Source organism: Hibiscus syriacus, unplaced genomic scaffold (genome assembly GCF_006381635.1).
Source record: "Hibiscus syriacus cultivar Baekdansim isolate YM2019G1 unplaced genomic scaffold, ASM638163v2 tig00113726_pilon, whole genome shotgun sequence".
In the NCBI taxonomy this organism is placed as follows: Eukaryota; Viridiplantae; Streptophyta; class Magnoliopsida; order Malvales; family Malvaceae; genus Hibiscus; species Hibiscus syriacus.
Genome location: NW_024063472.1, coordinates 3674302 through 3818480, shown reverse-complemented (window position 1 = coordinate 3818480; position 144179 = coordinate 3674302). Strand labels below are relative to the sequence as shown.

At 34.7% G+C, this 144179-nt stretch overlaps 5 protein-coding genes, 1 long non-coding RNA gene and 2 pseudogenes across 9 annotated transcripts; 6 read left to right on the top strand and 2 right to left on the bottom strand.

The window, feature by feature from the left end:
- Positions 1–8178: 8178 nt before the first annotated feature.
- Positions 8179–8927, top strand: LOC120187842 (annotated as a pseudogene).
- Positions 8928–10481: 1554 nt separating this feature from the next.
- On the bottom strand, positions 10482–37970 carry LOC120187841 (annotated as a pseudogene).
- A 6302-nt stretch (positions 37971–44272) lies between these two features.
- Positions 44273–45967, top strand: LOC120187900 (heat stress transcription factor A-4c-like). Its single transcript, XM_039191492.1, has 2 exons — positions 44273–44731; positions 44964–45967. Exons 1-2 carry the CDS (start codon positions 44507–44509, stop codon positions 45852–45854), a joined length of 1116 nt encoding a protein of 371 aa, XP_039047423.1. The 5' UTR covers positions 44273–44506; the 3' UTR covers positions 45855–45967.
- Positions 45968–68835: 22868 nt separating this feature from the next.
- On the top strand, positions 68836–69471 carry LOC120187875. The gene is made up of 2 exons (XR_005522344.1): positions 68836–68965; positions 69172–69471. It is a non-coding gene; the product is annotated as an uncharacterized LOC120187875 (long non-coding RNA).
- A 51-nt stretch (positions 69472–69522) lies between these two features.
- Positions 69523–70294, top strand: LOC120187873 (ESF1 homolog). Its single transcript, XM_039191475.1, has 2 exons — positions 69523–69800; positions 70024–70294. Exons 1-2 carry the CDS (start codon positions 69565–69567, stop codon positions 70289–70291), a joined length of 504 nt encoding a protein of 167 aa, XP_039047406.1. The 5' UTR covers positions 69523–69564; the 3' UTR covers positions 70292–70294.
- A 1551-nt stretch (positions 70295–71845) lies between these two features.
- Positions 71846–73042, top strand: LOC120187874. 2 transcript variants are annotated; one of them, XR_005522343.1, is made up of 4 exons: positions 71846–72179; positions 72301–72403; positions 72709–72836; positions 73020–73037. XR_005522343.1 is itself a non-coding variant. In XM_039191476.1 (3 exons), exons 1-3 carry the CDS (start codon positions 71928–71930, stop codon positions 72735–72737), a joined length of 384 nt encoding a protein of 127 aa, XP_039047407.1. In that variant the 5' UTR covers positions 71846–71927; the 3' UTR covers positions 72738–73042. The 2 variants fall into 2 exon arrangements, 1 of the variants encoding a protein (XP_039047407.1); XM_039191476.1 differs by having other exon boundaries at positions 72709–73042.
- Positions 73043–82465: 9423 nt separating this feature from the next.
- Positions 82466–89327, top strand: LOC120187846 (DDT domain-containing protein DDB_G0282237-like). 3 transcript variants are annotated; one of them, XM_039191448.1, is made up of 11 exons: positions 82466–82599; positions 83472–83601; positions 83960–84132; positions 86388–86827; positions 86910–86973; positions 87241–87587; positions 87725–88152; positions 88325–88490; positions 88582–88743; positions 88807–88895; positions 88979–89327. In XM_039191448.1, exons 2-11 carry the CDS (start codon positions 83489–83491, stop codon positions 89127–89129), a joined length of 2133 nt encoding a protein of 710 aa, XP_039047379.1. In that variant the 5' UTR covers positions 82466–82599; positions 83472–83488; the 3' UTR covers positions 89130–89327. The 3 variants fall into 3 exon arrangements, with proteins under 3 accessions (XP_039047379.1, XP_039047377.1, XP_039047378.1); XM_039191446.1 differs by having other exon boundaries at positions 88322–88490; XM_039191447.1 differs by having other exon boundaries at positions 82489–82599; positions 83428–83601; positions 88322–88490.
- A 7773-nt stretch (positions 89328–97100) lies between these two features.
- LOC120187882 (callose synthase 7-like) lies at positions 97101–138904 on the bottom strand. Its single transcript, XM_039191482.1, is given in 43 exon segments — positions 97101–97435; positions 98411–98596; positions 98833–98883; positions 99013–99427; positions 99429–99808; positions 100115–100344; positions 100417–100529; positions 101168–101251; positions 101393–101511; positions 101691–101813; positions 102941–103052; positions 103141–103318; positions 103430–103498; positions 103590–103715; positions 103792–103901; positions 104245–104396; positions 106051–106162; positions 106236–106339; positions 106447–106570; positions 106709–106872; positions 106963–107044; positions 107146–107240; positions 107414–107518; positions 107692–107778; positions 107896–107948; positions 108069–108150; positions 127842–127902; positions 128116–128168; positions 128313–128644; positions 128876–128990; positions 129073–129195; positions 133390–133477; positions 133550–133626; positions 133722–133856; positions 135280–135403; positions 135539–135630; positions 135749–135841; positions 136700–136852; positions 136955–137065; positions 137164–137251; positions 137343–137455; positions 138220–138320; positions 138571–138904. Coding segments are annotated over 43 exon segments (5772 nt in total). The 5' UTR covers positions 138773–138904; the 3' UTR covers positions 97101–97180.
- Between the last annotated feature and the right edge of the window lie 5275 nt (positions 138905–144179).

The following is a 144179-nucleotide window of genomic DNA, read 5'->3' as shown; positions in this document are numbered from 1 at the left end:
AAATTACTATTGTTTAATTTAAATAAAAAATTTATATTATACATTTCTTAATTTCTTAAAAATTAGGGGTCTATTTTTTTATTTTCGTCCTGATCCAAAAAATAATCAGGACCGACCCTATATGTACAGTGAACAATGCACGCGCATAAGGTTGGGTTTTTGTTCTTAATAGATTCATATCCTATGATTTGGATGGTCCTAATAAGAATGACTTGATGAATTTACTGATACAAAATACGAGTTTTTATGCTTTTAATGAGTTAATAGCCCACGATTTGAGTGGTCCTTTTTGAGACAAACTGATGAATTCATTGAATTAATAGGTTGGACTACTAAATGTTCTGAATGAATTCCTATAAAATTCTTTGAGTGGTCTTTTTGAGATGAACTTGATAAATTCATCGAATCTAAAAACTATGAGGTTAAGCTTACTAAATGAGATAGACTTGATAAAAACATTTACATAAGTGTGGAGAACTACTCACCTTCCATGAAAGACATTGCACTGTCTTTCTAGAGCATATACAACATCATAAGGTATATTGACTAAATTATTGGTTTATCATGAAACTCTGTTAGATTTGAATTAATTATTTGTCATTCGGTTACTCATATTTTAACAAGTTCAAGATTCGCCCACTTGTTAAAATAAGAACTGTTTATTTTCCTGTGTATCGGTTCAAATCTAACAAATAATAATACTTAATATAAAAATGCATCTAAACCATATCTCTTTTCCCATTTAGATGTCTAAACTTTTTTGGTTAAATAAAAAATATTAATTTTTCCATAATATTTCCGGTTGTAACCAAAATTATTACAAATTGTATAATATTTTTAGTTGTAAACCCTAAAACCATCGCAATGTAACATGCAACCGAAAATGTTATAAATTTATATAACTTTTTAGATTGAACATGTATCGTCTCGAAATATAGGTTAAGAGTTTTGGGTTTATGTGAATGCGGTTTAGAATAATTTTCCTTTAGTATATGAAGTTTTGGACCCAAGTAGATTTGATTTGGGCTTGGGATAAGCCCAACAAGGTTGAAAATGGATGGTTTTAATCATGTGTCAAATGAATGAGGACTAGGGAAGTAATTAACTCAATTTTTGAAAAAAAGGTTGAATTCTATTTATTTGGGGTGATATCACGTCTGAACCAATCTCCTCTTTTTCATCTCTTTGTCGTCTTTTCCTCTCATCTTCCTCATCTTCTTCCTCTCCAAGGAAAGTTAAAGGTCCAAGCTTTTTAGTTTTACATGTTTGAATCATAATTTCCAATGTAATATTTTAATCAACACTTCCTAAGATTCAATTTGAACCCTCATTTGCAAGGTTTGGATGTCTTAGGATTTTAAAGGGGTTTAAGGAACCTTGTGTTTTAGTATGATTTTGAGTTGTAAAAATTAGTTACAGTGTTCCTTTAAGTTTAAAATGAGTTAACAACTCATTTTCATGGCTTTGATTAGTTAAAAAGCAATTAAAGATCTCAAAGGCTAGAGTTTACTAACCAACAGAGAACTAGAGTTTGGTATTGAGGTGATGCAGGTTCAGCTCCGGTGTCCATCGCTCCCTATCGCATGGCACTGAAGGAGTTTAAGGAACTTAAGACCCAGACTCAAGGACTTCTAGAGCGAAGGTTCATTCGCTCGATCATATCACCGTGGGGATCGCTAGTGTTATTTGTAAAGAAGAATGACAGTTTAATGAGGTTATGCATTGACTACCGCCAGTTGAACAAGTTAACCATGAAGAATCGATATCCACTTCCAATGATTGACGATTTATTTGACCAACTCAAGAAGCTAGAGTGTTTTAAAAAATTGATTTGAGGTCGGGATACTACCAGTTAAAAGTCAAGGAGGCCAACATTGCAAAGACTGTATTTCACACACGTTACGGTCACTATAAGTTCTTAGTGATGCCATTCGGCCTCACCAATGCCCCCGTAGTGTTTATGGATTTGATGAACATAATCTTCCATCAGTACTTAGATCGTTTCATGGTGTTGTTCATCGACGAAATCTTGGTGTATTCGCGTTATGAGGAGGAACATGATTGCCACCTCTATATTATTCTGTAGACCTTGAGAGAGCGCCAACTATATGCCAAGTTCAGTAAATATGAGTTTTTGCTAGCATAGGTATCATTTTTGGGTCTTGTAGTAGCTGTTGAGGGTATTCGGGTGGACCCACAGAAGATTCAAGTCGTAGTTGAGTGGGAACTGCCAAAGAATATAATTGAAGTGCGTAGCTTACTGAGACTTACTGTTTACTACTGATGTTTCATGAATGGGTTATATATGATTGCCACTCTGATGACAAAGTTGCTGCAAAAGGGAGTGTCTTTCGTTTGGGACGAAAAGCGTCAGTAGAGTTTCGAAATGTTAAAAGATATTTTGACCCAAGCCCTAGTGTTGACCCAACCAGAACCGGATAAGGACTACACTGTTTAGTGATGCTTCACTGAATGGTTTGGGATGTGTATTGATGCAATAAGGCAAAGAAGTTGAGTATGAGTTCCAACAGCTCAAGTTGCATGAGCACAACTACCATACTCATGATCTGGAATTAGTCGCGGTGGTCTTCGCTTTGAAGATTTGGAGGCACTACCTTTTCAAAGAGAATTGTTACATCTTCATTGACCATAAGAGTTTAAAGTGTCTGTTTTCCTAAAAAGAGCTAAATTTGAGGTAGCGACGGTGGATATAATTGCTTAAGGATTATGACTGTGTGATAGACTATCATCCGGGTAAAGCAAATGTAGTTACCAACGCTTTGAACAGAAAGACTGTATCTGATCTTCGAGATATGTTTGCGCACTTGAGTTTGACCATTAATGGAGGACTACTAGCAAAATTACGAGTGGAACCCCAGTTAGTTAAGAAAGTAAGAGAACTTTAGAGTATGAACACCTGATTAAAGAGCAAGGTGGAGTAAGCCTGTCAAGGTGAGGCACTTGGTTTTGAATTGAAAGACAGGAATGTATTACACAATCAGGGACGGTTGTGTGTTCTGTCAGTCAGTGAGTTGCGAGCCAAGATTTTGGGTAATGCGCATTATGGTCCATTTTCTGATCACCCGAGAGGAAACAATACAGTTATAGTGGTGGCTAGGCATGAAAATAGAAATATCTGAGTTCATGTACAAATGTTTAGCGTGCCAACAAGTGAAAGTGGAACATCGAGTTCCATCAGGGTTACTCCATCCTATCCAGATTTTGTAGTGGAAGTAGGACAAGGTAACCATGGACTTCGTGACGGGATTGCCTATGACACGAATGAAGCACAATGCTATTTGGGTGGTGGTTAATCGTTTGAATAAGTCTACTCATTTCTTATATGTTGGTATGAACTTCACCCTAAAGAGATTGGCTAAGATGTATAATCAGGAAATAGTGAGGTTGCATGGGGTTCTGATATCGATCATCTCTGACTGAGACCCATGCTTTACGTTGAGGTTCTAAAAGGTGTTTCATGAAGCTTTGGGAACCCGATTGTTTCTTAGTACCGCTTTCTACTCACAAACTGATGGCCAGTCTGAGCGTGTGATCCATATATTGGAAGATATGCTCCAATGTTATGTGATTGATCTCGAGGAAAATTAAGAGGACCATCTTCCATTGGTTGAGTTCACCTACAACAATAGCTACCGGTCAAGCATTCAAATGGCGCCTTATGAGGCCTTGTATGGGAGGAAATGCATGACACCCTTGTGTTGGACAAAACTCAGTGATAGAAAGCTAGTTGGGCCTGATCTGATCCGTGAGGTAGAAGAGAAGATTCAACTGATTCAAAGACGAATGAAAGAGGCATTCGAATGACAAAGATAGTATGCAGACTTGAAGAGAAAGGACATAGAGTTCAAGGTCGGTGATATAGTTTTTTCTTAAAGTATCACCGTGTAAAAGAGTATTACGGTTTGGCTAGAAAAAGAAACTAGCTCCATGTTTCGTTTGACTGTATGAGATTCTCAATTGGGTCAGACCTGGAACCTACCGTTTGGCTTTGCTGCCTGAGATTGAGCACATACAACATTTTTTATGTGTTGATGCTTAGGAGATATAGTTCAAACCTATCCCACGTTATTCCTTTGGAGCAGATCGAGGTAAGTCAAGATATAACTTATGAGGAAGAATCAATACGGATCTTAGATCGATAGGTCAAAGACTTGAATAATATGCAGATTCCCTTGGTGAAGGTTCTATGGAGGAACCATAGGGTCGGAAAAGCTACGTAGGAGATCGAAGAGAACACGCGACACCAGTTTCCGCATCTATTATTCTTAGGTAAATTTCGATGAGGAAAATTTTCTTAGAAAGAGAGAGTTGTAATGTCCCGAAATACGGGTTAGGAATTTTGGGTTTATACAAATGGGTTTTAGAATAATTTTCCTTTATTATATGAAGTTTTGTACCCAAGTAGATTTGATTTGGGCTTGGGATGAGTCCAACAAGCTTGAAAAATGATGATTTTAATCATGCATCAAATGAAGGATGACTAAGGAAGTAATTAACCCAATTTTTGAAACAAAGGTTGAATGTCATTTATTTGGGATGATATCACGTCTGCACCAAGCTCATCTTTCTCATCCATTTGTTGTCTTTTTCCTCTTATCTTCCTCATCTTCTTCCACTCTAAGGCAAGTTAAAGGTCCAAGCTTTTTAGTTTTACAAGTTTGAATCATAATCTCTAAGATAAGATTTTAATCAACACTTCCTAAGCTTCAAGTTGAACCATCATTTGTAAGGTTTAGATGTCTTAAGCAAAAATGAGTTTTTGAGAGGTTTAAGGAACCTTGTGTTTCTGTCTAGTTTTGGGTTATAAGAATTATTTCTAGTGTTCCTTTAAGTTTAAAACAAGTTAACAACTTATTTTCATGGCTTTGATTAGTTCTAGAACAAGGAGAGAGCTCAAAGGCTATATGCAAGAAAAAAAACTCTTGGGTGATTATAGACAGTTTTCAGTAGCTTGAACTCAAGGTAACACAATTCTAACTTGTCCATACCACATATAGTCCATTAAATGTGCATAAATGGTATAATTTAGTTCATGAAGCATGCTAGAGTAATTTCCATGGAAATAATCGTATATGTGTGTTGCAAGCATGAAAGTTAGTACCTTTTGACCTTTAAGACACTAAATAAGAAGTCAAGCATGTTTGCTAGCCTTAAGGGAAATTGTTGGGTTGAATTTTGGGTGTTTTCCGATCGAACACTTAAACTCCATTCGATCACACTCAAACTTTAATTCCACGTCCCATAATGTCTCAGATACATAGCAAGCGAATTTATGTCAGAAACTGAACTTAATCGAAAAACTAAATTGAATCCGACGATAAAACATTGAAAAACGGCTTACCGAGTGCAAAATTGGAAAAACGGACTTCAGAATCGGACTCAGGACATCGAAAAACATAAAATATGACTTTTCAAAAAAAAAAAACAAACTTTTTGGTCAAAGTCAACTGTCAAAGTCAATGATCAAAGTCAACATGTTTACTCAGACGGATTAAATAGACCCAGTTCAGATCGGGTTGGGCCAGTTCGGGCCGATCCAGATCGACTGGATCGGTTCTAGAAGGTTTTCTGAAACGTGGAAGAGCCCTACGCGCACTGTCAGTGTGTGGCAGCACGTGCGGTGACGATGGAGTTCGGGGTGATCGACCGATTCTTTCGGGATCATCTACACACCATTATCAAGCCAACCAACTCAAAGATCAGCCAAAACCACTAGAATTTAAAACAAAAGGGTTGAAATGCTTACCCACGCCGATGGGCGGACGAAATCGGTGAAGTTTACGTGACCCATCGGTAGGGTTTTGATTGGAATCACGCAAGGATGACGATGGTGAAGGCGGTGTGGTGAGCCGATAAGCGAGGTGGCCTAAATCGACAAAAAACCAAGCGGTGGGGTTGGAAATGACAGAGCGTCAAGTTTCGATTGACGTTGATTCGCGGTGCAACGAGGCTTGGGTCTTGGTTTTCTCTTGACGACGAGTCGAACAGGGGTAGTAGAGGGCCGAACGGTGGTCGGATGGTGAGGATTGTAAGGGCCGAAAGGTGTGATGGCTAGGATAAATAATTTAGAGATAATTTTGGGGTTTAACTTGCTCGAATGGGGGTTTATTTTTCAATGACTAGGAAAAATAGGATAATCAGGTTTAAGTACCTAAACTTCCCACAGGTTTCAAAACCGAGCTACAAACTTTTAAAAATTTACAATTTGATCCTCAACTTTTTCCTTGTTATGACTTTAATTCGATACTTTAAATTAATAAAATATAGTCCCTAAATTAGAGTGTGACAGGTAGTTTATCTAATAATAATATTTATATGTAATTAAAATTAAAATTATAATACTTAAATAATTTGTAAACAAAAACGATTAAAATTTTATATAAATTTACTTATTTAGATAATTTAGAATTTAGAAATAATCATTCGGCTCTTCTTATCCACAAATAATTTATGCATAGTTAAACTCAAACTTTAGCTATGAAAAATAATATTATTTTAAAATTTTTAATTTAATATTTTTGTGATTAATAAGTGGTTTTCGGACAAAAGACCGAGCGAGAAGATGGATCACGGACCTAATTGGCTGTCCATCTTCCTCTGTAAGTTTTTAACAGAGATATCAAAATCAAAATCCACATAAAAAGAAAAAAAGTTCAATCGCACTGCGAAATTCTTTCTTCGATCTTATATCGCCGGCGGCGGAACTCTACTCTGTTTAGCGGTTCCGACGTTATCATCAGGTCTTCTTTCTGCCTCGATTTCTATGTTCTCCTTTAATTTCATTCAATCCCTGTTTGGATCTCTATTTCGTTTTTACATAATTGATGTTTGATCGGTTTGATTTGTGAATTAAACGGAACATGTTCGTTTTCTGATAGAAAATTCTCGAATCTGGTTGCATTTTTCATTATTAAGGTTTTTATTCTCGTTATCAAATTAAATTCGAAGTAAGAAGGTTTGGTCATTCAAGTACAAAAATAAAAATAAAAGAATTAGCTTAAATTGAAGCCTGACCTGCATTGAGTTTGATCAGTTCAATTCCTCACTTGAGAGCTTTCTCTGTCTGCTAGCTGCCAGGGAAAAAACCAAAAGAAAAAAAAGATTTCTTCTTTTTGCCCGCGAATTACGATATAGGGAAAATTATTCTATCTTTTTACTTTTTTCATTGATTTGTTTCTAAATTTTACATGGAGGATATCTTTGAGATTGGCGATCCTTTGAGTGTTACAGTCTGATCATGAATCTTATATACTTACTTTTTGAGTTCTATTTTCTTTTATACTCACTTTTTGAGTTCTAGTTTCTTTTATGAATCTTAGATAATCACTTTTGAGTTAGAGTTTCAATCATAAATTTTAGGTTCTCATTATCACTTGGCTTTCTAGTCGTGCTTGCCATTGGGAATGGCCTAGTTTCTTTTCTTCTTATGATGGGCTTCTATTGTTCCATGTGATGCTGGATTGTCAATGGAAATTTGCTGAGTGGGTATCATATAGACAAACATATATCTTTTAATTGCGTCTTCAAACTGTCTTGTTTGCGTTGGAGAAGATCTGGTAAAGATATCAAATGACTTTTAGACTTCAGATTTGGGAAAATAAACAGAATAACAATAGACAAAATGTGACCAATATGTGAAATGGTTATTTTACAGGTATGTCAGCTATTGGCTGTCAACTACTTCCTGCTACATAAGAAAAGAAAAAAAGAAAAAATAAGGAAAATTAGCTATGCTGGATATGAATATTATACTAAACCTACCCTTTTGGCTCCTTTTAGATAGGATACCATAGCTTTTTTGTCTAATTTACACATTTGTTTGCTATTTTTATATTGTGAACTTGCTCATCTCCTGTTTAGTTTCATGGAAAAGTAATTGTTAATCTTGCTGAAAAGATGTGTGCATCAGACAATTCATTCATAGAATTCGACTTATTATTTTGTGCTCCATGGTTCTCTGCAGTACTTAGATCTTCTTCAGCATTTAATTGCTCTGATAAAAATGTTGACTAAAGTTAAAGGGTTGATGAATTCAGCTAAAGCTGATGACATGCCTTTAAGATTGAAAGCTTATTTCCTTCTTTTTTGATGTTAGGCTAACCAACTTTCTTTTCTGTTTCTTGCTTTTATTAATTTATCCGACCTAAAGAAACTTGAAAAAGGTCTGGTCAATCCCAGCGCTTGAATGTGGTTCCAACTGTTACAATGCTTGGAATCGTGAAAGCTCGGCTTGTGGGTGCTACAAGAGGCCATGCACTCCTTAAGAAGAAGAGTGATGCCCTAACTGTACAATTTCGTCAGATTCTTAAGAAAATAGTCTCTACAAAAGAATCAATGGGAGAGATTATGAAAACCTCTTCATTTTCCTTAACTTAGGCTAAGTATGTTGCTGGTGAGAACATCAAACATGTTGTCCTTGAAATGTTCAAACTGCTAATCTTAAAGTTCGATCCCGACAAGAGAACGTTGCTGGAGTGAAGCTTCCCAAGTTTGAGTATTTCAGAAGGTGAGACCAAGAATGATCTGACTGGTTTGGCCAGAGGCGGGCAACAGGTCCAACATGTCGTGCTGCTTATGTGAAAGCAATTGAGGTTCTCGTTGAGCTTGCTTCTCTGCAGACATCATTCTTAACCCTTGATGAGGCAATCAAGACTACAAATCGTAGGGTAATGCTTTAGAGAATGTTGTGAAACCAAGGCTGGAGAATACCATAAGCTACATCAAGGGAGAGTTGGATGAGCTTGAAGGGAGGATTTCTTTAGGCTAAAGAAGACAGGTTATAAGAAGAGGGAGATAGCGCGAAAGCTTGCAGAGGCCAAGCTGATGGCCGAGGATCAATTTTCACTGAAAAAAGGGTCTCAATGAATTCAGCTCACAATTTGCTATCTGCAGGCGGGAAAAGGTGAAGATATTATTTTCTAATCAATAGGTTAGTTCATGTGTTCTTCCTAGATGTAGGGTTTCTATCTGGTGCCTATTGATGGTTGGATATTCCTTTTAATTATTTGGTGTTGTTTGAATAAATGGTTCAAGTATGTCCTGGTTTATTATGTAGTATTATTATTGAGCTGGAGGTATTTATGACTATAGGCTTGAAAGGCTTGAGTATGTTGCTTGAATGATCTTTTTTGTTTTGTTTGTGGAAAGCTCTATCTTGGTTGAAAAACAGTTTGTTGCTGGAAAAGCAGTTTATCGGTGTCCATACATTTTTTTGCCGAAGCCAGCTAGTGCAGCTTGTTTTGTTATGTGTTTCCTGATTTGTATGGTAGATTGATTGATTTAAAATTTTACTTGCATAAATACCGTATTAATCATTTATGTTACGACATTAATTCAAGTGCATTACTACACATGTACATGATGATAATGCCTGTTCATTGCTAATGACCTGCACTTCATTTAACTTGGTTTTGAACCCATCAAGTAAAAGGGAAAGGTTATTCTCTTTAAAGGTTTTGAGTTCGAACAACTACATTTGTAGTTTGTAGGGTATGTATTTTCAATAGATTAGTAAAAATCTGAACAAATATTACTTAATAATCATCCTTTTAGAAGTTCTGAGTTCGAACAACTACGTCTGTGGGGTGTGTATTTTCAATAATAAAAAAATAGAACAAATATTACTTAATAATCATTCCAGACTGTTCGAGGAAAAAAGTTTACCTTCATAAACTACGATTAAGAACGTGTAGGGGGTTGCAATTTAACCATGCAGTGGTTGTTAAAGTTTTGAAGATGATATTTGCAAGATTCTTTTACGCTGGGAAACAGTCCATGCTTAGATGCGGCAAAGTATGCTGCGGTGATGATTGTTGTTTTTAGAAATGAGCCATCAATTTCTCCATACTTCCAACTTCATATACCCCCAGAACATACTAAAATTGGAATATTATGATAATAATTAATGTGAAGTTAGGCTTGCAAGATTAATGCACATCAATATTCTTTTGTTTTCTTCAATAAGACACCGTACCCCATATTCTTTAGAATCAACCAATAAAGTTTTATCTTTAGAATAAGAATCGAAGTAGATTTTATATTAAGGGGTGAACTTATAAAATTTTAACCACAAAAATAATCAGTGTAAAATATATAGAAAAAAATGTCTAAATTATATGAGAACTTAAAATTTTCAGAGGCCAACCATCCCATCAACCCTCCTAGATCCATCCCTATTTGAGAGGCGTATGACTACAACCAGTTAAGTCAAAGTAACAGCATCGAAAGGACCATGTTTAATATGTATATACGTATACATATAGCTTTGCAGCTAATTAAAATGCAAGGGACAATGACCTACGGAATATGGATAAGCATGCCATCCATATTTGTTCTATCCTCGAATAAAAATAATGAGTGCTTATATGAACTAAACCCACGAGTCGATCTTTTATACATAATAGTATACTACAATAATTTGCAATCATTTGAATGTTTTATATATATATGTATGTAAATTACTCCATGTTGACGCTATCAGCTTCATGCGAGGGACCGTGAAAACACACTTTGAAAAACCCACCTAGAAATTCCTTTTTTTCTCAGATTCTGAAGACCCAAAGTTGCCATAAAATTAAAACACAGCCGATTACCCACCTTTGACATGGTCTAAAACCGGAACTGGCATCGGTGACACCAACAAGAATCTGCAATCACCTACGAAGGGTCCAGAAAAGTGACAATACCGAGTCCATCAAAGTTACAGCTTCGTTCGTTCTGCATTTGCAGCTGATAATAACCGTTGAATGCATATGAGATGTTTTCTTTTGCTCCAATGGCATTACACGATCCTCCGTAGTTGAGCGTCATGCAATCGGCAGCGTTACAAGAGTTTCATTCGATTTGCTACATCAGAGATATCCCTATATGGGTTCACAATGCACCATCTAGCTGGAAGATACTTCTGGCATTCTTTAGTTTCTTGTGTCCCAAACCAAGTCTAGCGCGTATTTAGCCTTTCCATCAAAGGAGAAAATCCCCCAGTGCCGTTCGAAGTTTCCTGGAAGAGTGCTCTTTGCCCCTTCATCAAGTAGACTGAAAAGATAGACATCCATGGGTGGAACATTCGGCCTAAGAGGAGTTCCTTTGTTGCTTAATACATGCTTGATCAGGCCTGGATTGAAAACCCTAGCGGCAGAGATTGGCCCCGACCGCTCCATCTGTAGGCCAACCGATCTCCCCAATAACTATGGGCATATTCCCGTAGCCAAGTTTACTGAGGGCTGCAACTAATGAATCAAATTTTCCGTCAAATGCTTGGAGTAAGTTGGCACCATCTATAACAGGATGTGTAGTGCCATCAAAGAATGCATAGTCTTGTGGAAATCCGTGTTCCCGTAGAGGCTTAGAAATGGGTATATGTTAACAACAAATGGAGAACCGTTCTGGTTCAGGAAGGAAACAAGTTGAGTCATGATTTGAGTCAGTTCAGGACGAAAAGCTCCTTGAGAAGGAACATTAGCTTCATAGGCATCAGCATTACAAGGAACCACTAACTTCACATAACCTGCAAGATTTTCCCGGACCAAAGACTGCTGCAAATTGACCGTAGCAGGACAACATAGGACTGAAATTGATCGGCATAACTTGTAAGGAAAGGTTCATTTCCGACAGCAATATACCTGACCTCGCAACCAGAATTAAATAACTTTAGAAAATGCGGCTTAAACTAGCACTGAAGAATCTTACAGAAACGGAATGATAGCAATAGATGCATCTTAATCTTATTCTTTTTTTCATTTTATGGTCCCTGTGAAAAAGAAATAGTCGAGGAATTACTACGTGTGGGGTTGTAGGACATTCGATTGTCAAAAAGAACATTCACACAAAAATGACTATGCAGTTCAGAAATTCAAACTTAGACCATCTCCACCATCTAAGCAGAGGAAAACTTCAGCCTACGAGCACCAGTTTTCTCTCAACATGTTTTGACTCTAAATCAACAACCACTTAGCCGATGACAGACATCGACAAAGAAGACATTTTAGTCCAAATATCAGAATGGCACTAATGAATTAATTCATCAAGGGTGGAAAAGATATCGTATACCATTACATTGATTAATGTTGTGTAGGTTATAGTATGAGGATAGGTCAGGCAGCTAACTATGGGGAATAGTAAATGAACTCATGCTACCATTTCACAGCTTTCGCAAGATAAACTAAATTAAACGTCGGGGTTGCAGGGCAATATGCCGCAGCATAAGCCTATACGAATCCAGACCGGGGATTTCCGATTGGTTAAACTGAATTAACATATTTAAATGCAGCTATGATAAACAAACTGATACTAGAAACATTTTGCAGCATATACGATCTGAATTTAAACAATCAGTTTCCAGCATTATAACCAAGAACACTGTTAAAGCTTCAAACAGATCACTTGGAATAGAAAGAAATCATAGCAATATATTGTTTTTTTTCTAACATATAATAATATAACTTGGCCTAACAATTTTATTAATAAGGTATGCGATTAGTATATGCACATAGTTTGTGATGAAATTGGAATATTTAAAAAGTTTGGAGACCAATTTAGAATCAATGTCATAGTTTGGGGATGAAATTGAAATATTTAAAATTTTGAAGATTAATTTAGAATGATAGTCATAGTTTAAAGATGAAATTAGAACATAAAAAATTTAGGGTATAATTTAAAATGAGGGTCATACTTTAAGAACATATGATGTAGTTGACTCTAGGCTTGTAAACGAACCGAACGAACACGAACGGGGTATGTTCATGTTCGTTCATTTAATTTTAATTGAACAAATGAACGAACACGAACATAAACGAACAAAAAAAACTTCTTATTCGTGTTCGTTTGTTAAGGAATATAGCTTGTTCGTGTTCGTTCATTTAAATGATGAACAAATACAAATGAACGAACAATAACAAACGGATATAAACGAACATAAATGAACACAATAAACGAACACAAAAGAAAGAACGTAAACGAACATAAACGAACAAAACAAATGAACATAAACCACAACAACAATAATCACATAAAATTCATTAATATAAGTTGCAACTTCATAGTTAATTTATATTTAATTGTTATGGGCTTTTTTATTTGTATTTATAATTAATTGAATTTTAAAATATTAATGGGTATCAGATTAAAATTTATTAAGCCTTAATATTTTAAATGGGTCTAGAGAGATTGAGCTAAACATAAATGAACAAACATAAATGAATAAAAGTAAACGAACGAAAACAAACAAAAGTAAACGAACATAAACGAACAAACATAAACGAACAAACATATTATCGAACGTTCACGAACGTAAATGAACAAACAAGCCTATGCTCGTGTTCGTTATTTTAATTAAACGAACACAAAATCTTGTTCAAGTTCGTTCGTTTAATAAATAAACAAACATAAATGAGCTTCATGCCGAACGATTCACGAACAGTTCGTTGAACGTTCAGTTCGTTAAACGTTCAGTTCGTTTACAGTCCTAGTTGACTCTTTTGTGTTTTATTGACTTCAAGTTAAAAATATTTTATGATGTTTGTAATAAGGGTAAATAAAATTAAATTTGAATAAAAATCAAAGAAAATTAACATTTGAGTTAATGAAATTGAATTATTTAAATTTTAAATTGCCTATAATAAATTTTTCATTTTTATCAATTTAAAATTTTGTGATTGGAAAGAAATTTATTAATGGTCATATACTCCCTAGATTACTACCAAATTTGAAATGAACAAGTTATTCTCTCCACAAAAATTGAAGATAATCTTTAAATATTAAAAAATAGATAAATTTTCATAAATTATTAAAAAAAAACATAAATTTAGAGAAATATATAAAATTCCCATAAAATATTCTTAAAATAAATTTGATTGTATAAAATTTTGAATTAGTTGAAGTTTAATTAGATTATAATATTAAACACTTAAATTATCAAATCAAAGTTGTTCGCAGAGGCATCCATGGCTCAAATGAGAGTTATCCAGCAAATTTTGATGGATTTTTGTAATTGCTCTGGACAAAAAGTTAATCTTGCAAATGCGAGCATCTTCTTTTCTGATAGTGTGGAGAAGACAAGAGATTCGTTGGTGTCTCTCTCTGAGTGGTTGGACCAAACTAAATACGGATGGTGCGCATAGGACGAACTCTGGCCTTTCAACGTGTTATTTGAGATGAGAAAGGTGGTTGGTTGGGAAATTATTGAAGGACTTGGCTTGACTTGGGATATCAGTCTCCGACGTGTTGCTTTTGACATCGATAATAAGAATATATATTTGATGCTGAAACAAGGTAAACGGATGAACTTGAATTCGCATTTACGTTCCCATATTGTTGATCATAGATTAGTGTTTGGAGGTGCTGCATGTGTTACGTGAAGGAAATCAAGTAGCGGATGGTATGGCCAAATTAGCGTGGAGCCTTCCCTTTGGTATTCACAATTTCTGGCTGTAATACCTCTAACTCGTATTCAATCCGGATACGAATCGGAGGTGTCACATTAACTTTTCAAAACATTGACTCTTAAAAGTGGGATAAAGTTTAAAATTTTATTCATATTAAAATGGTGGAACCCTTACAATAAAGTAAATAATGAAAACTTGCATTCATACTTAAATAAAACTTAATAATTTACATAAATACAAAAGTATAATTTTACAAAATATATCATAGCATTTCAATTTAAACTTGAACTTTTAATTCATTTCAACCAAAAGACCTCTTTGCCCTTTCAATCTTCCATCTTTGCTAATAAACCCTAAACATAAATTTTCAAAATTAATCCTTAAACTTTTCAACTTAATCCAATTTAACCACTAAATTTTAATTTCTTACCTTTTTGGTCAGCGATCCGATGTTTGAGGTGTTACACTGGCTTCCCTCAGTAATGCTACAATGGTTGCATCAAATAGAAACAGGAGGCCCATCGACCCTCATTGGAATAGCTAGCTAGATCTGCCTTCTAGCTCTTTTGTATGTAAAAAAAAAATTATCAAACCAAAGTTATCATAGTAATTCTTTTCTTATTTATCTTTAAAAGAAGTTACATATATTCTCTAATATATTTGTTTGGACTTTAAATTTTTTCATATTGTCGATGAATTTTTAATTTAATATACTTTTTCAATTTAACTAAAATAAATATATCCAATTTGAATGAATCCGATTTAAATTTTTTTAAATAAAATTTTGATTTATCAATTTAATTAATTAAAAAAAAGCACTTCAACTCAATCGATCAAATACTTTTCTTTAATTGGTTTAGAACACCTCAAAATTAAATTATTGATCTTTACCAATAACTCAAATTAGAACGGATTTAATTTAGATTAATCAGTCTTATTCTTTTTGAACCATGGCAATTGGATTTTATTAATAATAGAAGTAATCAAAATTATAACGCATCAAAATATAAATAAAATTTTAAAAACGATAGTCACCAAAATACTCATACAAAAGTAAACAACCTAAATATACAAAGAAAAATAAAGCATTCAATTGAGAATGACGACCAACATCAAAACCTAATAACCTTTATAAAAACTTCTTGTCTTTGTCGAATGAGACGTTTTATGAAATGATAAAGGTGTGGTGAGCAAATCAAATAATCTAACAGGTTGTTTCACTACATAATTCTGATTATATCGGCAAATAATCTTGCAGGTTGTTTCACTATATAATTCTGATTATATCGACAAATAATCTTTTATCAAAATGAAAAATCAATTAGAAAACAAATGTTATGATGGTTTTTGTGCAACAACCAAAACGACCGCAAAGGTATGCGAAAAACGTACTAAAAACCATAAGGATTGTGCCACAAGTGCAAAGAAAAAATGTCACAAGGACATAGATTTTTCTAAAATTAAAAAGACTAAAAAAGATATAATATAAAATTAAAATATTATTTATGGATATGATACATCTAGTCGGTTATTTATTAAAATTATATATTTTTGTTGTTCCGACGTGTCATATAAGTAAAAATGTAACCAGTCAGTCACACCCAATTTATATTTGAGAATTATTCACCTTTAAAATCTTGGGGTTCATGATAGGTAATCGTACATGTCGGAACGATCCTTAAGTTTTTTAGGGCTATGACGGGGATGATTCCAATTTAATTTTGAAAAATGTTGGATTTTAAAATAAGTATTTTTGGAGTCGCCATTGACCTTTGGGTTAGGTAGGTCGAATACCTAAAAATACCTTTTAAAAATGATTTTAAGAAAAATAATTCCAAAAGATAAAAAAAATGATTTGCGTTAAACCAGAAATTTATTTTAAAAAGGGTTAGTGAGTCGATTACGTGTGTGGAATGATTAGCATCCCTAAAATGCCCGAAACTGATACCTAAACAATTATATGGCATTTAAATATTAAAATTGACAAATTTGAATATACATTTAAATTGTAATCCTTTTTAGAAAAATTAAAAGGGATATTATTTTAAACGGACAATTTTTGAAAATACCTTCCTAGTCAATTAAGGGGGCATTTTTATGAATTTCTCGTACAAAACAATATTATCCTAAATTTTAGAGACAATAAATAAATATAGATAAAAACAAATTCATTTAAAACATAACATGTATTATTTTATTCGAGCAATCCTTAGAAACACACTCCTTGTTAGTTAAGGGGTATTTCTTTAAATTCCTCATATAAAATAATATATGAAAGTATTTCGATTCAAAAAAATTGATAAACATGTAAATAAAGGATTAAAATAATAAATATGATAACTTTAGGGATTAATATATAAAACTACAAGAGATCAATATTACCTATGTAAATATTTTATATATTAGGCACTTTAAACGTAAATAAACCAATAGTATTATTAACAATTAAAAATTAAAATTAAGGATTAAACTGTAAAATAAGCAAAAGTAAAGGCCATAAACAAAAATAATGTGCAAATAGAGGTACTGGAATTGTAATTTAACCACTATTAAATTTAGGATCAAAATGAAAATCATTAAAATCTAAGGACTAAATCATATATTTACCCAAAACACCTATAAATACTATCAATGACTAAAATAGAAACAAAATAAAATTTGAAAAAAAAATACTTGGAACATTCATTTCAGTGACCAAAATGAAAGTTTACAATTTACGAGGGATGCGGGAATAATTTTCCCACGAGCCCAAAACTCATAATCCCTCCCCCCAAACGACGTCATATGGGGGAGGGTATAAATACCTTTAACCAGTCCAAACATGGCCTCAAAACTTCATTTCTTCCTTTTATTTCTCTCTCTAAAAGAGAGAATTCTCTCGTTTCTCTCTTCTTTCTCTCGCCAGAGGGAGGTCGGCAACCTCCGGCCACCGTTCGTCGGAGATCTCAGCCGCCGTTCACGATAGTCAGAGATTCAAAAACAACCCCAAAATATAGATCTCCACACCCTAAACTCAAATCCGACCACCCTTAAGCCTAAAAACCCTACGAACACCCTAGATCTAAGGAGATACCTTCGAATCGACGACTCTCTGTTGACACTTGAAGGCTCTGGTGACGGCGAGGTAAGCTTTTCCTCCTTGGTCTCATCTCGTTTTTGGTTTGTTGTGGTTTTTTTCCCCGAATGGTTGTTGGGTTCTGTCACTTTGTTTGATGTTGCTTGCAGCTGGGTTCCTTTTATAGGGACCCATGGCCCTCCCAACGGACCGGTCGGAGATGAGAAGCCCTCTGAGTCATCGATCTATGGCGGTGGACAACTAGGAATGGTTGGGTGCATTAAATGCACTTAGATCTTTTGGATCTGGCCGGTGATATCGACGGCTCACGTGGCGGTGGCTGAGTGGAGTCTCATGCGCTGGTTGGTGGTCTTCAATGGCGGTGGTAGACTGATAGTAGGGTAAAAAACCCTAAATGATAGGTCATCTGGACTGTCAGATCACTCTCAGATCTGACGGTGGAGAACTGTGCAATGTTATATCTTTCAGCAGAAACCCTAGGCGAGTTTTGGGCCACCTGATCGGGCATGGCTGATTAGGTAGGATCTTGGACTTCGGGTCGGATCTTGGGTGACTTGTTGGGCTCTGGGTTTGCTTGTAACTGGGCTCTGGGTTTGGTTTGTAATTAGGCTTATAATAAAATGTAATTATGATTTAATAATAATAATAATCATCATCATCGGGACTAAAATCACAGTATACAATACCATTTAACATAAATTCTTCAATTAACCGTTGCAATAGTTATTTAAATTTTACTAATGGTTAAGAAATAATTAATCACTAATTATTAAGTTATTAATAGTTCGATTATAGACTAATATATAATTTAATTTAAATTTAAAATTTAAGCTTTTACTGTTTAGTGTTTAGGGATTAAAATTTAGGATTCATAAGTTTAGGATTCATAATTTTAGAATTAGGGTGTAGAGTTTATGGTTTATGTAACACACCCAATCCGTATCCGACCCGATTATGAGTTCGATATGTCACATTGACTTTTTAAAACAATATTCTTATAAAATAACAAAACACTTGGACTTATATTAAGAAAATATGATAATATATTGTTAAATTATGTTTCGTTATAATAAATTTAAGGAAAAAGATGTTTTATGAATAGTACTATATTGTATGAATAGTATTGATACTGTTTAAATAGTACCGTGAATAGTAATGAACAGTACCATAAATAGTGTATCGATGCGCTGCTATAGTACCATGAACAGTGTACCTATGCATAAAAACATCGGATTTAAAATGTGTATCAATGTATTGCTACAGTGTATCGATGCACTGCTACAGTAATTTCAGTAAAACATACATAAAACTCATAAAAACTTAACCTTTCATCACTATAAAGTTACCATTTACATAAATACGTTTAAATCATTACAAAACTAAATCATATGATTTTACAAAACCGATTAGAGCATAGACCCTCGACTCTTGGCATGCCAACTATACCCCTAGCTCTCATATCACATAACATGGACATTATCATTTATAATAGTTCACATCACTTGTATCTTATAAACATGTAATCTCATATCTCGTTCTCATGTAACTTGTATATCATTCTTGTCATATAACCCATATCACATATGTTCATATCATGTGACATATATCACATGTGCATGTAATCACATAGATTGCATCATATAGCTTGTATCATTTCTCATGTGTTCATGTAAACACGTATGTCATATCTTGTCCACATATGTTCATATATACATCACATAGCACATAGAATAACATATCATACATATCACATAGTTGATATCATATTTTCATATCTTCACATAAATCTTATAACATATAACTCCTCATCACATAACTTATATCACAGTTTCATATATGTACATAGTTTAGTTTTACATATCTTATATCACATGTTCATATCCCTTATGTCCATATCACATAACTTATATAATATTCTCATGTAACACATATGTCATTTATACCAGTTCACATGGGTTATCACTCAAACATGTATTCACATAAATCATGTAACACATACGATAACAAAAAACACATATACTCATATTCAATTACTCATGCACATATAAGAATCACATAACATTTTAGAAGTTACTTCTTACCATAATAACTCTGTCATTGGCTCATCGCAGGCCAATGTTTGTTTAATAACATAAGTACAAATTAAATTGTACTCACCTTAGCCTTGTTTGCTTTGATTCGATCCTAATTTTTCAATTGTTCTGGAATGAGATTACGTTCTATATCTACATAACAATACAAGATCCATATCAATATTCTAATTGATATACTCTAATCTTCCCTTTTCTAAACTAAAGGAAAAGATCAATTTCCATTTTCCCTTTGAAGTGTATTGATACTCACTATAGTGAATCGATACATCCCTTCACTGGTGTATCGGTACACTACCTGTGTATCGATACACTTATTGCATTCGATGTTTCTTCATTTAAGAGTGTATCGGTACATATTGAATGTGTACTGATGCACCTTGCCCATAAATTGTATTTTAAGCCTGAAAATTCATAATTTTCAGCTTAAATTCTTCATGTTTCATTCCCTTTTCTATTCTTAACTCAAGTACATATACTTAAACTAATTTCTACTCATTCAATACATCTTTAACGTCAAAATTCCATCTTTTATATGGAAATCAATAATCATACCAAATTTTCAAGATGTTATAAATTCAATTCTATCACTTCATATCTCTTAATTAAGTTGATGACAAGTTAAATTTAGTTTCAAATTCAACTTATCAACTATTTTCCAGAAATTCACTTAAAAACCTATTCTCTTTAATCTTTCATAACTTCTTCATCTTTTGATTTTAAGACAACTTAAGCTTTCCTTAAGCTTAAGTATCACCTAAGGATCAAAACCCATACTTAAAATCAACAAACAATTAAGAAATCAGAAAACTCACCTTTGCTCCCTTGGTTCACGGTAGAGAAGAGAAGAAGAAGAGAGTTTTACAAATAACTCTCCCCCTATGTTTCTCTCCTATTAAAGGGAAAAATATCTTTCATGTCAAATGACCATTTTGCCCTTTAATTCCTTTGATAATTACTAACAACTTTCATGAAATATTTCCAAATAAATCATTGAACTATTCAATATTCTACTTTAATCACCAGATTCTAAAATTTTACAATTTAGTCACTAACCCGGTATTGAGGATGTTATAGTTTATGATTTAGGGTTTAATGTTTATAGTTTAGGGTTTAAGGTTAGGGTTTAGGATTTTAGTATATAATGATGATGTTTAAGGTTTAAGGATTTATTGCATTTAAGATTTAGGATTTAATATTTAGATTTTAAGGTTTAGGGGTTTTTAGGGTTTTATGTTTTAGGATTCAAGGTTTATGATTCAATGTCTAGAATTTTATGATTTTAGGGTTTAGGATTTAGGTTTTAAGGTTTAGCATTTTTATGGTACATGATGTAGGGTGTATGGTTTTAGGGTTTAGCTTTTATGATTTAAAGTTATGGTTTATGTTCTTATAGTTTATGATTTAGGGTTTAATGTTTATAGTTTAGGGTTTAAGGTTAGGGTTTAGGATTTTAGTATAATGATGATGTTAAGGTTTAAGGATTATTGCATTTAAGATTTAGGATTTAATATTTAGATTTTAAGGTTTAGGGGTTTTAGGGTTTTAGTTTTAGGATTCAAGGTTTATGATTCAATGTCTAGAATTTATGATTTAGGGTTTAGGATTTAGGTTTAAGGTTTAGCATTTTATGGTACATGATGTAGGGTGTTATGGTTTAGGGTTTAGCTTTTATGATTAAAGTTATGGTATGTTCATAATTTATTATTTATTATTTATTATTTAGTGGTAGGGTTTAGGGTTTGTAATTTAGTATTTAGGGTTTAGAGCTTATGAATGTTTAGATTATAGGATCTTGCTTCATAATTGAAGGTTAGAGTTTAGGGTCAAGGTTTAAGTTTCATAATATATTTTTGTTACTATAAAATAAATTTAATTTACACTCATTAAGATATTTTTATGCAAATAGAACCACTATTTTTAAAAGGAAAAAATATTTAAAATTAAAATGAAGTTTGCAAACTAAACACATAGTTAGAATATTTTCCTTTAACCATTGATACAATAAACTAATCACTTGAGATTATATAATGACCATACAATGAAAAGATTAAAACACGTCCAAAAAAAATCAAACAAAAGACATACAAATGAATTTGACTATATCGAAAAATGAATCACAACATGTGATTAAATTACTGAAAGATCATCGACATAAACTATATATCAAAATCCAATCTGATGGTCCAAAGCATGGAAGATTAACAACATAACAAATAAGTGTTATCTTGATCAGTCGAGGTAACATTAAATGCAAACCTAAAAAATCTATAAAAAATCAAACGATCAAAAATGTGTCATAGAAGTAAAGGAAAACGTAGAATTATTAGAAACTAAAAGAATTAAAGAAAAAGAAAATATGTGATATAAGAAAATAAATAATATAGACAAACCAACACCAAAATTAATGTAATCTCCTTTTAAAAAAATTAAAATGATAAAAGATTGATAATTTTTAGGATTTACGGAAAAGAAAGGAGAAACGATTAACCCTAGAATAAAGTTTTGTTACTGAATCATATAGTTCAACAATTGTAAATCATATTCATTAAGATATTTTTACTTTAACGGCTTATTCTTATGATCTAGCTTCAATGTTGCCATGTATATAACAAATTTTATTAAAAAATTTAAATATTAAAATTAGATGAACAACCTAAATCAGGCCAAATTAATTAAAATAAAATTTGTGCAGAACTGGGGGGGGGGCAATATATATATAAAATCTCCAATCTATAAAATTTTACAACTTTTAAAAGATCAAAAATTGAAAAGATTATTTATCCAAAGAAATATATAAATGGAGCTGAACATGTCATGTCAACTTCCAAAACTAAAAAGTATGAAATGGTCGTACCTTAGATAATTAATATTTTTAAGAGAAAATAATCTCAGTGATTGAAAATGCCTTATAATATATGATTTTAATCAATTTTTTTTAGATTTGTCAAAATGACCAACAAAATCGCAACGCGATCTTAAATTCGCAACGCGATTGTAAGATTCGCAACGCGATTTTAAAAAATGTGTTGCGATAGTTAAAATGTGTTGCTATAGTTAAAATGTGTTGCGAGAGTTTGAAAAACGTGTTGTTACGATATTGAAAAAGTGTTGCGATAGTGAAAAAACTAAAATAAGTTTACATTTTAACTATTCCAAATTCACGTAGAGTTTGAAACAATAAAAAATGTGTTGCGATAATGTATAAGATTCCCAAGACATTTGTAAGATCTTAGTTTGAAACAATAAAGAATGTGTTGCGATAGTGTAAAAGATTCACAAGTGTTGGCAATGCTCAATCCCACATAGTATTGGAAACACTATTGGGAATGAGTATTTAAGGTTTGGATTTCCCACTTTCTTGTTGAGTGGAAGAGAACAAGGGGGACTCTCGCGCACCGCCGCCGCCGCCGTCCCGTCCCGTCGTGGTCGTGGTCGTGGTCGTGGTAATATGTGTCTTCGACAAGTCCGCTCGGATACTATATTTTTAGAGAAAATTATGAAGAAACAAATGCAATACCACCAGTCGTTGCGATTTTCCAAAATCGCAACGTGAACTTGGACTATCGCAACGAATTTGGAAAATCGCAACGTAAACTTGGACTATCGCAATGAATTTGGAAAATCGCAACGCGAACTTCGACTATCGCAACGTGAACTTCGACTATCGCAATGAATTTAGAAAATCGCAACGCAACGTGAACTTGGACTATCGCAACGAATTTGGAAAATCGCAACGCGAACTTCGACTATCGCAACGAATTTGAAAAATCGCAACGTGAATTTGGATTATCGCAACGAATTTGGACTAACGTAAATTTGGAAAATCGCAACGAATTTGGAAAATCGCAACGCGAACTTGGACTATCGCAAAATCGCGTTGCGAATTTGGAAACTGAGTTGAAAAATTAGAGTTCGCATTGCGATTTTGTTGGTAATTTTGGCAAATCTAAAAAAAGTTAGTTAAAATCGTATATTATAAGGCATTTTCGGTCACTGAGGTTATTTTCTCTATTTTTAAACCTCTAAATATTCAAAAACACTTAAATAATCTATTTAAGACTGGTTTTGATAGGATTCGAAAACAAAAATATTAAATTGAATTTTAGTTCAATGTAGAATGCAATATATAAATTTTGATTGTGTGTAATTATACAATAAAAATTTAATTATTGTATCATATATGTGTACCATAACCAATGTTTTGAAAATCAGACCGGATCGGTCGGTTCAATTGGAAACCGTTGCCTAGTCCGGTTCAATCTACACCGATTGAACCGCTGATAGTAAACCGGCCAAAACCGCTGAACCGTTCGAACTGGACCGGCTGAAAACCGGAAAAAACCAAAAAAAACCGCCAATTTTGTTTTTTTTTTTAAATTAAACCAAACGACATCGTTTGTTAAACGAGCCAAGTCGAACTCGAGTATTGCTGAGCTCGACTCGAACTTGAAAACTTTAAAAGTCAGCTCAACTCAACTCAAACTCACGAGCTAAAAATTATCAAGTTCAACTCAAACTCGAACTATAATATTGAAACTTGAACTCAAAAATGCTTGAACTCAAAAAAAAATTAGAAACTCGATTGAAGCCTAAAATTCGAGCTTGATTGAAGTGAAAGAATAGTTCACTCAATGTTCACCAAAAGGCTCCATGATTTTGAATGTCAAATTACCTCTATTATTTATAGAAGTTAGTTGTGATGCTCTTCTATGTTTCTTAGCTATGTGGGATTGTTTTGTTATCATATTTTTACTCTTTAGACTTTTGGGATGCTCTTCTATGTTTTTCAGCCATGTGAGATTGTTTTAAAAAAAAATTAAACCAAACAATATCATTTTGTTATAATTTTTTATCCCCAAATTTATTTTTTAATTATAGTTATATAATTATATTTATTATTTAATATGTTTTACCTTAAATATTATGTTGTAGTTAATTTGAATCATTTTGTTTCACTTGATTTTATGGTTTTTAACTTATATATGTTTGCTTTGAATATGACTTGTGATATAAAAAATTATTTTTTATTAAATATTTTTGGTATTTTATTTAATTTTTTAAATAATTATGACGTCGTCCAGTTCTTCCGACCGGTCGGACCGATTCGACCTGTTGAACCAGTGAACCGGTAGCATGGCCGGTTCTGAAAACCATGACCATAACGACACAAAAATAAATTAATCACATTATATGGATCGAATTAACAAAGTTAACGTACTTTTAGTTTCATATGCCTATCGACTATTAATAAATATGTCATACATTTTTATATCACACATACACACACTAAATATGATTTTATTATTATACAATTATATTATCAACATGTATATACAAATTATTTTTACTTGATTAATTGAGACTTACGAATTTTCATTAGATATAGTTTAAAAATATCGTAAATTGTCCGCATCAATACATACATTTAATCTTTTTTTCATATATTTTTTAAGCATCACTTTGTACATCAACTTATTATACAATGTGCTGTGACTTGTGAATAACCCTTAGAATTATTCAAAATATAATTAAATATGTGTATTAATATGAATAACTTATGATAATAATTAATTATATTTAGGGTAAAGTATATAAATAGTCCCCAAACTTGTAGGGTACTTGTATTTTGGTCACTCAACTTTTGAAACTTGTAATACAATCATCGAACTTTTAGTTCGTTTTTATTTATGTTTCTGTTGTTACCTTTTGTTAGCTTTTTGCTTACGTGGCAATTAACCCTCCGTTAACCTTCTTTTTTTTTGTTGACATGACATTTAACCCTTATTCTTTCGTTCGTCTCCCCACTCTTGTTGCTTGTTCTCTGTGAGTTTCAACGGCCTGAAACCATCACTTTTTACTTCTTTTCTTCTTTATGGCGATGTCGGCAAAAGAGAAAGCATCATCCTTCTTATCATTTGCCTTTGGTTTCTCTTATACAACTCTTTCTTTTTTATTTTCCCTATTTTTGTAACGTCCCGATTTACGGGTTAATAGTTTCGGGTGAAACCCTAATGAGTTTATTTGGGCTAAGAAAGTTATTTAAAAGTTTTGGGTAATTGCTTGGCTGGCGCGGAATGGGCCTGAGCCCAATCAAGCTTAAAAATGATATTTTTATAATGAGCTTCAAGTAAGGAGGACTAAGAGTACGATTTTCCCTAGCTTGATCAAAAAGGCTGAATTTATTTTATTACTTGGTGAAGTCACAACAGAAGGCTTATACAAATTTGAGAAAGGTTTTTCCATCTCTTATTCTCCACCATTTTTCTTTGTCTTCTTCTTCCATTCTTCTTCTTATTCCTTTATCTAGAAAGAAAGAAATAAAAGGGAAGAGCCTTGTTGGGTTACACTTCTAGTTCGAAATTTAAAATGTAAGGTTGGTAATCTTCTCCTCTAGAGCTTCATTTTGAGCTCTCAAATTGGTAGTTTGGCCATTGAAGCTTGAGTGAGAGTTGAGTGGGGTTTGAGTTTTAGAACCCCTTAGGACTCCAAATCCATTTTGAAAGCTTAAATACCCTATTTCCAACCTTCTTAGATCCTTAAATGAGTTTATAACTCACTTCTTTGATGTGTTCTAGTGAGAGAATAAGGTGAAAGCGCAAAGGGCTAAGGCAAGGGGAAAGAAGTGCTTGGGTGATTTTGAGGTTGTTTTTACAACTCTTAGGAGTGAGATGACACGATTATGACTTGTCCATACCATATTTAGTTCATTGTATGTGCATTATGGTTTGTTTAGATCATGAAGCATGCTATAGTAATTTCCAAGGCAATATTTGTATTTGTGAGTTGCAAACATGAAAGTTAATATCTTTTGACCTCTAAGACACTAAATAAGACGTTAAGCATGTTTGCTAGTCTTAAGAAAATCGTTGGTTTGATTTTTCGGTATTTCTTGAGTTAAGTAAGTCATTCCCAGAAAAGGATTGATCCCTTAACCAAAGGGATCTATCCCAAAGTTTCTGTCCAGCAAAGGATCGATCCCTCGACCAAAAGGATCGATCCCAAATTTTTTGTTGTGCATAGGATCGATCCTTTCATTGTTTTACCTATGGAAAAAGGTAGAATTTCATTCAATAGAGGTCTAAAGTGTTATAAAATGTTATCTTGGCCTCAACATGTTTGAATGGGTTCAATTTGGTCCCTTGATTGATTTACCTAATTACTTAAACCCTAAATACAGAGCAGTGCTAGAGCTCAAATTGCGTAAGTCAGATGGTACCAAGGTTGTTACGGCAAGTAAAGACTTTAATTGTACCTCAAAAGTCATCTCGGCCTTAGAGGCTTACAAGTTGATAAGCTCGGGTTATGAAGCCTTCTTAGCTCATGTCGGTGACACCCGAATTCTTAATCTGGATATAGAGAAGATCCACACGGTGAGAGACTTTACATACGTCTTTCTAGAAGAGTTTTCAGGTTTACCACTTGATAGAGAACTAGAGTTTGGCATTGAGGTGATGCCAGGTTCAGCTCCGGTGTCCACCACTCCCTATCGTATGGCACCGATAAAGTTGAAGAAACTTAAGACCCATATTAAAGAACTCTCAGAACGAGGGTTCATTCGCCTGAGCGTATCACCGTGGGGAGCGTCGGTGTTATTTGTAAAGAAGAATGACGTCTCAATGAGATTATGCATTGACTACCGCCAGTTGAACAAATTAACCGTGAAGAATCATTATCCGCTTTATTTTGATTTTTGTATAATTAGCATTCTTCTTTTCTCTTCCACATTTCACAATTCCTGTAGAAAATTATTACTCTCACTTTTTAATTTTCATATTTCTCATAAATACAAAGTCACAATTGTTTATCATCAATTGTGATGCTTGATTCATATTGAAGAATGTTATTAAAATTCTAGGTACATCATGTTTTCAAATTCTTTATTTTGGTTTTTATATATTTCTAAATTCTAGATAAGATCATTCATTTATTTCCAAATGATATGTTATGTGTTGAGAAAAATATTTAAAAGCATTCATGTTGACACTATCATCAATGATTTTGCATCAATAAATGCTCAAAGGTAATGTTTTTTTATAAGTATTTGTATGCTTAAATATATTTTTTGACATTTTTTATATTGTAATGAATTAATATTGTTTAATTTAAATAAAAATAATTCTAATAAAAATTTTATATTATACATTTCTTAATTTCTTAAAAATTAGGTGTCTATTTTTTTATTTTCGTCCCGAGCCAAAAAAATAATCATGACCGACCCTGTCTATACAGTGAACAATGCAAACACATAAGGTTGGGGTTTTTTTCTTAATAGATTCGTAGCCTATGATTTGGATGCTCCTAATGAGAATGACTTGATGAATTTAGTGATACAGAAATATGAGATTTTATGCTTTTAATGAGTTCATAGCCCACAATTTGAGTAGTCCTTTTTGAGACAGAATATGAATTCATTGAACTAATAGGTTGAGCTACTAAATGTTTTGAATGAATTCCTATAAAATTATTTGAGTGGTCTTTTTTAGATGAACTTGAATAATTCATCGAATCTAAAAAATTATGAGGTTAAGCTTACTAAATCAGATATACTTGATAAAAACATTTACATAAGTGTGGAGAACTACCCACCTTCCATGAAAAACATTGGATTGTCTTTCTAGAGCATATACAACATCATGAGGTATATTGACTAAATTGTTGGTCTATCACGAAACACTATTAGATTTGAGATTAATTGTTTGTCATTCGGTTACTCATATTTTAACAAGTTCAAGATTTGCTCACTTGTTAAAATAAAAATTGTTTATTTCACTGTGTATAAGTTCAAATCTAACAAATAATAATACTTAATATAAAAATGTGTCTAAACCATGCCTCTTTTCCCATTTAGGTGTCTAAATATTTTTGGTTAAACCAAAAATATTAATTTTTCCATTATATTTTCGGTTGTAACCAAAATTATTACAAATACATAATAGTTTCAGTTGTAAACCCTAAAACCATCGCAATATAACATACAAGCGAAAATGTTTTAATTTTATATAACTTTTTAGATTGAACATGTAACTCCCTGAAATATGGGTTAGGAGTTTTAGGTTTATGCAAATGGACTTTAGAATAATTTTCCTTTAGCATATGAAGTTTTGGAGCCAAGTAAATTTGATTTGGGCTTGGAATGAGCCCAACAAGCTTGAAAAGGGATGATTTTAATCATGCATCAAATGAATGAGGACTAGGGAAGTAATTAACCTAATTTTTGAAACAAAGGTTGTATCCTATTTATTTGGGATGATATCGTGTCTGCACCAAGCTCATATTTTTCATCCTTTTGTTGTCTTTTTAATCTCATTTTCCTCATCTTCTTCCTCTCCAAGGCAAGTTAAATGTCCAAGTTTTTTAGTTTTACTAGCTTGAATAAGTATTTCCAAGGTAAGATTTTAATCAACACTTCCTAAGCTTCAAGTTGAACCCTCATTTGTAAGGTTTAGATGTCTTAGGCAAAAATGGGTTTTAGATGGGTTTCAGGAACCTTGTGTTTCAGTTCAGTTTTGGGTTGTAAGAATTATTTCTGGTTTTCCTTTAAGTTTAAAATGAGTTAACAACTCATTTTCATGGCTTTGATTAGTTAAAGAGCAAGGAGAGAGCTCAAAAGCTAGAGGCAATAAAACAAACTCTTGGGGGTGATTCTAGACATTTTTCAATAGATTGGACGCAAGGTAACATGATTCTAACTTGTCCATACCACATGTAGTCCATTAAATGTGCATAAATGGTATGGTTTAGTCCATGAAGCATGCTAGAGTAATTTCCATGGCAAGATTCGTATTTGTTTGTTGCAAGCATGAAAGTTAGTTTTAACCTCTAAGACACTAAATAAGACGTTAAGCATGTTTCTAGCCTTAGGGGAAATTGTTGGGTTGATTTTTGGTGTTTTTTTGAGCTTAAATAAGTCATTCCCAGAAAAAGGAACGATCTCTCGACCGAAGGGATCGATCCCAAAGTTTCTGTCCAGCAAAGGATCGATCCCTCTAAATAAACAATCGATCCCTTCGTTGTTTTGCTGATGGAAAAGGGTAGAATTTCATTCAATAGAGGTCTAAAGTGTTATGAAATGTTGTCTTGGCCTCAACATGTTTGAATAAGTTCAGTTTGGTATTTTGATTGATTTATCCAATTACTTAAACCCTAAATTTAAAAACTAATGATAATAATCAAGCTCGACTAATAATAATACAAAATAAAGTGACATAAAACTAGCCTTGTTTGATACTCGAGGAAATGACAAGGACATTCGAGTTACTTAACAACGTGAACGTTATATGTGTAAAATATCCAGTTATATCCAATCTAGTGTTTGGGCACTTAAAATGCCAGTTGGATGTCATGCCGATGCTACGTGAACCAGGAACATCACGAGTATTCTTGAGGTGTAGGTTAGTCGGGCAAGTGTCGATGCTTCATGACCCGAAGTTGACCTGAATGTTAAGGAGACACTGACCCAAGTCTTTCTTAAGTGTTGTAAGTAAAGAGTTGTGTGAGTTTCGTGATGCTATGTGACCTCGAACTACACTATGATACTTATTGTTTCTTGGAGTTTTACATTGTTCATGAATATATTGTATCATGCATATATATTGGATGCATGTAGTATAGCTTGGTTATTTTTGGTGGCACTGAGCTTGTGAGCTCAGTGTATGGAATGTGTTTCCGTGCGCATGTCAATAGGTGCCAGAGGAGGAGCTCTTTGCCAGACTTGGATTCTAGACTCGACTTCTTCAGAGTAATTTTCGAGGGCATGTAATGTCATAAACCCTTATTTGTATCTTAAGTCATAAACTTTTTATTTTAAATTAATGATATATTTTGGAGACTTATTTCGGGAGCTCTCACGTATTAAACACTTATATTTCGTATTTGTCTGGTAATTAAATTTTATGGATGCTACTTTCATGAAATATTTTAAAAAAAAATGGTTAGCCACTCACATGGTTCCATGTAACATTAAAATTTGATGATCTTTGGGTCGAATTGGATTAGGATGTTGACTCATTTCTTATTCTTGAAATCGTAAGTTTTGGCTGACGATCCTACCCAAAGTCAGGAGGGCCGTGAAGAGAGCCATGCCTCGTTAATTGGGGATTCTAGAGATAAGTTTGCTCCCGACTCCAATGCATAGGTTTCCCGAAGGGGGAGGGCATAGATGAGTGACATTCTTCCATGGCCTCACACAGGCTTTGAGGCACATAGTTAGGGCTATCCCTAGAGCAACCGCTACACCTGCACCACCCGCTCCACTTTCCATAGCCTCTTAAGAGTCCCCTGTTGAGAGACTCTGTCGCTACAAGACCACCAACTTCTTCGTATAGGATGAGGATAATCCTATGGCAGCTGACCAGTGGCTCCGTGATCCCTTCATATCTTACGACATTCTCATCTTACCCCTGAGGGTAATCTCGAGTGTATCACGACTTTGCTAAAGGGTGATTCTAATGAGTGGTGTGAGACATTAGAGATGGCGCTACAGCCCGAGCGTTCAAAGTCAGAGCTTTTTCTGTCTAAGTTTAGAGGACATTATATAGGTGAGACCCATACTAATGACCTGAGAGATTAGTTTGTTCATCTGACTCAGGGAGATCGTTTGGTCTATGAGTGTGAGAATGAGTTTTTACGACTAAGCCGTTATGCACCCGAGCTAGTGTCTACTGAGTAGTACCACTGTAGAAAGTTCAAAGAGGGACTTCATAAATATGGTGGCCGACCCACTAAGGGTATTGTCGAGATGACCCGCCAGGCCAAGGCGATTGAGCGAGCTCTGAGGAGGAAAGTCATTTTGATGAGCGATTCTACGGGACAAATTCGTAGAGCACCTGACACTTTCGGACCCTCACAAACATCGGCCAAGAGAACCAGATATTCTCTTTGATCGTGAAGACCATCCTCATCTTAGTCCTAGAGGTTGAGACAACCATTCAATCATGGATACAGATTTGGGAGTCATAGGAGACCTTTGACTTTAGTATCTGTAGCGAGAATCGGTGAATCAACAGGACCATGTAGCCACCAACTTGTAGAATTTGTGATAGGAAGGACTAAGTAGAGTGCTATAGGGTTTACAAGCTTACTACGGGTACGAGTCCCTAGAGCACCTTATTAGAGATTGTCCCAAGGCTGGGAGCACCGCACCGGTTACTCAGAGGTCGACTCAGTCTACATAGAGGGGTACGAGGACCTCATCAGGGATGAGGTAGTCCTGCTTCCGGTCAATAGCGCAAAGGTACAACCAGATCCGTAGCTGGTCTTAAGGCTAGAGTTACTTTCCGCCAGTACGCCGTTAGAGCTTAGGAGGACTGTGAGCTTACGGACATCATCTTAGGTATCTTTACAGTTTTTGGTATGTCAGTTACTGCTTTGATAGATCTCGAGTCAACCAACTCTTATATTTGTTATGACCTCATCCGAGAGAGAGACATCCCAACTGAAGACTTATAGGTTAAGGTCTGTGTGTCAAGTCCTTTGGGATTAAATATGATGGTGGATAAAGTCCACCGTAAATTTTCTTTAGATATTCAAGATCAAACCTTCCCTACCGACTTGATGGAGTTACTATTTTGCAAGTATAACGTAATCTTTGGGATGGATTGGCTAACTAAGCATGATGCGAGTCTAAGGTGTCGAGCAAGGCAGCTCAAATTGCATAAATCGAATGGTACCAAGGTTGTTATGGCAAGTAAAGGCTTTAATTGTACCTAAAAAGTCATCTCGACCTTGGAGGCACACAAGTTGATAAGCTCGGGTTGTGAGGCTTACCTAGCTAGCGTCGTTGACACCCAAATTCTTAGTCGGATTTGGAGGAGATCCGTATAATGAGATACTTTTCATATGTCTTCCCAAAAGAGTTATCGGGTTTATCACCCGAAAAGAACTGGAGTTTGGCATTCAGGTGATTTCAACTTCGGTGTCCATTGCTCCCTATCGTAGGGCACCGACGGAGTTGAAGGAACTTGAGAGACAGATTCAAGAACTCCTAGAGCGAGGGCTTATTTACCCAAGCGTTTCACCGTTGGGAGCACCGGTGTTATTTGTAAAGAAGAATGACGCTCAATGAGGTTGTGCATTGACTACTTCCAGTTAAACAAATTTAGCGTGAATAATCAATATCTACTTCCAAGGATTAACGATATGTTTGACCAAATCATAGGAGCTAGAGTGTTCTCGAAAATTGATTTATGGTCGGGATACTACCAGTTGAAAGTCAAGGAGACTGACATAGTAAATACTGCATTTCAGACACGTTATGTTCACTATGAGTTCTTAGTGATGCCATTCGGCCTCACCAATGCCCCCGTAGAGTTTTGGGATTTGATGAATAGAGTCTTCCATCAGTACTTAGATCGTTTCGTGGTGGTGTTCATCAACGACATCTTGGTGTATTCACGTTCTGAGGAGGAACATGATTGCCACCTCCACACCGTTCTGCATACCTTGAGAGAGTGCCAACTATAAGCTAAGTTCATTAAATATGAGTTATGGCTAGCAGAGGTATCATTTTTTGTTCATGTAGTAGCTGTTGAGGGTATTCGGATAGACCTACAGAAGATTCGAGTCGTAGTTGAGTGGGAACCATCGAAGAATATAACCAAAGTATGCATCTTTCTGGGACTTACTGGTTATTACTGATGTTTTTTGAAGGGGTTCTTTATGATTGTCGCTCCGATGAAAAAGCTACTACACAAGGGAATGCCTTTCATTTGGGATGAAAAACTTCACCAGAGTTTCGAAAGGTTAAAATAGATTTTTACCCAAGCCCCAATATTGACCCAACCATAATCAGATAAGGACTACACCATGTTTAATGATGCTTCACTAAACGGTTTGGGATATGTATCAATGTAAGAAGGCAAAGTGGTTGTGTATGTATCCCGACAGCTCAAGTCGCATGAGTGCAACTACCCTACTCATGATCTGGAATTAGTCGTGATGGTCTTTACTTTGAATATTTGGAGTCATTAACTATTCAGAGAGAAGTTTACATCTTCACTGACCACAAGAGTTTAAAGTATCTGCTCTCCTAAAAATAGCTAAATTTGAGGCAACGACTGTGGATAGAATTTCTTAAGGATTATGACTGTGTGATCGACTATCATCCGGGTAAAGCAAATATAGCAGTCGACGCTTTGAGCAGGAGAATTGTATCTGATCTTCGAGCTATGTTTACATGCCTGAGTTTGACCATCAATGGAGGACTAATAGCAGAATTGTGAATAGAATCTGAGTTAGTTAAGGAAATCAGATAACTTCAAAGTACTGACACCCGATTAATGAGAAATGTGGAGCAAGCCCGTCAAGGTGAGGCACCAGGTTTTGAATTAAAAGAAAGGAATGTGTTGTACTATCAGGAACAGTTGTGTCTTCTGTCAGTGAGTGAGTTGCAAGCCAAGATTTAGGGCGAGGCGCATTATGTTCCGTTTTATGTTCACCCGGGAGGAAACAAGATGTATCATGAACTTCAACAATTATACTAGTGGCCAGACATGAAAAAATAAATATCCGAGTTTGTTTCCAGATGCTTACCTTGTCAACAAGTGAAAGCGGAACATCAGGTTCCGTCAGGGTTACTCTAGCCCATCCAGATTCCACAGTAAAGTGGGACCAGGTAACATTGGATTTCGTGAAGGGATTGCTTATGACACGAACAAAGCAATATGATATTTGGGTAATAGTTGATCAATTAACCAAGTATGCTCGTTTCTTATCTATTTGTATGGACTTCACCCTAAAGAGGTTGGTTAGGTTGTATATTCAAGAAATAGTGAGGTTACATGGGGTTCCGACATCAATCATCTCTGATCGAGATCTACGATTTACGTCGAGGTTTAGGAAGGAGTTTCATGAAGCTTTGGGAATACGATGACATCTTAGTACCACTTTTCACCAACAAACTGATGGCCAGTCTGAGTGTATGATCCAAATCTTGGAATATATGCTCTGATGTTATATGATTGATCTCGAGGGTAGTTGGGAGGACCATATTCTGTTTGTTGACTTCGCCTACAATAATAACTACCAGTCAAGCATCCAAATGACACTGTATGAGGCCTTATATGAGAGGAAAGGCAGGACACCCTTGTGTTGGACAAAACTCAGTGATAGAAAGCTAGTTGGGTCTGATATGATCCGTAAGGTAGAAGAGAAGGTTTGACTGATTCAAAGATAACTGAATAAGGCCATCGACCAAAGATCATATGCAGACTTGAAGCAAAAATACATAGAGTTCGAGGTCGGTGACAAGGTTTTTCTTAAAGTATCACCGTGGAAAGAGTATTACAGTTTGGCTGGAAATAGAAACTAGCTCTGTGTTTCATTAGACCATATGAGATTCTTGATAGGGTCGGACCTATAGCCTACCATTTGGCTTTACCGCCGAAGATGGAGTGCATCCATAACATTTTTCATGTTTCAATGCTTAGGAGATATCATTCAGACCCATCCCACGTCATTCCTCTAAAGCAGTTCAAGGTACGTCAAGATATGACTTATGAGGAAGAACCAATAAGGATCTTATATTGAGAGGTCAATGACTTGAGGAACAAGCAAACTCCCTTGGTGAAGGTTTTGTGTAGGAACTATGGGGTCGAAGAGGCTACATGGAAGACTGAAGAGGACATGCAACTCTATTTTCCACATATATTCTTCTCATGTAAATTTCAAGGATGAAATTTCTTTTAAGAAACAGAAAATTGTAATGCCCCGATTTACAAGTTAGTAGTTTCGGGTGAGTTTATTTGGGCTAAGGAAGCTGTTTAAAAATTTTGGGTAATTGCTTGGTTGGCTTGGATTGGGCTTAAGCCCAATCAAGCTTAAAAATGATATTTTTATAATAAGCTTCAAGTAAGGAGGACTATGAGTGTGATTTTCCCTAGCTTGGTCAAAAAGGCTAAATTTCTTTAATTACTTGGTGAAGTCACGATAGAAGGCTTATACAAATTTGGGAGAGATTCTTCCATATCTTTTTCTCTAACATTTTTCCTTGTATTCTTCTTTCATTCTTCTTTTTCTCTCTTTGACTACAAAGAAAGAAAATGGAAGAGCTTTGTTGAGTTACACTCCTAGTCTGAAATTTAAAAGTAAGGTTGATAATCTTCTTCTCTAGAGCTTTATTTTGAGCTCTCAACTTGGTATTTTAGCCATGGAAACTTGAGTGAGAGTTGAGTGGAGTTTTGAGTTCTAGAAATCCTTAGGACTCCAAATCCATTTTGAAAGGTTAAATACCCTATTTTCAACCTTCTTAGATCCTTAAATGAGTTTATAACTCACCTATTTGATGTGTTCTAGTGAGAGAAGAAGGAGAAAGCTCCAAGGGAAAAGGCAAGGGGAAAGAAATGCCTAGATGATTTTGATGTCATTTTTACAACTCTTAGGAGTGAGGTAACACGATTCTGACTTGTCCATACCACATGTAGTTCATTATATGTGCATTATGGTTTGTTTAGTTCATGAAGCATGCTAGAGTAATTTTCATGGCAAGATTCATATTTGTGTGTTGCAAGCATGAAAATAAGTACCTTTTGACCTCTATGACACTGAATAAGACGTTAAACAAGTTTGCTAGTCTTAGAAGAATTGTTGGGTGTTTTTCGAGCTTAAGTAAGTTGTTCCCAGAAAAATGATCGATCCCTCAACCAAAAGGATCGATCCCAAAGTCTCTGTCCAGCAAAGGATCGATCTCTTTTCAAAAGGATCGATCCCTCAGGAAAAAAGGATTGATCCCTTGACCAAAAGGATTAACCCAAACTTTTTGTTGTGCACATGATCGATCCCTTTTCAAAAGGATTAATCCCTCGAGGAAAATCATTGATCTCTCTAAATAAATGATCAATCCCTTCATTGTTTTGCAGATGGAAAAAGGTATAATTTCATCCAATAGAGGTCTAAAGTGTTATGAAATGTTGTCTTGGCCTCAGCATGTTTGAATGAGTTCAGTTTGGTCTAATGATATGATTAAGCTCGACTAATAACGCTATGAAATAAAGTGACATAAAACTAGTCTTGTTTGATACTCGAGGAAACGACGAGGTCACTCGAGTCACTTAACAACGTGAGCGTTACGTGTATAAAATATCCGGATATATCCAATCTAGTACTTGGGCACTTAAAATGCTAGTTGGATATCGTGCCGATGCTACGTGACCTGGGCATATCCCAAGTACTCTTGAGGAGTAGGCTAGTCGGGTAAGTATCGATGCTTTGTGACCCAAATTTGACCTGAGTGTTGAGGAGACACTGATGACGTGTGACCTAGGACTTCCTTAAGGTTGTAAGTAAAGAGGGGTGTGAGTTATGCGATGTTGTGTGACACCGACCTATACCATGATACTTATTGTTTTCTTGTGTGTTGCATTTGCTCATGACTATATTGTATCTTGCTTATATATTGGATGCATGTAGTATAGCTTGGTCATTTTTTGTGGCACTAAGCTTGTGAGCTCAGCATATGGAATGAGTTTCCGTGTGCAGGTCAGTAGGTGCCAGCTGAGGAGCTCTTCGTCAGACTTGGATTCCAGACTCGACTTTTTTAGAGTATGTTTCGTGAGTTTTAGAGGGCATGTACTGTCATATACCCTTATTTATATCTTGAGTCGTAAACTCTGTATTTTAAATTAATGATATATTTTGGAGACTTATGTCAGGAGTTCTCCCGTATTAAACACTTATATTTTGTATTTGTTTGATAAATTAAATTTTATGGATGATACCTTCGTGAAATATTTTAAAAAAATAGTTATTCATTCACGTGGTTCCGTGTGACATCGTAATTCGATGACCTTCAGGTATGTTACATTTTTTATCTAGCTTCCGAATTCAAGACCACCTTGTTTTACTTATCCATTTCTGCCACAAATAAATCCACATTAGCCTTCAACTTCTCTTTTTTGTTTTCTTAGTAGATACAAGCTTACCCACGGCTTTCAGAATGCGGGTTGCTGGATTTTCATAAACTTAGATTGTTCACCATGAACTTCGAACGAGCCGCTGCATCATCCTGAAGCTTATCTAACTTTGCTTCACAAGTGGCAAGCTTTTGTTTCAGTGCTTCATTTTCTTGCTTTAGCCTTTCTTTTATGTTGTTGTAACTCTATTGTCATAATGTGTCTTTTCAGAAACCACGATCCTGAGGCTCAAAAACGTGATGTTATCGTCGACTTTCCGGTAGAGCTCTTGTGCTAAATCCTCCATCTTTCTTTCTAGGATATGGTAATTAGGCTTGTTTTCTTTAGACAATTGTTTGAAAAGCTTGGAGTTGTATGTATTTCCCTCTATTTCTTTCATCATTCTCTGCTGATCGGCAATCTGCAACTCTGCGTTTTTATTCATGCCCATGGAATACATCCGAGCCTTTGCCTGGGTAACATACATGAGAAACCATTTTTGTACTGTTATCATGTTGCCTGGTATTCTTTCTGTTGAATGAATTGTATCTGCCTTGCATGTTCTTCCTTCTGGGATGTGATGTCTTTGGGATGAAAACTCCGGTGCCTTTGCTTTCTCTTCTGCAGATTTACTCATGGACATATGGAGATTGTGTTACTGGATAATTTGCCCCGGAGACTGTCTATAGTTTTTTTTTTTTTGACAAATACAAACTCAAACACTGGAAATTGAAGGAAAGAACTTGTTATTGATGTTAACGAAATGTTTAAAAAACCTGGAAAGAAGCTGAATGACATTTTGAAACTTGGTTTCCATCATCATGATCTATGGTTAAAAAATCTGGAAAGAAAGCGTTGTCCATGCTTTCTTCGGGATCTGTTCAAAACAGTGTTTTAAAAATGGGACCGGACTGGCCGGTTTAATCGGGAACCGCTGTCTAGTCCGATTCAATCTATACCGGTTAAACCGCTATTAGTGAACCGGCCGAAACCGCTGAACCGTTCGAATCGGACCGGCTGAAAACTAGAAAAAACTGTCAATTTGATTTTTAAAAAAAAAAATTTAAACCAAACGACGTCTTTGGTTAAACGAGCCAAGTCGAACTCGAGTATTGCTGAGCTCGACTTGAACTTGAAAACTTTAAAAGTAAGCTCAACTCGACTCAAACTCACGAGCTAAAAATTATCAAGTTCAACTCGAACTCGAAATATAATATTGAAACTTGAACTCGAAATATAATATTGAAACTTGAACTCGAAATATAATATTGAAACTTGAACTCGAAAAGGCTTGAACTCAAAAAAAAATTAGAAGCTCGATTGAAGCCTAAAATTCGAGCTTAATTGGAGTGAAAGAATAGTTCACTCAATGCTCACCAAAAGGCTTCATGATTTTGAATGTCAAATTACCTCTATTATTTATAGAAGTTAGTTGGGATGCTCTTCTATGTTTCTTAGTCATGTAGAATTGTTTTGTTCTCATATTTTTACTTTTTAGACTTTTGGGATGCTTTTCTATGTTTCTTAGCCATGTGAAATTATTTTTTTTTAAAAATTAAACCAAACAATATCATTTTGTTATGATTTTTCTAGCCCCAAATTTATTTTTTAATTATAGTTATATAATTATATTTTTTATTTAATATGTTTTACCTTAAATATTATGTTGTAGTTAATTTGAATCATTTTGTGTCACTTGATTTTATGATTTTTAACTTATATATATTATGACTTGCTTTAAATATGACTTGTGATATAAAAAATTATTTTTTATTAAATATTTTTGGTGTTTTTATTTAATTTTTTAAATAATTATGACGTTGTCCGGTTCTTTTGACCGGTCGGACCGGTTGAACCAGTGAACCGGTAGCATGGCTGATTCGTTAACCGGTCCGGTTCTGAAAACCATGGTTCAAAACAATTTTTGGGTTTTTGATTTTGTTAAGAATAAGATTTTTAATGGGATTACGATTTTTGGTTTTTAATTTTTTAGAGAATAGGGCTTTCAGTAGAAGAAGAAGAAGAAGGGGTGAGTTAACGGAGAGTTAATTGTCACGTCAATAAAAATTAACGGAAGGTAAAGGTAGGGACATAAATGAAAATGAACTAAAAGTTTGATGATTGTATTATAAGTTTCAAAAATTGGGTATCCAAAATACAAACGTCCTAAAATTTAGAGACTATATATATACTTCACCCTTATATTTAAATATAAAATTTATAAATTTCGTCTAATTAAATAGGAATACTTTTATGGATGATATGCAATGCAATTGATAGCTCCAATTACGAGGATAATATTTGAGGTGGTAAAATATAAACAAAAGAAAAGTAAAAAAAGAAAATTTTGTAATTGCTCAGCAACTAATTTAGAAGAAAGACAAAATTACATAAATTGTCAAATAATTCAGAAAAGGATGTCAAACATGATGCTAAAACATAGTCGCTGCACAAACACCAAAGGTTATTTCATCGTAAATCCTATCCGTAATATAAAATATAATTAATTATAAAAAATAAATCATATAATAACATTTATACCATCTATAACTGTAATCATAATTTAATATTATGACTTCGACATTATTTATTTTATAACTTTTAAAAGTTAAATGAATAAAAAATATCATTTTATAATAATTTAATAATTATTTATAATTTTCATCCACTGTTATATTAGTATATACCGATGTGTGACGTTCACTGTAAACCCGTCCAGAAATTTTTTAAAATGAATATCTCACATCGATATATAATATATACCAATAATTTTGTGAGCTAAAATTTCTAAACAATTATTAAATTATACTAAAATAATATTTTTATATTAAACTTTAAAAAATTATATAATATTATCATAAGAGTATACAGTAGAGTAAGAAAAGCTTTATAAGTGTGTACTAATATTTTGTGTTACATGGAGGATTTTCTTCTCCAACAAACCGGAATGCGTTATGGCAACCCCTCCCGGAATTGGAAAAAATTGAATGCAGATGGTGTTCATTGATCTTCTTCCGGCTTGACCACTTGTGGAGGCGTGCTGTGCGATCATGAGGGAAATTGGGTCTCGCCGTCTCAGGTTTTGCGAAATTAATTGGAGGGTGCTCGACACTTGAGGCGGAGATGTGGAATATCTTTGAAGGTTTGTCTTTAGCTTAGGATTTTGGTTTTCGCTGCTTCGTCGTGGAATCGGATAGCAAAGAGGCTGTCGACGCTATTGTTCACGACTCTGGGGAGATTACTCGGCCTCCAATGGCTCATCATATCGCTGCACTCATCCAAAGGGAGTGGCTGATTCGTTTGGTTCATGTTCAGCCACGATCCACCCCCAGAGGTTTTCCCTGTTTTCTTTGCTGATAATTGCTGTGCTTTGCTACTTGAGGCTCTTGTCTCAGACTGTCTTATTCCCCTTTTACATTAAAAAATAATAATAATAAATAAAAAAATGAGTCTCTTAAGTTAAATAGAATTGTTTTAAAGGAAAAATAGTTAATTATAAAATTAATTTTTACTAGGATTTGTAGAACTGTCGTCAAAAATTATATTTATAATTTAACCATCGATTAATCATTTTATAAAAATCTATAACTATAATTGTAACTATTAACCTTTTATTTTTAACAGTTTGGTTAACCGAAATCGTTTAATCTTAACGGTTGAATTAATTAACCTATCAAATGTGACGGTTATACAGATTAACGGTTACGATTAACAGTTATAGGTTAATATGCGCACCCCTAATCATCGTTTTCATTAAATTTTTAAACGAATGGTGATTAAAATAGGACAAAAAACATAATATTGAAGATAAATTTTTGAAAAGAAATAGTTTGGTTATCAAAATGAAAATGTGATAATAAATTAGTGACTAACATTATGGTTTACCCTTAAATTTAACTGCGTCAGTGGTGATGAAAAAACTATCGTCACTGGTGATGGAAAAGACGAAGAATAAAGAAATTATTGATGTCATCAAGTGAAACTTCAAAGGTGTGTCTATCTAAAATCATAATTTTATATTCTTGTTGATTTGATTAATATTATCTCTTACTTTTTAGTACATCAACAATTACGATTCTCACTGTTTAGTCATGGATAACGCCAAATGCATAGAAAAAAAAATGATAGACTATTGGAAAAGTTAGCCCAATAATTCAGGTAAATAAATTATTTAATCTAATAACACAACTCAAAGTTTATTTTGAGATTTATAATATTTACTAAGTTCTAAAAAATATAATTTTTATAAGAATTTGTCATATCAAGATAACAAAATTCAAAAGAATATATTTTTTTATTAAAAATTATCATGTCCACGTGACGAATATCAACTCCAAATCACTATAGTAAATATTATAGATTACTAATTAATTTTTAATTCGCTTTAGAAACTTAAATAATTATTGCACTAGTATTATTGGGCTGATTTTGCCCCAAAAATAATTATAGCTGTATTCTAATGCTCTTCGAGATCATTTTTGCCAACTTTGTTAGGTGTTTTCAGGGATGTAGCTAAGGAGCTTGCAGATTTCATTCACCCCTTGAAAATTTTCATTTTCTTTCTCACGTTCTAGAATCTCTATTCTCTAATGAAGAAAGGGGATATTTATTTTTTACTCCCTCTAAAATTTTTGATTTTCTTTCTCAACCTTTGCGTCTCTATTAAAAATGAATATTTATGTTTTACCCCTAAACAATTAAATTTATTATAATATATAAGTACGAGTTTGAAGAAACTTATTAATCAGTGAGAATACTCTTTAGTTTTTACTATATTATTAATTTTACATTTAAAATTAATTTGTTAGATAAATAATAGTAATTAATAGTTTTGGAAAAACCATAATAATAATTATCATAGACTCAAATTCATATGTGATTAAACTTTATTCCTTATTGTAATCTAAATTTGTAGTGTAATAACAAGAGATGTTATTAAAACTTAAAATTTTATTAAAAACTAAATTTGCGGTGCACTAAAAATATATTATTTTTTCGTTGACTTTAAAACTTGAGATTAATCCCTCTATATCCCTCTCCCTTCCCATAGTAAAAAAAAACTTAAAATCTTATTAATTATTATCTTTATTTAATTAATATTCTACTTTTATTATGTTCATAAAATATTAAAACTAAAATATTAAATATTTTAAAAATATACATTAATTTCATTTATGTTTACATTATTTTTTATTTGAAAATATATTTAATAATTAAGAATAAATAAAGATACATTTATATGGGGAGTTATTATTGTTATACACTACTATTGAAAAAAATAATTAACGAGCGATGTTCAACTAGTAATCTTTTTTTTATTAATCTGAGGTAAATACAAGACAATATCTGTTTAAAGAAAATTTTTGACCTTTCTATAATGTACACTCACACTTCTGACATTTATAATGTTCGAACCTGGATCCTCAAGAAATAACAACAATTTTTTACCACGAAGTCACTTGATTCGTGCTCTAATACTAATCTTTATACAAATACTTATTATATTAATATCAATAATATGACTTAGTATCAAGTAGAATAACAATTACAAGTAAAATAATTGATAATTAATTGATCTGGTGGGATGAAGCACCAGATACCTTTAGTAAGATAAAGGTTCAAATTTTGACATTTACAAATGAAATAAATTGTATTCGAAAAATTGCATTTGCCTTTGCAATACCCATCTGAATTAATCGATTAGTAGATTGGATGTCGATGATCAGTGATAGATCCATCCTATGTTCAGGGTGATGTCCACTCTCAAAATTATTTTTGGATCCATCACTGCTGATGAATTATAAAAAAACAATTACAAGTAAAATACATCATTATAAATATTGAAGTAGATAAATAAATCAACAATAAATTAGAAACCTATTCTTATAAAAAAAATGTAATACATATAAATACAATCATAATTAGAAGTATGAATACCAGCAACCAGTTGCTCTAGTAGGATGAGGTATTAGGTCTCTTAAACAAGGTCAGGGGTTCGAATCCTGGCGTTTGCGAATGGAACAAATTGGGTTGGGAGGGTCGCCCTCGCCTTTGCAATACCCGATCTTGATTAATCATTCAATAGATCGGATACCAATGATTAATTCAAAAAAAAGTATGAATAATACAACAATAAAAAAATTATAATTAGAATAAACTATTAGAAAATAACGACGATAATTGAAACTATAATTAAATCAAATATTATAAAATTAACATATCTGAACTTAAATCGTAATAAATTTGAAAGAAGTAGAATAAATTTTAAAAACAAATTAAACATGATTTACATAAAATGAACTTAAAAATGAAACCTCAAAACCCTAAAATTTAAACTTTATTGAAAAGCCGTTGGTTTAATTTTTTGTACAATATTTAAATTATCCAAATTCAGATAAATCTTCCATATAAATCCTATATGGAAGGTTTAGCGGTGGAAAATAATAGTAACCTGGAATCATGAATGTGGAAACAAATAAATGATTGTTAATCCTAAATGCAAACGTGGAGGATCATGGGACATTATTTATAGGGAGTGGTCAAAGTCAAAGTTCCAAGGGGATGAAACCATGGCTGCAGTCAAAAAGAAACCCACTCTGCCCTTGAAGAATTTTCAAAATGACCAAACCCAAAAGAGAACAGGAAAATCAACGACTCCCGTGAGAAAAAGCTTCAGCTTGCCTTTGAATCTTTCATCTTTGAACATTATAAAGGCATGTACCTCGCTCCCCATGGCTTTTACAAAGTCAAATTAACTTTAAATATCTAACCCTTTTTTTGTTCATTTTTCTTCTCCTCTGCTGTCTCTAATCCTTATCCTCTTCCTCTTTGCTTTATCCCCAAGTTCCGATTTTGGATTGGTTTAGAAGCTTCCATAAACGTGATTGTTTTTCAAAAATATTCGTATTTTCCCAGTTTCTTCTCGTCATCCAATTCCAACCCTGTTGACAGATTTCTCATTGGATTCTTCTTGAAGGTTTTTTCCCCTGGGTTTAAAGGGTTTACGTTGCAGTTTTCTTCAAGAAAAAAAAGAGAAACAGAAGCTTTCAGATGAATGAAATGGAAGGATCGCAGGGAAGTGGTAATGGGCCGCCGCCTTTTCTGATAAAGACGTACGAGATGGTGGATGATCCGGCCACCAACTCTTCGGTGTCTTGGAGTGAAACTGGTTACAGTTTCATTGTCAGGAACCCGCCGGATTTTGCAAGAGATTTGCTCCCCACATATTTCAAGCACAATAATTTCTCCAGTTTTGTCCGACAGCTCAACACTTATGTAATGTTTCTTCACTTGCTCTGTTTTCTTGTTTAAAAATTCCAAACTAGTACCTTGCCATGTTGCAAGAACTGTTGATGAAAGAACAGAAATGACATATTCATATACATACATATAATTGACCCTGAAAATGTATGAGTATTAGGCTTATGTTTTCTAGTGTTCTCCATGTGAATGGTTATGGTGAATTTTCATGGTTTTGATTGACGCTTGCTATTATTGTTTTGATTAGGGATTCAGAAAGATTGATCCAGATCAATGGGAGTTTGCAAACGAGGAATTCATAAGAGGGATGAAACATCTTCTGAAGAACATTTATCGACGAAAGCCGGTTCATAGCCATTCCTCGAATCGCCAAGGGAACACTAGTGTGCCATTGACGCAGAAGGAGAAGAAGGAATTTGAAGAAGCGATCAAGAGGTTGAATGACGATAAGAGCCGACTTCAGTTGGAGTTGCAGGGTCATCAGAAAGAGAATCATGAGTTTCGGGTTCAAGTACGGCTATTATCGGATCGGTTTAAGAACATGGAAGACCGACAACGACAGGTGATGGCCTCATTGTCTCATGTTATTGACAAACCCAATTTTGCGTCCCAATTTCATAGCAAAAAGAGGAAGTTGTTGAACGTGCATGACTTGAATGTAGAAGAACATCATCACAGTTTAGCTTCTCAGAAGGCAGACATGGATTTGGACTTGAAACAGATCGAAGAGCTGGAGTTATCTATAAGCTTTTGGGAAACATTGTTTGGAATCGGAACATCGTCGTCACGACCTTCTCCGATCGTTATTACGGAAATACCGACCTCTTCAGAAGACTACAACATGGATGGTGAACTTTGCTCACCTTCATCACACCCTTGCTCCCCTTATTCAACAGACATTAACTCATCCCCTGAGCTGGCTGCCTCTGCTTATTATCCTCTTCCACCATCTTCGGCTTTTGGTCAAAAGCCAGGGCATGCTAGTCCACCAGAGACCGATGGTGCCTTCAAAAACAAGGTAGAAGCAGTGGCGGCGGATTACACGGTGCCAAGTGCCGTAAACGATGTTTTCTGGGAACGGTTTCTGACCGAAGTCCCGGATACATCATCATTTGCACAAGAGGTTCAGTTGGTTTAGATTAGATCATAGAGTATATGGCATATGGAGCAGCTTTGGAAGACTGTCATGTATTCATTATAAAATATGGTTAGGTTGGAGGACTATATTTTTTTGGTGCAAGTTGTTTTTGTTAGTTAGTTTAGCAACAATCTTTGAACTCAGCGTCTTCCCATTTAGTTGTGCAGATGTATGATGCGAGAGTGTCGACTAAAATTAGTTTAGCAACAACCTTGATGTTTAAAAAATATTATTTTATGTTGAGATTTTGATTCAAACATTTATGTTTGTAGGGTGCGCATTATTCTTAAAAGCACTTTTGAAAAACAATAAGAAACGAGGCCTAAATAATAGTTGTAAAAATGTAATTACCTTGATTTTTAAGTTAACATTCTAGCGTTTATTGATTCTCTTGTTGATTTTTTTTTTCTGATTTAGACCATCAAATTGATTCTCTCGTATTGATAAGTGCTTGTAATAATCTCAAATATGTTGCATTTGAGTTGTGATAAAGTTAGTTGTCAATGTGTAAACATCATTATTTTCATCGATTTTGAGTAAATTTCCTAAAAATCAATCATAGGAAAATAATGAATGAAATACTATCATTTTGGTGTTGATATTGTCACAAAATATGACCGATGACTGACGATGCTTAACTACCGCGACAATCGGAAGGAACGGTGCTATTTTTTTTAAGTTCAATGTTTAAAATGACATCATTTTAGATATTAATTAATGTTATTCATGTCATAGTTTCATCACTGATTTAACATCGGAATGACATAGTTGAATGTAAAACTAAAATTCAATGTTATAATTGATAAAATTAAAAGTTTAGTGATATAAACGAGTCAACGGACAAAGTTTAGTGGTATGTGAAATAATTTCACCTAGAAACTAATACATAATATATATAATTCATCTTCTATTTAATATTTATTACGTTGAATCTCATTAAAAGAACCTTCTATTTTTGTTTAATTTATGAAAAATGAAAAATTGAGAGGAAAAAAAGGGAAAGAAGGTAAAAGAAAGTTTAATCTATCAAATATTTTATACTATAGTTATGATTTTAAATTAATTTACAAATTTTAAAATATATTAATTGAAGATTGAATCGTCGATATTTTATTAAATAAATTATTTCATCAATTTAAATAAATAATATTAATTCAGATACGATGTTATTTCATCAACTTAAATAGTTAATATCAATATAGATTTGATGTAGATCATTATCTACAGCACTCTGTTTTATCTATTATATGTACATCTTGATCTAATGCATTGAAAAAATATTACAATTTAAGACACCTATTTATTTTTCTTAACATTAAATTCAAACTATTCAAACAATAGTACATGTAAATTTGAATTTTAAGTCACCTATGTTATGTATGCTCTACATCTGATCCAAGCTAGCATTTAATTTCTAAGGTGAAGGGAAGACTTAATTGATAATATAGTGATACTTGAAGACTTAATTAAAAAAAAATGTAGAGGTTAAATATCTAATTAGAATAAAGAATATAATATAGTGATGTATGATGGAATTATCCATTAAAGAAAAGTAGACAAATGTTTGTGCCTTTGAATCTACGTTTGGAGTCAAACCAGAAAACAAACAGACAACAACGCTCAAACGTAGGCCTAAACGACTGCGTACGGATGCCATAATCAACTTTAGTTGATCCTTCATTCATCACCATATCACATCTCTTATGGTTCCATAGTTTCTATTTTTTGTGAACATTCAGAAGATCATCTCTTTCTCATTCTCCTTCACTTCTGGATCTCATCAACACTTGATCAGGTCTCTCCATTGTCATTTCTTTTTTTGTAAATTGTAATTTGTATTTGATTATGCCATTGTCGAATTTCATTTAGCGTCTTATGGATTTGATTCTTCGCTTTTTGTTCTTAAATTTATGTAAGTACATTGTTTTCTCCGATTCCAATTGGTTGTTCGTTTACTGAGCTTTTCTTTTTCGTTCGTTCAATTGAAAATTCTTAAAATGTATTGGATAATAGAAGAGGTGGGGCTGTTTTTGTTTTTGCTCGGGGGAAGGTTTTTTTCTTTTCTTTCAAATGCGTTGATTTAATGCTGTGAATGATTTCGAATTTTCATTCTGAAAATTAGTAGGAGGCTGTCGGTCATGGAAATAAGAATTTTCACTATTGGGTATTTCCTTCACCTTGTTTTTTCTGTAAATGTAGCTGTGTCGAGCTCTAGTTTTTCTGTTATAATTCATTCCAATTGGTGTCATCTTGGGTCTCTGGTTGATCTAAAATAAGTAGAGTGGCAGAAACCTTTTAATGTATTTGGTTGGTTCTTCGTTTTTTTTCCCGATGTCCGCAATGTCGATACTACTATAGTTTCATAATTGATCTAGGAGAAGGCATTGATTTTACATTTTTTAGTTGTGTTCTAATGCAGTCCATAGATGGCTCTACCTTAGGATTATAAATGATATGGTAGAGAGTAGTTTTGATGAAAACACAGTTAAATGCACTGGGATAATTGATACTCGGAGTGGAAATCAATGTTTAGGTCTTCACAGGGACCTCTCCTTCTCTGTCTGGTTTGATGAAAATTGGACAATGCAAGTAGTGTTTAAGTTAAACTCTGAATCCTAACTTATCTATAAAACTATCTCCTAATTTATAGAAAAGATTACTCCTATCTTATCTAGGACTCTAATTCATGTATATAAACATCTCATGTATCATCTTGTGTAATATGCATTTGTTTTTTGAATAAAAATAATTTCAAAATAAAAAAACTTTGTTTACCAGAGCCGGAAATCTCTGTTTACCAGAGCCGAAAAACTCTGTTTTTACATGATATCAGTTGTCGGCGTCGATCCCAGCCTTGTTGCCGCCGCCGTTCATCATCCTTCTGACCAGCACTTTGCCTTCTCGGTAGCAACAAAGGATCTCACCAAATCCAACATGCAAGGAAATTGAAAAGCAAAAGCAAGCAACACAGGGAGAAGAAGTTTCGGTGGGAGGAAGAGAGACAAGAGGAGAGAACACATAGGAAAAAGAAAAATCAGAGAGAAAAACCTAAATAAAAAGAAACAGGGAAGAACCAAAGAAACCAAGAAAGAAAAATAGAAAGGAAAGGAAGGTTCTTACCCTTTAGAAATGGAGATTCCATCTCGTCGAAACCAAACCCCTTTTTTCTTGAAGGTACATCCTTCTCCACCATAGATATGGGTTTTAAGTGGTGAGGGTTGCGAAAATTTTGTTTTTTATCGAACTGGGTTCGTGAGTGAGATAAGTTGGCTTTTAGGTTTCTAGTGAGCCAAGGGTAGTCTTCATGGAATGGTTTTGCTATTTTCGGCCACCAAACCAAAGTGGCCAGAGCTGATTTGATGTATGGGCGTAATGGAAGAGAGGAGTCTAAGAGGGTTTTTGGGTTTCCCTGTTTGGTGAAAAGGAAGAGGAATGGGGAAATAAATGAGAGATGTCATTTTTTGACTGACTTTGGGTTTAAATGTTGAACGCGAAACGACGTCGTTCTGGGGGTTCAATGTGTTTTTGGCGCATGGTTTAATAGCATGTTTGGTACTTTACCCTTTGTAACGTTTTATTTTCAATCATTAATGAAGTTTTATTTTCTTTTTATTTGATCCTGCTATTTCATCTTTATTTCCTTTTAGTCATTACTTCACTTTATCAAATTCGTACTAACTTTTGATTGTTTACCTTTAATTTATATGATATTCATTTTGGTCATTATCTTTGTTGTAGGTAAAATATTAAGTTATGCATGTTTGTTTTCACTGCATTGCATTCTGGTCCTTTGTCTTGTTGTATGAAGATGATAATTCATGCTCCAGGTCCTTAAGGCTAGCCTTGTTCCCATTTTAGTCACTAATTTTAGGGTAAATCACTACATAGTCCCTTTAAGTTAGGCGCACTTTTACACTTATGTCACTGTGATGTGGGTTATTTACCCACAAGTCCCCCAACCTTTGTTGTTTTATTGTGTTTCAGTCATTGGGTGTTTCATTTCAACATTTTCTTTGTTTCAAATATCTTGTTTCTAATTTATTCTAATTTGGTCAGCATTTGAAATGTCCTTTATTTAAATTTAGTCATTGATCTTTGTATTACTTCATTTTAACCACTTATGATTTTTTTGTTCTTTGTTTTGAACCTGTTATTTGCGACTTATTTTGTTTTAGTCATTGTTTATCTAGCTAATCAATTTATGTTTTATTTGTCATTCATATGTATGTGTGTATTATTATACATGTTGTTCCATATGTGTATATAGTTTTTCAAATATGTACATGTGTACATATTTTACGTATTATATAATTCAATTCCTATAAAACATATTTGCTTGTTAAGATTTTTTATTCGCGTATTTTTAAAGAGTATCAATCGTAGAATTGGCGTGGAAAGCATTACTAGGTCGAAGTAGTCGATCCAATACGACGTTTGAATAAAATGTGAACTTGAAATAAATTGAGTTTATTTTACTAATTAAATCGCTTTTTATTTCTAATTCAAATTATGTAATGTATGCTTCCCTAAATAGCAATTTATTTTATTTTATGCAAATGTCAATTTTCAATTTATATTCGATTTGTGTTTTTTAAATAAAGGAGGGAATATTATTTTTAGAAAAGAAATAAAAGAGATAACCTTCCAATCGGAGGATGAACAAATCTCGATATTTCATTTCGAATTAAAGCATTTTCCCTAATAAAGAATTCGAAGCAAACTTTAATAAATGAATCATATTTTAAATTTATATTTGATTTATAATTTCCACCATTTGTGACAATATATAAGTGACTAAGTACTAATTTTGGGCACTGTGGGGTTGTTTATCCTTCCCCACGCGTAATCGACTTCCGAACTCTTAAAAATAAATTTTTGGAAAACGCAAACCAATTTTTGTCTTAAAAACGATTTTTCTTAAAATTGTTTTAAAAGATGTTTTGATGTATTCAACCTATCTAACCCAAAGGTTGATTGCGACTCCTATTCAATTTAATCAAATTAATTCAAAATCTCTAATTTTTTCAAAATAAAGTCATAATTGTTTTTTAAACTTGATTCTTTTCAAAAAATGGTTATGACAGCTTGGCGACTCCGCTGGAGACTTTTTTAGAGAGTCATGTTGTAAGTTGCTTACACATTGTCGTTGTGGTGGAAATTATGGGTTTGAGTCTATAGTTAGCTTATGATCCATCTATTGAAATTTTTTAATTTCTTTCTTTTTAATCGTGATATTAATATTTTAATCTTTGTTTTCATATGTGTTCAAGTTTCTATTGAGAGTTTTCTGTTTTCTTTAGAGTCAAAGGTTTGTATGTTCCTCGTCACACACATCACGTGCATTTGCATGACATAAGCTCTATATCTGATCTTCGTTCCAAGTAAGTGGGGTGAACGCTTTACTCTCATAAGAATTTATTCTTCGTATGAGTTTTAGCAAACAACCTCTGGGGTACACATACCTTATACCTTCGTAAGGATTTATTCCTCGTATGGGTATAAGGAAGTGAATCCCCTCGAATTGAACTCGATCTAATTATGCTTGTAATGGGTTAGGATTGAGGGTTTGGCAGTCGAAGGGGTACCGACATCAAGGACAATTCTAGTACCCTTTCCTCATAAACCCGAAATCATGCATATAATGAACTGTAGAATGGTCAACCTAGGTATAGTCATATCGAACCTCTGTCCGTCAGTAGGTACCCAAAATAAGTGTACACAAAGGAGGAGCATTTCTAAATATTTACCTTGTGCTTTAAATTTTGTTGAAAAAAACCATGCAAACTAGACACCATGCGGTTATGATCAATTTCTTGAAAACAAATCATTTTGGGTAGAAAGCATGTCCGGTAGGATTACTATCTAATAAAAGCATGTTCGGGTAGATATCCTGATTGGGTAGGTGTTATATTTATCTTTAAATAACATCTTTTAAGTTTATTGATTATCTTTCCCATATTAACTTATTTCTTTTCTTTTGTTTGTGTCTTTTTTCATCCTTTTTACATTGCATTTCATCAACATAACATAATGCGAAAGTGTTGATACACAAGGGGATATTTAAGAGAAAATTTTCATAAGGAGAGATAAAAGTTTTCAATCAAGTAGTAGCGTACACGGACATACACTGAGGGCTAAAAGAAGTTCAGAGACTACAAGAAAGAAATATTCTTGAAGATCATGCAACATTCGAGACTGGAGAGATAATCCATTGATACAAGGCCAGCAGTAGAGTCTTATTTATGATCGTTCCATCATTAACCGCCAAAGAGTGACGCACTGACTTCAACACCGCAGGGGCATTAACCGAGTAGGTTACAAAGCATTTGAGGGGCATAATTTTCAAGGAAGAAGATCTGAGATGAAGCATTGACTTCAGACTCAACATCTAAGCGAAAGCAGGTCTGTAAAATGGACTATCTTGTAATGTGAAGACTTTTATCTCTAGTAAAAATTATTCTATGATATTCATCGTTGGGATTAACACTTTTTGCATCTGCATTTGCATCTTTGCATTCTGCATGACATTCATTTAGGCATTTTTACATGTATTAATCATGGATTTATCTCGTGGAGAACTCTGAGGAGGTGTTTCTAAATGTGAAACTTTATTCACACAGTACTAAGAATAGAAGCAAAATTTGAGAAACTGAAGAAATAACTAGAAGAGAATTTGCAAAGGATGCAAATATATTAGGAAACTAAAATAGAGCAAGCGCAAAAGGCCACTGTGGATCGTATTTTGCAAAACCAAGACAACCTAGTCGACCAAATTATAGTAAAACTGATTGGGTTCAACCAAGAAAGAGAAAAAGAGAAAATTTCATTGACCATGGAAACCTCTGAATGTGTGATGGCACAGGCTAGTCCACAACTACTCATTTCGCCTGACAAGCTTCCTAGCTATCAAGTAGGCTTCTCCGCCACTAAAACTCAAGCAACCGTGTTAGATCCTCAGGATAATTGTACTGATCATAACATGTCAGATCCTGATAAGATAAAAAAAAGCCAAGAATGAGATCTCTGAGAACTTAAAAAAATGGTGCAGAGAGACATTCAAGGGAATGAGAGGACAAAACTCTCCTAATGAAATGGATGCAAGAGAACTAGTCTTAGTTCCTGACTTGATGCTCCCACTTAAATTCAAAATGTCTGATTTGAAAAGTATGATAGAACCAATTGTTGTATTGTCCATCTCACAATGTTTATTCGAAGGATGACTAGATACACCAACAATGATCAGATGTTGACCACTGCTTTCAAGACAGTTTGACAGGACCCGCTTCTAAGTGGTATAATCAATTGAGTCATACTCAAATCCACTCTTGGAAGGATTTGCCTCGTGCCTTTTTGGGTCAATACACACACATGACTGATATGACCCCTGATCGAACAACGCTACAAAATATGGAGATGAATAGTGATGAGAGCTTCAAACAATATGCACAACGATGGAGGGATATTGTATCACAAGTGCATCCATTAATGATTGAAAGGGAGTTCATCACTTTATTCATTGACACATTAAAATCTCCATATATTAACCACATGATAGGAGTTGCTACTAAGAGTTTCTCTAACGTCATCATGTGTAGAAAAATGATTGAAAGAGCTGTCAAGAATGCCAAGATAAGAGGCACTAGTAATACTGACATTTAGGAAAGAGCTGAGATTAACATAGTGGGATCTTATCTAGCTAATCAGGGGACCAAACCTCATAAGGTATTCCATGAAAAGACTCACATCAATCCAATTCCAATTACGTATGAGGAATTGTTCCCAATACTAGTTGAGAAGAATATTGTGACTCCAGTTCAATCCAAACCAAGAGAAGCCCCATATCCTAAAGGCCATGATGTTAACGCCATATGTAGCTACCATATTGGGAGCTCAGGGAACATCACTAAGAATTGTGGGGCATTGAAGTGCATGGTCTAAGATCTGATTGATTCAGGGGCATGGACATTCGGTGTGTAATAGGGCATTCTGATCAGGAGTAGGTTGTGGCATCCATAAGGAATTTTGTTGCACTCTTATCAAAAGCATGTCATTTTGTTTGAACTTGTTTTTCTTTTTTTCCTATGTTTGAATGTTTGTAAGTCATTTGACGTTCGAACATTTTAAATAAAAAAAACTTCCTTCTGAGGTAATGAGTAAATTTTAATCCTAAAAAATATTTTGAATATCAACTCAATTAAAAGATCTTTAATAATTGAGGTTGTAAATCTTTGACAAATGACAAGATTGAACCCTTGTAAAATAAGAACCCCTAATTATACTCCAGAATATACACCAGAATACATACCCTTCTCTTGCAGAGACCAAGCTATCTTTCTCCTCGCATGTAAAGTCAATCGAGGGCTTGGCATTCTGGTATGAGTTAGGAGCGAACAATATGGGGCATCTGACACATTAAATTGCAAAGCTAATGTTTTATACTTTCGTTGATGACGTTCAATGATGATCATGATCTTCACAGATGGAATGGTCGAGTAGGTGAATATAGTTTAGGTCGGTTGCTTGGAAATTGAACTCTAATGATGAGATTTCTTGACCTTAAATAACACCTAGACTATAATAGGTTCTTCTTGACAAGCTTAAGAAATTTAATCCGTATACCCAGAATATATATGTATACAATAAAGCTGAGCTATTCCGCTAAAGTAATTGGTTATAGAGGAAACTCAAAATCCCTGGCTTTATGAATAGATTACATTCAAAACGTGACATTGATCGGGTACTTGGTAATTCGATGTTTGCTCCACTTTGACTATCAAGTCAAAGACTTTATAACGATATGAATCCTTCAGCTAGCCAAATAAAGGCAATTACAAAAATATATATGTACAATAAAGTTGAATTCAGTTAGCCAAACAATAACAAATTGAATCAAATTTACTAAATAAGGAGTTTCGTTGAATATGGACTAAGGGACTTGAGGAACACCTGTTATAGTTGATTTCACACGAGCACTCAGGAATCTAATTTTTAGACAGATATTTCTACACTGCCTTGGCTAGAGGAGTCTACGAAGCTTGAACAAATGGAAGATTTCAGAGAACTGAAATAGAAGTGTTCTAAAAAATCTAGCAATTGACGATGCTAGTTGCATCATTTTGTCCGCCTCTGATCAAAATGCCAAACCAAGAAAGAGGAGTGTGTCATAATTTTCACAATGACCGAGAAAAGAAAAAAAGACAAATCGATGAAACAACCCTCAAAATATAAGTAGCTAACCTCAGAACCAACCTGTTGATCTTGATATTTGTCAAAGATTTGCAACTATGAAAGATTAAAATAGTAGTTTCTTTTTATATTCAATGAACTCATGTTTTGTGATTTGTTTTAATTACGAAACCTAGAAAAGGGCAATATTTTTCAAATTTTAGATTAAACATTTTCCAAAACATTTTTCAAAATTTTGAAAATAAAAGGAGAAGAAAAACATTTTCAAACAAGACAATCTCTCCAGAGTAGATCTTGGTAGTTGACACGTGGCTCTCTGACACAAAGATCATGCTTAGAATCAGTGTTGAAGCAAGAAGTGATGAATGTTAGGGTATTTTTGGAGGCTCGTACCATCCAAGAGTACAAAATCATTGAATTGAGTAGACATTAACGAGTCAGAATAATGTGAGAAGAATGAAAATGGTGAAGCAGAGATTGTGGAGCTTACTATATGACTATTTTGTCCATTGTCACAATATACAGCTGCAATATTCTGGTGATTTCCCATGCATTAATGTTGACAAGCCAAAGTGTCCCACTTTTATTCTTACTAATTTTTGTTCTTTGATGTCCTTGCAACGCTATACAAAAGCCCTGAACACCATGCAAAGAGCTTCCCTAGTTGAAAAATCTAGACAGAAGCCACAAGAAATGATGAATAAGTTGCCAAATGTTTGAGAATATCTAAACTTCATGGAGCTCCACAGTTTCTCCTTTTTGTTTTACCTGATGAGAAAATTCTAATCTCTATGAGTCTTGTCGAGTTTGTAAGAGTCACACAGCGTATGGCTCCAACTAGGATCAATGATCAGTACCTTACAAATTTGCTTCTAAGAATCAATGTAAAGATTGGAGAACTGAATTCGATGTTAGCAATTGAGCAAACACCTTCAATTCTAGTTTTTTCTAAGGTTCTAACCATTATCCTTGGCATGGATGTGTCTCATGACTCTCCTAGGCAGTCTGATATTTCATCAATTGTTGTGGTTGTTAGCTCCAGGTAGTGGCATTTGATTTCCTGATACATGGTGGTTGTGCATACACAATCTCCGAATCTTGGAATGATAGTTTCTTTTTTCAAACCATCTGACGAGGATGATGATGGCATCAGGAGGGAAGCTCTGTTGGATTTCTATGCAAGTTCAGGAAAATGAAGCTAATTTTTATTAGGGGCAAAATTTGTTGGGGCAAGAAGAAATTGACATGAGTCAAGAATTGCCAGGATACACGCTGGTGTAAATAAAGAGTGAAGACAACCGAATCAGGGATAGAAGGAAGAGTGCTCCTACATCTGTCCCTGACCATTGAATCAAGAAAACATACATCAACATATACACACATCTTACATGAAATTTTCCTCTTTGCATCATACATTCATCATCACATTACAATTAAAAGGGTTTTTCATTCCTCATAAGGATGCTTTTATAATTGTTTTTGAGAAACTAATTTCATATTTCTCAAGATTGTTCATCTAAGAACATCAATTTAGTCTTTCTTAAGATTGTTTTTTTTTTCTTCTTGAAATCCTTATTTCATTTTTCTCAAAGGCCATTTCCTCCTCTCATGAGGACATTGTCTAATTTTCCATTCTCAAGATCATTTTTTCTCTCATGAGGACAAATTCAAAAGGTCATTTTTATCAAAATAAAAAAATCAAATTAAATACATGAAATCAACTTAATTATAAAACCCATGATAGTCATTCATAAATGCATCATTTTTATATTGATCTTTCAGAAAATAATAGTTCGGCGATGACTAGATGAAGAAACAATGTCATCCACAGATTTGACATCCTGAGTTGAACAATCAGATCTCCTAAAGGCATTTCCTCAACATGCAGGAACAAATAGGCAGTCTATAAGCCTTTGAGTTTGTTTTTCTCAAAACAAATTTCATATAGCTTGAGACGGTTTTCCGCAAATTTTGAAATTTTTGAAACAAAATCGATCTCACTTGAGATTGTTTCTTTAAAAACAAACTTTGTCTCACTTGAGATAGTTTCCTTCAAAACACAAATTTTGAGATTGTTTCATTTGAAACAAAATTATGGACATTTGATATTGTTTTTTTCATCTCGCTTGAGACAGATTTCCACAATTTTTGAAATTGTTTCACTCGTAACAAAATTAATCTCATTTAAGATTGTTTTCTCTAAAAACAAATTTCGTCTCGCTTGAGACAATTTCACTTGAAACAAATTTTGTTTAGCTTGAGACAATTTCTCTTGAAACACAAATCCTTAAGATTGTTTCTCTTGAACCAAATTTTGTCTCGCTTGAGACAATTTTCCACAAATTTTGAAATTTTTGCATTTGAAACAAAATTGATCTCACTTGAGATTGTTTTCCTAAAAACAAATTTTGTCTCTTGAGACAGTTTCTCTTGAAACAAATTATTCCTAAAGATGGTTAGACGTCCTCATCACGTGAAACAATGTCATCCACCGACCCGATCTCCTTATCATGTAGGAGCAACGTCATCCTTAGATAGTCAGACTTCCTCATCATGTAGGAACTGTGTTATCTCCATTTATCCCTAAACATGGCTAGAGGTCCTTATCACGTAGGAGCAATGTCATCCACTGACCAGATCTTCTCATCACGTAGGAGCAACATCACCCTTAGATAACAATATTTCCTCATCACATAGGAACCATGTTGTCTTCTAATTTACCTAAAAATGTCATCTTCAGTAACAAAATTATCTCCAGATTGACCTGATTTCCTCAACGAGAAGGAATAACGTCATCTACAAAAAACCATCAAGTTTCAAAGCGATAAAAAGAACCGGACAAAAACTTACCATCTTGTCATTTTTGCCATATTCTTGTTAACACAAGAATATGCAAAGAGGGGCAGCTGTAGATACCCATTTTTGTCCAGGTTTTAATTATTATTGTTATTATTATTATTATTATAATAATTATTATTATTATTATTATTATTTATTTACAATTTTGTAGGTCCAAATGGAGACTAAAGATATAAGCCTAGCACCCCAAGGCATAACCAACCAAACTTACTCAGTTTTGGCCCAAGACTAGAGCCCACCAATAGTTGACCTGATTACAATCAACCCGACCTAAAGCCCAAGATCATACTCGAACAGCTAACTTAGAACCCGATTAGGGTTGCATCTCAAACCTTTATCACCGCCAATCTGTATCCATAGGATCTGGACCCATCCAATGGTCCAGATCAGTCCAAAATTAGGGATTTACCTTAATGTGTGAAATTGTCACCAACACCCAAGAGTTGGACCATCCGATCATGCACGTGTGATTCGCGTGCCTTCCTATTTGGCTCCCCGCTCGCGTACGACATCATCGGTGAATCCCTCTACCACTTCCGTCATTAACAGTGACAGAAAACTACACCAAATCAATAAAACAAATCAAATATATATATATATATATATATCCATTTTCAAGAAGTAAGAAATACCAAGAAAATCGGGGCCCTGCCACAAGCTAAAATAGGGCACTCAAGTCCTATCTTCTCGGTAGCAATAAAGGATCTCACCAAATCCAACATGCAAGCAAATTAAAAAGAAGAGGCAAACAACACACAAGGAGAAGAAGTTTTGATGGGAGGAAGAGAGAGAAGATGAGAGAACACAGAGGAAAAAGAAAAATCAGAGAGAAAAACCTAACTAAAAAGAAACAAGGAAAAGCCAAAGAATCCGAGAAAGAAAAATATAAAGGAAATGAAGGTTCTTACCCTTTAGGAGCGAAGAATCCATCTTGTCGAACCAAACCCCTTTTTTCTTGAAGATCCATCATTCTCCTACGTAGATCTGGGTTTTAAAGTGGTGAGGGTTGTGAAAAGAGGTTTTTTTTATCGAACTGGGTTCGTGAGTGAGATGAGTTGGCTTTCATGTTTCTAGTGAGCAAAGGGTAGTCTTCATGGAATGGTTTTACTATTTTCGACCACCAAACCACGGTGGTCAGAGCTGATTTGGTGTCTGGGCATAAGGGAAGAGAGGAGTCTGAGAAGGTTTTTAGGTTTCCATGTTTGGTGAAAAGGAAGAGGAACGAGGAAATGAATGAGAGATGTCATTTTTTCCTGACTTTGGGTTTAAAATGGTGAACGCAAAACGACGTCGTTCTGGGGAGGTCAATGTGTTTTTAATGCATTGTTTAATGGCATGTTTGGTCCTTTTCCCTTTGTAACGTTTTATTTCAGCCATTAATGAAGTTTTATTTTCTTTTAATTTGATCATTCTATTTATGATTTATTTCATTTTAGTCATTACTTCACTTTATCAAATTCGTACTAACTTTTGATTATTTACCTTTAATTTATATGATATTAATTTTGGTCATTATCTTTGTTGTAAGCAAAATATTAAGTTATGCTTGTTTGTTTTCACTTTATTCCATTCTGTTCCTTTCTCTTGTTGTATGAAGATGATAATTCATGCTCCATGTCCTTAAGGCTAGCCTTGTTTCCATTTTAGTCATTAATTTTAGGGCAAATAACTACATAGTCCCTTTAAGTTAGGCGCACTTTTACACTTATATCACTGTATCGTGGGTTATTTACCCACAGGTTCCCCAACCTTTGTTGTTCTATTATGTTTCAGTCACTGGGTGCTTCATTTCAACATTTTCTTTGTTTCAAATATCTTGTTTCTAATTTATTCTGATTTGGTCAGCATTTGAAATGTCCTTTATTAAATTTAGTCATTGATCTTTGTATTACTTCATTTTAGCCACTAATGATTTTTTTGTTCTTTGTTTTGAACATGTTATTTGCGACTTATTTTGTTTTAGTCCTTGTTTGTCCAACTAATCAATTTATATTTTATTTATCTTTCATATGTATGCGTGTATTATTATACATGTTGTTTCCATATGTGTATATAGTTTTTCAAATATATACATGTGTACGTATTATATAATTTAATTCCTATAAAATATCTTTGCTTGGTAAGATTTTTTATTCGCGTATTTTTAAAGAGTATCAATCGTAGAATGGGTGTGGAAAGCATTACTTGGTCAAAGTAGTGCGATCTGATACGACGTTTGAACAAATGTCAAATTGATTTTATTTTACTAATTAAATCGCTTTTTCTAATTCAAATTATGTAATGTATGCTTCCCTAAATAGTATTTTATTTTATTTTATGCAAATGTCAATGTTCAATTTATATTTGATTTGTGTTTTTTAAATCATGAAGAGTGATGTGTATGAATTTAACAACCCACCTTTGCTACTGGTGGTCCCTACATACAGCAAGGAGGAGCGGTAACGCGTGTACATGAAAGCAACAAAAGAGTAAAATGACTTATGGCTTCTTGGATCTACTCGCCATCACTCCCACTTGAAGAGACAGTAGGAGATAGATCCATTCCTTCCATTATGACTGGGGCCTTATTTTTTTAATCTGGTAAGGGGGACGGATCAACACCATTTATTCCTGTTGCCCATTATCAAGATTCATCTTTGACAAATAGGGAATATTCTTTTTAGGAAAGAAATAGAAGAGTGATCGCTTGGAAATTTATATGGTAAGACAAGCAATTATGTGCAAGTATACACAATCGAATCAAGTAATAAAGGGTAAGTGAGTTATCTTCTCCTCAGGGATTGGTCGATTCTTTTTAAGTTTCACCACAACCAGAACTAGTTGTCACAAGCTAATTCTTGAAGTCTTGTCAAACTAGAAAACTATTAGTAATAAAGTAATAAAATATTATAAAGTATGATTGCAGAAAAGTTTGGTAGAGGCTAAATAAATATGCAAAATTTATCAAATTAAAATAAATAAGGCAAAGATGAGCGTTGATTTAAATATATTCAAAACAACCTCACATATTCAGACTTTTCACAGAGCACTCATGCTAATCTTTTGTTATGACAAGCAACTATTCTAAGTTTAGAATGAATTTTTATGATATGCTTAAGCTGTCTGATAAGATTACTGAGTATTCTTAGATGGTTGTTATGACAATACTACTCAGCGTTAACTACAACCCTTGGTTTGTCAGACTGTTGTTGTAGCAATACCTCTTAGCGTGAACTATAATTGTTGTTTATCCTACTCTAGCATCTATCCATTTTAGTCAATTTGTAACCCCCCCAGACCGATGCGGATAACCCGATCTGATATGGGGTGTCACATTAAGGCCACCGGAGTGACCCACAATAAAAATGACGGGAAATTTAAAACTTTTATTAAAATATATAACTTATAAAATGATTTATCAGTATGCAGAAATAAAACAGATTTCCAGACTCGTATATAAATCAAAATACAATTACATGCCCCCTAATCATATGTATCATACTCTGCAACAACGCCGGAAGAACTCTCTTACTGATTTTGATAGATGCACTGGTACAACTCTTTTAACCTGCAATGGTGAGTAATAGAGTGAGCTTCAGAAAGCTGAGTAATACAGAACTACCAGATGATGCTACATGACATGAAGATAAATGGGAAGCCATAATTTCCTTATTGAATCAAACGTATACCAATTGCGAAATAATATGGGGTTCCATTAGTAGTTCATCGAGTAAAAGCCATGAATCTCAGTTCATAACAAACCTTTCATACTATTACATTTTCATGAGGTCGAATAGGATGCCTAGTGTGTTCCATCAGTACGATAAAACCATAATAGGTACACTAATCAAATGATAGTTCAGTAAAATCCCATAAACCATACTGTAGTGGAGCTTTTTAAACTAGTATTTTAAAACCATCTTACAAAGAATTAACCTAAAGGAATATCTTAGGGCCTGAGAGCCTATCCAAGATAGATTTTGGGGCCGTGGGGCCTACCTAAGAACACATCTTAGGGTCGCAGGGCCTACCCGAGAATGATCTCAGGGCCGCAGAGCCTACCTAAGAGTCACATTAGGTCCATAAAAATTTTCCAGCTTGATCAGAGTTGTACTTCACAATTCTGTATCTCCAAGATACAATTTATACAATGATACAAATCCATAAGCTATCACCGTTAAGTCAGTGCATCCATAACACAGTAACCATATATTTTAGTGTACCACATGTTAAAACAATAAAACAATTTTTCAAAATATAGGGAACACTCTAGAGAATCCAAATATTTTTCAGATGTATTTTGTAGTTATCAATATGGATAACATGAACTTGTGCAATTTGATCGGATTCCAGTAATAAGATCTTATTGAAGAGAATCGATTTCTAACTGATTTAATCAGACATTTCAGATTGATACTTTAGAATTCTACTAAGTTTCCATGTGCATCAGGAAAACGTTCAAGAACCTCCTCACCTCCTCACGCGCCGCCGGCGATGGAGACCAAGGATGACATCGGCGGACTCGGAATGATACAAGGAACACGATGGTGCGGGAGGTATCGTAAACAGATGCTTGGATCGTCGTGAATCGATGAAAAACCAACTGAAATCGGGTTATTACCGACGATACTTCCAACTGAAATTAATGACGAACGACGACGATTCATGAAGAAAAGTTTGAGGGGATTTGTTCCTCGCTCGACAATAAACAAGATGGTGGTTTCGGCTTGTCGATCGGAGGTCGGACGGCGAATAGATCGGAGTTGGAAGAAGGGTTGTTGGAGAAGAGGAAAATGATAATCTGCAGAAAAAACATACGGGAGGGGGGTTATAATTCATTCCAAAAGAAAAATGGGTAAATTATGAGTTTAGCCACTGAATTTCCTGCACTTCCTAAAATGGTCTGCCAACTTTGAAATTTTACAATTTAATCCATTGTTTCTTTCAAAAATACCAATTAAATCCACCACTTTATAATTTCTTAAATTTAGCCGCTAAATTGGGGTGTTACAATTCTCCCCTCCTTAAAAGAATTTTGTCCTCGAAATTCATTCATGTCATACTATTTCAGAAATGAAACTTCCATCAGTTTTTTTTTCATATCTTTCATGTAGCTCTTATAGAAATACGAATCCTCCACTAATCCTTAACCAGTTGAGTATATCTTCTTATTAGAACTTTCTCTCATTTCAATAAGAGAATCCGAACGAAAACTTCCTTGAGTAATCAATTCAGTCTTTGTCATGAGAATAGGCTCATAGAGCAGTAGCATACCCCAATTTCATTTCCAGAGTCAAGTCAGAATTTTTCAGATAAATAACTCTCACATGGCTCGTGAGGTTCTTCACAACGTTTAGACAGATGTTACTGGTATTCCTTTTTGTACAAGTATAGCCTTAACAGATAGAAACTTTGGTTTACTCGCTACAGATAGGGACTCAACCCTGGAGTTCCGGCTCAGAGAGTACGATTGTAGTCTAGGGGCATGTATTGATCATACATATTTTGACATTCGACCGGCCGGTCTATAATGAAAATTTTGACTCAAACTAAAGCTCTGATACCACTAAATGTAACCCCCCAGACCGATGTGGATAACCCGATCCGATCCGGGGTGTCACATTAGGGCTACCAGAGCGACCCACTGTAAAAATGGCTAAAAATTTAAAACTTTTATTAAAAAATATAACTTATAAAATAATTTATCAGTATGCATAAATAAAACAGATTTTTAGACTCGTATATAAATTAAAATACAATTACATGCCCCCTAATCACATGTATCATACTCTGCAACAACGCCAGAAGAACTCCCTTACTGATTTTGATAGATGCACTGGTACAACTCTTTTAACCTGCAATGGTGAGTAATAGAGTGAGCTTCGGAAAGCTCAGTAATACAGAACTACCAGATGATGCTACATGACATGTAAATAAATGGGAAGCCATAATTTCCTTATTGAATCAAACGTATACCAATTACGGAATAATCTGGGGTTCCATTAGTAGTTCATCGAGTAAAAGCCATGAATCTCAGTTCATAACAAACCTTTCATACTATCACGTTTTCATGAGGTCGAATAGGATGCCTAGTGTGTTCCATCAGTACGATAAAACCATAATAGGTACACTAATCAAATGATAGTCCAGTAATAAGATCTTATTGAAGAGAATCGATTTCTAACTGATCTAATCAGACATTTCAGATTGATACTTTAGAATTCTACTAAGTTTCCATGTGCATCAGGAAAACTTTCAGGAACCTTTATACTTAATAATTCTAAATTCATATTTACTACGAGTGATTCCGTTACCCAAACAATCAGAGGTATTCAGGAATATACTTTGAATTCATAGGATTTCAGCCCAATTGAACCAAATGAGGTATTCAAAATCTTTTCCTTCTACGTTACTTGCGTTTTCAAACATGACCGAAGTGATTTTAGATGAAAATATAGAATCAAAGATTCAAGTCATTTACAATCTATGACTATCAATCGTATTATCAACAACTCGAGTTACACAACTCTCAAACTGATGCATGTAAACAAGTCAATTCATTATCCTTCAAGTGTATTCACTCTTTAATACCATAATGTAGATCCATAGATCACCTATTTAATCCTCAATCATTGAGGTTACTCAGTTCGTTTAGTAGTCAAGTCTATCCCGATTACTTCAAAGCTTTCCATATAATCCAGACGTTTCTGAATTTCAGATACATATTGTACTTCAGTTCAATTTAATTTGGTCTTCGTGGTTGATTTGTCGAACAAATATCCAATTCTTAGTGCTGAATGCGATCTAGAGTTGAGCTAAGCTGAATACTTCCAAAATTATTATCGAGCCAAACTTGAGTAGACAAACACGCATTCAAGTAATATTTATGTCGTTCAGGTACTGATATACCATTAAGGTTGATCAACTCACTTAAGCTGTGTTCCATAACTTTTAAAGGTAGTCCAACGCCTATGCTTATTTGGATTCCTTAATTAATCCAAGGCATTTACTTAGAATAGGACACAAGGGTATTTTGGTAATTTTGGTGTTCATTTTTATTCCATTTATTTTAAAGCTTGAAGATATCCAATCATTCTTGAGCTTGGTGATATTCTTGGGTCATTTCCATTACAGGGGTATTTTGGTTATTTTACAGATTCAGCGTATTTCAATCATTTCCTTCCGTCCGATCTTACTATTAAATTCAATCTTATCATTTATTTCAGTCCTTTCGAATAATTATGACAATAGAACACCCCGACAAATTATTCTTCAGGTATTTACTCATAACTCAGATATTTCTGGGTCAAGTGTCTTCTCAGATTTTACAAACGGAAAATCAGGCATTTTCCTAAACTAAGTCAGGATCTTAACAATCAAATTCGTACTTAATCGAGTTAAGTATGAATCCTCAAAGTATTTTCTCATTCAGGGTTAACTAGGACTATTTTACCTCTCAAGGGAATTTCCGTAATTTCTTAACCAGATAATTTCAATATTAGCTCTTAACGAAAATAATTATAATTTAGAGATCCTATGATCAATTGCTTTCCCGAACTTTCTCTTATCTTGAAATGATTCCTTAATAGAATTCTAATATCTTGCACAAACCCTCTAGGGATTAAAAACCGGTTATCCGTATTTCGTAATCAAAATCTAGTATTTCTTAAGCACATCTGTAGTTTTATCATATCAATATATCCTTTCAGAGTTATTAATCAACTTCCAGGGGCAATTCTTGACATCTTACAACTTAAGGGTATTTTCATAATTTTACCCTACCGGAGTATTATCATAATTTCCCATCCAAGTACCTTTAACATTTAACCTTTGATGAAATAAACTATAAGTTACAAATCCATGTTGATTTCTTTATCACTAAGCACAAAACTTGTAATTTAATTCTAACAATCCCTCAATTTCTTATAAAAATCATTTGAACCATAATTAATTACTGAACCCTTTTACCGTATTCAGATCGAGTGTAGAAACTAATTAACTACACAAATGAGACCAACATTATCTTAATCATGCATTTACCAATATTCACATGTTCCATAAAGCATAAAGAGGTAGTAAAGTATTACCTCGATTTCTGTGCAATACTGATCGACCATAAAATTCCATTCGAACGCCTTTGATCTTCAATTCAACTTCCAATAATTCCTCAAATACATATCAACATAAATTATATCAAAAACGAAGCTTAATTACGATAAACAGATCGAATCGGGTGATAAATCAGTGAAAACAGCTTACCGAGTTTGAATTTGGCGAAACGGACTTCGGATTCGGATTCAGGACGTCGAAAGCATAAAATATGACTTTTTGGAAATTTGGAATTTTTGGTCAAAATCAAAGTCAACGGTTTTGACCGGCAATTTTGAGGCCTTCGGGTTCGAATTTCGAAAAACGAACTGCAGAATCGGATTTGGAACGTCGAAAAATGTCAGGATAGATATACTCAGTCAAAGGTCGTTTAATGCCCGGTGAAATCCCGTCAAAGTTTAGTCAACTTTGGTCAACGGTCAACGGGTCGGGTCACCGAGTCAGGTCGGGTCGGGTAAACGGGCCGGGTCGGGTTGTAACAGATCAAACCGGTCACTTTTGCCTTCCCCACGCGCAGTGGCGGCGCGTGAACAGTACCCTAATGTCAGAAAATTCCCGTAAAAATTCCTAAAAATTATTTTAAGCGATTTCGAGATACTTACAAAGCTCGGTTCAAATTTTTGAACGGTGAAGAGCTCGATTTCAACGAATCGGAAACTTTGACCGCTTCACCTCCTCATGCGCCGCCGTCGACGGAGACCAAGGATGACACCGGCAGACTCAAAACGATGCAAGGAACACGATGGTGCGGGAGGTGTCGTAAACGGATGCTTAGATTGTCGTGAATCGATGTAAAACCAACTGAAATCGAGTTATTACCGATGATACTTCCGACTGAAATTAACGACGAACGACAACGATTCATGACGAAAGGTTTGAAGGGTTTTCTTCCTCGCTCGACAACGAACACGATGGTGGTTTAGACTCGTCGATCGGAGGTCGGACGACGAATAGATTGGAGTTGGAAGAAGGGTTGTTGGAGAAGAGGAAAATGATAATCTGCAGAAAAAACATACGGGAGGGGGGTTATAATTCATTCCAAAAGAAAAATGGGTAAACTATGAGTTTAGCCACTGAATTTCCTACACTTCTTAAAACGGTCTGTCAACTTTGAAATTTTATAATTTAATCCACCGTTTCTTTCAAAAATACCAATTAAATCCACCACTTTATAATTTCTTAAATTTAGCCCCTAAATTGGGGTGTTACACGATTGAAAACCTCTCCTTATCTCTAAGGTAGACAAGTTAGAATATCACAATCCGAATACATTCCATTGTTTACGTAGATCTATCTTAATTATCTCGAATCTAAGAATCAATATCTAGACAAACGACATTCTCTCAAAGCTCTTTTAGTGTCAAGACGTGTTTCACCTAGACCCAAGAAATCTCTCGAAGCTCTTATAATGTCAAGGCAAAATATTTAAATAATGAACAAAACAGACATGAGAAATATGATAATTCATCATTCATAAAATAGAAAATAATTGTTTAGGCAAAACAAAGATTAACACCAAGTAAAGCAGTTCATGGTGTTGTCAAAAAGTCAACCAAAATATCATCGTTTTAATACAACCCCAAACAAAGTAAAGAAATTAAGAACAAATGAAGAACGACTCCCAAAACCAGAGGCTCTGTCGTGACATCTCTGATCAACACCGCGCCTGCCCTGGCGGCCAGCCTCTCTCGAGGCCTAACCATCGCTTTGCTATAGCCTGACTATAGAGGACACCAAGGACGGTCGGTTGGAAAACGGTGGGGAAGCACTGCAGTTGCTCGCTCACGCTTTAGTTAAAGCTCTTCTTACTTCCTTACCCCCTTTTTGACGGCTGTGGCTGGGTATTTATAAAGGGAAATCTCCTAGGGTTTCGTGTAAGTGAAGATTCCCTAAATACCCATTATTTTCTTGTCCAGGCTAAAAAAGAAAAGGCGGCTGGTTGTTGTCAAAATCTTGAGGGCTTGCTTGCACGTGAGGGTAGTCGTACAGCTGGCATGTGACATAGACAATTCGTCATATCCACTTCAGACTTGCAAGATAAACCTTACCTTGGCGAGATAAATCTGCTCCTCACTGTCTTTATCTTCTCTATTCCACTGGCCCTTGCAAAATGTTTTGTTGCGACAGAAATGTTATTCCTTAGCTAATTTCATGCACATACACAATTCACACAAGCCCTTTCTCCTCGGCAGCATAAGTCAAACCAAATAAATATTGCCTAAACAACACTTATCGACCACAAACAAATATAACCTAAATGAAACTAAATGCAACTAATATGTTGTGCATACTTTGTTTAGACGATCAATAACTTAAGTAAAAAGACTATAAATAGAGTCTTTTTATGGAGTTATTAAAGAGAGAGCCTTCTCATCGGAGGATGAGCAAATCTCAATATTTCTTTTTCGAATTAAAGGATTTTCCCTAATAAATAATTCGGAACAAACTTCAATAAATGAATTATATTTTAACTTTATATTCGATTTATAATTTCCACCATTTGTGACAATATATAAGTGACTAAGTACCAATTTTGGGTGCTATGGGGATGTTTATCATTCCTCATGCGTAATCGACTTCTGAATCCTTAAAAATGAATTTTTGAATAACGCAGACTAATTTTTGTCTTAAAAACGATTTTTTTAAAATTGTTTTAAAAGATGTTTTTAGGTATTCGACTTACCTAACCCAAAGATTGATGGCGACCCCAAAGATTGATGGCGACTTCTTTTCAATTTAATCAAATTAACTCAAAATCTCAATTTTTTTTCAAAATAAAGTCATAATTGTTTTTTTTAAACTTAATTATTTAAAAAAATGATTATGACACTAATAACTTCTTTGTTCAGGCACCTGCGAACTATGAGGGTTTAAATTTCCAAATCCAAGCACTGCAGCAAAGTAAAATTAATCTTTCTTGGGATGGAGATGAACCACAACGTGGGAAGATTCTGAAACGAAAACTCAATGATGAACAGGTTAGTGTGCATAATTTGTTTGCGAGCTGCTTTCTAATGGTTCATCTGTTGTCTGTGAAATTCAGTCTAAGATGTATGTTTCCTGCTTTTTTAATACTCCTGTCTACTGCCTTGTTGGCCGAAATTCAATTAAGCATTTCACGTGAAGTACTATATTTTGTTCTTTTATTTGGTTTGTCGAAGTTAAGACTGCTGTTTTCATGTAGCTGGCTGACTTGGAGTTAAAGGAGTTTCTAGCTTCTGACGAGAGTGAAAGTGATGATGACGAGAACGAAGAGACCACCAAGGATCAATCTGATAAGAAAAATAAGAAAAGAGACTTATACCGCGCCTTACTTCAGTCTGGTGATGGATCCGATGGAGATGGTGAGGAGGATGGCCAAGAAATCGAAGTCACTTACAATACTGGCCTGGAGGATATAAGTAAGCGTATCCTGGAGAAGAAAGATAAGGAAGCAGAAACCGTTTGGGAGGCCTATCTAAGGAAAAGACGGGAGAAAAAGAAGTCTGATATGGAACCTACGGAAGAACCTGATGACTTTTTCATCGAAGAGCCATCACTTAAGAAGAGTACGAAAGGAAGGAAGCAAAATGAAGATATGGAGAAGGAGGCTGAAGCAAGCAGAGCAGAACTTGAGTTACTACTCACTGATGACAAAGGAACTGATACTGGTCCTAAGGGATACAATCTGAAGGCTAAAAAGACCAAGGGGAAAACGCAAAAAGAAGTTTTAGATGAGAAAAAGATACCAGTTGTCGATGATGATCCACGATTTTCTGCTTTCTTTACTTCACCTCTCTATGCTTTGGATCCCACCGACCCACAGTTCAAAAGGTAACAGCAAACTTAATTTAATTATGAAAAAACCACAATATGTATATATTTAAAAAATGATGTGAGATAAATAAGGTTTCACTGAGTCTCAAATCTGGATGAAAATTTTGTTTTTGTTTCTCTAGTTTGAAATATCATGTTGATTTACTTCCATTTTGAGAGCTTCCTTGTCTTCTATTTGGGTTGTTGGCTGGCTAAAAAGCACAAGTGTTGTTTGTTGTGGGAGTGCAACCTATGCTCGACAAATATCCAAAAAGCGGCAGAAGGGAGAGCAGGAAGAAATGGTTGGAGAGGACACTAAGATACCCACTGATGCTCCTGGGATGAACGAAGCTGAGCGTGAGAAGTGCGATATTTTACCATCAAAGGAGAAGCATAACCTGTGTTCGATGGTGAGATCGGTTAAGATGAAGTTAAAACAAGTTCAACTGCCCTCGGGTGGTAAAAAGAAGCAGCATCAGGTTCATTCAAAGAAGGCAAAGAATAAATGAAACAGAGGCGTGTGCTTCATCGGAATATAATTTATGGCAAGTGAATGTAATTTGTGTACATTTTTATGTCATGGATAGGAGGGGGAGTGTCATTTAACCATCGTTTGGAACTGGGAATTGATTAAAAGTTTTGATACTGTCGAAGGGAATTGTTTTAAAATTTAGATAAATGCAACTCAAATCAAACATGTTAAAGAAAAGGTTTTCATTAATGTTTTGAAATTTGGAAAAAAAATTATGAAATTAATATTTCTTTACTTTACATTAATTGATGAATTAATCGACAAGAATGTGTGTGTTTTCAACCAAATCCCATTTTTGGAAATGTAAAATTTATTTTATAATAAATTTGTTTTATTTTCTAGTACCAATGGAAGATTACTTAATATTTTTAATTTAATTTTACTTAATCACTTATATAATTTAACTATTTTTATATGTTAATCAATATCATTGTTATTAACCCAAAAAGTATACTGTAATCTAATTAGTATTCATTAATTCTTCTGTTTTTTGCAGGTGTCTACCTAAAGTATTTTTTCTAGTTTAATTTTTACAATGGATTTACAATTTTGTTTCAATTGTTTTTTTAATTTTCAAAAATTAAACAATTGAAGTTATTTAAAAAACGTAAATTTGCATGAATTATGTGACCTTAGTGGTTAAAAGATTCGTTGTTATCTTTTGAGGTCACATATTTGAGTACCATGAATGCTAAAGGTATAAAATTTCATTGTCAAATGATTGAGAGTATTTAAATCAATACTATATTGTACTTACTTCCTACATTATTTTGACGACAATCAAAAGGTTAAATCAATGTAATGTACAAATCTAAAGATTTAATTTTTTTTGATCAATTTGAGATAAATATAAGTTAACATTTATTTAAAGATTTCAATTATTTTGATAATGATTGTTTATATTTACATACGAAACACGAATTCGAAAAGTTAAGGGATAACAATAATTTGACTATTGAAATTACTTTGTTCGTGTAATTTAAAATTTTAATTAAATATTTTGTTAGGAAGGAATTTAATTGATTATTTCATACGAATTCCACTGCTAAAATAATCAATTTAAAATTTAGGGGATGGTTGAGAAAGCTAAGGTAAAATTAAGATTACGATAAACTATGTTTTTAGTATTTAAATTATTAGTTTTGATCATTTTAGTATCTAAACTTTTAATTTTTTTAAAAATCATATTTAATGTTTAATTTTTATTTTATTTCAGTACCCTGTCATTAAAAACTTAATATGTTTAGTACTTAAACTATCAATTTTGGTCCGTTTTAGTACCTAAACTTTTAATTTTTTTCAAAACTTAACGTTAAATTTTGAACGGGTACCAAAATGAAATAAAAATTAAATTTTAAGTATAGTTTTAAAAAAAATAAAAGTTTAAGTATTAAAACAAATCAAAACTGATAATTTAAGTACAAAATACATAATTTACCCTTAAACTTAACCCTTAATCAGTTTGTCTCATGAACAATTAACGAAATCAAACTGCACTTTCCCTATCATTTAGGGACGCGTGACTTGTGATAGTCATAGTCCCGTTCAAGTCTAACACCGAGCACGATTACTATTCCAAACCAAGAAATCGCCACGTATTGTACTCCGACCGGATGTCGAACTCACCCGCCTCCTCCAACGAAGGCGATAAGCACCCCGCTAACAGCAAGGAGGCGGCTGTAGCTAAAACCGCTGGCTTCGTAGTCTTCTCGGGAATCGCTATGAGCATCCTTAAAACCCTAAACCCCTTCAAAAAAGAGAGAGATGCGACTTCACCATCTCAACAGCCAGCGGTTGAGTCGATTCAGTCCTCTCCAATCCCAGATTCCCCACCTCCTCTTTTCCCAGAACCCACTATCACCAAGGTATTTCAGAACCCACATTTCTGTTGTTTTTAATATTTTTTAGTTTTCGAGTTTTGTTTTGATACAAGTTTATTCGAGGGTTAGTGTTTACTACTTTTTAGTTGTTTTTTTTTTGGTGTAGAAAGCAGGTGGTTTATACGGAGCAAAAACTGCCAGAATACTCGGAACGAGTGATAGATATTGTGAAATGAGATACTCTTTGGGGTCTGTCCAGAAAATATGGGGTATGGCCTTTTCTTGATCTTCAATTCTTATGATGGAATTTACTTGACGAACAATCACTTTGAATTTTCTTTCTTCTGTTATGCTTCCAATTTGGTGCTCTAAATACATTTATAATAGATTATAATTTTGATATCAAACTATGATCATTTTTTCTACTCCAAAAATTTGCTTTAAAGGGCTAAAATTTGAACCCAGACCAAGTTTTCAGTGAAACTATAGGTATATTTTTAGTTTATAATTTGAAAATTTGATACAACATTTATGTAATTCAGATGAGACTGAAAATTTTGTGATCTGGTTTCAGGTTCCAATAGATGCAATCAAAGAGGCTAATGGCCTTACAGGGGATACCATCTATGCTGGCAAGAAGCCCATAATTCCATAAAGATGTTTGTATCACCTCATATCAGTTCTTCAGTTTTCCTTTTCTCAGTAGGCTATTAGGTTTGTACTTTTGCAAGTACATTTGTCCATTTAATTAATAATATGAACATGAGTAGATGACATGAGACCTTAGATTCAAATAGAGGTATGCTTGTAAGCTGTTCACGGTACTTCCATTCTAAATATTGTCTATTTTACTACATTTATTGTATGTATGTTCTTATTGTTTAGGTTCTGAATCTGCTCCTTGGCTATACTTCTTTATGCGTTGTCATGTATGTACAACTAAATATGATAGCCCATTGCTTTTTCCACCCTTGGTAATGTGCTGAATTCTCACAGAGATTAGATAGCTATTAGGGATGCTAATTTCAAAGCAAAAATTAAAAGATAGCTTACTCTTACCTGTTATAGAATTTTAGAGTAATGCATTTTTTAACAAAAATAAGCTACTCGAATTCCGTAGTAATAACTCTCACTCAATCTGCTTTAGAACTTGTCTATACAGTGTACAGAACAGTTATTACTTGCTGAAACAAGAAATGCATAATGAAACCTTGATAGCTATGCTTCAGTTTATGACATGTTGCCTTGTTTCACCAGCTACGGTTTCTTGACATCCATGAAATTCTATGAACTGATAGATTAATAGGTTAAAACATCTGAAGAAATCTAATTTTTGACATGCTCTTCCATTTGAGAATTTCGCTTCATTTATGTAGGATTCTTGGCTATATAAAGAACTAATCTTTTTTCTATTATTTTTCATTTGGTGCATATGATGTACAATTGCGAGGGGAAGGGGGGGGGGGGTTAAACCTTCCACCTCTATCCTACGTAAGAGAAAAAAACAATAGTTATTTGTTCAATGTGCAAGGTTATGGTTTATTTGTGGTTCTTGATAGCATTATACTGTATAATAATAATATGAGGTATTTCTTAATCCATAAGTAACATTTATCGAATTTGTGTATTGACTTGTGTAGATAAAGCTCATAGATACAATTACGGGAATTTGTGTATTGACTTGTGTAGATAAAGCTCATAGATACAATTACGGGATCCTTGTACATCAAGGCTGTGCTTGGTCATCATATTGTCAAGACGATGTAACTTAGGTTCCCACAAGTAGAATCGGTTAAAAGCAACCTAGTTTTAGAGTTAATTAGTGTAGTTGGCCACCTATCATGATAATAATAATAATGTTGTCAAGTAGATGTGTTTGTGGGTCGGATTGATCAGATTTATGCATATAATTAACATATTTTATGTTTGTTCAAGTTTGATCTAACCAAAATATGAATTTAAAGTTTTGTCCAAGTATGTTATTAAAAACTTTGATTAGATGAGGAGTTTAGAAACTCACGAAGATAAAAGAAAATATAAGAAAAGGAAAGAATATCTGAGAGGGATGCGTCCCTTTTTCTCCTAATGATCATTTATATAGTAGTGATTTTCCCAATCAAATAAGAGAAGAGATAGAGTTTAAATTATAGATTACATCGTTTTGACTTATCATAATCTTATTACAAAATAGAAGTAGATTTTAAATCATAGATTACATCCTTTTGGTTTAACCTAATCCTAGTACAAAATAGAGATCGAGTTTCAATGGAAGTATGAATGTCATATGTCCTATATGCTCTTTAAGTGTCTAAACTTAATTAAAATCCTCAGTTTCTCATATTTTGACCTATAAAATAAAAAATCTAACAAAAAGATTGGCTTATAAATAATTTAGGTCACTAAAACATATGAGAATCAATACAAAATATATACAAATTTATGACTTATCATGCATGTAACATGATCTGGTGCTAATAAGTCACTCTTAGCCATTAGTAAAAAATTTCACCTTTCAGTGAAGTGAAACCAATTAAGATTGACAGAACAAAGTCTAACATGAATCAAATTTCTACATTTGTTGATGAAATAGTCGTTTGAGCTTGCGTTTGAGAGGTCGAAAATACGTGATTTAGACATTTTAGGGTTCAATAGTCATCCATAGGGAGTGATAATAGGGTATATTTGGTCCAGTTCAATTCGGTTTTTCAATCAAATATGAATTGAATTACACTTTGCGGGTTTTAAAAAAATGGGAACCGAAACCGAATGACATAAATACCATGATTTTCGGTTTGGTTTGGTTCAATTCGACGGTTTTTGGTTGTTCTCTATTTTTCAAGCTCAACCTCCAAAAAAGCAAATTTAGAACTTAAATTGAGTGCAAATATATAAATTTAAATTTATAAAAATATTATTAGTTTTATTTATTTAAATTTGTATTATAATAAATTCAAAATGAATGTGTTTTGGATACTTATTATCTTTTATTTTTAATTCAATTTGGTTCAATTCAAACGCTTTCCAAATGGAAAAACCAAAACCAAATTGAATTGCATATTTATTTTTTAAATTGAACTGGAAACAAACCACAAATTGAAAACCCCAAACTAAACTAAATTGAATAATTTAGTTCAGATTGGTTTTTCAATTTTCTCAATTTCGTTGCTCATCCCTAAGGGATAGTGATTGTGGTGAGCTACAGTCGATGGTAGGAAACTTTGATTGAATTCAGAAGTTAAATTAATATTTATTTAAAATTCAATAGTTAAGTGATATTTTATTTAAAGTTTAAGGGTCAAATTAGTATTTTATTTAAAGTTTAAGGTCATGATTAAATGTGAATCCTTTTATTAATATGTCACATCATCAAACTAATGATATTTAATATCCCAATGATCGAAACTGTAACCCCCTAGACCCAGCCTAGGAGTTACAACTTAATCAGTGTGACCATGTTTATCACTTATATGATCCACGAATGAAAAATTTTAAATAAGTTGTTGTAAAAATGTTTACCAAATATAAAATCAGAAATAAACTCATGCCACACTTTAAGAAGGTTGAAAAGTAAATGTTAAACCGCATACAATGTATAATCGAAACAATACTTCCGATAGCCAAACTAGTTCTATATCTGGATAATCTAAAAAAGAAAGACAGAAATATAGTGAGCTACAAGGCTCAATGTGTCCTCAAAAATTTAATCAGGTAACACCATAACGCAGAAAAAATTTCAAGTATAAAATAATAAACAAAATAATAATCGACCAATATTAAAATTTAGATATTTTACCAGCAGAATGTCCCAACAGAAATTCACAATCTTACATTTCGTTCTGAATCAACATCATATGCACATTACCTTACAAAGAGACATCGAAAACTGAATACCAAAATCAGAATGGGAATTTAACCTCATATGAGGATCCCAAACAGGGTTAGGATGGAGATATAATCTCATACAGATGTGAGAACGGGGAATTAATTCCATGTAGATGTCAGAATGGGGAATTAATTTCATGCAGATGTCATAACGGGGATTATGCCCTTCATAGAGAATCCCATACATATATCATAAATGCATTAACATGCAAATTAATGATGGTGTCACAGTATTCAGAAGTCAGATATGACACGTATATATATATATATATATAATTAGATCACAAACATGTTTACAGATAGTAACATATAACATAACACGATAAATATATCTAACAGGTCAATGAGACACACCTATAAGAGAAAAATGCATATCGGATTGGCCTTACGTTTCCCACGTTAGTAATACTAGGTCCTGCGAAATTGAAACCTAAAACAGTACTAGTCTATGAACACAAAATCCATAATTCTAAAAGATTATAAAGTCACTAAATAATATTTACACGTATCTCGAGACAAACATGCAGAATCAAACTGAACTAAGCGAGAACGATCAGGGTCAACTAATGAATTATATTGAGAAGCGTGATCAGCTTCGAAAATCAATATCAGAAAGTGAGTCCAAAATTCCATAATTTACTTAATTAAATCATGACTTTAAGCAATAAATGATGCAAAATAGGGCTTTTGGATCAGAATTTGGCCAAATGGACTGCGAAAACAGACTCAGAACGTCGAAAAATCTAAATATAGGTGGTTTTAGAAAAAAAATCAACGGTCAAAAGTCAAAGTCAACGGTCAATTGATCGGTCAAACGAGTTGGGTCAATGGGTCAGTAAAACGGGTTGGGTCAACGGGTCGGTCAACAGATTGATCAAAAGGATCAGTGACCGGCCTAGCCGGTTCGGTCCAAGGGGAGACTGGTTCAGTCAGTCCAAATTGTCAGACGAATCCCACATGAGCACGACGACACGTGGGAGCGTGTGGAGACTTTACGGTGGCTGGAAAAATACCAAAATTTATAGAAAAATAATTTCAACTATGGGGAATCACTTACCGAGGTTAGTTTGTGAAAAAGATAGATAGAGATGGGGGTTTTTAGCGTATCCCGAACATTCAAAACTTCATCGATTATAAACATTGATGGTAAATGGAAATCCAAGGACACTAGACGAACGGGGTTGACGAGACAAATATAATGATACCAAAGGTGTTGAACACCTTCTCTCGGTTAGTAACGAATCGAAAAAAAATCAAAAATGCTTTGTTGAGAGATAAAATAGAGAGAACCGACAAAGGTGTCCATTTTTTCAAAATATCAAATGGTAATCGTGAATGCAAGTTTTGGGTATTTAAACCCTAAATTTTATGGGTTAATTACAACCCAAAGCCCCATAGTTTTAAAGAGTTCCCAAATAGACTAGTAAACTTACCAACACTTCAAGTTAACCCAAATTTTGGGGTGTTACAACTCTCCCCCTATAAGAAAATTTTGACCTAGAAATTTTAGCTGATAGAAAAAGATGAGGAAACAACATCCTCACAGACACTAGAGGAGCTGAAATGACCAAATTGTCGGATGAATCTGACGTGCGCACGGCGACGCATGGGAGTGTATGAGGGACTTTACGGTGGCAAAAAATACCAAAATTTGAAGAAAAATAATTTCAACTATGGGGAATCACTTACCGGGTTAGTTTGCGAAAAAGATAGACGGAGATGGGGGTTTTAGCGAATCCCGAACATTCGAAACTTCACCGATTGCAAATAGTGATGGTGAATGGAAATCCAATGACACCAGATGAATGGGGTAGACGAGACAAACATAATGATACTGGAGGTGTTAAACAGCTCCCTTCGGTTAGCAACGAATCGAAGAAAAACCAAAAACATTTTGTTGAGAGAGAAAATAGAGAGATGATTAACTAAGGTGTCCGTTTTTTTTTCAAAATACCAAATGGTAAACATGAATGTAGGTTTTGGGTATTCAAAACCCAAAATTTATAGGTTAATTACAACCCAAAGCCCCATATTTTTAAAGAGTTCCCAAATAGACTAGTAAACTTACCAACACTTCAATTTAACCCAATTTTTTGGGGTGTTACAACTCTCCCCTTTAAGAAAATTTTGATCTAAAAATTTTAGTTGACAGAAAAAGATGAGGAAACAACATCCTCACAGACACTAGAGTCGCTGAAATGACCTTAAGAAACTATGATTACCCTATAGTATTTTAACTGTCGATATTCATATGATTCTCAGAACTTTATCCTCACATATAAGTATTTGAATATATTTTTTAACTGAAATCAGATCTTAGTTCAAGTCTTAACAAAAACAACATAATATGTTGGTAACAATTAATCACGAACACGCTCAAGCTCTAGCAGTATCTCATGACGTTATGCAATTAGTCCTGTTCATCACATAATCTGTCAAGGAGTAAACCTTAATCAACAATAAATGATCCCTCCAATCATATCAGAACACTATAATACAACATTTCAGCTTATCTTCCAGTATCTGAGTAATCCGTTCAACAACCCACAAGTTTGAGGATAATAAATGGTATTGAAATTTTAATCGCGGACACAAAGCCTTAGGAATAGTCTTTTGAATCGTTACATAAATCCCAGATCTCGGTCATTCACTATAGACATGGAAAACTCATCAAAATGAAATAATATTAAAAGTAAACAACCCAATTAGTTACCAGAAATATAACCGGTTCGAACCAGAATAAAATAAACAGACTTGTTGAGATGATCGATAAAGTACAGACTGAGTCTTACTTTGATAGAGTCAAAGGCAATCTACTAAGAAAGTCTATAGTTACTCATTCACAAATCCATTTTGAAGTTTGTATGAGTTGAAATAAAATTATTGTTTTCATACTTTCAGAGTAATTCCTGAAATTAACTCCCCTAGTGATAGTCTAAATCAATGTAATACAGATGTTATATCCTTTCGATTTTTAGAATATAGACAATACACGAGAAATTCTTATATCTAGTCTCATTCAGAATACTTCAGAACCTATACTCATGTTTTAGGACAATGAATATCACATACAGAGTTAATAATTCCTAAGGAAGATGAATAATAGTGTCGAAACACTTTTCCCAAGTCAAATTGAATTAAAACAATGCAAATATCATATTTATTAATCAAATGAGGAAAATATTAGTAGATAACAGAATTAATCTACAGAGGATTTAAAGGAATTCAAAATGGTTCATATCAAAATAATATTCCATTCTGGAATGTCAAACTTTACACAAATTTTTGGCAGAATAAAACTCGAACATAATATTACTTAAAAATCATTCTTGTACATAGGAAACCACAATGTGACAGAATATTCGAGACCATATAGCCAAAGTGGTCATATATATGGATAATATGAAAAAGGAAGACATAAAAGAGTGAGCTACAAGGCTCAATGTATCCTCTAAAATTTAATCAGGCAACACCGCAACGCAGAAAAAATTTCAAGTGTAAAATAATAATCGACCAATATTAAAATTTAGATAGTTTACCAGTAGAATATCCCAAAAAAATTCATAATCTTACATTTTGTTCTGAATCAACAACATATGCACATTACCTTACAAGGAGACATCGAAAACTGGATACCAAAATCAGAATGAGAATTTAGCCCTCATTTGAAGATCCTAAACAGAGTCAGGATGGATATATAATCTTATGCAGATGTCAGAATGGGGAATTAATCCCATGCAAATGTCAGAAACGACGAATTACTCTCATGCAGATGTCTGAACGGGGAGTTTATCCCATATAGATGTCAGAACAAGGAATTAATCCCATGCAGATGTCAGAGAAAAGAATTAATCCTATGTAGATGTCAGAGATAAGAATTAATCCCATGCATATGTCAGAACGAGGAATTCATCTCATACAGATGTTAGAACGGGGAATTAATCCTATGTAGATGTCAGAACAGGGATTATGCCCTCCACGGAGGATCCCATGCAGAAATCATAAATGCATCAACATGCAAATTAATGATGGTGTCACAATATTCAGAAGTCATATACATCGTGTGTATATATATATATATATATATATAATCAGATCACAAACATGTTTACAGATAACAACATATAACATAACATGTTAAATATATCAAATAGGTTAAGAGTTCACACCTATAAGAGAAAACTGCATATCGACCAAGCCTTATGTTTCCCACGTTAGTAGTACTAGGTCTTGTAGAATGAGAACCTAAAACAATACTAGTCTATGAACTCAGAATTCATAATTCTAAACGGTAAAAGACTATAACGTCATTAAATAATACTTACACATATCTCGAGACAAACATGCATAATCGAATTGAGCTGAGTGAGAACGGTCAGGGTCAATTGATGAGTGATGCTGAGAAGTGTGATCACCTTCGGAAATCAATATCAGAAAGTGAATCCATAATTCCATAATTTACTTAATTAAATCCTGACTTTAAGCAATAAATGATGCAAAACAGGGCTTTTGGGTCAGAATTTGGCCAAGCAAACTGCGAAAACAGACTCAGGACGTCGAAAAACATAAAGACAGATGGTTTATAAAAAAAATCAACAGTCAAAGTAAACGGTCAAAAGTTAAAGTTAACGTCAACAGATCGATTAAACGAGTCAATAGGTCATTGATCGGCCCAGCTGGTTCGGTCCAAGGGGTGACTAGTTCAGTCGGTCCAAATTGTCGAACGAATCCCACGCGCGCACGACAACCCATGGGGGACTTTACGGTGGCTGGAAAAATACCAAAATTTGCAACAACAAAAAAATTTCCAACTATAGGGATTTACTTATCGGGGTCAGTTTGTGGAAAAGATCGATGGAGATAGGGTTTTTAGTGAATCCTGAACATTCAAAACTTCACCGATTGGAAATGGTGATGGTGAACGAAAATCCAAGGACACAGGACGAACATGGTCGACGAGACAAACGCAATGATACTGAAGGTTTCAAACACCTCCCGGTTAGCAACGAATCGAAGAAAAACAAAAAAAACGTTTTGTTGAGAGAGAAAATAGAGTGAGAATCGACTAAGGTGCCTATTTTTTTTTTCAAAATACCGAATGGTAATCGTGAATGCATGTTTTGGTTCAAACCCTAAATTTATGGGTTAATTACAACCCAAAGCCCCATATTTTTAAAGAGTTCCCAATTTTTGGGTGTTACAGAAACATTATAAAATTATAACGTAAGTGACCAAAATGTTAGTTTTTTGAAATTTGACGATCAAAAGTAAACACTTATAAAACAAAAGGGACCAATTCAATAAATGATCCTATATTCAATTATGTGACTTTCCAAGTACACTGATCGAAATTGGTTTCTGTTTATTTTTCCCGTAAGCTCCACCGATTGCAAAATCTAAAAGGTTGCTCACTTTATCATGGTAATTAAATGGTTATGAGGGTCCTAAACAAGGGCAAAATTAATAGTATGACGATATTAGAATCCTATTAAGCACTTAATAGACGAGTGTCAAGTGAAAGAATAATTTCAATAGTATTAATTTTAACTTCGAAATATTTTATAGTTAGATTGTCAAAATGAAAAACACATTAATAGTTGGAGATGTTAATTTATTAATTATATATTTTTGAGGACCTAGAAACAGATATTAATATTAACTTGAGAGATATTACATACATTTCCTATAGATATCATTGATCAAAATGAAAAACACATTAATAGTTGGAGATGTTAGATAGTTATTATCAATTAATAATTGATAATAATACTTAAATTATTATATTTAACTTAAATTTTAAATTAAATATTTTAAATATTTAAATATAATAAATAATTATTTATTATTAAATTATAAATAATTCTTTAATAAATTATAAATAATACTTTAAATCTTTCAATATCATTTAATTTAAATATTATTTAAATAATAATATATAATTAATATATATTATAAGAATTATATAATAATAAAATATATAATATTATTCTTAATAATATCTTACTGATATTATATATCTTAATAATACTATATAGACTTAATAATACTATATAGAAATATAGATTTATTTATATAGAAATATAGATTTATAAATATTATTAATTTATATTAATTAATAATAATAAAAAATATTATAAATTAATAATTGATAATTATAAGGTAATATATATTCAATTATTTTTAATCAATTGATAATACATATATTTTCTACATATATCATTGTTCAAAATAAAGACATCTAAAAAGATTAATATTTCATTTAATCACTGAAATCATTTGATGTTGTGTTTAGCTTTTTTTATTTAATCAACAAAATCGAAAAAAATACAATCCTAACCTATTAATTTTATAGTTTTTGAGGGACCTCAAATATAAATACAAAATTAATAATCACACCCTCTCTCTAAATAAGTTATAAATGCATTTTCCACGACGAGCGTCGGCCTTCCAAGGAGAGAGGAGTGTGTAGCTAGAGAGAGAAAAACGTGAGAACTTTCTCTTTCCCTTCCAATAAAATTCAAAACTAAACCAAAAAAATCTACGGGAAAAAAAAACTGCGACCGCTAAGCTTAATACATTCCCTGTAAGATTTATCAATCTTTAGATTTCTCTTTGGCGTTTTCAACTGATTTTCTTTTGCATGCCAAAGTTTTTTTATTACTATTTATTTATTTTTGCTGTGGCGGGAACCTGAGCTTTTGTTCTACTATGGCCGATTTTGTTGTTTTTTTTTCTTTGATATATATGTTTTTTATTTGATTGAGGATTTCATCTGTTTTTATGCTCATATTTTTGCAGGAAACATTGCTTGGTAAGTAACCTCTTTGTTCGTGTTTGTGTCTATTGAATGCTTTTAGCTTTTATTTATTTAAAAGAACGAAAATAAGCATTTTAGGGTTTCATGCTTTTACTTCTGGGCGATATTGTTATTTCCTCAAATGGGTCTTTCTGGATTCTGATTTTTGAAGAAATTTATGAAGGGACGCTGGGATTTCAAGTATTCAACGATGTTTTGGGTTTTTAATTAAAAAAGGAGCAATGCTATTGTACATTTTCTCGGTCCATCACCACACTGCATTGCGCTTGCAGTTTCAATCAATAATATTTGCTTATTATAGAAAATGCTATTGTACATATTTTTCTGTCGTTAATATATAAAACTCTGATTCACAGCATTTTCTTCTTAATCTTTTGTTTTGTATTGTTTGATTGGGAGCAGAATTGCTTAAGCCCTGTCATTTAATCATTTCAATCCAATAACATATATATGACCACAATTCTGATATCACGTGTGTTTTGTATGGTAAATTGTTTTATCTAGAGGCTAAATGATATTGTCATGGAGAAAACTGAAATCTTGTTGAGTGTCACTTTTTCTGTCTTATGCTTATTTAGTTGACTTTGGTTGCAGACACAGAATTATCTCTTGTTCTGTGTTCTTGGTGCATTGGTCAGAGGAAGCAGCTTGGGAAATGCCTATCTTCAAGAGGAAGCCTTTTGGTTTAGCAAAACCACCAGAAGATTTGGAATCCTCTGAGCTTGTATACCAAGTTCGTTTCACCAAAGAGATTTTTCGAGATTATCAGTATCCTCAGTTGAAGTACTCCAAAGTACTTATATTCATTTTTTTCCTTTGGTTTTTATAGTATCCTCTTTTTGGTTCTTGCAAAACTAATTGCAGTTTAAGGTATTTGAATCTTCCTTCCTTTACCCAGAGAATAAATAAAAGTATATATCATGCTTTCTTGGATTTGTGTTATTGAATTTATTATGTTTTCTAACCCCTGATCACTCCAATTCATATTTGCTCAGTAAAGACTGGACTCTTTCCTAATGACCAGAAGCAAATGCTTTATTTCATTCTCAAAATTTTTGCCCTTTCCAAGCTAGTCATACTTGACAAGAGGTGGTGTTACACATTTATTTTCCTCAACATAGATCAGAGAGTATCTGAACCGGATTAATTTATATCGTGAGAGAGTTTGGATGTGTAAGTCTACTGGAAAATCTAACTTGACTTATGAAGAGGCCTTGGTGTCGGAAAAACATGCAATTCAAAAGGTTCAACAGCTACCCAATGAGCTAGTGGCACCTGCATTGCGAATTATACAATATAGTAAGAATCATTTAGCCACTTTACCAGTTAAAGCTGTAGTAGTTATTCTTATTCCTTTTACACAACATTTTTGGTTTGTACTTTGATGTTACTAATTTCAGCGGATAATTTATAATAAGAAATATTTGATTTACCCCTGAAAAAAGAGATATTCTTGGGTCAGATCTAAATCTTGAACTATTTTATCTTATGTGGTTTATGCCATAATTGGATTGTAGTTGTAGGTATAGCTGATTAAAGTCATGAGTCCCTTAGTGCACTGGTGGAACTGGGTTTAATATTCATTGATAACAGTAATTCACTTGCAATCTTGTACAGCAGTTGTTGTATCCTTCACTGAAAAGCACCTTTTATGGATTTTGTTTCTGGGAAATATTGTATAGAGAAATTTTAGCAGTTGCATATAATTGTATTACTGGTAAGGTCTGGGAATTTTTGATAAAGTGTACTTTTTAGAATCTTTCTCGTTATCGCCTAGTTGTTGACTTCCTTAAAAGTATGATCTGGAGGATGGTTTATGACTCTTAACTTTGAGAAATTAGAAAATAGCAATCAGATTATTGGTGCTTTTACTTGATATATTTGTGTATGCACAGTTGTGCTGTTTGTTTTTGTTGTCTGACTAAAAGATGTATCGGTTCGATATTGTATGCCTAGGAGCAGTTTTCAGAGTTGTGTAGAGATTAATATTATTTGTGGGATAGTTTTACGTCTTGTTTCATAGAAGGTAGAAAAGAGAAGAACAGAAGTAAGAAAGGATTTTCTAATGGCTGGAAAATGATTATTTTGCTAAAATTGCATCATTCATAAATGGTACTAGATAAGATAACTGAGCTGCTATAATTTCAGCTAAAGTGAACGGATGACTGCACTGATCTTTAACTAGTGTAATGTGTGTGTGTGTTTTGAAAGAGTAAGTATCCTGATATAATAGTGATAAGATATAAGGTGTTTTGGTTGCTCTAATTCTAGCAGTTTGTGGAAGTTTGAACTAAGCACTAGATTATTAGGAGTTATCAAAACCGTTGGTGAGATGTGCTATAACTAAACTATTCTTTTGCCTTATACAAGAATCTGATAAATGAAAGCTGCAATAAATTTATGGTAATGGATTTTTCTTGATTCATGCCCTTACACATGATCTATAGATATATTTCCTATGTATGATTAAGTTGATTGTTGCATGATACTTTGTATGTGTTACAATCATCATAAAAGTAAATTTAGTTGCAGAGGTATGTAAGTGACTGGTGCTAGTGGTAATCTCGAAATTGTGGTTTATGTGATGAATGATTAGGGGATCTTACCTTAGATTTTTAGGGGAAACAGAAAAATATTCATCTGCTGTTTGAAAGGGGGAAAATAAATAAAGAAAGAGTGAGAAAGAAAAGAAGACAACTTTGCGCATAGCCTTTGCGAAACTCTCTTAGTTTTCCAAATTTAGTTGCAGAGGTATGTGAGTGACTGGTGCTAATAGTAATCTCGAAATTGTGGTTTATGTGATGAATTATTAGGGGATCTTACCTTTAGATTGTTAGGGGAAACAGAAAAATATTCATCTGCTGTTTGAAAGGGGGAAAATAAATAAAGAGTGAAAGAAAGAAAAGAAGACAACTTTGTGCATAGCCTTTGCGAAACTCTCTTAGTTTTCCAAATTTAGTTGCAGAGGTATGTGAGTGACTGGTGCTAATAGTAATCTTGAAATTGTGGTTTATGTGATGAATGATTAGGGGATCTTACCTTTAGATTGTTAGGGGAAACAGAAAAAAATATTCATCTGCTGTTTGAAAGGGGGAAAATAAATAAAGAAAAAATGAAAGAAAGAAAAGAAGACAACTTTGTGCATAGCCTTTGCGAAACTCTCTTAGTTTTCCAAATCTAGTTGCAGAGGTATGTGAGTGACTGGTGCTAATAATAATCTCGAAATTGTGGTTTATGTGATGAATGATTAGGGGATCTTACCTTTAGATTGTTAGGGGAAACAGAAAAATATTCATCTGCTGTTTGAAAGGGGGAAAATAAATAAAGAAAGAGTGAAAGAAAGAGTGAAAGAAAGAAAAGAAGACAACTTTGTTCATAGCCTTTGCGAAACCCATTTAGTTTTCCAAAATTGTGCTTCAGTTTGTATTTATTTTTGGAGTTTTAGTATTTTCAGTTGTTTTTCTTGTTCATTCTAACTTCTATTTTTTGCTTAATCTGATTCTTTTCGCAACTCTTGTGCAACTCTGTCAAATAACCTGCTGCCTTTTTCGCAGGTATGCTGTCACTGAGAGATCTTGCTGATCTAATATCCAAAAAGTTGCAGAAAGATCTGTTTGTGGGTGCTGAATTGCATGGAAAGAAGGATGGTGACCTATACCCTTGCAGAGTGTTAAAAATTGTGGAGAATAATAGTGGCAAAATACAATATGAGGTAGCATTGCTTGGAAAAGATAAGAAAATAACAGAAAACATAATATTACATGGAGATGATCTGGTGTGGAAGAAAACACCCTTCAGCAGAAATATTTTGAAGTCTTTTATTAGGGAGTCGACATGCCGAAGTATTCCTTGGGCGATCCATGAAAAACTGGCACAGAAACATGGTATATCAACAGACCCTCCAGAGGAGTTGCGAAGCAGATTTTTCTTTCAAGATGGACAGCTGGTTAACAAAACAAAGAAAAGGAAAAATGAAAATAGAAATAATGTTGGGGTAATCATACATGTTTATGGTACTCAGTTTAGGATCTTTATTTTATAATATGTTGTTTTGTCTCATAATTTCTCATGAACAGGAAGCAAATGGAGATTCTGGGAAATCCAAAAGGAAGAAAGGAGAAACTGGAAACCCTGATGCTGGTAAGGAGCAAGTTGAAAATCAATTTCTTTTCTACGTGTCTTGTATTTGTTTGGGGAGATTATTGCCTGGCAGTTTTAAGGTTTTGTTTTTTCTTTATCCTTTCAGACCTTTCCTCCTTCCTTGGTTTTGTTTGTTGTCTATTTGTGTGTGTTTTACTATTTATTTTTTGGGGAGTGGGGGAAGGTTATGCCATTTTTCCGTATGCAATGCTACATCACTGTTTTTAATTTTTCACTTATTCTGATTATTCCAACTTTAATTCACAGAAAGTAATCAGCCTGAGGAAGAACCTATCAAATATCCAATTGATGACCTGCTGGTGAAGCCTGGTCCTGATGATCCACAATTTACTGATCGACCCTCTCTCTCAAGGGATTTCAATGTTCCAATGGATTGCGTTGGGGATCTTTTGATGGCTTGGGATTTTTGTTCTTCATTTAGTCGGGTGCTCAATTTATGGCCATTCTCTCTTGAAGATTTTGAAAATGCCATCTGTCACAAGGATAGTAATTTGGTTCTCGTTGTGGAAACACATTCAGCTCTACTTCGATTACTCATAAAAGATGGTGGTGAATATTCATTTACTTTACAGAAGAAAAAGCGAAAGCCGAAGGTCAGAATATTGTTGAAATTTACATTTAATACTGTCTAGATGAACTTTTTTCGTTTTCTGCATGAAAATCTCTTTATTTCCCTCCCATGTGAAACCTCCCTTGCTCATGCTTTGTCTTTTGACTGTTTTTGTTTCAGATTTCACTCGTCACTTGGACTGAGTATATCTGTGATTTCTTGGAAATGATCAACATCACTGAATTATGTTCTTATGTGAGCACTATAAAGAGGGGCCATTACGGGCTTTTGGAGGCTAATTCCAAGTTAGCAATTTTGTGTGAATTGGTTTGTCATGCCCTTAGAACTGATGCTATTAGAGGGAAGTTGGATGAGCTCATTGAGCAGCGGCAGGCACTTGGAGCCACAATAAGAGGGGAATCTTTGGAATATGCTAGAAAGAAACGAGAAGAAAAAGAACAGTTGAAAAACGAGCCTGATGCATTAGTAAAGGAAAATAGTATGGAAAGCACAGGAAGCAATCCTCAAATTGCAGAAAATGGAGATCAGACTGCAGAGCTGGAGGAGGGGGTTATTTCATCTAGACAAAGCAATGCATTTCATAATAGGTACGGGCTGCTTATTTTTTAGGCATAAAGATTGTTACAGAGATTTGCTTGATGCATTTGCCGTTTGTTTTTGATTTATTTAAGGAAAAAGTAAGAGCTTAGTAAAAACACCAATCAAATGGAGCCAGGGGTTCACGCACCCTAGTTGTGTTGTTTCTTCTTTGTACAGCAGGAAACAATTAAACGGGCAATTGAAGAAAGCAGAGAAGCAAAATGTGGATCCAAAAGCCGAAACAGAAAATACGACGAACTCAAATGAGAAGGAAGCACAGAAGCAGCTAAATGGTGAAAAAAAGGAAGATCAGGAGAAGAAGAGTAAAGAAAAGAGGGAACAGAGGGTTCAGTCTTATCTCCTTGCTCTCTAATCTTATGTGATGTTTGTGTATATTTTGCTTTGCTCTTGTTTCATTAACATTATTTGTACAACAGAAGGAATACTTTCAACGCGAGATTGAGAAACGAAACATTCGTACTAATCCCTTGGGTAAAGACAGAGACTACAACAGATTTTGGTGGTTTAGGCGAGATGGGAGGATATTCATCGAGAGTTGTGATTCAAAGCAGTGGGGCTATTATAGTGCCAAGGAAGAGGTATGTTCCATTTATAGTTTTAATTCTTCTGTTGAAAAGATTTAACCAAAGCTTGACGGACAGGTTGATCTACTTATAAGTTCACTGAATCCCAAGGGAGAGAGGGAGAAAGCTCTTCAAAAGCAGCTGGAAAAATTATATGACAAGATCAGGTGAGAGTGTCATCTAGTTTTTCCTTTGTAGTACAAATGGAGCTGTTTTCCTTCTCTAATAAATAGGGTTTTGACATTTGCAGCGTGGAATTGCAAAAAAGATCGAAGGACTTGGCTCAGAAGATTGCGTTGGAAGAGGCGGTGCTGCGGAGATCGACTCGTGTTCGAGCACCACCTCGGGAAAATCCTGCAAATGCATTCCTCAAGTATATGAACAAGTGGAAAGAAGACTAGGAAAAACTTCTTGTGAGGTCGATAACTATAAGTCGGTGCCTGTTTGAAGTGGTAGTTAGCATGAGATTAACATTGTGTTGGAAGAAGAGGAACTGGGATGGTGCCTTTTTTTGGTTGTTAAATCCATTCCTCTTTTATTTACAAAGCCGCCAACCCCTAAATCTCATTCTTTTTATCGCTTTTGTTAACCAGCCTTTACAAATTTCTGGGATTCGAATCATAACACACTTCTCTGTTACATGCATTGATTATTTTTATTTTCTTGAAAATAAATCTATATATAATATTAAAATTATTAATATTAATATCAAACACAAATTTTAACTTAAATATTGTTTCTCAACCATAAAATAAATATTTAGCTTGCTTAAATTGAATTTTGACCGATCAATGGTCAACTCTGACCAAAGTCAACGGGTTGGGTCAAAGGTTTGGGTCGAGTTAACCGTTCAGGTCGGGCAGACGGGTCTGACCTGTTCCAGAAATTTCTTGGACGGACCGGAGACTCCCACGCGCACTGTCGGTGCGTGCGGCAGCGTTTGGAACTATTTCTATTGGACGATCACTCCCAACACAACCATGAATTCATTTACACCCAAAACCAATCCAATATCACACTTAAACCATACCAAACTCACGTACAAATCAATCGGAACTTACCCAAACGACGGACCAACGATGGCACGTCCACGGTGAACAAAATCGATCAGGTTTCAAGCACGATGTCGGTGAGTCCAATGGTGCAGGCAGTGAGGCGAGACAACGCCAGTGGCAGCCGGAATAATCAAAAATGAGTGGGGGGTTTCGACAGACTTTCCCGATGTGATTTACAGCGAATGACGCCGATTCAGAACATGCTAGAGGTCGGGTTTTGATTAACGTTCAATGCTGAGTCTATAGGTGGTGTCGGAGCGACAAATGGTGGTCGGACGGTGACGGAATGTGGTGGAAAAAGAGGGTCGATGGGGAGATGGATTTGGGGTTAATTTTTGGGGGAAAATCAGATTGATTAGGGAAAAGGGTTTAATTTTTTACTGATAATAAAAATGGATAAATTCAGGTTCTAATCCCTAAACTTCCTATTATTCATACTTTAACCTCTAAATTTCTAAAAATTATCAATTTAATCATGTAATTGAATTTAAAAATGATTTTAACGTCTTAATTAAAATTGGGGTGTGACAATTCTCCCCTTCTTAAAATAATTTCATCTTCGAAATTCATTCAGGTCACAGAAATTCAGAAATGAAGTTTCCATCAGTTCTTCCATATCTTCACGTAGTTTTTACAAAAGTACAGGTCCTTTACTAATCCTTAACCAGCTGAGTATACATTTCCATTAGAACTCTACCTCATTCCAATTAAAGAATCATAACAAAATTATCCTCGTGGAATCAATTCGACTTTGGCTATAAGGTTAGGGTCACAGAGCGGTAACATCTCCCAATTTCATTTCTGGAGTCGGGTCAGAATTTATCGGATAAGAACTCTCACATTACTCGTGAGGTACTTTACATAATTAAGACAAACTTTACTGGTATTCCTTTATGCATAGGTCGAGTCCTATCAGATAGGAAACGTAAGTCAGCTCGTTATAGAGAAGAGCTCGACTTTGGAGTACCGACTTAGAGAAGTAAGGTTGTAGTCTAGGGGCATGTACTGACCAGACATCTTTTGACATTCGATCGGCCGGTCTATCTACAAAAATTTGACTCAACCTAGGCTCTGATACCACTAAATGTAACCCCTTCAGATCGATACAGGTGGCCCGATCCTATCTGGGTGTCACATTAGGGCCATCGGAGCGACCCATTGTAAAATTCTCATAAAAATTAAATTTTTTTGTTCAAACGTGTAAAATCATAAAATATTTATAAACATAAAAGTAAAATTTAACATTATTAAAAAAATAAAACAGATTTCAGACTCGGATATAAAATCAAACTACAAGGTACATGCCAGCTAATCACATACACCGTACTCCGCAAGCAATGCAGGTGGAACTCCCATACTGATGTCAAAAGCTACATTGGTTTGATTCTTTCAACCTGAAATAGTGAGTAGCAGGGTGAGCTTTGAAAAGCTCAGTAATACAAAACTACCACATGATGCTACAGGACATACATATAAGAGATAAGTATTTATTTCCTTATTGATTCGGACATATACAGATTCTTATGCTGAGCTAAGGTCTTAGTGATATCTCAAGTAGTAACAAACAATAAGCAATCAGTTCAGAGAGAAATATTTCGAATGTCTGAGTTCAGGAGATCAGAATAGATTGTCTAGTGTGTTCCCGCAAAACCAGTGAAAATGTACATATCTTTTTTTTAAACAGTAGCAGTTTAAAACTTATTTTACAAAAGCCATAGTAAGACCCTCCATCCAAACACCAATATGCAGTTCCCCAGAACTGCATCCATAAGGATTTACCCTAGGCCCCAATTAGCATAGATGTTAACCTAAGGGAGCACCTTTGGTCCATAATGTCTTACCCTAGCCGAAAAGTAGGTGCCAACCTGAGGGAAGTTCCCTCAGAGCCATAAAGTCTTACCCAAAAGCACATAGCAGTGGTTTCATCCCTAAAGAAGTGCCTTAGGGTCCATAAGGTCTTACCACTAGGCCCAGGAGCGCACAAGAGTCACCTTAGGTCCATAAGGAATTACTAGTCGGTGCTGAACCTATACAAGGAATTACCAACAGCGACTGAACCTGCCAGAGATAGGAATTACCAGTCGGTGGTGAACCTATACAAGGAATTACCAACAGCGACTGAACCTATTAGAGCCTTCATACTAGATCCCAGAGTACCCCAAATAATAACATTTTCAGTCAATAACCAGAGATAGTAGAAATCAAAGCAGAGATCAGAACAAAAATTAGAGAAAACATCCATGTGATCAGGGAACACACTAGAGGTTCCATATATTATTCGTAGGTACAAGATAATATTATCGGCAAAAAAATACGGATCTTCAGTATACTGATAGATTGCCAGAATTTAGGATCACTATCGAAAGAGTTCATTAGCTGACAGGATCATCAGTTATTCAGAATGTGATTTATCAGGATCATATAGTATTCATATATTTTTTGGATGCACTAAGTATTCAGAAGGGTATTTATAATCATTTACATCTGAGTTACTTGTGTTTTCAGATATGACCAGAGTGATTCCATTATTCAGGAAATCAGAAACATTTTGGGTATCAGGTTCCTGGAAAATTCTTAGTGATTTAAGCTGATATGGAAGAAATGAAGATTCAGGGCATTTACGATTTGTGTCCATCTATCAGAATATCGAGTTAACTCGAGCTGAACAACTCCCATCACTAATGCATATCAACCAGTCAATTTGTTGCATTTTCAGGGTAGTCACTCTTTAATACCAACAACTCTTGTCCATAGATTATCTTCAGAATCATTGTTGAATAGATCTTAAGGAGACTAACAAATATTCTATTGGTCTTTATTTCATTTCTACCTCGGTCACTTCGGAGTTTCCTGAGTAATTCTATCGTTTCGAAAATTTGAATGCATACAAACTTCCATTTCGTTTAATTTGATCATATAATATAATCATATTGGTATACAAGGTTTATTTGTTCATTTCAAAGTTGATAGTATTAGTTATTCTAGGGCTTGGACGTGATTCAAATCATATTACACTTTAAGGGTATTATCGTCATTTTATTCAATTCTGTCATTGGCATTACTTCAGGTAACTTAGGCTTGAAAGTATTCTAGTTCCAATAAAGTTTAGAGAACTTTGCTCATTTGCTCACTGGGGGATAATTTGTACAAGGTCATTTTCGTAATTTTATCACATGGTGTTATTTTTGGTAATTTTATTCCAAATATTTCCAACATTTAACCCTTAATGAGATTAATTAGAATTTTTGAGTCATCTGAGGCTTTTACAGTATTCTGTCTTTATTCCAAATTTAATTTGAGTGCAATGATAATTAACTACATCTCATAGACCAATTATATACATTCATGCATGTACTAATTATCAATGGGTTCTGAAAAGCATACAAGGGGTAGTAGAGTATTATCTCGATTTTCGTGCCATATCAATAGACCCTTTAAACTCCATTCGATCACTCTCGAACTTGAATCCAACGTCTAATAATTCTTCGGATACAAAGTAAACAAATTTACGTAGAAACTAAACTTAAATGAGAAACCAACTTGAATATGAAGATAAAACCTTGAAAAATGGCTTATTGGGTGCGAATTTGGCAAAACAAACTTCAAAATCAGCTCAGGATGTCTAAAAACTAAATTATAGCTTTCCAAAAAATTTAATTTTTTTTGTCAAATTCAACGGTTGACCGATTAAAGTCAACGGTCACCTCTGACCAAAGTCAACAAGTCGGGTCAAAGTTAACGATTCGGGTTGGGCATACGGGTCGATTCTGCTTGGACCAGTTCGGGTCTATCCAGACCAGCTGAACTTGTTCCTTAAATTTCTTGGAACGGCCGGAGACCCAACGCGCACTGTCGGCGCATGGCGGTGGAATCCTAGACCATTTCCACCGGCCGATCACTCCCAACACAAATAGGAATTCATTTACACCCAAAACCAATCCAATATCACACTTAAACCATACCAAACTCACCCACAAACCGATCGGAACTTACCCAAACGACGGACCGACGACGGCGCATCCACGTTGAACAAAACCGGTCGGGTTTTGAGCGCACGACGTCAATAAGTTCAATGGTGCATGCAGTGAGGCGAGAAAATGCCGGTGGTGGCCAGAATCGTCGAAAATGAGCAGCGACCAGGGGGTTTTCGACGGAATTTCCTAGCGTGATTTACAACGAAAAGCACTTATTCAGAACGGGCTAGGGGTCGGGTTTTTATCACTGTTTGACGATGAGTCTATAGATGGCGTCAGAGCGACAAACAGTGGTCGGACAGCAACGGAATGTGGTGGCAAAGGAGGGTCGATAGGGAGATAGATTTGGAGTTAATTTTTGGGGAAAAACCAGACTAATCGGGGAAGGGGGTTTAAATTTTTATTGATAATAAAAATGGGTAAATTCAAGTTCTAATCCCTAAAGTCCCTATTATTCACACTTTAACCCCTAAATTTCCAAAAATTATCAATCTCATCCTATAATTGAATTAAAAAAATGATTTTAACTTCTCATTTAAAATCGGGGTGTGACAAAAAATCATAGTCAACCACATACACACAGATAACAAATTTTAAATATAAATATACTTGTTCAACATGACTACTATCAATATGCATAAAGTCCTCTATCCAACGGGTACGAAATTTGAAAAGGTAATATTGCTTCCCGTCTTCTGAGCATGTGTGACATATTCAATAAGGATACTCTGAGACAAACAGTAAATATAAGTGTCAAGAAATCATAAACTTTAATTTATTCGATCACTATCCCATAAATTATTTTTTACCTGAAAAGACAGAGGCATAAATAACTTCTTTTGCGTAGGCACTTCTCTCAAGTGCAAATCGTACACATACATATCTATAAACTATTAAATATTTGAAAATAATACAAACATTTATATTAAAAACAAATAAAATAATTTAATATTGATTATGTATAACATTAAAAAATTTAAATTGTAATACCTAATTAAATAACCATATTTCTGGAAATAGTACGAACATTGGCGACCTCCAAATAATTACTCTTGGCCATGTAAATAGTGTTGGATGTACCATTCCAACTGTCAAAATTTGTACAAATTATGTGTTCTTCAAGTGTTAAAAACTCCAAATATTGCATATACGCATCATTTATCGTACATGTTTTTTTGGCATTTTCTGATAACAAATCACCTGACTTATATATATACTGCATGAAAAACATAACTCTTACAAACATTTTTACAACATTAAACTCAAACTTTAACATGAAAAATATCCAATAAAGAATGATTTATACATACCTTGGTATTCGTTTTACATGTTGTAGGTTTTTTTTTTTCAATTCTACATCTTTCGACTTTGGATCATCAGTAAAATCTAACCTTGTGGTCGAACATCTCAAACGTTTTCTCTATTGTGACCCATTCATCTTTGACAAAGCCGCATGACTATTAGACATTTTAGGCCCAATTTTTCTAACTATTGGAGTTTCCTTCAATGTAACTAATTGACTAGGATATCGACTGGGACTAAATTGAAAGTTAAAAACCTCGACCGAATTTTTTTTAAAACCATCACTATTAGTCTTGCAGTTGTTTGCAGAGTTAACATTAAGTTTTCTTTTGCCACTACGTTCTAATGAGGGAGAAGAATAATCACAATCACAATTAATAAAAGGAGACAAACTTGGTTTTTAAATACCACTCTCGGTTTGATCATCCAATGGTGTAACACTTATTCCTTCTTTCATGTTTGATTTATTTTTAAAACTCCCGCCTTTCAATGAAACGCTATGTAAATTCGTCACTTCTGATATATTATTTAAAGCATCATCCTTTAATTATCGACTATGCATACCTTCTCCTTTTACTGAAGCACCATCCTGTATTGAACTTTTAACGTTACTCGGTGTTAATATGCTCACTAATTTCCCAAATTGGTCATTTAATATTTAAAATTGTCCTTTAAATTTTCCAATTGGCCATGCATTATAGTAAATTCATTTTCAATTTTTTGCATCGATTGCATGAGTGTCTCGAACTTGTGATAACTCACAAAAGTTCTAATCTTATTCTCGTGTACAACTTTAGTTTTTTCCTACATGTATATAAAACAATAATATTAAAAATATAAAAAATATACCGACAAAACAAATGCATCACAAGTATTAAAAATTCAGTTACTTATAATGAGTGCACATTGTTCTTGGTCTTCTTTGAACTCATGTTGATATGAGGTTTACACTTCATCATCTTAACTTGTTTTGAGGGCGTTAAGTTTAGATCTATCATCTACGTATAAAAAATAAAGTATAAGACTGAACCAAACAAACCAAGCATACTGTACCAATACAATACAAGAGTGTATCTATACACGAAGACGTATTAAAAAAAGTAAAGAATTGGGGTACCGATACACTATAGGGATCGATACATGGATGCTCGAGTACCAGTACACTGGCAGTGTGTATCGGTACACCCTTCACGATTTGAAAAACAAGAATAGGGAATTGGATTGAAAAAAAAAACCCAGATTTCAACGTAAAAATTAAGGTTAAATTGTTCTAATTAGGATTCTAGGAAAGGAATTTTGGAAATCAATTAAGGAATTCGGGTTATACAATTGGAGGAATTTTAAAATTAGGGTTAGGGTTTAAGAAATTTAGCATTGAGGATAAACAATGAGAGGGGGAACTCCAACACCGACAACCACAACCACTGCCGATGAAGGTGCCGACAGCCGGTTAGCCACCACCCTCCAGTGACGACTTAGATGAAACACCAAGTTTGAATCAAAACAAAATTATTCTAGCTTACCTCAACGGTTGGTTACGCAAACAGCGACGAACAACGTCCACATAGGTAGGGATGGACGACAATGATTTAATTGAAGGAGGAAGATGAAACCGGCAACAACGACTGCAACGATGAGAAAATCACAGCTTTTTTAAAAAAGAGTTTTGTAATTAGGGATTACTATTTAAACTAATTATACAAAAATATTAAAAAACAATTTAATTAAGAATTGTGATTTATTTAAAATTGCAATTACATTTTAACTAAAATATAATTATACATTAAAAACCTTATAATATTATCGTTTTACAATTTAATTTATCGGTGCTCATTGTTACTGGTACTCATCGCCGCTCGCCGAACGCACAAAAATCATCCATTTTCTTTTTAATAATAAGAGGGATCTTCAATGAAAATAAGAATTGTAGTAAAAGAAATTATAAGCAAAATACTCCACAACTTGGACTCTGCAAACATATATTTATTTACATTTTACAGATTACATGAAAGATTAATGCCGACCTCAAAGCTTAAAAGATGAAAGATGTAATAAATACTAAGTTGGTCTAAAAAAGATTACAAAAAGGATAACAATGGGTGCTGGACAGCAAACGAATTTTCAAGCATACTTGATTGGGGAGATGTTGTCTTTCTCTTTTCTTCCAGCAAGGATCATCGAAATCTGGAGTCCTCTGCTAAATGCTTGGTTGAAGAGCAATCGGGTTTGAAACTCGGACACGAACGGGAACCATGATAAGATAGCTATGGGCATGAACAATATAAGACCCATGATATACTCGTATGCCCTTGCAAGCTCCTTTATTGAGTCCCAGAATTTTAAGCTTTTCAACACCGGCCTCAATGCTTGTCCAATCTATGAATCCCACCACCAAAACAAAGAAAAAAAGAACATGAGAATACTGCAATTAACCCTATTTTGCTTGGACTCTTCATCTATATTCAGGTACTTGTGCCCAACACCTATGTCCGATGCATATTCGGACACGGGTAACGGAATATAACCCTTCAACCCATTACAGATGCATATCCGTATCTGACATTCATATCCAAGTAACATAGTAGCATATAAAGGACAATTTATCGTATGTTTCAAATCTTTGAAGTTCTTAACACCATCTTCAGAAAGAAAATATACTCATGCATTAGTAGTTTTCTACTGCATCAACTGGCTAGAATGAAGAACGTTCTCTAACTCTGATACAAGGTATAAAGCAATACTCTAGAGCAAAATATTTACAAACTTTAGGAATCACTGCTAGTTTTAGTTGGACTATTTGTTTTCCATAAAATACATATGTTCGATGCCTATGCCCGAAACAATAAAAAAATGGGTATAAAGGTATGATCCTCCAAATATATGGATTTTTTTTAAAAAAAATCAAATCAAGCATACTCAAATCCAGGTAAGAAAAGGTGAAGATAGGTTGTAATTAAAGCATGAGTCATACTTGTTCTTCAAGAGAGATTCTAAAACCTTTTGTGTTAATGTCATATACTGAGCATGTTACGTGAGAGACCAATAAGCATGCAATAATTAAACCAAGCAGCTGCTACTGTATGCCATTAAATATATGTTACGTGAGAGACCAATAAGCATGCAACAATTAAATCTAGCATACTCAAATCCAGGTAAGAAAAGGTAAAGATAGGTTGTAATTAAGGCATGAGTCATACTTGTTCTTCAAGAGAGATTCTAAAACCTTTTGTGTTAATGTCATATACTGAGCATGTTACGTGAGAGACCAATAAGCATGCAATAATTAAACCAAGCAGCTGCTACTGTATGCCATTAAATATATGGTAGTATATCTGAAGTTTCATAACTTACGAGGAGAATTGCCCATCCAGTGGGCAAGAAGGCAAGGGTGGCAGCAAACACATCTGAAATTGTTAGTCCACATACTACAAATAGCACAGTCATGACCGACAAAAACCCGAGGAATAGAAGTGCCTTGAGAATCCTGAACATGAGTTGAAAGTCGGTACCAAATCTCCGCCTACCCATTGATACCATCTGTGAACATGGGGGGAATACATAAACAGGAAAAGTTAAACATTCACATCTATGGTATTTAAAAAAGGTTAAAAGAATGAGGACATGGTTAAGTAGCCAGTTATTTAAACATGAAGATACAGTCATGAGAAGCCTGTAATTGGAGGAGCATATTTCCAGTTCTTTAAACATGAAACTACTCTGACCAGGTCTCTCATTTATGCTTGAACAAATTTGCTTAAAGCTTCATTGCATACCTTTAACACTAACAGTGCCGTTAGCATAACAAGCCAAGAAAGTCCATAAACCTACAAGGATAATAAGTTGGAAGTTGAGAAGGAAGTATGAAATAGAAAATAAAGAAAAATTCCCATAACAATAGACAAGGATTAGTAGGCAAAAGCAAAGTGTAGAAAGATGAACTTCGAAAATTATACCAAAATGTTTTTGCCGTGATGAGCTATATCAAGGTGGTAGACAATCCCATATTGGTAAACAAAGAAGCGAAATGCAAGGATAATCTCAAGCAGCCTTCCCCTAATATTTGTGAATTTGAGGTGTTCTTGTTCTTCTTCCCACCATGATTCCCAACTTTTATTTGGCTGGATACCAATACCACCACGGTTTCCCATCCACCTCTTCCAATCTGTCCAGTCATCCACTGTTTTTTGCCAGTCAAAACCAGATGGGTTGAACACAAAAGGGGCAAACAACCAGGACCCAACAAGGAACCACATGGAGACTGTTATGAACATATAAAGGCTTGAACTGCGATAGGATTCCCCATAAACTTCATAGAGAACCAAGAGAATGAGAAGCTCCAACCCTTTTACAAAATGACTTCTAGAGTACTGTGTAGTTATCCCCAAACTTTGCATGAAAAACAACAAAGCCACGACCAGTAGCTCGATATTTAGAACCTCCGTGCAAGATAGTTCTTCCAAAATAATGTGCTTTTGTACCAAGCTGGAAAGTAAAGAATACAGAGGCAAGTTGTAGCTGCATGATGACAAAGTCGCCCAGAGCAGTACGAAACCCTTTTTCCAGGCCAATTTCCATAACCATGGGCAGCACCAGCAACAGGCCCAGCTGGAAGACGGACTGTGTTGCCAAAGCTTCTTCAAGGGCCTTGCTCTGACGTATGGTTGCATTCTCAAGGATCTCTTCTTCCAGTCCACTCATAACCATGTAAAAACGTCCATATAAGAATACATATACTGTAAGGACTGTAACCTGAAACATAGTAATTCCCAAATGCTGTAAGTCTTTATTTTGGAAACGAACACAGTCATTTATTTTGGCTCTTCTTTCCTTCATTTTTTTTTCAAATGAAAAAGCAGCTGAGTTACGGTGATATGATAATCCATTGAACTACTCAGCAATGAAGTGCTCAAACTTTAAATATTATAAAAGAATGTTACCCAGATCATTTAAGAATAATACTTCATCTTGAAAACTGATCAGACTATATAAAATTCTTAGCTAAGTAAACTAGTCAACAAAAATTTGGAGCAGTCCCATTTACTCTAATTAACATACCATGCTACTGAAATAGAAGCCCACGGTTGTAAAATAGAATGATAACATTCTATAGAAATCAAACCGACGGCCAAGCCGATAAGCATCCCGACTGAGTGTCTGCTCTCCATTTCCATTGGCAACCTTAGCCTCAAAGGCAGATATCTGATTCATTCCAACATCACGCCCCTTACCAACTTGGATATATTCATGATGTGTTACATAACCCCCACGCAAAGTAGAATTGAACCCTGAAAAAAACAGCATAATTAACAAGCAGATTATAGCTTTTATGCTAGAGAATTGAACTGACTGAAGATTACCAGCAAATATATCCTCGCTCAAGTTAATAATTTTGGAAGCTTTGCTTATGCCACCTCTTGTTACATGGAAGATTCTGTCAAATATATCAGGATGACCATAATGGAATCTCACCCTGGAATGATAACATAAAAACAGTAAAGAGACTTGTATGATAAAGCAACAACAGTAGAGTTGTTCAAGCTCAACAAAACCTTGCACGGCCATTAATTTTGGAATTTGTACAATCATGCCCTTTTAATAATTTAACTGATAGTACATATAAAAAGACAAACATCAATAAATAAGTGTTAACTATGGATTTGAGAGGATTTTGATTTGAATGGTTTGTCTTGCCACTTCCATACCATTGAATAAATATGTGAATATACACAAGATTACAGGATAATTTTTAGCTAAATCTATGGCTGATATCGCTCTCTTTACAACAGTATAAAATAGCTATGGAAAGAGAAAATTATGGCTGCTATCTCTCTATTTAAAGCGGTATAAAATAGCTATGGGAAGAGAAAATTATGACTGGTATCTTACTATTTTCAGTAGTATAAAATAGTTACACAGAGAATTATATCGGTAACAAGTACTAAATACAGAAAACTAACAGGGTAAGTTAATGAATTTGTTCATGAACTCTCTCTCTCTGTGTCTTTCATTAAGATCCTTTAATGTATACACAGTATGGGTCAAATAGGAATGTCAGTCATTCAATGTAACATCACATAATGTCAAGGATTTAAGAAAGTTCAGTCCTACCTCAGAGGATTTGCTAGGATACGTTGCCCAATTGTAACAAAACTAGTCTCTTGATTAGACATGAACCAAGCTAGAGAAGAAACACTGTCAAACAAATATAAGCAAGTACAAGTATTAATACTATCAAACTGTTCTGTGTAACATCTTGCCACATTTTCACAGCTTAATCACAGTTATCATCCCTAAACATACCAAGCGAATTCAACAAGATATTGGTAAACTCACCTTCCAGTAAATATATGCTCCCTTAAGCCCAATATTGATGGCTCTCTCCCCTTGCGGCGAGGTTTTAGAAGTTCCTCCAAAACATTTCTCATCTTATAAGCCTCTTCAAAATAATTGTCCTGAAAACAAAGAACGGAAAAACAATGTGTAGTTTTGTCATTGAAACTGGTAAACAAGGTTAAAATTCTACAAATTATTTCCATTTTTGTAAGTCTCTTCAAAGTAATTATCCTCCAAAAACATTGAAAAGAATAAAAGAACTTGTGAATGCATCTTTAAAATAGGTAAAGCAGGCTACCTGATTCATGTCTATGGTCTGAAGGGCTTCTCCCCGAGTAAAAATAATTGCATGATTTTGATTTTCAGGCTTCCCTTCACCGATTTCTGTAGGGGGGCCTGGCAGTTTGATCCGATATATTTCCTAGGAATATTGTCATTCCCCCATTTATTTATTAATAACATGAAACAAATGAAACAGGTAGCATAAAAGTTTGAAAGCATCAAGTAAAATTTCACAAAGAAGAATTCAGGAGTGATATGAACATTTTGCAAAAATGGATGGCTACCTCAAGCCTAAAATCTTAATCATTTCTAATGGTCTTTCCTTTTACATAATTACCAGTATTGAAATGGCCAATCTTCAAAATCTCTAATATCCATCTTATGTCAGACTTGAAACACCATTTCTAGCATTAAAAGGATTGATGGTATAAAGTTTTTATTTTTCTTTAAAAAAAAGTCGCAATTCACTTTAGAATGTACTCTGTACCTTAAAATTTGGATTTAATAACATTAAGGATAAGATAAATGAGGCAAGCATGATACGATATGGACATGCATAAATGGGAAAAATCACTCATCCAATATAGGCAAATTACATAAACCTTCACCAATTTGCTGCCTTAGTGTGATAAGTAAAAACAAACCAAACCAAATAAAATTTGCGTAGAATATATTGTTAAAGATAAAGGTTGGACTGGTAATTTGTTTAATAAATTGATAACTCAACTGGCACACTCCTGGTAATTCTATGGGTTTGAATTCACATCTTTGTATTCATGTCGTGCTTGTAACACGTTGATAATGACACAGCGATGTTCAGGTCTAATGAACGTTGACCAACATAAGGCAAAAGTGAAAGATATTGACTCCTACTGCTTGTATCAATAGGCAAACCTTTTAAAAAAAATTCAATTAATCTAACACGTTTGCAACCATTCAAAACATTATTAGCATTTAAAATTCATATATTTAACAATTAATTGTACTTCAGTATATTAATAATGTCATTTTCTACCTAGATGTTAATACATTTCATCCAATTAAACAGGGAATTGTCTATGGTGTCTTGTGACATTTTTAATAAACACGTGATGTTGTACCAGTTCTTAACCTTGCAATATGCGGACTTTGAAACATAATTAGGTTAAGATAGCATGAAATTCAACCCCTATAATGTTTGAAAATTTTATCTGTATAACAGGATGTCATGAAATACATACTCCACATTCCAAGTTAAATTGATATTAGACAAGTGATGTCTCATACCTCGTCCAACTTTTCACCTCCCTTAACAAGAACGGAATAATAAAGCTTCTGAGATATTCCCTTTACTGTCTCCTCTCTTTCATCAATATAAGCAACACGCAGAGATGGATACCTTTGCAGTTTCAAAATATATAAAGATGCATTCAAATTTCTATTCTACTTGTTGAACCATGAGATTGAAATAGTGAGCACCTACTTACGTTAACATGAGATTTAGAATGTTGAGGTAACAACTGCGGTCTCGCGCATCAGAAGATTTTTTCTGAGCCCCATAGATTTGACAAGAAACAACATAGGTGAACTTCATATTGGCCAGAGCTTGTGCTTGTTCTATGTATCTTGGATCATCCTCAAAGACCTGGAAGCCTCCCAAAATTGCTACAAGGGAACAAATGAATACTTCAAGATAGTATCATCACATCACCTTTTAAAGAAACTGGACGTAGAAGACATTTATTTGGAGTTGCAATATCCAAACGGAAAACAAACCAGAGTCTTCTGAAAACTCTAAACAGTATTGGAGTTCCAGAGCCTGCCTGTAGTACATCATCCCTCTCACTGGCAGAAATACATAATGACACAGCTCAAGTAAGAATCAAAATAACTAAAGTTAGTGAAAATAAAACAATATCTTTTTATGTTCCCATACCTGTTCTGGAGAGCGTCTGTCCTCTATAAGATACCCACTTTCGGATTTCTTCATTGTTCTGAGGCTCCTCATTCTCATTTTTTGATGCAACAGATGGCACTCGCTCTAGAAAGTGGTTCCACTCATCTAATTTACAGTTGCAGATGTCCAGTTAGTCAAACGCTTTTGATAAAGCATAATATAGCAAGAGATTGCAAATTACCTGGATATATTCTCTGTAAGTAAAACAGAATTGATATTCCATCCTCATTTTCCTTATGGAGTTCCTCGTCTGAATAAAGAACATCTTCTTTGTAGTATGGAGTCAAAACACTGAATAAGAGAAGCAGTATAAGTGAGAGTAGAGAGGCATCCATCTAAATACTACATCTTCTAATAGAGATAACCACGACGCCCCAAGTTCATCTTATACAGAATTCAGAATCACAGTAACCGATTATGATGATGCTTAAAAGGAAAATAAAAGCTTATTGTACTTTAAACAACTAAAAACAACGATCCAATTAAAGCAACACACCCCCACTGACTGTTGTAAAAACGACTTTTAGCCCACTAACATAAAAAATATCATTAAAAGAAAATTTACCCCTTTGCCAGTCCTTGTTTCAAATAAGCAAACAGTGACTTTTACTAATATGGTATCCTGTAAACTGACCTAAAGGAAAGCATGTCACGGATTTTCGGAGCACTTGGCATATTCATAAATAAGGAGTTTGCAAAAAATGTGATGCGGCGCCGAGCCTCCAGATTTGGAGGCACATTTATGGCTGATTCTTTAACAGTCAAAAGCAAATATAGCCGATTTATCTGCAAAAAAACAAAAGAAAAACATATGTATAATTATATATAGGAATAAAACATTCTCTGAAAATAGCATGGTTTTCAGAACCGGGCCTGTTAGCGAACGGGTCATGCTATCTGTTCACTGGTTCAACCGGTCGAACCGGTCCGACCAGTCGGAAGAACCAGACGACGTCATAATTATTTAAAAAATTAAATAAAAATACCAAAAATATTTAATAAAAAATAATTTTTTATATCACAAGTTATATTCAAAGCAAGTCATAACATATATAAGTTAAAAATCATAAAATCAAGTGAAACAAAATGATTCAAATTAACTATAACATAATATTTAAGGTAAAACATATTAAATAATAAATATAATTATATAACTATAATTAAAAAATAAATTTGGGGCTAAAAAAATCATAACAAAATGATATTAATTGGTTTAAATTTTTTTTTAAAAACAATCCCACATGACTAAGAAACATAGAAGAGCATCCCAAAAGTCTAAAGAGTAAAAATATGATAACAAAACAATCCCACATGGCTAAGAAACATAGAAGAGCATCCCAACTAACTTCTATAAATAATAGAGGTAATTTGACATTCAAAATCATGGAGCCTTTTGGTGAGCATTGAGTGAACTATTCTTTCACTTCAATCAAGCTCGAATTTTAGGCTTCAATCGAGCTTCTAATTTTTTTTTTTAGTTCAAGCCTTTTTGAGTTCAATTTTTAATATTATATTTCGAGTTCGAGTTGAACTTGATAGTTTTTAGCTCGTGAGTTTGAGTCGAGTTGAGCTTACTTTTAAAGTTTTCAAGTTCGAGTCGAGCTCAGCAATACTCGAGTTCGACTTGGCTCGTTTAACAAACGATGTCGTTTGGTTTAATTTTTTTTAAAAAAAAAACAAAATTGGCGGTTTTTCTCGGTTTTTTCCGGTTTTCAGCTGGTCCGGTTCGAACGATTCAGCGGTTCCGACCGGTTCACTAATAGCGGTTCAACCAGTGTAGATTGAACCGGACTAGACAGCAATTCCCGGTTGAACCGGCCGGTCCGGTTTTCAAAACAGTGGAAAATAGTTACATGATTTTTTTTTCAGGATTACGTTTTTTTTCTTTGAGGAGCGGGGATCTAAAGGAAGACTGATTTTGGAATCGGACTGTTTGAAGGCCTTGGAGTGGGTCAAAAATCCTGGTTCTTGTCCAGCTTTGTTTGAATCTTTGGTCAAGGAAATTTGTGCAGTGGTGGTGCATAAAAATATAATTGTAAGGCATATTCAGAGATGTTGCAATTGGGAGGCTGACGAGCTTGCAAAGTCGGAAATTGGGTAACTGTTTCTAATTCAGCCTACTGTTTTGCTGTGTATAGGATATCTGGTTGTTTTGTAAGGTGGGGCAAGTCTTGATAAGTTAGGGATATGGTTTTTGATGAGATGTCAGCAGATTGTTGGTCATTTTTGAGGTTGTATTTTGGTTTTGTCTGGCTGTAATGAACTCTTGATGTACTTGGTATTTAAGGAATAAAATTTTGAGGTACTCTTTTCCTCCTAATGTCCGTTAAACTATCTTCGTAGCTTGATGGGTATGAAGGAGTTTTTAACGAGGCCTCCTATTTTTATAAAAAAAATAGTTACATGATAAATGACCAATACGAGTCCATCTCAAATATACCTTCTCCCTCCACATCTTCTGTTGGATAAGGCTAATATTTATCTTTTCAAATCTCTGCTCTTTCCTATCATTTTGAGCACTTCCAGCATGACGGTGAGCTCTTCCAATGATTCTACAAAGAAAAACTTGTAAGTTATTCTTTCCCAACATCAAATCCCAAAAGGTTTTTATTTTCCGGAACTTACTCACTGCCATTGAGCATAACATCCTGTGTAATAATCTCCATGATATCCTGCAGTACATTGATTATCTGAGATCTGAATGTATCAGCATCTTCCATTTCGGAAAGCTGCCAACATAGAGAGAGAGAGAGACTTTAGCAATCAGAAAATACCATATCATGAATGAGCTCTATATACCTAGAGAAGTTAAGAAAATGTAAAGAAAGAATCTTACCAGGATCCCTAGAAACTTGTCTAACCTATTGCTGAGTGCAGGCAGCCCACTCATCCGAAAGTCTGTCAAAAATCTCCCCTGTTGTGTGCTAATGTCGACTTCATAACAAATTTCTCTAACAATCCTAGAAGTAAAGAGGAGAAATTCTTAGACATTTTAATAGAGAAAAAGGGGATATTTTCATTGCTAAACAAGCCACGAAACGATTTAAGATCACGTTAAGAAGTAGTTCAAGTTCATAATATGGCTGCTTCAGCCTTACATCCTGTCCGCTTCATCTTCCAGAAGGTTATATATTATATCTCTGAGAGTTTCATAACATTCTATGACTGCTGAGTGCATATAATCATCAGCTGCTATCTTCTTAAACAAGTCTGCGTCATTCTTCTTTTTAAAATCTTTTGCCATGTCCAATGCAATAGGAATCTGTCAAGTGTTATAAACCAGACACTAAGTACGATACAGGATCTTGCATAGAGCTTCAAATTAAAATAGAAAACTGCTACAGCTATCAACCTTGCTAGCAAGCAAGAAAGGGGGCCACTGGACAACAGAGACATCACTTGATGAAGATGGTACAAGTAGCAAATCTCTATCCCTGGACAATAACGTCAAAAGAAAATATCAGATTTCTGTATATATTGCATTTAAGATTTAATAAATTTCATTGACAGACAATTTAGAGAGGAATTCCCCAACCTATTGCTGATCAGATCCTGCATCCTCATAGAAAGTATGAACTTATTCCAAACCAGAGAAAAACTTGCAATATTCTTTCTTTCTGTTGCCTCGTCCTGTCATGTTGAAATGATCACTTTTAGCAAAGAAACAACAAAAGGAAGTACAGGCTCCACCACTCTATCCTGATATTGCCTTCTAAAAGGAACCATAATTCAACTTTGATACGCTGATGATTAAGACAATTAAGAGCAACCACATAAACACTGCAGCATCACTTGAGCACTACCAGAGGCCTTTTTCTGTTATGATGATTTGATGATGGAACAAGACGACGACAAAAGGCTCTAGGAACAGATTCAAATCTAGACCGCAACATCCCCAATGTCCTTATCTGAAAATAGCAATTTAAGGGGAGAAAACATTAAAAGACAATCACGATTGTCTAACCACCAGAGATACATAAGTAATTTTGTTTTCACAAAAATTACATAGATTTCATAGGGAAACTAATATTTTTCTTTGAGAAATGTGTCTTGAAGGTATAAGAACAAGTTGGCCACTAACCTCGCCCAAATGGCTGAAAGCACCATGAATCCCACCAAAAAGAGTAGAAAATATAGCATACCATATTTGAGCATCCATAAAATATACCTATAGGGAAATAAAACAAAAACTAGTTACTAAATATACACAAACTATTTAATGATTTTAAGTACCCACAACGGTATAATTTCTTTCATTCCCAAAACTTTCTACATGCTAAATTACCAGGACAATTGGAGACCAAATTGCAATGACAACTCCAATGTTGTGAGTTTTGACTACAGAAGATGAAGCATAACTTAGTACAGGCCATGGCCACATAAAGAAAAAAAATTAAAACAAGGTAAAGAATAGTATATGCAGAAAGAGGGAAGGGTAAGAATTGATGAAGGCCATACCCTCTGAAAAGAATTCATGCCACTGATAATTATCCACATGCAAATCCATGATTATCTTCGTCGGTTCAACTAGTGGCAGTATCTATCAGCAAATCACATAAAAATCACCCTCAAAATTTTTCACATATGATTTAGGGAAAGAAATAAGGTAAAAAGCAACTTCTTTAAATGTGTTCAAGCAAGTTCAATATATGTCAGAAAACAAATTCCTAAATTAGAAATATTATGTAGGATTATGTGAATATTGTTTTAGTAGTTACAATCCCTAACTTTAAGGGATTGTATCTCTCCCTAGAATTAGTTACTTTCCTAGCTTAAGAGTTTCCTAAGTTAAGATTACAGACAGTGTATAAACGTGTAACAAATCCTACAAAATAGAGACAAGTTTTACAGTGAATTACTCAACTTTTAACATGGTATCATAGCTGTTTTAAGCTTATTTTTGGGTCTTGTAAATCTCTTTTTAAGCAACCTCTTCTTCTCCCTAAACCCATCCCTTAAGTGTGTATTGTTAGCCCAATAAAAACATGGTTGAGGTGGTCGATACCAGCAGTTCTGAAACTGTTCAAGAAGGCACAATGAATGAAGAGAGTTATTTTAACCCGATGGGTGATTTGCAAAATATACAAGCTGCCTATAAGTTGAACGGAAAAAACTACCTTAAATGGTCTCAGCTAGTTTGTACATTCCTAAAAGCTAGAGGTAAGTTAAGTCATCTTCTTGGAACTGGACCTAAGGAGGGAGGTCCTAGGTTTGATTCTTGGGAATGAAAAGAATTCATTAGTCATGTCTTGGTTATGGAATTCAATGATGCCAGAGATCAGTGAAACTTGCATGTTTCTCAACACTGCCCAAGAGATATTGGAGGCTGTAAAACAAACTTACTCAAAGGTTAAAGATGCTGCCCAGATTTATGAAATCAAGAGCAAGATTTCTTCCACCAAGCAGGGAAACAGATCAATCACTGAGTACTCTAATCTACTACAAAATCTTTGGCAGGAGACGGATCACTACCAGCGTATCCAAATGAGGTGCAGTGACGATGCAGCAACCCTAAAGAGGTTTGTTGAAAAAGATAGAATTTATGATTTTCTTGCTAGACTAAAAATTGAATTCCATGTAATGAGAGTCCAGATTCTTGGAAAGGAAGAACTGCCCTCACTAAATGAAGCTATTGCAATCATTCGTGATGAGAAAGGAATAAGAGGAGTAATGATTGAAAACAGTCAAGTGGAGAGTTCAACCTTAGTCACTAAAGTTGTAACCAAGCGGAAATTGGTTTAGAACAGCAGATCACTAAATAAAATAAACCAAAAGCATCAAAAACAGTGAATAGGGACTCTCTATGGTGCACCGACTGCAAGAAACCACGTCACACAAAAGAGAAGTGCTAGAGACTTCATGGAAAGCCACAAACAGCAAGTAGAAATTTTTCAGAAAAATAAAGATCATTAAGGGGACAAGGAAGAGCTTATAAAACCAAACACTTGGTTGAGGACTGTCATGAACAACCTGTTGAGTTCAACAAAGAAGAAATAGAGAAACTGAAGAACTTGCTAGGGTCACTAGAAAAAGCCCACTCTATCGGTACATGTAGTCTAGTTTTTTCAGGTATATCCTCTTCTCAGGACTCTAAGGCCTCGGATTTACCTACCCAAATCTCTTGGGTAATTGACTTAGGAGCTATAGACAATATGACCAATTCTTTGCTCAGATTTATCACTTATACACCCTTTCCTAGCAATAGAAAAATAACAGTTGAAGATGATACTATGATAACAGTTGGTGGCCAAGGAGATATTGTTATAAGCAAGACCTTTACAAAAAAAGATGGAGAGAGCGAGAGAGCGTGAGAGCAGATATTCTGAAGGCAAAGAAGGAGAGGTTCATGGAGGGGGTACTTGGTCTGCGTTCGTTGATTATCTTAGTAGAAGAGTGAACAGAAGAACATTAGGGGAACTTTTTAGTTATCATGGAAAAGTTATTAGGGTGTTTATTCCTTTTATTAACAACAGACCAAAATACAAGGATTGTACGTTTGCATTTGTCCCTTTTGCTAGCAAGAAGGATCTGTGCAATGCGGTGGAGAAAATGAACAATGTCAGGATCGATGGGATGATAATTTCTGTTTCAGTAGCTAAATATGACAAGTTAGCTGGGATGAAGAATCGTGAAGGGAATACTGAGGAGGGCTTAAAAAGGGTAGAAAAAGGAGAGTGGAAGGGCAGTCGAATGGCTTCTTCAGCGCAAGTGAATGAGAAAATGGAACGAATGAACAAGTTCAATGATGGAAGAACTTATAGAGACATTGTGGTTGGGGTGAAAAAAGTTCCAGAAGGTCATCAAGTAAACAGTCAAAAGAATACACAGGAAGAGAAGAAATCTTTGGATGTATTTATTCCAATGAAAGAGAGATTATGGTTGAGATCTTCACTTACTGGCATTTGCAAAGAGATTTTTGAAGTAGAATTTGTGCAGAAAGCCTTACGAAATGAGGGCTTCAAAGTTAAGGTGATAAGGTGGGGATGTGCAAAGAATGCGTGTCTGGTGGTGTTTCAGTCGGTGGATGAGAGAAGAATTGCAATGGAAGAAAAATGGGAAGCTCTAACGTTCCGGTTTGATATATTGGAGCCGGTGGTAGAGGAGGGGGGTATCCCATTAGCTTATTGTGCGATTTCAATAATTGGTGTCCCATTAAATTGTTGGTCGGTCCTGTTCTTTACTAGCTTAGCATCCAGATGGGGTAAGGTTGTAAAAATCCAAGATCAAACTGCGCATAGAGTGGATTGCAGAGTGGCGCAGCTGCTACTAAGGGTTGAGAGTCCTTTTGACATTCCAAAACAAACCATCATCACTACCTATGGGAGAAAATTCATGATTAAAATTAAAGTTGATGGTGCTGAGGGATTTTTCCCAGAATTATCAGATATGGAGATAGAAGAAGCTGCAGAGAATCCATGGGAGGAAAGCTCTTCGGAGTGGAGCAATGAAGACGTGCAGATTCGGCAAGAAGAGCAGGAGGCAGTTCAGGAGTTGTCAGTAACCAAAAATAGGATTGAGTATGGGGTTAGAAGTTCTCAACATGGCAAAAACACAACTACTGAGGGAGGTTTGAATTTAAACATAGGAAGGGAAAATACATTTGACTTGTGCAAAGAAGTGACAGAAGTAGGTGATGTCTCTACACAGCGGGAAAAGTCAGAAGAAGTTAATGAAGGGAGAGAAAATGAGAAAAGTTTGGGAGGTGTCCTTAGAGAGCATGATATAGTTGACTGCGAAAATGGGCCTATTAGGGGCCCGGTTTTAAATTTCAGGAGTGGGCTGGAGCAAGAGGAGGAGAGACTAAACAAGGGTGACTGTTTCGAAATAACAGAAAATAATGCTATGCAAGGTCAAACTTCTGTGCAAGTGGGATCTGTTTCCCTGTCCTCCAAAAGGAATTCGGAGACTGTATATGGGAGTAAATTGAGAAGGGGCATATACAAACATGTTTATTCAAGATCTAGGTCGAGGGGAACTAGGAGCTATTTAGGTACAAGTTCGGATTATGTATATAGCAATGAGGAGGAGGAGGGGATAGAGGCATTAGAGAGCTGGAATGTTAGTAAATTGTTGGGGGTCACATTTAGAGGGGGAAAAAAAGCTTTTATGAACAGAGCAATTCCATTGATTAAGGAGAGAGGAGTACATGGGGGGAATTAAGGGGTGATGGTTTACAAGGTTTTGATAGGATATAGATGATTAGTTAGAATTTACTGACTTGGAATGTTAGAGGTTTGGGTAGGAGAATAAAGGCTAGAGCTGTAAGGAGGATTGTTGATAAGATGAAGCCTTTAATTTTTTTCATTCAGGAATCGAAAAAGGAAGTGTTGACCCCGTTGGTTGTGAGGAAAATGGGAGGTAATTTGTTGACAGCATCGGTAATTTCAGCATCTGAAGGTTCTGCTGGAGGTTTGATTACTTTGTGGAATGAGGTAGAGTGTAAGGTTATAGAGGAGGTCATCCATAGGAGATATGTAGCAGTTAAGGGTATTATTTATGAGGCACAAGAAGCATGTTGGTTCATAAATGTGTATGGTCCTAGTGTTGATTCAGAAAAGGAGGCGTTTTTGGGGAGTTGTTATCATTCTTAGAGAATATAGATTGTCCAATGTGTCTCGGAGGAGATTTCAATGTGGTAATGTCACAGGAAGAGAAGATCGGAGGTGCAGTTAACTTAGCTACAATGTTTGCTTTCAAAGATTTTGTGAGCAAAGCTAATCTTCTGGATTTGCCTATGGTTGGAGGCAGATTTACATGGTACAACAATAGAGATATCCCAACTTATGAGCGGCTAGATCGATTCCTAGTGGACCAAAGATTTTTATCTTTGTTTCCTATGATCTCTCAAAGACTCCTAGAAAGGTCTGTTTCTGACCATAACAACATCTTGCTGGAAAATAGGGGCTGGAATTGGGGCCCTAAACCGTTCAAATTGTTTAATTATGTCTTGGAAGAGGATGGGTTTTGTAAGATGATGGAAGGAGAACTTGTTAAGCTTTGTGATGTGGAGAATAGGCAACCAATCTCTAGTGTACTAAAAGGAATGCAGGGAGCAGTGAAGAAATGGTCTAGGAAGGGCTATCTTGAGATTCCTGGGAAAATAAATAGGTTGGAAAAAGAAATTCAGGTGATGGAACTTAATTTGCAACAAGGTCTCTCCATGGTGTCTATGAAGAACCTAGTGGTAGCAAAGAAAGAGCTGTGGGACTTGTATAAAAAAGATGAACTGATTTGGCTTCAAAAGTCAAGATTGAAGTGGAATTTGAATGGGGATAAAAACGCCAGATTTTTCCATCAGTGTGCAAGAGGTAGAGGGAGGAGAAATAACATCAAATCCATCAAAGTTGATAATGAAGACATTTCAGATCCAAAACTAATTAAAGATTCGGTGGTGCACTTTTTCAAGGGGTTGTTAAACCAGGACAATACATTGGAAGTTGAAGAACTGGACTTGGATTTTTTAAAGCTTTCGGAACAGCAGAGTATGGCCCTAGAGAAGCCTTTCTCTGAAGAGGAAATTTGGGGTGTAATCGCTAATTCGGATAGTAACAAAGCACCTGGTCCTGATGGACTGAATTTAGGCTTTTTTAAGAAGTTTTGGCCAAATCTGAAGGAAGTTTTGCTGCTGTTTTTTAAGGAATTTTATGAGGGTAAGGAATGGGACATGGAAACAAACCACTCTTTCCTCTCTCTTATTCCAAAGAGAGACAATCCGGAGGGGCTTAAAGACTTTAGGCCTATTAGTCTTGTTGGGGGTTTCTACAAAATTCTTTCAAAAGTTCTAACTAGAAGGTTAAGCTTGTGTATTAATGATGTTATTAGTCCATCACAATTCGCATTTATTCCGGGGAGACATATTTTAGATTGTGCGTTTATAGCAAATGAAGGCATCGATTGTTGGAGGAAAAAAGGATTGAAGGGAGTTGTCTTTAAGGTGGACTTCAAAAGAGCTTTTGATTCGGTTGATTGGAAGATCTTGTTGAAAATAATGAGTAAAATGGGATTTGGAGTTAGATGGAGCTCTTGGATGTATAAATGTGTTTCAACAGCTTCCATTTCAGTCTTGGTAAATGGCACTCCTACGGAGAAAATCAACATTACTAGAGGTCTAAGGCAGGGCTGCTCGTTATCCCCTTTGTTGTTTAATTTGGGAGGGGAATTGCTACATTTAATGTTGGTGAAAGCAGTGAACAAGGGGCTTTTCTCGGGTTTTGAATTAGGCTCTAATGATCGTTCTTTCATGTTATCTCATTTGCAATTCGCGGATGACCTAATAATTTTTAGTAAGGCTTCTAGTCATGATTTGGTGAATATTAGGAGGGTGCTTCTAATTTATGAACTGCTGGTGGGTTTGAAGTTGAATTTGTCCAAGAGTATAATTTTTGGAATTAACGTGGGAGAGGAGGAGTTAGTTTCATGGGCAAAGGAAATAGGGTGTGTAAAGGGAGTTTTTCCATCGGAGTATTTAGGTCTTCCATTGGGGGCCAAGAGGAATTCCTTTTCCATGTGGGAACCGGTAGTTCAAAAATTTTATAAGAGTTTGGCTGGTTGGAAGGCCAAGTCTTTATCTCTGGCTGGAAGGGCTGTCTTGGTCAAATCCGTGTTGTGCTCTCTTCCAATATACTTCCTTTCTATTTTTCGGATCCCTAGTAGCGTTCTCAACAAATTAAACTCTATCATGGCATCGTTTTTATGGGGGGGAGCATCAGAGAAAAAGAACATTCATTGGATTAAGTGGGATTTGGTGTGTAAGCCTAAGAAGTTGGGGGGTTTAGGGATCCCGAATCTGTTGTTATTAAACAGGGCTCTTTTGGGGAAATGGGTGTGGAAATTTGCTGTAGAGAAAAACTTTTGGTGGAAATCTGTTTTGTGCTGTGTCTACAATTTGGATCCTAATTCTTTGATGATTCGGAATTCTTGGACAGCTCGTACTTCTTGGATTTGGAGAGGAGTTGTTAAGAATTTCTTTTCATGTGATGCATTTGGGGACTGTTTTAGGAGAAATTTGTGTGTTAGAGCAGGAAATGGAGAAACAGTTAAGTTTTGGCATGATGTTTGGTTGGGTTCAGTTCCTCTTAAAGATAGGTTTCCAAGGTTATTTGCTCTCTCGAATAATAAAGAGGGTAAGGTTGCAGAATTCATATTGCATTCCGATGCGAGTTGGGTTTGGGATATTCAAACGAGAAGGAATTTGGTAGATTGGGAGGTTGAACAGTGGCTGCAAATTATTTCTCTGTTGAACAACTCTTCTATGTCCCTAGTTGAGGAAGATTGTTGGATTTGGTTGGGAAATGGAGAGGGCTGTTCTACAGCAAAATCATGTGTGAATGCTTATTTTGATAGAGAGGGTAATGTTGAATGAGAAAGCAATTGGGAAAGATATGTTTGGAAAGGAGTAGCTCCACCACGTGTGGAATCTTTCGTTTGGCAACTTGCTCACCATAGAGTTGCGGTGAAAGAGGAACTGCTGAAGAGAGGAGTAACTGGGGTTGAAGACTCTGTCTGCCCTATGTGCAGGAAGTATAATGAGTCGGTCGCTCATTTGTTTCTTCACTGCGAAGTGGTATGGGTCTTGTGGGCTAAGTTTTTAAAATTATGAAATGTTTTCTTTGTGGTTCCTGGTTCGTTGATGGATTTCTTTATGGCCTGGGATGATCTAGTGCCACGATCTCACATATGGAAGTTTATTCCAAGAGCAGTATTGTGGTCTGTTTGGAAATGTAGGAATGAGGTGATTTTTCAGAATGGGAAGGTTGATCCAGTGTTGTTGTTCTTCATTACACAAATTTGAACTGTTTCTTGGTTTGAAACATCAGTTAAGGATGTTCACTTTCATTTCGATTCTTTGATGGGTGATTTAAAACTTGCAGATCAACTTGGCAATTCGCATAAGAAGAATCTTCCTTCTTCCAGGTGGAGTCCTCCTCCGGAAGGGTTTTTAAAAGTAAACGTTGATGGTGCAATGGTTAAAGATTGGGATAAGGGTGGTATAGGCGGCTTGATTAGGGATTGCAGCGGGTTGGTGCTTGGGTCATTTTCAGAGAAGGTTGGGGGAGGTCCTCCTTTACTCGCGGAGCTTTTGGCTATTAATAGAGGGTTGATTCTTATTGAGGAAGTTGAAACTGATTTCTTTTCAAAACAGAGGATTATTTTGGAATCAGACTCTTCTAATGCTCTGAAGTGGATTAATAATCCGATCCTTAGTTCTACTTTGTTCCAATCCTTGGTAACGGATATAGCTTCTGCTGTGGAGAGGAAGGGTATTATCACAAGGCACATCTCGAGAGCAGCTAATTGGGAAGCTGATGAATTAGCTAAAGCTGGCATAGGCTGATTTTAGTTGTGTAACTGTTTAGGTGTTGTCTTGGTTGTTAATATTAAAAGTGTATTAGGGTGTTTTATGCTTTCAGAATTATGGTTGTTTTGTTGTGTAAGAAGTTGTTGTTGTTGAGATGTGGAGGTATATTATTGTTCCTATTAATAAAAGTTAGAGGCACTCTTTCCCTCCTTCCAATGTCCTTCATGTTATGTTTGTAACATGGAGGATAAGAAGGGGGGTTTTAATGAGGCCTTATTCTATCAAAAAAAAAAAAATAAGCAAGACCTTTACACTAAAAAATGTCCTTCATTGTTTACTAATCTTCTATCTATCCAGAAAATTACCAAGGACACTAACTGCATTGTTCTTTTTCATTCGTCTCAATGCATTTTTTAGGAACAAGGAACGAAGAAGATGATTGGCCGTGCTAAGGAAGTAAATGGCCTATATTACCTTAAAGACCCCGGTGGACAAGTCAGTTCCCTGAACTCCCCACCTTTTTCACTTTTATCAGAATCTAAAAACAATAAAGACCAGATAAGGCTTCATCATCTCCGCCTTGGTCACCAATCCTGTAAAGTTATAAAACTTATGTTTCCCTTTTTGTTCAAATACTTAAATATTGAAGAATTCCATTGTGACATATGTGAACTTGCAAAACATAAAAGAACTTTTCCAACAAGTAATAAAAAAACTTCAATCCTTTTACCCTTATTCACAGTGATGTTTGAGGACCATCCACTATTCCAAATATAACTGGGGCCCGATGGTTTGTCTCATTCATAGATGATTGTACCCAAGTGTCATAGATATTTCTTCTAAAACAAAAATCGAATGTAACTTCTACCTTTAAAACCTTTTATACCATGATTAAGACTCAACTTGGGGTAGACATAAAAAGGTTTCGATCAGACAATGCTAAAGACTATTTCAGACTAAGGCCTATCATCTTATTTCCAAGAAAAAGAAATTATACACGAGTCCTTTTGTGTGAATACCCCTCAATAGAATGATGTGACAGAAAAAAAGAATGTCCATATCCTTTCCATAACAAGAGCCCTTTTATTTCAAAAAAATGTCCCTAAACAGTATTGGGGGAAGTTGTGTTAACCGCCACCTATATGATCAATAAACTACCCACTAAAGTCCTTGAATCTCAGAGTCCTATTCAAATCCAAACCAATTTCTTCCCAAATTTCATCCATCACTTAACCTTAAACCTAAAATATTTGGTTGTATTGCCTTAGTCCATAAACACTCCCATAATAAGGGCAAGCTTGATCCAAAAGCATTAAAATGTATCTTTGTTGGTTACTCTTCCACTCAAAAGGGGTATAAGTGCTATCATCCACTAATAAGGAAACACTTTGTTTCGGCTGATGTTACTTTTGTAGAAAATGAAAGCTATTTTACTCGCCCTTATCTTCAGGGGGAGATTTCATTCAGGGAAGATAAGGACAGGGATTATTTCCTACTTCGGCCTCTCATTGACTTTTCTACACCAGCCCAGCAACTTAATTCTGTCTATCAGCCTATCCAAACTGTCCAACAAGTTGGTTTTGACCAACAAGCTGGTTTTGACCAACAACCTATTTTTGACCAACCTACCACCTTACAATCTGATCCTAACAGCCCTAATCAAAAACCTCAGGACACTACTCGTCCTCTGCTGGTCTACTCGAGGAAGAAGGCACGTTCAATTATCTCCTTCCTTTCATATACAAAACAAGATAATTTCGAATCTATCTCTGATCTAAATGCCACTAAAAAATCTGATTTTGTTTCTGATCACATAGATTTTGTTTTTCCTATTTCCATTAGGAAAGGAAAAAGAACTTGCACCACAAAAAACCCTCATTACCTATTTATGTCCTACAAGAACCTATCTAGCAATCACAAGGCCTTCATTACTAGCCTAAATACCATTTTCATTCCTAAAAATGTGTTCGAATCATTAGAAAATGAGAATTAGAAGAATGCCGTGCAAGCTAAGATGAAAGCACTTGAGAAGAAAAAAACATGGGACTTGGTGAATCTGTCAGAAAGGAAGAAAATAGTGGGGTGTAGATGGGTGTTTATCCTAAAATACAAATAAGACGGTTATTTAGAGAGGTCCAAAGAAAGGTTAGTGGCTAAAGGGTACTCTCAAACTTATAGGATAGACTACCTTGAGACATTTGCTCCTGCCGTAAAGATGAACACTGTGAGAATTTTATTGTCATTAGCTGCCAATAAAGGATGGAAATTACAGCAATATGACATTAAGAATGCATTTTTGTATGGGGATCTTGAGGAGGAAGTCTACATGGACATCCCACCTGGATTTGGTCCAAGGAGTGGGCAAGCAATGTGTATATTAAAGAAGGCCCTGTACGAACTGAAGCAATCCCTGAGGGCTTGGTTTGGGAGATTTACCAAAGTGATGCTGAGACTAGGCTACAAACAAAGTCATAGGGATCATACTTTATTTGTGAAACATTCCTCTTTAGGGGAAGTTACTACTTTATTGGTTTATGTAGATGATATCATAGTTACAAGAGATGATTTGAAAGGGATTGATGACTTAAAGAAGTCTTTGGTAAAGGAATTCAAAGTCAAAGATCCTGGAATGCTAAAATACTTCCTTGGGATTGAAGTGGCACATTCACAACAAGGAATCTTCATATCCCAACAGAAAGACACCCTAGATTTATTAACAGAACCTGGCAAGCTAGGATGCAGGCCAACAGAAACGCCAATAGAAGTTAATCACAGACTTGGAGATTTGATAGAGGATGCAACAGTTGATAGAAGCTCATATCAGAGACTTGTAGGGAGACTGGTTTACTTATCACACACCAGACTTGACATTGCTTATACAGTTAGAGTTGTGAGCCAAGTTATACATAATCCTAAAAAATCACACCTAAGGGCAGTAACTTAAATCCTGCAGTATTTGAAGAGTACACCAGGCAAAGGAATTATGTTTAAAAAGGGAGAAAATTTGAGTTTGGAAGCCTATATTGATGCTAACTATGCAGGGTCCATGGTTGATAGAAGATCAACTTCAGGATATTGCACATTTCTTGGAGGAAATTTAGTGACATGGAGAAGCAAAAAACAGAATGTGGTGGCTAGATCTAGTGTAGAAGTTGAGTTTAGAGCAATAACACTTGGGATTTGTGAATTGTTGTGGCTTAAGATTATTTTAGAGGATTTAAAGATTAAATGGGAATAACCAATAAAGTTGTACTGTGATAATAAATCAGCAATCAATATTGCTCATAATCCAATTCAACATGACAGGATAAAACATATTGAAGTGGATAGACATTTCATAAAGGAAAAACTTGACAGTGGATTAATTTGTACTCCCTATGTGTCCACAGGAGATCAAGTTGCAGATATACTTACCAAGGGACAACTTGGGAAGTATTTTCAGAAAGATGGAGGACATCCATTCCCAGCTTGAGAGGGAGTGTCAGAAAACAAATTCCTAAATTAGAAATATTAAGTAGGATTATGTGAATATTCTTTTAGTAGTTACAATCCCTAACTTTAAGGGATTGTATCTCTCCCTAGAATTAGTTACTTTCCTAGTTTATGAGTTTCCTAAGTTAAGATTACAGTCTGTGCATAAATGTGTAACAAATCTTATAGAATAGAGACAAGTTTTACAATGAATTGCTCGACTTTTAACATTATGACATCAACAATTAGCTCAAATTTGAAAATCCAATGTCCTTGCTATTGTTTCTGCAAACCTCCACACACAAAATCCAGTAATTTAAGGTAGTTGAGAAGATTTTAAACTTGTTTAATTCTTCTACATACATGGTAACTAGCATCTTTAAATGTTCATTCTTGCATGATGCTGTGAGAACATGCATAAAATATAGTTTCATTTTGTCAATAATGACTGATACAGATGCAGAAAATACATACGCACACCTCTGATACCATGCTTTGTGATAATTTTCCTGTTTTGGGATTTAGCATGTATATATAGGCTTGTGACTAGCAAAATGTATGAAAAAATAATAAAGACTTGGTTTCTCTAAAAAATTCTCAACATATATGGAAAAGAACAACAAGCAAAGATAGCAAGAATATTTCACAACATTAAAACATTACGGTTCTGTTTGGCTGTTGCTATTCCTATTGCCTTTTTGGGTCTCAAATTTAGCAATGAAGGAAAAGCAATTAAGAAAATTTGAACTCAAGCATTTAGTTAAAATACGATAGCAACTGAATCATAATGGGATGTTATGACAAGCTTGTGGTCTTTAATGAAATTGGAAAGCTACGCTTGATGATATAATTGATGGGATAGAATTAATGAATCGTTGTAACCCTTGTAGAAAACATTTCTTATCTCTCAATAGATGTACTTGACTTGTTGAAAGAGACGGGAAAAATGGGTTGTAAACCAATAGAGACACCAATTGTGTTTAATCATGGACTATGTAGTGCTCCAGAAGAACCCACGGTAGATAAAAGATCCTATCAAAGGGTGGTTGGAAGACTGATATATCTAGCACACACGGGATCAGATATAGCATTTGTAGTGAGTGTAGTCAACCAGATTGTGTAGAAATCCAAAGAATCACGTCTTAAAACAGTAAACAGGACACCGCAATACTTGAATGGCAGCCCGGGAAAAGGTATCGTGTTTAAACATCAAACGAGCTCAGGCATTACTTTAGAAGCTTACGCGAATGCATATTCTGCAGGGTCTTTAGTTGACAGGAAGTAAACATTTAGGTATTGTATCATCCCAGGAGGAAATCTTATAACTTGAAGAAGTAATAAGCAGAATGTAGTGGAAAGATCAAGTGTTGAATCAGAATTCAGATCGATGGCATTAAGAGTATATGAGTTACTCTGGGTAAAGATAATCCTAGATGACCTAAGAATAATGAGGGAAGGGCCATGAACCTTTACTGTTACAAAAAATCAACTATTAGTATAGCTTATAGTCCTGTTCAACATGACCAAACAAAGCATATTGAAGTTGATGGGTATTTCATTATGGAAAAATTGGATAGTGGACAGATTTGCATTCCATTCGTCTCAACCAAGGACCAATTGGCAGATGTACTCACAAAGGGACTGTCAAGCAAGGCATTTCAAGATATTCTTAGCAAGCTGGGAATGGCGGATATTCATTCATCAGCTTGAGGGGGAGTGTTGGATTATTCTCGGAGTCTTTTGTTTTATTGAAGTGTTTATTGTTTTATTAAAGTATTTACTGTTTTTTGTCTTTCAAGACTAGGAGTCTTTGTAATCTATATCTAGTAAGTTTTATTCTGAATCAATGACTAAGTGTATTTAAAGGACATGTACTCTATTTTGGTAGAATAATCCAGTATTTCACCTGGTTTTCTGTCAGATAGTACCTAGTCTAGGAGACCATATACATACATAAATATGTGTCTAAGCAAACACATAAACAGAGTTCTCTCAGGTTTTAGAAGAAAATTAGTTTTCACTGAAAATTGTATTGCTTTTTTTTTTTGATAGAAGATTAGGCCTCATTAAAAACCCCCTTTTTCAACTTCCATGTTATAAAAGTAACATGAAGGACAAGGAAAGGAGGAAAAGAGTGCCTAGAATTTATTAGATGAAACAATAGAACAACAAAGGCAGACCCTAAACATCTGCAAACACCACCAGAAATTACATAAAACTTAAACACAACAGCTAAACATAGGAAATAAAATTTTCTACTCCTCAATACAAGCAGACAGAAACCATTACATCACCATATCCCATCCTTAGCTAATTTGTCAGCTTCCCAATTTGCAGCCCTCAAAATATGCTTGATAATGATATCCTTCCCTGCCATAAAAGAGACTATCTCCTTCACCAATACTTGAAACATAGGAGTGCATAAACCCGGATTCTTGATCCACTTTAGGGCATTGCTTGAATCAGATTCAAGAATAAACCTCCGATTAGGAACAAAACTTAAATCTTCCAGAAGACATAACCCCCTCATAATCGCCAATAATTCTGCCAAGATAGGAGGACCACCCCCAACTCTTTCTGAAAACCATTGAAGCAACACACCTTTACTGTCCCGAATCAAACCACCAATGCCTCCCTTATCCCAACCCTTTACCATCGCTCCATCAACATTTAGCTTTAAGAACCTATCTGGAGGAGGAACCCAGCAAATTGGTTTAGAGTTGCCATTTCCTTGTTTACCCACCAAATCCGCAAGTTTTAAATCTCCCACAAGAGAGTCTAAAGGTATATTCACATCCTTGAACTTTGCAACAAACCAGGAAGCTATTCTAAAATGGACAATAAAGAACAGTCTCACCACATCCAGCTTAACTTTCTGAAAAATAACCTCGTTTCTGCATTTCCACACTGACCACATCAACGCCCTTGGAATAAATTTCCATATCAAAGAATTCGGAAGTAAATCATCCCACAAATTGAAAAAGTCTATGATATTCTTTGGAATCACAAAGAACAAATTCCAAATATTCAATAATCTGGCCCACAGACCCCATACCTCATAATGCAAAAATAGATGCGTAACTAATTCCATTTCCTTACCACACAAAGAGCATAAAGGATCATCAATCCCTACCACACCTCGCTTCAGTAATTCCTTCTTCACCCCCACTCTCTGGTGAGCAACTTGCCAGACAAATGTCTCCACCCGTGGAGGAGCAATCCCTGCCCAAATATGTCTCTCCCAGGTCTCCATCTTCTGCTGAATACCATCTTGATCAAGGAAAATGTTGATACAAGATTTAGCTGAAAAACAGCCCTCACCATTCCCTGACCAAATCCAACAGTCTTCCTAACATGACGATATTGAGATATTGTTCAACATAGAAATCAATTGCAACAACTGTTCAACCTCCCAATCCACCAAATTTCACCTCATTTGAATGTCCCACACCCAACCAGCGCCATTATTCACCCTGAACTCCATCACCTTACCCGATTTGTTGCTCGAAAGAACATAGAGTCTAGGAAACTGTATTTTCAAAGGTACTTCATCCAACCATACATCGTTCCAGAACTGCACATAATTCCCCTTCCCTGTCTTCAAACGCATATTCCTCCTAATGCAATCCCCAAAACCATCATCGAAAAAGAAATTTTTAACCACACCTCTCCAAATCCATGATGCACGGCCTGGCCACGAATTCCCCATCATTATACAATTCGGATCCATGTCATAAACACCACATACCACCCTCTTCCACCAAGACTCTTTCTCTGAAGCAAACTTCCAAACCCACTTCCCCAATAATGCTCTGTTCAAGAGTAATAAATTCGGGACCCCTAGACCCCCCAATCTTTTTGGTTTACTAACCGAACTCCAATTTAACCAGTGGATATTTTTTTTATCCGCTGCACCCCCCACAAAAATGAAGCCATGATAGAATTTAGTTTCTTTAGCACGGAAATTGGAATTTTGAAAATGGAAAGAAAATACACAGGGAGCGAGCACAACACTGACTTAACCAACACCACCCTTCCTGCAAGCATCAGGAAATTAGACATCCAACCGCACAACTTAGCATGAAATCTCTCCACTATTGGCTCCCACATGGCAGCCGAATTTCTCTTATAGCCCAAGGGTAAACCTAGATACTCTGATGGGAAACTTCCTACCGAACAACCAATATCATTCGCCCAAGTAGCTAACGCCCCATCCTCAACATTGATACCATAAATTCTGCTCTTAACTTGATTAATCTTCAACCCCACCAGTAACTCATATATTAATAACACTCTTCTAACATTCCTCAAATCACGAATAGAGCCTTTACTGAAAATTATAAGGTCATCCGCAAATTGCAAATGCGAAAGCTTAAATGCCCTATCATGAACACCTACATCGAAACCTGAAAACAGTCCTATGTCAACTGCTTTAGAAAGCAACAGATGCAGTAGCTCACCGGCCATATTGAACAGCAAAGGCGATAACGAACAACCCTGTCTCAATCCCCTCGCTGTGTGAAATTTCTCTGTAGCTGATCCGTTTACTAGAACCGAAATGGATGCTGAAGACATACATTGATACATCCATGACCTCCATTTGTCACCAAACCCCATTTTGCTCATAATTTTCATCAAAATGTCCCAATCAACCGAATCATAGGTTCTCTTGAAATCCACTTTGAAGACTACTCCCTTCAACCCTTTCTTCCTCCAAAAGTCAATGCATTCATTTGCAATAAACGAGCAATCCAATATGTTCCTTCCCGGAATGAAAGCAAATTGAGACGGACTCATTATATCGTTAATGCACAAACTCAATCTTCTAGCTAAAACCTTTGATAAAATTTTATATAGCCCTCCGACTAGGCTAATTGTCCTAAAATCTTCCAACCCCTCCGGATTGGCCTTCTTAGGAATGAGAGAAATGAAGGAATGATTTACCTCCGAGTCCCACTCCTTCCCCACAAAGAAATCTATAAAAGACAACATCACATCGTCCTTCATAATGGTCCAGAATTTCTTGAAGAAACCTAAATTTAGACCGTCCGGTCCTGGAGCTTTATTACTATCCGAATGAACGATAACATCCCATACTTCCTCTTCCGAAAATGGCTTCTCCAATGCTAGACACCGCCCTTCCGATAGTCTAAGGAAATCCAGGTTTAAATCCTCAACCTTCAAAGTATTCCTTTGATTAAACAACCCCTTGAAGAACTTTACCACAGAAGCTTTGATGACACGGGGATCTACCGTGACTACATTGTCAACTTTAAGAGATTTGATACAATTTATCCTCCCTCTTACTGTCGCACTATGATGGAAAAAACTAGTGTTCTTATCTCCATCCAATCTCCACTTTATTCTAGACTTTTGCATCCAAATCGATTCTTCTTTTTTTTTGTAGCTCCCATAATTCTTTCTTTGCTTCGACAATAGTTTGCATAGACACCATGGGATGTCCTTTTTGCAAGTCCATTTCCATATCATGAATTCCTCTCTCCAACGTTCTGATTTTTCCTAGCAGCTGAAGATAATCCCTCCTCGACCACCTCTTTGCCACATCCTTCACCCGATTAAGAACTTTGGATATGGACATCGAGTTCGCCCCTTTGCAGAATTTAAACAACTATGTTTTCATCATCTCATTAAACCCCTCTTCCTCCAACACATAATTAAACAACCGAAATGGTTTCGGCCCCCAATTACATTCCTTATTCTCCAACAAAATGATATTGTGATCAGAGACTGACCTTGGAAGCAAGGTTTGGCTTAATTTTGGAAAAGACGAAAAATATGAATGATCAACCAAAAACCGATCCAACCTCTCAAAAGTTGGAACTTCCCTATTGTTACACCACGTAAAACGACCTCCAAATAACGGCAAATCAATCAAATTCGCCTGACTAACAAAATCTCTAAAACAGTTCATAGATACCGGATTCACTGCTCCTCCATCTTTCTCTTCCTGAGTCAATACTGCATTGAAATCTCCTCCTAAGCACACTGGGCAATCAAGCTGTTCCAGAAAGGATGATAACTCCCTAAAAAACTGCTCCTTGTCTGCATCAACACTCGGACCGTAGACATTAATAAAACAACAAATTCCTGGATCTCCTTCCATTAACCCTTTTAATGCCACAAATCTGTTGTGGATGACCTCTTCCTTCACCACAAAATCCTTTTGATTCCACAAAGTAATTAAACCACCAGCAGAACCCACAGCAGGAACTACTACTGCACCAGTGAGTATTTTACCCCCCATTTTCCTTACTAACAAAGGACTTGCAACTTCCAGTTTAGATTCTTGTAAAAATAAAATTGTAGGCTTTTTCTCCTCAACAAACCTCCTAATTGCTCGAGCTTTCACCCTTCTACCCAAACCCCTAACATTCCAACATTATGGACCACTCTACCATCAAAGTCATACCATAACCTTAAATCCCAGTTCATACTACCGACCATCAATCATCTCTTTCCTTTACCATAGGACCTACTTTAGTCAAGAAATCTATCTCCCCTCCTTTAAATTTAACCCCCAACAATTTAGAGACATTCCAAAGCTTTTGTCCTCCCCTGGTTATTCTTATCTGAAACATAATCCGACCCCTTACCACTGCAACTTTTAACTTCCCACCTCCTAGCATACACATTCTTATAAAAACCTCTTTCAGCTTTACTAACTGAAGCACTCCTCCCAATAGGGCACCTCTGGGCCAATGAAACAGACCCATTCTGCATACCAGAATCATCTTGAATACCATTTGTAAAATCTGCAGACTTAACCCCATTTCGATTTGATCTTGGACTTCTCTGCTCAGGCCCAAACACTTTTCTCCTCCCCATGCTGGAAAGCCCATCGTCTTTGACCACTTTATCTTGTCCCAAGGTAACATCTCCCAAGCTCTGCACCCTTTTCCTTCCTGCAAGAAAAACCCCTGACACTTGCTGTTGACTCTGAACCTCAACTAGTACTGTCCCCTCAGAACAAAAGTCATCTCCTAGGATATTATTGACTTCTACCTTTTCATTCAAATTACCATCGGAAAGCGTGACACCTCCATTTGTAGCATTCCTAACCCATGCTTCAACACTGTTCTGAGTGTGTCAACATTTTGAAATTCAACTGCTCCTGCAGACCTTCCCGGTCATCTCCTTGATTCCCTTCCGACGAGGTCTCCTCCCATGGATCAATTGTTCCCTCCGCAGAACCCTCTTCATCCACTCCTTCTTCTATCACAGGAAAGAAATCCTTACTGCCTTCCACTTTAATCTTAATAATAAAAGGTCTTCCATAAGTGTTAATGGTGACCTGGGACGGGATATCAAACAGGCTCTCAACCCTTAACAACATATGAGCCACCCTGCAATCCAGTTTTTGAGCTGTATGCTCCTGGACCTTCACTAATTTACCCCATCTCGATGCCAAACTTGTAAAGAAAGAACCTGTCCAGCAATTTAACGGTACACCTATCATGGAAACTGCACAATAAGGTAATGGGACACACTTCTCTTCCATAACAGGCTCCAGCCTTTCAAGCCAAAAGGACAAAGCCTCCCACTTGATTTCCACCGCTGCATCTTTCTCCTCCACTGACCGGAAGACTATCAAACAAGCATTTTTTGCATAGCCCCACCTTACCACCTTGACATTGATTCCCTCACTCCTTAAAGCCCTCTGAACAAACTCGACTTCAAAAATCGCTTTACAAATACCTGTTAAAGACGATCTCAACCATATTCTTTCCTCCATAGGAATAAAGACTTCCAAAGGCTTCTTCACCTCCCTCTTATCTCCAGATCTGATTACATGCTGACCCTCAACATTTCTTACTCCCACTACCGTCTCCTTATATGTTCTGCCATCACGAAACTTGTTCAACAGCTCCTTCTTCCCAACATCAACATCTTGACATATTGGACTTTTCCTTTTGGAAACCTCCACACATGCATCTCCAGGCCCCGCTACACTATTGCACTTAAGGTTCCCTGGAAAACTGCTCTTCTGATATTTTGCAGTCGAAACCACTATTCTCCTCCCATCTACCATGACATTGTTCATCTTACTCGTTGCATTAAGCAAATCCTCCTTGCTTGCAAAGTGCACAAAGGCAAACGTTTTATCTTTATAGTTAGGTCTCCTATTAACGAAAGGAATGAACACCTTAACCACCTTGCCATGAAGACTAAAAATGATCCCATAAAACACTTCTATGCACTCTTCTACTAAGATTGTCTATGAATGCTACCCACGATCCTCCACCAGGCATTGTTCTACCTCTGCCAGGAGAACCATTGCCTCTCGGCTCCACACACTCTCTCTCACTAACTTTCTCACTCATGACTTTCTTGAAGGAGTAGAGGGCAAAATTGTATTGCTTTAAACGAGTTAAAACAAGTAATTAATTATTAGTTTTCCACTTTAAGGGAAATTTTACAATAAGTAAAACGGGAGAGATCACCTCCACATAGTAGCTGAATGCTAGCTTGCTGATCAGTAGCAGAATCCAAAACATTGTATATCTGCAAATATGAAAAATGCAGTCCATTAATTGGTTAAAAGGCATGCGCATGTCAAAACAAAAATGTGTCAATCTTGAAATTTGATGACAAATACAACCATTGTTATAATGACTAGTAAATAGAAAGAAATTATCTCAAAACATCACCTCTCCCTATCTCTAGTTAGAAAAATTCTTTCACACTGAAGAGGGAAAAGAAAACTCATTCACTTACTTCATGAGTGAAAAGAAGTCCTCGTGCATGCCCCTACCAACATACAATTTTGGCTGCATTGTGGTACAAATTAAATAAGGAGTCGAGTCTTACAAAATCAATATAAACAAGGGAAAGGGACATACTGATGTTAACATAGAAAAAGATGGAAGTAGAAATAAATTCAGTCAAAAACTAAGGATATAAGTCATGCTTGCCTGAGCCCACCACATAATAAGAGTAATTATTCGCAAGTTGGACCGCTCCATGGTTTTCCGTAAAGGTGGAAGTAGAAATACGATAGCAGCCAGTATATTGGGTATCAAATATATTGCAAGACAATAATTGTACAATGACTCATTCTGCCAATCATGAATCCAATTGCTAAAGAACCTTACGAGACCAGTTGGATTTTGTACAGAACTGGAATAACCAATTGGCAAAACCACTGCCCAAAAAGCTGCAATAGCAAATTTCAAAAGGTACCGGAGTATCTGGGAAAATTTCAAGCTTCTCCAGGCACTGAAACTAAGAATTATGTCCAGGGTAGCTGCATGAAAAGTGATATTGAATCTCAAAATCTTTGGTCTGCCACTAAAAGAGGAAATATCTGTAACTTTGAACTACAGTAGCAATGACTTATTAATGAACAAATTTCTGAAGCAAAGCAACCACTTGGCTATATGTTGCTTTGTGGATGATGAAAAAAAATTGCATTGCTTCTATGTAACCAAATATTCAATAAATAACGAAATTCAACTAGCCAAGAACAACCTATTACCTTGCAGAAAATTGAGAAAAGCAGCAGTAATAAAAATAGTCAACACCTTTCTGAATACTTCTTCGTCAAAAAAGCCAAGAAGAGATCCGGAGTTCCATGCAACAATTAGCATAGCCTGAAAACAACCAGATCAGGTGGAGTAAATTCTTTCAGACGAATGTTCAGAAACAAAAACTGCATGTTCAGACATTAGTCACCTGAAAAGCCATTACAAAGAATATCCACATTCGATCAAAACTTCTGTAAAGGTGCCAAAATGTCCGGGCTTCAACAAAATTTGTTTTGGGCTTTCTCTTTCCAACCACGACTTGGTTGTTTCTCTGAAGCAAACAAAGAACATTGATTTAGATCTTTATAAATCTGAATGAACCTAATTCAATAGAATCTGGCAAGTGTTGAATCTGAAAACCCAAAAGGGGATATCTGAACTAGACAATAAAAGATTGTGATGAGATGTAACCAGAAAAATATAAAGGGTGACACAAGTCATGAAATGAAGGTCTTTCTGACTTTTATCACAAGTACTGGTTTTAATTTAAAGTAAATTATCCATATTGTTTTGGTTACCTGATCAACTCTAGTTTTCTAGTTGTTTACATTTACAGTTCGTGCTTTGGTAGTGTTTTAATTGATAGTATCATAAGCTGTATGTTCTCTCTCTCAAAATTTTGAGCATTGTCCAGCATCTTCACAGTCAAAGATTTGAATAAATCCACCACAAACCCACTGCCTTTCTTTTTTATTGCTGTCTCAGAATCTCAGTGATTAATCCTTTGATTTCCAGCCATTATTTGTCATCAAAACTGTAGGTTGTGTGATAAGTCCATTAGTTAGTAGTTTAACATAATACTAACTCTTAGAAAGTTAGATAACTTTTTTTTATAGGAATAGGAGGTCTCGTTAAAACCCCCTTCATACTTCTCAGCCCACCAAAATGTAACTAATAAATAGCGGAAGGGGGAAAAGAGTACCTCAATTTTATTTAATAGTCCAGAACCTTCATACAAAGATCAACCGAAACAGTGGATTACAATCCAGCATTAAACTCATCAACAATCAGAACAATAAAGTTGGTAACAAACGCCCCTCTACCTAATTCCTTGCTTAGCCAGTCCATCCGCTATGGAGTTGACACACCGACTAACATGACAAAGAATGACAGCATAAGCCTTGACAACCGAATCTATTTCCCGAAAAAGATGATTAAAAGGACCAGGACATAGCAAAGAGTTAAAAATTCATTCAATGGCTGACTTGCAATCGCATTTCAATATCAACCTCTGTTTCTTACACAAATCCAAGTTTAGGAATAGATCAAGGCCTTGCTTGATGCTGGGAGCTGCTATACTCTTGAGAAACAGTTCTACTGCTAAAATGCAATAGTGAAGATTTTGCAATCATGTTGGTAAAAGCATCCATTCTATATATAAATCCTGACATTGTAGAAGCCACATATAGTCATCCTCCTATTAGAATGAGGAGCAATTTGTAAACAATAATGTGCAACTCAAGATCAAGTAGAGATACAGAACTATAAGCAGAGGATCTTGCATGTCTCTACGTTTCGTTCTTTTTGTAAGTTTTCAAGGAACCTCTCATGGGTAAAGCCATAAAATAGGAGGGTTCCTTCTATTAATTCCCCATGAAGCAAAACAATTCTAGTTTTGTCCCAGCACTTTCATCTTTCTATAATTCTATGCACTATCCTTAACTTGGGGTGGGTTTATTCTCTAAATCCATAACAACCTCCAAAATTTTGATTCCTGCATTTATGTATTTTTTTTAACTCAATCCACCTTGAAACGCAAGACCCGTGCAACAGTTCTAACCAAAATATTTTAGCAATAAATCTTTTTATTTCAAGATGCTATTTGTAACACCCCCAACCCATACCCGACCCGGATATGAGTCAGAGATACTACATTGACTTTAAAACACAACTCTTAATAAATAATAGTAAAATATTGGGACTTGTACTAAGAAAATACAATAATATACATACTGTAATATAAGTTTACAAAAAATATTCAGAGCATACACAACTTAACTCTTTAATTACATGCCAACTGCTATTTACATAACAAAATAACCTACTGATAAGTTGCTTCTGATCTGATGGTTGCAGGAGTAATACTGTCAAGCTGCTTCACCTGTCTCTTCTATTTTCCTCGGATCCTACGTGTGAAACACTCACACGCTAAGTCATCGACTTAGTGAGGCAACAATAATAAGGCAATGTAATGTAATGAAAATGTCAGGATCATATGAGATGAGATGCAAACATGTAACTAATCAATGTAGTATACTTCATCAATATCCATACCTGTAAGCGTATGACTGTAACATTCATTATTCAGTATTAATAAGTTTATTGGCCCATGATAGCATATTGAGAACCTAAGGTATTTGAGTAATGTGAGGTTGTGCACTATGCTGTCACCACAGCTCGTATAAATGCACCGAAGTGCCCGTAGAATTGCACCGAAGTGCCCGTAGAATTGCACCGAAGTGCCCGTAGAATTATGTCCATAAGGACCACGTAGAATTCCTTAAGAATCATATACATATACTATGGATCAAGTATGTGTCTTTCAAGACTTCATACAGGTTCCAAAGGATATACATATGTCCTAAAGAACCGAGTATACCCTCTACCCTTGGCATGCCAACTATACCTATAGTTCTCATCTACCTAACATGGGCTTATACATTTCCCGTAGTTCATATCGCGTAGACATAGTATTTCCATACCTTTAACACATAGGCATATCATTTACATACCTTTATCACATAGTGCATATAACTTTTCTGCATAATCATGTCATGTAATACATACAATATGAATTCATGTCATGTAATACATTTAATACAAATTCATGTCATGTATCATAATATGGAATGTAATCATATGTCAAAATATGGAATCTAGACTTATCACAAGTCTAGAACTGAATATACTACTATATTCATGCTATGCATATGCACTCACCTATACTTCTTTTCCTTTTCCTCGATCGATCCTACTTGTAGATTGTTCCCGAACTCGAGTAGGCTCGGTATCTACATAAACATAATTTTTTTAAGATGATCATCAGATGTCTATGTCTTGCAATTAAGCTTTAATAGCTTACTAATTTAAAGAATTTATAGCTTAGTCTTGCTTTCTTTTCTTTCTTCTTCTTTTTCTCATGGGGGAATCGGTTCCCCCCCTGGGGGTATCGATTCCCCTCAAGCAATCTGGAATTTCATATACGATGAGGGGGTATCGGTTCCCCCCTGGGGGTATCGATTCCCCTCTTGCATTCTGGAAATTCATTTCGTTGAAGGGGTATCGGTTCCCCTTGAATGGGTACCGATTCCCCTAACCCAGAAATCCTATTTTGAGCCCGGAAATCATCTAATTTCAGCTCAAACATACTTATTTCAATCCCTTTAACACTCTTAGCTCTCATACACTTACTTAAACTAATTATTAACCATTCAATACCTCTAAACTAAGAAAACTCCTCATCCATATAGAATTGAAGAATCTTACTCCAATTTCAACTTGTTCTAATTTCAATTCTACTTCATACTTCTTAATTAGCTTATTGACAAGTCAAAAATCTGATTCAAACATCAAAACTCATTCCTATCAAGATTTCATCTAAAAACTCATTTTCCAAATCATTCTCTAAATCACTTATCTTGTTGTTTTAATGTCATATAAGGTTTCCTTTATCTTATATAACATACCAACTTTCATTTCCAATCTTAACAATCCAAGAAACTACCAAGTTCAGTTTCTTACCTATAATTGCAAGCCCACGGTTGGAGGAGGAAGAGGAGAAAGTAAGGAAGAATGAAGAAGAAATGGGAGGTTCTGGAACCTAAAATCACACGTGGGTATCATATATACCCCATAACATTTTATTTTAATTAAATTTTCCTTACCAATGACCATTTGGTCCCTACCTTCATTTCATATTTACTAACCTTTATTTTTAAACTATATAATCATTCTACTTTAATCCCCAAATGTTGAAACTTTGCAAATCAATCACTCACCCGACATGGAGGATGTTACACTATTTCCACTGAATCTCAAGAATTTAATCCGAAAAACACATTCTAAAATCCTGTAGTACACCGCTGTTGTAAGAAAAGGAAAATTTCATAAGAAAAAGGCCCTAAATGTTCAGTGTTCAATGTTAGGGCTGCAAAAGAAGCAAAATCATAAGAGAAAGAAGTTTACTTTTCTGTTTCATTCTCTTGTATTTTTTTATCTTTTTATTTACCATATGTCCTCTTCATTTATTTATGTCTTCCTTGAGGTTTTGTTCCTGTTCATTACTTCTAATTTGAGCGACTATATATGTCCATTTCAATTATAAGATGATTATTTAACCCACTTGCCTTTATTTTATCAGGGAGATGAGGGGATAAACAAATAGTATTACGGAGGAAAGAGAGTATTGATGCTCTAACCAAAATCTTTTAACAAGGATTGCCAAAAAAGAGCAGCAAAAACATACCTCATTTGCAGGAGGCGGCTCATCTGAGTGCACAAAAAAATCTGCTTTCAAATTCATAGGCCACTTCAACTGAAAACACTTCCCAGACCTAGAAAAATGAGGCTTTATATATTTATCCAACTTCGTTTAGAAAACATCCTTTACCATCTAAGAAACTCACCAAAAGTACTCATTTAGGTCATCATAGTTTCTCCATTTTGAGTGGCTTGCCTTGCCTCCTTTGTTTCTCTTGACTTCCTTTAAGTTAAATAAAATCAATTTTCAGCCAGAAAGCTGTAAACAAATATAACATAAAACTCAAAAGTATGGAGGCGAAACCAGATAATAATTACCTGTCGGAGAACGTTATAAATAGGGGTTATTACATTCCTTAAAAATGATTCATCGTCTGGTGCAGCAGTTCGGTATGTGTCCCCACTCACAGGATGTGCATTGCTAAATAGAATTCCATAAACATCATTTGCCATCTGATAGAATGAGACCAGAAGATAGATTAAAAATATGCAGAAGCTAAACACGTATCAAGTATAATGCATCAATCATATCAGAATTATACAGTGTTTCATTAATATTCAAAATATTTTATTTTATTTGTCTGATTTAATTTCTGCCTCGCTAACTAAACCGGATCCAGGATTGTTCCAACGATGAGAAATAACAGAAAAAACAAAGGGAGTGGAAGATCTTTTGCTTAACAGTTATATAGTTAATAAAAATTGAATAATTGCTTAGGTCACGAACGGTACCCAACCTCACACGAACGGGCAGTAGGTGGTGAGGTCCAAGTCCCCACCTAAATATATAGCCACAACAAACCCCAAACTTAAACAACAGGGAGGTGAGACCATTAAACGCTTTCTCTATAGTAGGCCCAGGACTAACTACTGAAACAACAGGCTTGGTACTGACAATAATATGAGGAGAGAAACACATTTAGCTATAAGCACAAAAACCTAACTTGAATGACAAACTGGGATTTCTGGATATGCCATTCATCTGATCAGAGAAACTCCATGGTCTGCATTATGATGCACTATGTGAATCACTTTCTGTCTTCCATAATTAATCTAATCAGCTCAGAACCGTGATTGTAAGCTCAAAGTTTTCACTAGAATGTGTGCATTAGAATTCACTGACATCTTCTAAGTGTTTAGTATCAGTTACTCGGCAACCAAAGTAGCTGATTAACCATTGAAGTTTTACAGTACTTCACTTTGATAATAATACCTCGACTATAAATTTATGTAAAAAGTATCTAGATAAACTGATAAAATACTGAATGAAACCAATTATATACAACAAGAAAATAGGAGATGACTTTAGACATGAAAAGAAGAAAAACAATCAGTAAAAAGGATAACTACAAGCAAAGTATTTTAAAATAAAATTCTTGTCATAGTTTCCCCCAGAAATATAGGTCCAACTATCGACTCATCATGGGAACTACAAAGACTGAACCTAGTTTGGAGGGGACTGATAGACATTACTCATACACTAGTCATTAGATTTTTCTCTTTCAGATTACTGGTTACTACTTAATAAACCAACATAGGACTCCATCCTTCTTATTAGTTCCCACACTATGTGAATTTTGCAATGGTGCACTGATCATCATCAACTTAACTAATCAGACATTTAAATAAAAATGACAAAAAAATAAAAACCAACCATGGACACAAGAACTTAGAGACGAAAAACAATAAGAAAGGAAATCATTTTTAATGATAATAAGTTGATAAGACCGAGGAGAAAAACATGACATCCATTCTGAGGTCATTGAATATAAGAGATAAAAGAAGTTAAAGGAATAAATGAAAAAATAGCACCACTGACAAATAGCAAATTCCAATAATGGACAATGTTCCTCGAAATGTAAAGAAAACAACATACGTTATGGAATATGTAGCAAAGGCATTCGGGCATGAATCGGATATTTGAAGCTTCACCCCAGATAAGAAGGTAAAGTGAAATGTAGATAAGCTCCAGCTGTTGTCTATTACAACCTTGTTGAAACCTGCAAAGTACAAAATAATCCAGGCACCATATGCTAAATCTAGGTGTTCAACTTCTACCATAAAATACAAAAAAGGTTTGACTTTTTCTTATTACAGTTACACAGTTGCTGATTTGCAATAACTAATAGACTTACCTCAAGTGTGACTTGCAACGCAAATAGTTGCACCATGAACGATAATTCTTGAAAATTTTATCCAACAATGGCCGTACAGTTTCATCATTTAACTGTAGTAAACTTCAAGTCAGGCTTGAACAAATATGATACGGATGAAACTTAAGTCTGCTACTAAAGTAGAAAAATCAAATAAGTATCATAAAGCAGCTCAAAGGAATAAAGATTTACCGCAGTGTAAGCTTCAAAGTTCTCTTTTTTCCTAACATCAATGTTGGCTAGCAGCAATATTAAGTGCTCCCTTTGATTTGCTACATTTCCTTTCTTCAAATTCAATAAATTTATATAAATGATGTCAGCCAGAGAAACAGATTTTCCATGAAGAAATACATATAATATATAAATAACTTGAAATAAAGATTCTCCTCTAATATTTCTTTAAACTTATGGAGCCAACCAGATACCTGGAGTTGGATGCATAAACCAGATAGAACTACAGCATTTTGGAACAGTGCTTACTCTGATCATTAGAAGTTTGTTAGAGATTTTTGTAATTGATCAAAGAAGGCATTAGAAATATTACAGTTGTAGATATACTAGGGTATGGTTTCCCAACATATTCTATTGATACACTGAATTACACAAGAAAAAGTTGCTTAGATCTAAAGAAATTTTTGGTTAAGAACATAAAATTGAGCCGAAGTCAACAACAAAATGGTTCAAGGCCTTATTAATTTTCTAAAATTCCATTGTGAAAGAATTTAAATGATGACATGCTTTAAAAAAAATAAAGGAAACAATTTTTTTTCTTTCTACAGGTTAAGGATTATAAAAAGGAAAATTTGGAACCTATGTACAAATTGTTCAGGATGTTTGGACCCTTCACTGTTGGAGTTCCTAGTTTCCATTCCCCCAATCTCATGTTTATTACGACTTTAAATAGCCTTCATAAAGCTCCAACTTTCATCCTATCCTGAAAAGTTTCTAAATAAATGAAAAATCAAATTTGAGGGATGTGGAAATAGCAAACCCTCTTTGGAGATACAAATCCAAGTCTGGTTCTTTTTATACATTAAAGGTTTGTAGGTCCAACATACACTGCTGGGTTGTCAAGTGGCTGTAACCTATAGTACATGTGTTGTTTAAAATACATGCAATATAATTAGTAATTTAAGGTATTACCTGAAATCCAAAGTTGGAAGAAAGCCAATCAAGTACATCATTTACTGGTTTTTCCCTCTCTTGAGGGATATCATCAGGAGTGTTGGATGTGGTATGAACTCTGGGCACAGGAAGACCTTCCACATTTTGTATAGCACGAAGTGCTGCTTTAATCTGCAGTGTTTGTCGGAGAACATTACCAAAGCTAAATTTTTCCAAAAATGGTTATCCATACAGGCAAATTAATTAATATTATCTATTCTGCACATATACAACCTCAGGAAGTTCCATAATAGCTGGTTTAACTCCAACAGCATACAAGGGAAGAATGTTATAGTGTTCAAATTGCTCTTTCTTCTTCTCAACCTCTTTAGCAAATCTTTGAGTCTGGAATAACAAAATAAAGTAAACCTTCGGAGTATATTCCACATGGAACACATTCTTCACAATTTTGTACTAGAACACCAAGAATATACAGATCAAACCTCATCATCAACTCTTCCAACAGGCACAACTGTTCTTAGAACATCATATAATACTGAAGCAATCTGATAAATTTTAGCCATCTCCTCCCTTCAAGAGCAAGCAAAAAAGCAAAAGGCTTAGACAAGATGCAGAATATGCCAAGCTGGAATGAATCTTGATGTGAAACTACAGATCTCACGGTTTCCTTTTATATTGGCCATCTGCGATGTTTTTCAAATAAAACTGCTGATAATACATCTGAATTTCTCTTGGATCACTTCTCGCAAGCATAGGTTGTGTCTCTTCTTCCTCCTGAAAGAAAGAAAATTTTATTTGCTCTCAGCTTTGAAATTTCGAAAGGGCATGTCCCTAAGGGGACACCCCAATGGTTAGAGCTTAAGGCTCCATCTTGGGATTTGTTGACTGAAAGAGGACTATCTGACATTGTATAACCCAATGATTTACGTGTTCACCAAAATCATTGTAAAGAATATATCAGAAAATATAGAAAATAAATTCATTAATTTCACTTAGAAAGCAAGATCAATTAGTAGTAGTAGTATAATAATGTCATAATAACCTTTAATTTGAAACCTCTGATGTACAAATTATCCCTAAATTGATATTTCAAATTATTTGGAGAAACGACAGAGTTGATAGTTGATATAGACTCAAAAACATCCAAGTAAAAAGTTCCCCAATTTTTTATTTTATTTTTTTGATAAGAAAAAAGTTCCCCAATAAACTGATGCAAATTTTATTAATGGAAGACAACCCCATGTCATTTTCTTTCTTCAATATGAATCAAGTCATAACTTAAATATATTTCGTATCATCATTGTTAATGCAGAGAAAAAAAAGGTAGAAGAAATTTTCAGCTACATATTAGAATTGGTACAGCATTTAGATAAGTATGTGCTATCATGATTAAATCTTCTTATCACTTAGTAAAACCGCCAGTCATTCTTGCTATTGTGAAAGGGGCAGGAGTGTGAGGCTTACAGAATTTAATTGTATTTAAAGTATACAAGAAAATGAGTATATTATAAAAGCAGTTGTAAATTTTAGAAGTCTACCCTCTCAAGTCTGTGCAGCAGATAAGTCTTAAACTGGCGAACACCTCGTCCACTTGAGGTTGGGTCCATTTGGTGAGCCTTCTCGAAGGCGTGGAAACGGCCTAATAGAAGAAAAAACAAACAAGGGTCACGAGATAGAACATGTAGCTACCACTATGATCACTAATTCACTATGGACATCGCCGTTAACCAAGTTCTGTCTTGTAATGGAGTAAACTAAAGCACTTATTATTAATTACATGACAAGTTATTGTTCAAAGTGGCAGACAGAGAATCAATTATAAATACAAATATGAACAAAATTCAAAAACGTAAATACAAAAAGAAAAGCGGGGAAAGAGAAAGAATTACAGAGATAAGCGACTCTGCGGTTATCCTGTTCAATTTCATTGGCGACACGTAGAATAGGGGCGATGGAAGCCAAACTAGAAGGGACCAGCTCACTGTCAGCAGTGGTGCTATCCTCATTGGGAATATCCACCAACATCGTTTGAGCCCGAGACATCCTCCTTGACGGCGTCCGAACTATACCCGTCCCACTGGAACTCGCCATGAACCCCAACCAATAATAACTTGTTCTTCGTCGTCTTGTTCACAAGCAAAGGCGCTGTTTTTTTTCTGCTTTGGGTCTTCGGGCAATGGCAGTAGTAGAAGAAACGAAGCAAAGAAAATTCGGTATCGACATTTCTTCCTAGGTTAAATATCTGGTGGCTTTTGGACAGAAAAGGAGATGCTTTGAGTGCAGGGTGGGGCAAAGGCAAAGGCAAAGGAAAAAGCAAAAGAAGCGAGAAGAAGAAAAGAATGGCGACGCCGATGTAGCATTTTAGGATGAAAAATACTACAAGTAATTAAGAAATGTTGGTGCTGCTTTTGCTTTATGGGGGGAATGGAGTTTGGGTCATTGCCTTTGTTCCTTTTGTTGTTGCTTTTTGGTATTAGCAAGTCAGAGTGTAAGCTTTTTGTCGATAAATCAGAAAGAAGATCAACGTGACCGCACTGAGCAAATGAGCAGCGCCTGGAAACAGAGGCGGGAAGGAACCCTGCTTTTTTCATTGAAATTGAATCCAGATGAATGAATCATTAAACAACTACTCCATGTTTTCCCACCAATTACAGCTTTACACCTATATACCTCATCTTTTTGCTAAGTTCCTCAATCAAATCTATAATTTTAACAATGGTAAACTACAACCAATATCATTAAAGTTTGATTAAGTTTTCATTTTTATCACTTTAAAATAATGAATTGATCACTACTATTATTAATTTATAACAAACTTTTTAATTCATTCTTGCCTCTTTTACATTTGTCTTTTCTCTATCTTTCTCATTTCTTAGAGATAAAGCTAAGTTTTCAAGCAAAGAGAAAAGAATCCATGTCAAGAATGTAGAGAGATGAGAGGAGCTCGAACCCACCTTCGTCACCTTTTCGATCTTTGAGTGCCCTTTCGACGATAACTTCTCGAAGTTTAGGCAAAAGGCTGTTGGTTGAGAGAAGAAAGGGGACTTTATGGGTCTAGTGCAGCTTGAAATTAAGAGGAACAAAGCTGAAATAAGATGGTTCCAATGGGAATTCATGGCACTACTTCTTTCAAGCAATGCTATGTTTTTTGTGAGTGTTATTTATTCCTCATTTTTTAATAACAAACTAACTGCATTCCATAATTTTTAGCTACTCATGTGATTTAAACTAAACAAACAGAAATTATTTTGAATAGGTATTATATTTTACTTCAAGTTTTACTCATCTTTCTAACTTTAAGCTTAAATTTGTACAAATCCTTCTTTATGTAATAACAAATTATATTAAAATTCATATAATAATTAAGTTATTTCCTTATATTATTACTTATGTATCGAACGTGACATAAGAATAAGTCTCCCGTCTTCACTCAACCTAGCTTTTAATTTCAAGCTACAATCGATTACATTATCCAAACCAGCTTGCACTTCGTTTGCAACTGTGAAGTTTCATGTCTAAGATGTCGCCTTGGAATTTCGCTGCTAGTTCACTTCTGTTCTCAACTTAAATTTATCATCTTCACCACTCGTTTTCAAGGCCCTTGTTATTTCTTCTTGAAGCTTATCGCTTAAAGAAGAACGAAAACTTTCTTGCACATTATCTGGTAAGGAGCCTAAGTTCTTTACGAAAGGAGATGTAAATAAATCGGGTGATTTTGACGTTGAAATAAATCATATATGTAAATATCGTTTTCTTTTACTTCGACTCTTATAGGATTACAAATGTGACGGTTTTTCTCGATTTTGATTCAATTATTAGATAATTTTTAATTGCATACAATTAATTTTCATCACATTTATCATATCACTCTATAATAAATTTATATATGAATTTATTATTTATGGGTTTAATTTTTAAATAATTTTTTTTATAATTAGGAAAAAGTAGGGTGCAAATCGTATATAAGGAGTATCAATACCACTTAATCGTTGTTAGAAGTATAATAATCCGAGACGATAAAATAAAAAGAAAATCTTATTTACATAATCAAAAGGAATAATATAGAAGTAAATACATGTTTTTGACAATATAACTGATTGAAACAAGTTGAGGCTTACAATTATGCAGTTTCCTTAAGATATACTTTCGGCCACTCTTATGGTGCTTGAGATCATTGGTCGTCTGTCTCTCAGGTTACAACAACTAGATGATCAATTACAATTGCACTTCAACAGAGATGACAAACTATTCATTGCCTTCGTCTATCACAAAAAAATAGAGAAGAAAAGAATTCTTTTAAATTTATTTTTGAGTTGTTTTGAATTGTTTAACCTAGTAGGTTTACATGGTATTTATAAGGATTTCACATTGTGAATAATTGGAAATTTTTTACCTAATGAAGCATTAATGAGAATCAAATAATCAAATAATTTCCAAAATTACTGTTTTGATAAAAAGAACCTTTTTAATATTTTATCCTTTTGATTCCAAAACAAATTTTGAAAAGATATGCTCTATTTGAGGGAAAATATTTCACATTTGGGTTAAAATATTTGAAAACCCACAAATAGCTCAACCAGTTCGGACATTCACGTTACCCATGTCGTGCACATCTGCACATGTACGAACTAACAATTGGTTTCATAGTTTCCTCAACGATGTTTGGATCAATTTCTCATTCAAAGCTCCAAAATTATCGAATTTTTTCAACAATCCCCCACGTGAATGAAATTGACCATTTTATCAAAATCATTTTGACTCGATGTGGTGATAGGCTTTACCCTCGATAGTTGTATAGGATAGATATGTGTCCTCCTTTGAACCTTCCCTTGTGACAACATATTCACTTTACTGGTTGACCAGTAGACTTGATGTCCTTGAACTGTTCTATTATTTGTGTAAATGATGATGTTGTTTATGTATAGGATAGGTAGGTCTTATAGGTATGTTCTTAGAGCCATGAACATCGTCTGGTTCTGCAAGAGTTTGAAAAAGAACTATGCTCAACAGTCTCCTTAAAGTGACCCCACTTCACATAGGTAACTTATGTTGCTCGACTCATCGAAGCACACAATGGTTATTAAAAATTTTACTTAGCCTATACCAATTTGATCACTGTTTATGTCATAGGAACAAACTTGGGATAAGAAACCCCCGCAGTGACCGCACACGGTTTATGCAATTAGATTGTCCCTTTGGACTTAGATCTTAGGATCTCCAATCAATTAAGTAGGTTTTCCTTCACATAACACCTTTAATTTTCCATGTGCTATTGTCTCATTCCTTAGATGTTTTCTCAACTTGATCTTGTAAAGTTATTTATCTAATAAAATCAATACATATAACTTCATTTGAGATCAGTTGTCTAACGGTATTATGTTGACGATGCATATATCTTGATTTACCATTATTCATGAAATTTTATGCTAATCACATTATATATATCGTGGGCACATATTTCAGTCATACAATAATATCCTCCAAAAAATTGTGAAGCCAGTTAGCTTATTCTCTAGACTTTTCTAGTGCTAAAAACTCATATACCATTGTGAATCTAGTTATAAATATTTTCTTGAAGATTTCCATAACATGATTTCTCTTCCCAATGTGAAACACATTCACTTGTGTCTTTGATATCTTGAATATCAAATATCCAACTGGCATCGAAGTATCATTCTAAGATCACATGATCTCTGGAATAATACAATATATAATTTTGAGTATATCTGAGATATCTCAATTCTCTCATAATTACTTTTCAGAACTTTTTCACTGAATTACTTGTGAATCTGCTTAAACTACTCCTAGTGATAGCAATATCTAGTCTAATTCATTTAGATATTTTAGGATCATTGCATATGGTTAAAGTTTTAATCTTTATTTTTGAAAAATGTTGATTTGCATTTATTGGAGTTATGGCTATAATGGAAATGTTATTTTCAGACTTCTCTTGTCCATGTAATGTGACTTTGTCAATATGAGACTCTTCGAAAGATATTAGATTTTGGATGTCCAAAATTATATCAGTTAGTCTCATATTTTTTTTCATGTCATATCTTAAATTTAACATATATTTGGTATGTTTTACCATTTTATTGTTACCTATAACAATGTCACATATTTTTTACACTTATATGTCATCATGACAATGTCTCTATTTTAACCTCTTGTTGAACATCTAGATGTATCTTTATATGTTTTCAAAGAATGATGCATCCATTGCTTTTTTCATCGTGTTATTGTGAATCTTAAAGTTCTTTGATTCATACACAAGATATGGATATGTCTTGCTATAATCTACATAGCCAATACAATCAACCATTTGGGATTTTGTTTTCGTTTCCTTCGATAATGAAATCATTATCTTTACAAGACACCCCACATTTTTTAAGTAATTGTAGAATGATTTTCTACATTTTCATATCTCATATAGTGTCTTGTCCTTTTTTCTGGAGAACCTTATTTAAAAGATAAATAGCTGAAAAATAGTTTCCCCGCATATTCTGTAATAACCCAAAACTTCTTAACATTACATTCATCATTTCCTTTTAAGGTTTAATTTTTCTGTATTGTTATTTCATTTAATTTACGAGAGTATGAAGGTATCACTTTATGAATAATCTCATATTTTTCACATTATTGACCAATTAATAGTTCAATTTATTCACTGTCATAATCACTTCTTACCATCTTAATATTTTATTAAGTTGGTTTTCACCTTCCAGTTTGTAGAGAATAAATTTCTCTATATCTTCATTTTTTCTCTTTAGCAAAGTTATACTAGTGTTTTTTACTATCATCAATGAAGGTAATAAAATATTTATTCCCCCATTGTTTCATCATAACGAATTTAAGAACTTGGCCACTACACTTAGTGTCAGTATCTTCTTGTTTGGTAAAAGTAGATAAAGTAACTTGTTCAAACGACGAAAAATTAAATTCCTGAAAAATAAATTTAATTACAAGATCTCACTTTGCAAACATATAGAGATTTTTAAGAAATAAATCTAACTTTTTTATTTCTTTATTTCAAAATAGAATCATACTTGATTCCCAAGAAAATAAATTTAATCCAACAATTTATTTTCTTTTATAAAACAAGAAATTAAATCTAATGATTTATTTCTTTTTACAAAATAGGGAAATAAAAAAAATCTAGTGATTTATTTATTTTAACAAAACAGGAAAATAAAATTCTACAATTTGTTTTCTTTTACAAAACAAATAATAAATCCAATGATTTATTTCATTTTACAAAAAAGAAAATAAATATTACGATTTATTTCCTTTTACAAAATAGGAAAATAAATCTTACGATTTATTTCCCTTTACAAAATAGGAAAATAAATCTTTTTTAAAAAATAGAAAAATAAATCTTTTACAAAATAGAAAAATAAATCCAACAATTTATTTCCTTTTACAAAACAAGAAAACAAATTCAAATATTTATTTCATTTTAAAAGATATAATAATTAAAGATCCATAAGAAAATAAATGC

What these genes read in the sequence shown, in the direction of transcription:
- LOC120187900 (XM_039191492.1), top strand. Translation starts at nt 44,507, where the DNA reads ATGAATGAAATGGAAGGATCGCAGGGAAGTGGTAATGGGCCGCCGCCT. An exon ending in TCCGACAGCTCAACACTTAT is followed by an intron (nt 44,732 to 44,963) that starts GTAATGTTTCTT and finishes TGTTTTGATTAG; the next exon opens with GGATTCAGAAAGATTGATCC.
- LOC120187873 (XM_039191475.1), top strand. Translation starts at nt 69,565, where the DNA reads ATGGAGAAGGAGGCTGAAGCAAGCAGAGCAGAACTTGAGTTACTACTC. An exon ending in ACCGACCCACAGTTCAAAAG is followed by an intron (nt 69,801 to 70,023) that starts GTAACAGCAAAC and finishes TGTTTGTTGTGG; the next exon opens with GAGTGCAACCTATGCTCGAC.
- LOC120187874 (XM_039191476.1), top strand. Translation starts at nt 71,928, where the DNA reads ATGTCGAACTCACCCGCCTCCTCCAACGAAGGCGATAAGCACCCCGCT. An exon ending in CAGAACCCACTATCACCAAG is followed by an intron (nt 72,180 to 72,300) that starts GTATTTCAGAAC and finishes TTTTTGGTGTAG; the next exon opens with AAAGCAGGTGGTTTATACGG. An exon ending in GTCTGTCCAGAAAATATGGG is followed by an intron (nt 72,404 to 72,708) that starts GTATGGCCTTTT and finishes ATCTGGTTTCAG; the next exon opens with GTTCCAATAGATGCAATCAA.
- LOC120187846 (XM_039191446.1), top strand. Translation starts at nt 83,489, where the DNA reads ATGCCTATCTTCAAGAGGAAGCCTTTTGGTTTAGCAAAACCACCAGAA. An exon ending in GAGATTTTTCGAGATTATCA is followed by an intron (nt 83,602 to 83,959) that starts GTATCCTCAGTT and finishes AACATAGATCAG; the next exon opens with AGAGTATCTGAACCGGATTA. An exon ending in AGAAAAAGCGAAAGCCGAAG is followed by an intron (nt 87,588 to 87,724) that starts GTCAGAATATTG and finishes TTTTTGTTTCAG; the next exon opens with ATTTCACTCGTCACTTGGAC.